The following is a 144,179-nucleotide window of genomic DNA, read 5'->3' on the forward strand; positions in this document are numbered from 1 at the left end:
CTAGCATCGTTTGGTTGATCATACAATATTTTGAATGCTAACACCAAGCCCATTATTATCAAATCACATTGTCCTAAAAGAGTCCAAAGCATTTTCACCTCCTTATGTGAAATTGCTCAATGAGTGCTCAACCAAGGAGGTTCCTGTCCTTCATATATAAGGGTGCATCAAATGGTTATTAAAGTTGTGTCAGAGTCTTTATCAAGTAGGTCTTGAGCATTTCGGAAAAAAGAAAAACCTTCCACAACATCTAAAGTGCAAAAGTGAAGGGTAATACTTTAGAAAATGATAACTCTCTTGACGTTGGAAAGTCGAGAGCCTTTTAGAGTTACATTGGAGTCTTGGAGGTGATTATGAGATATAGATATGCTATGCACATGTCAATAACCTTATGCAAAATTGCTAAAGACGAACGCCACTACATGAAGCTGGCAAGTTATAATTCATGGCCACTCGTATCTATGTTTTGCCGATTGGATCGTAACCTAGTGGTTAAGGTGTACGTGTAAAAGGCCAAGGTTCGATACGCAATGGGGTCTTTTAGGCATAATTCGAATTTCAATCAAAAAGTTGTGTTTTGCCCACCTTGTGCCTATATGAACATTTAATGTACATGCTTCGTTGTGAGAATTTTTCTCTCTTCTCATGCTTTACATGCTCAACAGAGAAACTATTTTGTCAGTCAGCACTCCCTTCTTTTTAATGCAGCACATGTTTCTTATATATATATACATTTAAGTCATTCAAAATACCCAGAAGGTGTGGTGACTCTTTAAAGCATGAAAATCTGGCTTTACCATAAATAATTATCCATTTCAAGCGGTTGGATGACAAAATTGGAAGAAGGTGCCCCAGCTTAACAGGGCACTTCCATGACGAGAGTGGGATTTGAACCCACGCCCTTTCGGACCAGAACCTTAATCTGGCGCCTTAGACCAACTCGGCCATCTCGTCCTTGCTGGTTATCGTAAATTTTATAAAATGAAAGAAAACTCTAAAAGCGTGGTTCAGAAGAGAGAAAGAGAGGCCCCGTGTTCACATTCCAGCTTGAGCGTACACACACACAGTGACATAGCGAGCAATCAACCATTCATCAATGGTTACATTAAAAAAATCCAGATTGCTTATAGCCAAGGGCGATCATAGGAAAATTAAATAGTGAGAAAAGGCTTCCCCTGATTACTTACAAGCCTAGGCACAGGTACCAATGGTACTATTTATGCATGATCAAACCACATGCATTACTAAAACAAATGTTTGCCTCATGCTTTGGATGTATTACAAATGGTAAAACTAAGTGGACATTATGTTTGGATCACCAAGGTGATATAGGGAAAACAAAGGGTTGCCATGCAAGGTGCATGGAAGGAAGTGAGTTGTATGCCTCTTGCAAAACCTAAAGGAAAATACTACATCTGAACGTTCATGGGAACATTGAATGCATAAAATTACGTCCATTCCATTGATATACTAGCAAGCATCATTGCTTTTGCGCATACCACAAAATGTTTTAGACAAATTTCTCATTATAATTCTTGCATTGCAAACTACGACAACATCATGATCTATTCCAAGGGAGGGAGCGTATGCCTAGATGGGTCCCCAATTGGGCCGACACTCCCTTGCTCCCAACCGCACCTAGCTAGGCATACGTTCCCTCCCGAGCAATAGCTTGGGATGTTGACCCCTATAGTAAAAATTCATGAGAAAAGAGCTCCTTGCTCACATTGGAAAAATGTCAAGACACTTGTTGTGTAAACTAGCTAACAAAAGTTGTAATAACTTTTGAGCTTTCCTTTTAGCTAGTATGTAAAGGCAACCATACATACTCACGAAAATCAACCTATACAAATTTATAGCAAGGACTCAATGAGAAATTTCCCATGCACTTGAAGATCAAGACTTGGCAACATAAACAAGGATCTAATCTTTGGGGTGCTCACTTTATGTAAAGCTTGGATATCACGTGTATTGAAGTAGATTCCCTTACTGTTAAATTTTCCAAGAATAAAATACACCCTTTTTCTATTCAATCCATGAATTGCCCGTTTAGCCAACTCCCTTAGACCTAGTACACTTACAGACTGACAAGAAACTACATGGAAAATCTTCAAACTCCTTTCTTGAGGATAGCCCCAATCAAAACAGAAAATTTAATCAAATAGGCCTCCTCTATGCAAAAGCCTATGATGATCTCATCTCCTATTTCAACCTTGCATGTGGATAAATCTTACGGGAAGGATGGATTTAAAAGATAGTTTTATACAACTTTGTGCTAGTTAGGGTAAAAGCCCTAATACGCGGATGGGCCCCAAAAGTAGGACAAACTTTAAGTTCATTTGTGCGCGAATAATAGAGCACGAAGGCATGAGTGGTGGGATAGTTTAGCTGAAGTGTTGCATTTAATAGAAAAGGATGCCATTTCAATACTTGTATGTAGCTGTCCTTTCCAATCCGAGGGGTGTGATCACTTATTGGGGCTCTAAATTTTTGCATAAGGCTTTAGATTCCTATCTCACATTTTGTCTATTGAGTGCGAGGAGAGAAACATCAACATTGCCTGAAACTAGAGGTGTTGAAATTGCCAAAATACCCCTGAAATTTGTGGAGATTCTAAAATACACCTCAAATATCAAACATTCCCAATGTACCCTCCTAGGATTTGCCCCAATTTTTGCATAGTCTAATCTTTATGACAATGCACATATATCTTTAAGTGTCTTAGACATAACTGTTAACAAATGAGCTCACAATTACAAGCATCCTTGTTCAAAAACGATGAACTACTTCATCTAAGAGCCCACGATACCATTTAAAATCTTACTTTTGCCATCTTCTATTGATCGCGAACCTATATTCCTATGAAGCATTGCAAAAGAAATCAGTTTAGAAATATTTACGAGGTAATTATGAGTACTTTGGAAAATTTAGAGAAATTGAAGGACATTTTGAAAAATTTTGGCCAAATATGTACAATGGTTTTTTTGGTTTATTTTATAACCGTTATACAATTGCATCACTATGAACTCTCTCCAAACAAACCCCCCCCCCCCCCCCCCCCCCCCCCCCCCCCCCCCCCCCCCTTCCTTTCCTGGGCGTGCGCACACACCTTTTCCCTTTCCATCTTCTTGTTTTGTGCCAAGCAAGGTGATGTGTATATTTGCCAGGGGCAAAGGATAGAGAGGTCGCACACCGAACAAGGATCACATGAACTCTTGTAATAAATCTAGAGGTACTTTGTGCAAAGTTGAGTGCTATCATTGCAAAAGAAAAGGGCATTTAAAGAAAAACTGTTGTACATATCAAAGAGCCAAGAAATAGTCTGAAGACAACAAGATATCTGACAATGATGGAAAGGACAAAGCTAAGATTGAGGAGCTCAATGTACTAGAGCCTCTGAAGACTGCGATGTCCAAAATTCTTCATGTTCTAGTCCTTACATCAAATCTTAGGCTAGATGCTCATGTATTAAAAGATGCTAGCTTTTATGAGGATTGAGTTATAGATTCCGAAGCGAGTTTCCATGTAACACCTCATAGAGAATGGTTTTCTACATATGCACATACTCGTTCGGTGATGCCTATGAGCTTGAGATACATTGTGTTAGAGACATCAAGCTAGTTCCACATAATGGCAGGAAATTCATAATCAAGAATGCCAAACATGTCCTCAAGTTAGCGAATAGTTTGATATTTGCTAGTCAACTTGACGACTTGGGTTCCAACGGTATTTTGAATATATCTTTGTAGTTTTATTTTTTTTCAAAAAACCCAAACACCCTCGAAATTTGTGAAAACTCTCATCTTACTCCTCAAACTTAAAAAAAAATTTGCTAACAATTCCAAAAATGCCCTTAATTTTCTTTCAAAATTTTGAAAATATCCCTTGTTGGTAGACTAATCATTTCCAATTTTTATGCATCTCTTCATAAAAAGATTTATTCTCCCTCAATAGAAGGTGTTGGTGTTGTGGGCTCTCTAGATGAAATGAGTCATCCATCACTTGTAGGTGAAAATGCCTCTATTTTGTGAGCTCATGGGTAAAAAAGTTTTGTCTAAGACACTTAAAGATAGATATCTATTGTCAAATTAAATAAACTATGCAAGAATATGGCAGTCCATCCAAAATTGATATAAAGGTATTTTGAAAATTTCTAGAATTTGAGGGGTATTTTGGGAATTTCCACAATTTTCAAGGGTGTTTTGGTAGGATTTACTTTTACATTATAAACAATGCATTTCATCCACCTAAAAAGATTTAAAAAGGATTATAAAGAGAAATGCTTAACTTTTCCATTTTGGTGTGGATATGAAAACCAAATCATACATGAAAGCATTCATGGAAACAACATTTTGACAACTTCAAAAATACATATATAGAATGAACAAAAGTTGTGTTATCTTTGCTTTTACACTCATACTAAGACAAACATTTACCTTTAAGCCAAATTAATGACCATTGTTAGTTCTTTACCATTTGTGGGTATTTGATCTTGACAATTCTACCAAAATATTATTAGGTCTCAACCATATTTTGCCAATGAACTTGGCGCAATCTTGGACTAAGTTTACTTTTTTTTTTTCTGAGAAAAAGATCCTTCTATTTGTTAATGAAAACTACCCATAGGGCTACAACCACCTCTGCAAGAGAGGGCTACAACAAGCATGATGGGGAGACTCTCCCAATGAAAAAACAGAATATATACAATGAGGCTAAATCAAGAGATGGGAGGAGGGAAGAGCCACACAGGTGGACAGTAGTGCCATCTGAGCACCCCCTGGACTATGGTGTAGAAAGGCCCAGGGCGCCAGAGTCGAAGGAAAGCCTCGCGGCGCTCCCGCATGCGGTCGGAGCTACCCTGTAGTCCCTCAAGCTGTCCTCTGAGAGAATGGATCAGCTCTAGCCAAAAGTCACGAACAATCTCTGCTGGTGGCACACTGCGAGCCTCAAAGATGCGGAAACATCGGGCCCGCCAGTAAACCAAAGTGTCAGGCCACTGATGAGCTCCCAACACTCCTCTCTCTCACTGCACCACTCCTGTGGAGTAAGCTCTGTAGTAGCAGGCTGAAGTGTAGGTCGCCCCCCCCCCCCCCCTGCATCACTATCATCCTGCTGGTGGAAGATAGCTCAAACTGAAGTGCCGGGCCCGTGAGGGTGGACCAAGCCGCTGCCCCCCAACTGTACTGTCAAGCCGTGGAGAGAGAAGGCATCAGCCGAAGAACTCGTAGCCACACCTGGTGGGCCGAGGGACAATCCCAAAGACAGTGACGCTGACTCTCCACCAAATGGTCACAAGCTGCACATGTGGCCGAGAGACCACTATGCACTAGCCAGCTCCCTACTGTTGTGGCTCTATGTGCGACCAGCCCCACTGAAACAAGGTGACTCGCCTCGGCTGTCTGGAGTCCCACAACCTCTCCCAAAAGTCTGCCAAGAACTCAACTGTGAGACCCTCTTCCTGCCAATGACGTGCTGCACCGGGGAGGACTCTCTGTGTGCTGCTAGTATATGACGTCCCAGTCGAACAGTGTACTGAAAGAACGGGACTCCTAGGTGGTCTGTAAAAGAGAACGAGTCCCTCCATAGCCACTCACCACGATCCCACTGTACTCGAGCCAACGGACAACACTCCCAAGCCCATAGCCTCCAGTGTCCTGACTCGAGAACTGCTTGGGCAGGGTCTATGACGTAGGTCCGGCCACAGATGCCCACTACTCGGATCCTCTGAAAACAGCACTCTGCTACCTGCGTGGCCTCTACTGCAACTCGCTGTAGTTGTCCCCCACCCTGAAGCTCGAAGAACAGGGCTGAGACAGACTGAAATGAGAACCTCTAGTCGTGTGAAGGCTCCCATCCACCGGGGTGCTACTGGCTCGAGAGGCGTGAGCCACTCAGTTGGAACTGACTCTGAGATGTCCTGACACATGCTCTGTACCCCTCTCATGCCCTGTAGCTGGAAACCCTGCACCTCCTCTAACAAACCTGTGAACTCTAGCCAGTCACCTAGAGAGCGCGTTGGACCTGCTGCCATGGGACCCCAAGAAACATGAGGCCGACTACCAACCAAGTGGCCTCTCTGAGTGCTAACCATGGGGTTCCAGACGAGGGGCTGCCGTAGGCGCTCCTCCGTGCACGTCGGCTGTCTCTGCTCTAGGCCACGCCGTAAGAGCTCCCAAGATCGAAGCAAACTCACTGCGAAGCGGTCCTCCAGTCTCCTGCTCAAACCAACTCGACGCAACTCTGTAAAGATCCATCTGGTCGAAGGTTGCCAGGGGCCTCCTGACTGAGGCACCCTGGCACGAAGCCTCTGCCAGCAAGAACTCCTTCCAGGGCTCCTCTCCTCGAAGAAGTCCTCTGACTACGAACTTCCCAAGAAGGGCTCTGCTCTGCTGTGCTAGATCAATGATCCCAAGCCCTCCCTGAGAACAAGGAAGTGTGATGACCGACCAAGCCACCTTGGCTCGGGCAATCTGAGTGTCACGACCTGACCAAAGGAAGTTCCTGATCAGCCTCTCTACTTGGCTGATACAAGAACTCCAGAAGATCCAGCAAGAAGTGATGTACCACATAGTTGCCAACAACACCTGGTTGGCAACTACTACTCTACCTGCCAGCGAAAGTCGTGCTGAGCTCCAATGTAGCAGCTTTCTCCTGATGGACAGGAGAAGAGGAGCAATTTGCTGCTCGGGGGACAAGTCCAAACCAACCTGACAACCCAAGTACCGAACTGCAGTCCCTGGGGGAACCCACCTGAAACCCTCTCCTAGCATCCAATCTGGCACAGGAGCACTGCCAACCGAGAAAGCCACTGTCTTTCTCCAATTGATCAGTGCGCCCGATGCACAACAGAAGGTCTCCAAAGCCTCCTCACATCTGTGCAGATTGGCCTCCTAGCCCTCTAAGTACAAGGCTCAGTCATCGGCAAACTCGGCGTCCAGTAGCTCATCTCCCCGAATAGGGAGTGCTAAGCCCCTCAGACCAACCTGATGTGACACCAAAAATCTGCTCATTGCCTCCGCATAGAACAGAAAGAGAAAGGGGGCAAGAGGACAACCCTGTCTGACCGAGCGTGTGAGCATGAAGCGCTCACCTCTTACCTCCTGCCAAAAGCACCTGACTGTGAGCCTGTCTGTACAAAGCTGCCACCCCTCTGATCCAAGCATCTCAGAAGCCCATCCTGCGTAGAGTGCCCTCTAGAAAGTCCCAGTCAACTCTGTCGTATGCCTTCTCAAAATCTAGAAGAAGAATCACTAGGTCCTCACCACGGAGCCGTGCTAGGGCAGAAGCCTCCCAAAAAGTAAAGATGTTGTCAAGGATACTGCGTTCCTTGACAAAACCTGTTTGAGTCCCATGTATAAGGCTCTCCAAAAGTGGCCGAATCCTCAAACTCAGAGCCTTGGCAAGAATTTTGTAGGCTGAGTTGAGGATGATGATGGGGCGCCATTGTCGAATCTCATCCAAGGAGCCACCCTCCTTTGGAATGAGGTAAATCAGGCCCTCACTCATGCTATCAGGCATCACTCCTGTGTGCAAAATGTACTGAAAGGCACTACACAGATCTGGGCCAAGCAGGTCCCAGTACTCCAAGAAAAAGCTGGGAGTCAGCCTATCCTCACCTGGACAGCTACCACGAGGGAGGGCCCTAAGAGCCGTGTGCAGCTCCTCAAGCTGAAGTGGCATCTCGAACCTCTGGCGCATCTCCTCAGTCACAAGACAAGGCATTTGTGCCCAAACCGCTCCTTGCATGCATCCTGCCGCTCTGACTGGGGCTTAGCCGCCGACAGTAACTCACGGTAAAAGTCAGTAGCAACTGCACGCATATCCTCGGGCTCACAAACAACTGACCCATCGGGTCTCCTCAACTGATTGACCTTGGCATGCGAGTGCCGAGGTCCCACAATCTCAAAAAAAGCACCTGTCACTCTGTCACCCACCTGAGTCCACTGAGATGCCTGTCGATGAAAGGCAAACTCATGACGCCTCTCCTCTGTGCTAGCAAGCTCCTGTCGAGCCTGCTGTAGCTGCTCCTCCAACCATGGACTGTCTGGATGCTGCTCTTGCATCCTCTGTAGTAGAGCAATGCCTCGTTTGAGACGCTGCTGCTCCTCTCTCACTATAGCCTGGCGAGCCAGAGACTCCTGGAGAAAAAAGTGGCTAAGCTGAGCTAGGCCTAAGGCCACTTTGTCTGCAGGTACAACCTGGCTGTCCATGCCCTCTGTCCAGAGAGCCTCTACCCTCTCTCTGAGTGCTGAGTCCAACAAGACCCGCTCTGGGATGCGAAGCATCGTGCTCCCACTCCTCTGCCTGTCTGCCACTGTGAGGATCACTGGTGCATGGTCCGAGAAGGATGTCCCTGCCAGAATGCCCACTGATCCCCCTAAGTCACTGAAGTGGTCACTAGTGTAGAAGAGATCTATCCGCGATAGATTCACTCCTCCCACTCTGCGGTCCGATCTAGAGAAGGCAAGACTGGCTGGAGGCCTCACAAAGCCAGAGTGCTGCCATGTATCCGAGACCCTCAAAGTCATACACAAGCTCTCCCAAGCTGCTAACTCGACTCCATGCACAGTAGCATGGCTGCCTCCAATCCTGTCAGAAGGGTCCTCCAACATGTTGAACTCCCCTCCTACACACCAATGGTCAGCCTGCGGCAAAGACTCAACAATCTGTGACCAAAAATCTGCACGAGCACTCGCCACATTGGGTGCATAGATGTTCAGGAAGCCCACAAGGCCACCCTGAACCTGCATAGTAATCCACTGAGCCCTGCCTGGCACAATAATCCCTCTGCCCACAATGGCCTGCTGCAATGAATCCGCAATAGTCATACATACCTTACCTTGGATGCCTCCAGGTCCAAGAGCAGCTACCAAAAGGTATCATATCATCCACGCAAAATCTGACCACATCGCCGAATGCGGCTCTCACACAGATGGTGCTCCTGAAGCATAAAGAGATCAATCTCTCCTCCCACAAGGCAACGCTGAAGATCCTGACGCAATCGGCGCCGCTGTCGCTAAAACTGGGGCCCACCTAGTCCCTGCACGTTCCACGAGACGATCCTCATGGGGAGCGAGAGAGAACAGATGCTGCCGCAACAGCAAGACGGGCTATCTTCGAGGCTGGCTTGGATGGGGAGTAATCCGCATCCGAGCGTCCTCTAGATAGGCGAGACTGCAGTGAGTGCCTAGCCCAAGCCCAAGCAGAGCGAGCCGTGCATAAAGCAACCTCCTCTGTCCAGGAGTCCTCATGAATGTATACATAGCAAGGCAAACACTGCGTATCAGCAAAGAAGTACACCACAATGTGTCTACATCCTGCTGAGTCTCGGGGTGTCCCCGCAAACTTGGCCAGTGGCCACAAAGTCTGCAGCAAATCTGTAACTCCAAGTTCTCCCATGTGATGAGAGAACTCGAGAACCTGCGTATGCAACCATCCCAACACTAAGTCGAGGGACCACTCTGTCTCGGCCCTACCACAGAGGGGGAAGGAGAAACCAACTGCTGAGTCCAAGGCCTCTGTCCCCCTAGCGGCGAGGAACAAAGCATGGACCCTGAAGCAGGCTGCCTCGTGGTTTGCTGCGGAATCGCCGAGAAAGCGAGTGAACCCGTAGTCGAAGAAGTCCCAGCGGCGTCGGAGGTCAATGCTCGTCAGACCACGAGGGATAGCTGCAAGGGACGATGTCTGAATCTGCAGAGGGGGGCAGTAAGAAGGGCTGACCCTCTCTCGCTAGGCGACTCGTGGCAAAGGCGCTGCCAAGAGATCTCCTAACCGCTGGCGAGGGACCAGTCTCCTGAGTCGACTGTGGAATTGGAGCAGGAGGGGGGGAGAAGGAGCTGGGGGGAGTGGAGGAGAAGAGGAGCTAAGTCGGGTGCCGAGAATTTTGCAGATGACCGAAGTCGGGTGCCGAGAATTTTGCAGATGACCGAAGTCGCCTGCAATCGCTCTACCTCAGCGGCTAGGCTTGCTTGCTCTGTCGGCGAGAGCAAGTCGAATGGTGGGCTCAGCGGGGTCGGGCGAGGGGGCTTCATTGGAGTCCCTCTACGGTGGAGCATGAGCCGCCATCTGTGTCTGCTACTACTGGTAAAGAAAAGGCGGAGGATCGTCGACGAAAAAGGGGGGGAAGACCTGCTGGACCGAGCACGTCAATGGTGCTGGCGACGCCCATCAAGCAAGAATGGAGAGGGAGAAGGCTAACGGTAAAAAGCAGGCGAGGGGGGGGGACAGTGGGAGGGGACGGGCTGGCGTGGTTCACTGCGGGAACGGCTTCGGGCTGGCTGGGCAACGGGCAGCAACAGGGGCAGCGCGGGGGGCGGGAGGGGGGGGGGGGGGGGGGGGGCGCGGCAGGGGGAGCTGGGCAACTGGCAGTGGGCAGCAGCAGGGGTAGCGCGAGGGGCAGAGGGCAGCACGAGGTCGGACTAAGTTTACTTCAATCAAAAGTTTTATAAAATGAATATGGAAATGTCTTCTTGAGATAGATAGATTTCATTGTCATCCTCGAACGTCAAATATGACCTATGGGACCGAAATTAAAGGAAAAATCCAAGATTTCCTTGTTCATACCAAATATCAACTTTTCAAAGTGCAAGAATCCAAAATGAGCTTCTCTGTAAAACTTTGCAACAAGATATTTTCTTTACTCCTAATATAATGGCATTTCATTAAATCTAAGCTAATGCAACAATACTTTAGATCTAGATCTCATAAGCAGATGGCTAAACATCTCTCAATGCCAAATAAAAAATAAAAATTGAGCACCCTACAAAGACCTAAAGTTCATCATTAGCAATGAACATTCACAATTTAAAAATAGCTTAAAATATTGAAAAAGGAAATATGAAAATTAACAATCATGCACAATGGTTTTGTTATAAAGAGACAATACTGCTCTTTGCCAAGCACACCTTCTATGTGACAATTGAACCACATTCAAAATAAAGAGTTTGTACTTCCGCTATTGTAGCATGAAATGATTGAATATTCTCAACTCAAGGAGCCAATATGCAAAGAATCAAAACTCATTAACAAAATAAGAATAAAGATGATATGTAAACAATACCATTTCACACGCAGACTATCGCACATAAAATCTAATAATTGCAATATGATACAAATAAAGAAAACAAGAACAAAACCAAATGAAGTATAAAAGAAATGGAAGTATAGACGAGAGCATTCATTCCAAGTGATGGCAAATGTAAGACTTGCAAATGAAGTGTGAAACTTGTAAGGTTACATTTAACAAAAGAACAAGCCACAATGGATGACCACTTCACCTTAAACAGACAAGCAATGAGCTCGAATTAGAAAATGACTGATGATTCAATAGTCTTAGTGTTAGCATTTCAAGGGTTCCCCATTCTTTCAAAAGATAGGGACTTGGTAGTATCCTTCCCTATGGAAGAGCATATTTTCATCTTGCCATTCTAATGACAAAATATCTCAAAAAAATTTAATGTAGTGACATGGTTGGTGTAAGCCAACGTGTCCAGTGCACAATCCAAGTAGAATTTCTATTTCCAAGCCTTAGTTTAGGAAACACATAAGAGGCTAGAATAGACTCTTTACTTTACATACCACTTTCTCACTTTCACTCATATAACATGTCTGTGTTTTCTAAATAAGATGAACGGTTTAATGTACCTCCCTCCCATTAACCGTTATCCTATTTCAATTCGTTTCCTAGGAAGGGCAGTTTTTAAACAAGCCACAGACTCATGAAAACTTTGACCTTCATATGATGGGAAAAATGCTAGAAGGGCAGACGGGCATCAAATCCAATCACCGCTCACGAATACGAATACTCTGTATTGCAAAATACTTTGGGAAAAAGACTTAATGAACAACTCTTGTCACAAAGTCTATCATCACATGCCCCTATACAACGACGTTACAATGACGCCCTTGAAGAATATATTCCAAGGTCCACTATACGAACGTTGGTCGTAAACAACTCAGAACTTGTACAAATCATTAGAAAGAAGGTATCAATTAGAAACAATTGTGACTTCCTTTACACACCAACATTGAGACATGGTCTAGTGAACAATTGGCACACTTGAAAATTGTGAAGTCAAGCATTGTGCACATTCAAAAAAACAATGTTGACGTTTTCTAGAAATTAAACATCCGGAATCCACAACCTGTGGTTCTTGCTGATTCTGTCTACAAAATTTAGCCTAGTGAGGCCAGATTCTACCTCTTATTTTCATCAACCCACTACCAGTTAAATTGTGCATTCTTTCTTCAACTCATGGCAGATATGCCGGACTTCCACGACTGAAGCTGGAATGGGGTCTTGCAAGCACTTCAAAATGCTCTGGTCTTCTTTCAACAAGCTGGGATGGGGTCTTACAAGCACTTCAAATGCTCTGGCCTTCTTTCAACAAGCTGGGATGGGGTCTTACAAGCACTTCAAAAAAAAACACAGACTTCAAAAACTGACCTTCACAAGCAAAATGCTCGTCGTAAAGTGCCCCCATATATGCCGTGTACGCTTTCGCTCAACTCTTTTTGTACTCGTCGTTTGCTTTACACAGATCCGCTGTTAACCTGCTCCTTTTTTGCCTTCCAATCTAAACAAAATCTGAGTGTTTGCCATAAGCCACCTATAATAAAATGGCATAGAAACACTCGGAACCAAAATGGAGCAATTCTTGATGCCCCAATTCTCAAGATCACAAAGAAAAGCTCCAGCTCCAAGAGATGCCATGGCAGTACATTATGCTGTTACAAAAAACCACATGTCAAACCATAAGAACCAACCATATTTTATTGCTTGTGTGTGTGTGTGTGTGTGTGTGAGAGAGAGAGAGAGAGAGAGAGAGAGAGAGAGAGAGAGAGAGGAAGAAGAAGAGTATTTTAACGTCGTAGGAAACTATCCCAAGAGACCTTAGAGAGAGACCTGAAAATCAATCCCGAGTGTTGAGAAAGTTTCTTTCAAGATGCCAGTAAATAGAGTGCCCACAAGCAACCCAACAGGTATACAGAGCTCGTTTCCTGTTGCGACGGCAACAACCACGTCTCTTAAAGCCAGTAGAATTAGGGCTGGAGCGGCAAACCACTTTCCAAAAAACCAAACAGCATCTGCAGCATGATGCATCAGTTTGGTGGTGAACTGGGCCCACAGATAACCATCAATTTGTAAACCCCTTAAAAATAAGGTAGCTCCCTTTGACTCAACACTTTGACCACCATTATTGACACCTTCAGCAACTGTGTTGCAGGCTCTTGGACGACACTTGCTCGCCTGCCCTCGTCCTGCATGAACCCTCTGCATGCAAACAACTATCTTGTCAAGTTAACTACTCTCTAATTACCAATATATACCAACCTCCCAAGCCCAACTTTAGTATTGCTCAATTGCTGACACAGTCATCTGAAATTCCATTTTTTCCTCATTTCCCCGCATCCATTTGCGTTTTTGTTTCCACTCCCCTCACTCCCTGTAGTTACTGGAAACTCCCCGAAACCCCAACTTTTTGCCGTTTCCGTTTTATTCCCATTTCCACCTTTCCCATAACTATGATTGCTGAAGATTGTAGATATGCCTCGATGAGTCTAGGAGCTTAGTTTGATTTGGTTTTAAACAAGCACGGCATCAACAGGCTTGGCCAAAGGTTGATTTTGATGGAGACATAGACAAAGGAGGCATAGTTAATACTGGCAATAAAAAAGTGCAAAAATTCACTGTGGTCATGCTCATGTAAATTGATAATGTACAGGGAGAAAGTGATGTTATGTTCTTCAACACCACATCAAATTTCCTGATGTAGGAGATGAAGAGGTCATGGTCCTCACAGAGCCACCTCAAAGCCAGAGAGAACTTTCCTGAGAATCAGAAGATATGCATGTAGTTGGGTTTTCGAGAAGAGGTAGTACTTTCCATGGAGGAGCTCCTACCACAGAGTTACATTATTCAGCAGAGAAGATGTGCCCAAAGTCATGTTGTTAAAATAGAGTAACATGTCAAAGACAAAGACAATGATACTCAAGCTAGAATGTGCTCAAATCTCCTATATTATGAAACCTTAGCTCCTTACAGACTAGTAACAGTAGAATGCTGGCTTCCCGACTCCATAGCCAGACTCCCTGCTTCCCAGCCACTTATTGTAAGTTAAGTCCTCCTTCCAACACGCCACCTTTTTTCTTGTTTAATGAATCCGAGTGAACGTCAATCATTGGCACGATCCAGTATATTGGCAGAAACTGGTTTCTCAACAGGTGGTTTTGGGAACTTGTATCTGAAAGAGAAGGTCTCCTCGATCTCTTTCTTGTTGCTCATTTTCATCAAGAGAGAGTACACCACACATTGAAAATTCCAGGTGGGAAACTCTTGGATGCAATTACACATCTCCTCCCTCATTGAGCCTCGCAGATCAACCATGGCAGCCTTGATCATGTTCAATGATCTGTTTACGACTCAAAGCTCCCGCCCAGTCTGTTTGATCATCCGAAGGAAGACCTTCCACTTGCTTCTTTCCTTTCTTGTCGTCCTGACCAGCAGGAGAACTTGGAGCTTTCCTCTTCAACAACATTTTTGGAAGATCTCTCTCTGATGCTGCCCAGATGACCGACCAGATCCCTCTGAGGCTTCCCACATGTCTGATGTTGAGTAGATGTCTGATGACTGATCCCCAGCTATCCGACTGAATGTCCAACACTTCGCCAACCACATTTCCAAGACCACCAGACCAGATCGCTAACTTTCACAGTTGTAAGGTGCAGCGGAATGAATGTTGAACTTTGCTCAAGATGAGTGCTCCGAACTATGCTCAAGGGTTCCTTTTACTTATGGAAGGTCCGTTCCTTTAGTGAGAGAGTGCAATGGACACCAACAAAGTGAATGGACACTGTGAATGGAAGTGCATGAGACTGAGAGATAGAGAGAGAAGAGAATACGACACCAGAAACCTTGTAAAACCCTCCTCCGAAGGCCCCACTCTCTATGGCGAGAGCGGTCTACTTATGATTGCACAAATCTCTACAATGCTTGGACTTGCCGACGATTACGAGACGGGCTGAAATCTGAAAACGCTAAGGGCTGAAATCTGCAAATCTTGTATCTGCTGAATTCTGACTCTATATCGGTGACGATGTCGATGAAGAAGGTACGACGACGACGCGCTGAAAGCGCAGATGCTGAAATTTGCGTTTTCCGGGCTGAAACTGTAAACTTCGCTAGATCTGACCGTGCGGCGAGGATTTGCTGCAGGAAGGTGAGATCTGTGAGGTTCGGGGGTTCTTCTGCGAGTGCTAAAGGCTGAAAACTGAAAACGTTGGTCCTATGGCTGATTCTGTCGCGATGATCTGCAAAAAAGCTGAGGTTCTGCTGCAAACCAAAAACGCTGGGGCTGAAAACTGACCTTGCGGGGAAATCTGCTAACGCTAGGAAATCCGTTGTGTTGCTGTGGGAATCTGCTAACGCTAGGGCTGATCTGCTGTCTACTGTCGCCGGGAATCTGCAGTTGCAAAAACGCTAGCTGATCTGGTGCAAAAACGCTAGGCCTTCTGTTGAGAGAAAACGCTAGCCTGCTGGGGGTCCTGCTGAGAAGGTGCCTGTTGAATTGAGTTCCTGCTGTCTCTTCTCCCAGAAAGTGCTAGCACTAGGTTTCTACTTATACAAACTTCGCAAAATTGCCCTACCTACTTTCCAACAAAAGTCACTTAAAAATAATAAGTGAAAGATGTCAAAAATAGGGAAAATAGGTATATACGCTGTAAAAATGCTTATGACTGGAATCTGATGGTCATGCTGTGTGCAACCAAAGGATATGCATCTAATCTAAGTGTCTGGACATGCACGGTCTGCGAACAAACTCACAAAAGTGCCAGATCACTTCTTATTCTAGACTGACTTGACTGAACTGAACCCTGGTCATGTTGTAGCTTGTCCACGGACACATAGGGTTGGATGTGTCACGTGACATCCCCTCGTTTTCAAAGTGAGGTACTGGTACCGAACTGTATGGCGTCGAGGGAGATCGCCAACAACATCCGGAATCCTGGAAAGGACTCTTCGCCGGCCCACTCTGATGTGTGGGTCGTGCGATACTTGAACTTCATAAAGGTTTGCAACGCTTGCTCTTTTGGGCCGTGCTGAAAGCGACAGAAAGTCATCTTCAATGCTTCCACTTCGTCTATAGTCATGCATCTACCTTCTTCAAGAATCTCTGAGGCTGAAAATTCCTGAAACCACTTCCAACACAAAAACATGAACATCCATTCCATGTAAAGTGACTGGAAAAAATCTCGTCTTTCAAAAAAACTGTGCATGCAATGTAGATGAACAAATAGACAGAGTGCCAACCTGTTCACCACACACACAATGAGATCGAATCTTGTGTTTCTGATCTAAATCAATCAACTGTAGCAAATCACAATGGAAATGCCTATGCTTGATGCTCAATCTTTCTTGTGCTCTTTCTACGGCTGTGTCGTGCCAAGGAAGAGACATGGAATGTGACTTCCTTGAATACATACTTTTCAGCTCCGCATACATCCATGCTCATTCATGAGTGAAACGTGCTCAACGTACAATATGTCATGCCTAGGAAAAGGGATCACATAAAGAGGTTGACTAAGATACACGAAACAATCACGAATGAAACACTCGAATAATGCGTCCTGACGAATCATTCGAACACATAGTACTTCCTGTGATGGTTCTTTGGACCTAGGCTCGAGAGCTAAGATCGGTTCTTCGTGAGGGATCAAATCTGCCTGTGGGGGTTCTGTGGACCTTGACTTGAGAGCCAAGATCGGTTCTTCGTGATTGATCGAATCTGCAATGAGGTTAGCTTCACTAGAGAAAGTATCCACTAACACATCATCCTTGTGAACAATCACATTATCTTCATGCAAATCATCATGCTTGTGAGAAATCACATCTTGATCATGCAAATCATCATGCTTGTCATTGTCATCCAAATTATCATGCTTATCATTATCATTCAAATCATCATGCTTATCATTATCATGCAAATCATGTGTGTCATGCTTGGGAGAAGAAGAGACTGAGAGTCTCCTTTTCCTGAATCTCTTGCATCTGTGCTTGCACTTGAGAAAAGAGTCGCAACAACTCTTGCATGTGTCGCACTTGCTCATGCTCACGCTCTATGGCTGCCTTTCTTTCTGCTTTTCTTTCTTTGCATTCACGATCAAGTTCTGCCATTCTTTCTTCTTTTCTTTCTGCATGTCTACGATCCATTTCTGCTTTTCTTTCTTTGCATTCACGATTAAGTTCTGCCATTCTTTTTGCTTGTCTTGCTTCACGTTCTAACTTCCTTTCCATAAACATCTGGTCCAAAGCCTCCATAGGAGTTAGTGCAATCCGTGACGTAGATGGGGAAGGGGGAGGGTCGGAAAAACCTCCTGGTGGGGAGAATTCTTCTTTGCCTCTCTCATGCTCATCACCTCTAAGCGAAGTATCCATGCCGCTTCGAGTGATGACCATCCATTGAAGTCGTGGGTTCTTGTGGTCTTTGGTTCTTAAGTTCACGAGGAACTTGGGTTCTTGGGGGTCTTGGTTCTTGGGATTCTTGAGTTCTTGAGGTTCTTCTTTCGCTTGCAATCTGTGTTAGAGAAGGATCTTCTCTTCACCCGAGTTCTGCTCTTTTCCGCGGGCACACCCCTTGGCGGCCTTGCCTCACACCAAGGTTTCTTTTTCCCACCTCACGTCGATTGGCCGGCCGCTAAGTGCACGGTCCGCTCTCAATGAGTAAAAAGAGGCACAAGGGGAGGCTGGACAAGCTCTTCTTTCTTGGGTTTCCTGTCACTCTTCAAAAACACGATTAGGAATCGACACGCCCAAGAGGTCTTGGGTTATGTGCGACCGCAACAAGCAAAAAAGAAATTCTTGTGGTTCTTTCCTTGAGTGATACAGAACACTGCCAAAGCTCTGATACCAATGTAAGGTGCAGCGGACTGAATGTTGAACTTTGCTCAAGATGAGTGCTCCGAACTGTGCTCAAGGGTTCCTTTTACTTACAGAAGGGAGAGCCTTCCGTTCCTTAAGTGAGAGAGTGCAATGGACACCAACAAAGTGAATGGACACTGTAAATGGAAGTGCATGAGACTGAGAGATAGAGAGAGAAGAGAATACGACACCAGAAACGTTGTAAACCCTCCTCCGAAGGTCCCACTCTCTATGGTGAGAGCGGTCTACTTATGATTTATACCTAGATGAATCCAGGATAAGCCCAGATTCACCCGTAAAGGAAAGTGCAAGGTATAGACCCATGGTAGTCACCCACAAGACAATATCACCATCAGCTTGATCATACATAGTATTGACTAAATACCACAACATCCCCACTAACGTTGTCAGTGCCCAATAGTGGGTGTAGAACTAGCTACAAACATATGCTCCCAAACACAACACCACACACACACAAACACACACACGTGAGCATACACCAATACAAAGTTCAACGTACTGACTTTCTGTCATGACTCCGGAGATCAAGGGCAGACTCAGCCATAATGAAGCCTAGCACTAAAGAAGCATTAAATTGGAAAAATTAGCACAAAAATGAGGAAGTTGATAGGGCATACGCACCACAAAAGATAGAAAGAATCAGCACAATATCAACTGGTCGTAACTCGGACGAAAACTTCACAATGTGAAGTCTGTATGTCCGCTATACGACTAAAAAATATACCTAGATGAATCCAGGATAAGCCCAGATTCATCCATAAAGGAAAGTGCAAGGTATAGACCCATGGTAGTCACCCACAAGACAATATAACCATCAGCTTCATCATGCATAGTATTGACTAAATACCACAGACATCCACACTAACGTCGTCAGTGCCCAATAGTGGGTGTAGAACTAGGTACTAACATATGCTCCCAAACACAACACCACACACACACACACACACATGAGCATACATCAACACAAAGTTCAACGTACTGACTTTCTGTCATGACTTCGGAGATCAAGGATAGACTCGGCCATAATGAAGCCTAGCACCAAAGAAGCCTTAAATCGGAAAAATTAGCACAAAAATGAGGAAGTTGATAGGGCATACGCACCACAAAAGATAGAAAGAATTAGCACAATATCAACTGATCGTAACTCGGACGAAAAATTCACAATGTGAAGTCTACATGTCCGCTATACGACTAAAAAATATACCTAGATGAATCCAGGATAAGCCCAGATTCACCTATAAAGGAAAGTGCAAGGTATAGACCCATGGTAGTCACCCACAAGACAATATATCCATCAGCTTCATCATGCATAGTATTGACTAAATACCACGACATCCCCACTAACGTCGTCAGTGCCCAATAGTAGGTGTAGAACTAGTACGACAATGACGACGACGACGAGACGGGCTGAAATCTGAAAACGCTAAGGGCTGAAATCTGCAAATCTTGTATCTGCTGAATTTTGACTCTATGTCGGTGACGATGTCGATGACGACGGTACGACGACGACGCGCTGAAAACGCAGATGCTGAAATCTGCAATTTCCGGGCTGAAACTGTAAACTTCGCTGGATTTGACCGTGCCGCGAAAATCTGCTGCTATGTGGTCAACCAGATGTCGGCCAACCAGATGTCTGAATATTGGCGAACATTATAGTCTGACGGTTCCCAGCTGGTCTGCGATGACCATATGTCTGACTCTTGAGACGATCTGATCGTGTCGCTTCCCAGATGACAAACTTTCCCAGCTGGGTTGCCCGCGACAAGCAGATGTCTGAGACGACCAGATGACGTTGACCAGATCTCTGACGCAACCAGATTTCTGACCAATGCAGCTTCAATTGAAGCTTTAGTCTTTGCATGGAGATCTTGTTGGCAGTGTTTGGTGGCAGGATGGCCTAGAGCAGAATGCTCGCTCTGAAATGGAGTTATGTATTCCACAGCTACAGCGAAGAGACTCCTCCCACAAGATGGCCAAGCTCCAAGGTAACAACCAGCAACCAGCTGGTTACCTTCAGCAAAGGACAGCCATGAAATGCCTGGATCCATCTGGATACTTCCAACACTCTGGCAGCCAAGCTGGGACCATATGTTGGCTCATCACCATACAAATTTTGCATTACTGACTGACTTGCTCAAGTGCAAGAGATGGACAATCTTGAAGTTGTGACGCTTTGTGGCCAACCTTCTGACAATAGGAACAACGAAACTGAACAGTTTTTGACAAGGCAAGTTGTCGCTGCCACCAGAAGGAGACCAGAGTAAAGATTTCCAAGAGACCTTGATAGGAGATCCATGGTAACGTTAAAACCGTTGCCAATTCCTGAAGGTTTGGGGACAATGAGGTGCTGCATGGAATTTCAATGTGCATTGAGCGCATTAGCAAACCGGTTGATGAATGAATTGATACTGTTGAGCAAGAAACTGAAAGTCTAGATCCATCAAGGTAGCTGATCTTGATCTTCTCCCCAGGAAACTGTAGGTTTAGGTCACAAGAAGCAAAAGCTTCCTGGCACCGTGGTCGTCAAATGTAGAAAATCGAAATTGAAACAGAAGATGGGATCTAGACAAACACAATGATGCTCAAGCTAGAGGGTGCTCAGATCTCCTTTATTATAAAAGCTTAGCTCCGTACAGTACAACACTCGCTTCCCGACTCCATAGCCAGACTCCCCTCTTCCACAGACCACCTTTACGTAATGTTCTTCTCAAAAAATCCTCCAGAAATCATCCGCCACTTCTCATTACTCCTAACCTTTTATACTAATGTCCACCTACTGTAAGTTACGTCCTACTTCCGACACTACAGCTTGCAGTTTGAGCTAGGCAAAACATGTGAAGTCTACCGTAACAGAGGGTACGTATCACAGTGACCTAGATGCGAAGGAGGATCCATGGATATTCCATGTGGCTATGTTAGTGTTGCAGCACAGCGGACATAACAACCATCAGTTATCACACATAACACAATCCTTGTTACTTGGTTCCTCCTTATGGAATCATCCTTTGCCCTTGGGGAGAAAGGGGGCGAACAAGGGAAAGGGGCAGGGCGGGGGTGGGGGGCGGGGGGGGATATATGTTTGGAAGATTATCTTAATGCCTTCTAGAGGATGAACTCGACCTATGAAACAAATGTACAACTATGGTACCTCCTTTGATATCCTTCAAGTTGAACTGTGTACGACTCCACTTTTGGTCGAGCCTGTAACCAGCAAAGTCATTGACAAGGCGGTGAATCAACAACAGACCCCCATAAGTACACGCTCATACTCGAGGACAATTCTCTCGAGAGACATAGATGTCTTTTCTTACTATGAAATTTGACGCTCTTGTTAGATTCAAAAATGTATATTAAGCAAGTTGAAATTCAAAAAGTGCACAATGTCTGCCTATTCAAGACACCTCCTCATATGTTCTCTCGCAAAAGTTAACACAATTATAAATTGAGGGAATTAAAAGAAACCTTTGCTTAGGAGCAGGAATGATACCTGTCCAACATATTAAACTTAAGCCCCTTCTTCATACTAAAAGTGCGTAAAATCTCCTCCTTAATCACAGAAGTCAAAAAGTTGAATAAAATCTTGAGGTCAACAGCACTAAGAACAATCCTACGATGCACAGAAAAAAAGATCACATGAAAGGCTGAAAGAAATCAAAAGCAAAAAACAAAACAAAATATATTTTTACTGGCTATACTTTGTTACCTTTAATTAAGTGTTCCTCAGATATCATCAAAGCTAAATGAAGTCAAGTTGTGCATCCTAACAAGTTAACTTAAAGAAAATGCGGTTTAAACTTTGGCACTTCAAACCGTGTATAACGAAAGAAAAATGTCAGCTGATATACCCGTGGTGACAAAGATAACTTGATGCATCTCTCTTCTCCAGATTTGGCAAACTTCGTGTAGTACGCTGATCCAAGAAACAGAGAAACATCCACTGCTCAGAATGCACTGGCAGCCAAAATCACATATATACAAAATCTTCACTACACAAATAACCGCTTCACATTCTTAAGATCCGGGATGTGATTTAAATTCACAGAAAAACAGAGTGAAAACGATGTGCAAGTGTAGCAGAAGTGGAGAAAGGGGCAGGGGCAAAGGAACCATGATGAGCCTCGCAAACATCATTATTTTACATCAAACTGCTTTAGATTTCAAAGATCCACAATGTAGATTTGACTCACAGAAAATAAATCCTGGGAACAATATCTGAGTGTCAGTAAAAGTGGGGAGGGGCCAAAGGCAGCATGATGAGCTTCACGGGAAAGAGAAAGAGATAAGACAATGTGTAACCAAATGGGGCACCATGTGCCAACTGAAAAGACAGAACTGGAATAGACTTTAGCACTTCAAACACCTGGAGAGAGAGAGAGAGAGAGAGAGAGAGAGAGAGAGAGAGAGAGAGAGAGAGAGAGAGAGAGAGAGAGAGATGAAATGAAATGATATATTAACGTCTGCAAAAGGGCCAAAATGACCTATGAGACCAACAAGTTACAAATTGGTGAATCTAATACAAAGTCTGTGCGCTGAGAGAGAGAGAGAGAGAGAAAGAAAGAAAGAAAGAAAGAAAGATTTTTAACGTCTATGTCAGGCCGAAATCGGCCTATGAGACAAAACAGATGTACATGGTGTGTATGTCATCCGTCTATCGGAAAGACAAATGAAACAAAACTGATACAAAACTGAACTGAATGTAGGTAGTGGAGTATCTGAGGAGGGATGGAGCTCTATCTCTCTAGGGGTATATGCATGTCTATATGCTCAAGGTAGTACAATCATGAGAATGCATCAAGCTATCTAGCTCCATCCTGTACTAATGGGGGGATGTAAGATGTGGTACATGGGCGGGGCTGGTGCCAAGGCTACCCGGATGAAAGCTGTCGGGTCGGCCCTCATCTGAGCTACTCGCTCCTCAGTGGCACAGCGCTCCCGGGCTCGGATCTCCTCGATCTGTCGGTGGTGGGAGCTCGCGCCCCTGTAGCCTGTGACTCGTGGTCGTCGTCTAGCTCGGTTCACCTCCACCTGTGGAAGTGTCACTCCCCTCTGAGTGTCTGGTGAGGGAGGGGCGGCAATCCTCTGAAAGAAGTCTGTGAGCTGCGACTGTCTCCCCTCTGTCTGTGTAGCTGTGTGTGGCTGTAGTAGTGTGTCCCGATGGCTCTGTATCTCTAGTAAGAAACGGCCGAGCTGTCTCTGATCTCGAGAGTCCATGATCTCTTGGAGAGTGGGCTGTCCTCTGAATAAGGCCTCATACCTGCCTCTGATCTCAGTGTATGCTCTGCATCTACATACAAAGTGCTCCTCACTCTCTACCTCCTCTGTGCAGGCTCTGCAGACTCGCTCCTCCCTGGGAACACCAGTGTGTCTCCCGATCTCAATCTCTAACCTGTGTGAAGCCACTCTCAGCTGACCAATCGCCACCCGTGAGCTATGTGGCATATATGTGTCCATATAGCGTGGTCTCTGTATGAACCCCCCAGACAATATGGTGAGAAACTGGTCTCTGTAATCTGACATCCTCGTCCCCAAGCCAGGTGACTCCCAAACTCTCCTAGTGTATAGCTGCCACAGATCCTGTCTCAATACCAAGTTCCTCTCACTGCGAGAGAGGTGAATATATGGTGAGTGGGGGTCGTATTGGAATGGTGGTAGGCTCTCCATGTCAAGACCGTGTCCCTCAAACCATGCTCTGACCTGTGAGTACCATGCTCTCTCATGCCCACTCTCTGATAGCTGTATAGCTGCCTCAAATGCTCTACGAGTAAGTCTGTCAGGAGGTAGCTCTCTCATCCTCTGGAGGAAGCAGACTGTCTGGAATAGTGCCTCTACAACCATAGGTGGTGTGGCGAGCTCGGCTCTAATAATGTCATGTGGCACTGTCTTCTTGCTGCGGAGCAAGCGTGAGATCATACATACCTGTGGCCTCTCAAGCTGTGTCCACTGGTCAGCTGTCAATCCTGGTGCCCATACTGCCGCCGAGTACATCAGGGCCGGGGTGACTAAGGTGTCGAAAAGCCACCCCTTCGTGCGGGGCTCCTGAAAGTGTGCCTAGTGGCACCTCCGCTCTAGCATGGTCAGAGCTGCATATCCTCGGGTGAGCCTGTCAGCAGCAGCCTGCCTCATAGTGAAGGGTCCTGGTAGGCTGGTGAATGTGATGCCAAGGTAGACATAGGAGGTGACTACATCAACTTGTCCTCCTGCTGCTGTGAAGGTGGCAGCGCTCCTCACTGCACTGGATGTGTGAAAGATCATGACCTTGGTTTTGCCAAGGTTCACAGTCAACCCCTTGTGTGTGCCGAATTCGTCCAAGGCCTCAAGATGGCGCTGCAAGCCCTCGGGTGACTCTGAAATCAACACAATATCATCAGCATATAACATGATGTGGACCGGAGTACCTGCCAAGTCGCTCCCCTCTCCCCCTGCTCGCAGTATGTAGTCGGAGATCTCGTCGATGTAGAGCCCAAAGAGTGTCGGGGAGAGTGGGCATCCTTGCTTAACACCAATGGTGCTAGCAATGGTCTCTGAAAAAACCGCCTGGGCAACGAACCCGACCCGTCACCCTCTCGTAGAGAGTATATATGGCCCAAATCATCTCTGTTGGTACCCCAATGCTGTGAAGGCGCTGGAAGAGTCTCTCGCGTGGGACTGTGTCAAAGGCCTTGCGGAAATCCACAAAGCAGCAGTAAAGCCTCTTCTTCCGCGCCTTTGCCCCATCAATGAGGCAGCGCAGAACGAAGATGTGATCAGTGGTGGAGAAAGCTCGTCTGAAACCTGCCTGGCTTGGAGCTCGTAAACCCTCGGTCTCTGCGTAGCGGCTGAGCTGTGCCTCAAGTACTGCTCCATATAGCTTGGCCATCGTGTGGCCAATCATGATAGTCCTGTAGTTCCCTGGGTCCAGGGTGTCGCCAGATTTGTGGATAGGCACTATGGTGTGCTGTGTCCACTCCTCTGGGAAGCCCTCCCCTATAGCCCGGTTGAAGACATGTGCAATCAACGGGGCTATAGTGGAGGCCGCATAAATGATGTGCTCACTCTGTAATCCAGTATGGTCAGCTGATCGTCTGTGCTGCATGCGGTGTATGGCCCTCTCTACCATCTCTGCTGTAAAGAAGGAAGAGCACGTGGGGCGTGGCCCGTGTGGCTGTGGGATAGGAGGCTGCCCTGGCACCTCATAGAGTCGCTCTGCATAATCATGCCATATCTGTGGATCCTCAATAGCTGTAGTCGGACGTGGCTCGCGCAGGGTGCGCCATGCTGTCGCGCTATCCATGCTCATGAATAGGCGGTATAGCTCTAGCTCCTGTGCCTCTTCGAATGCTCGCCGCTTTTGGCGTGTCAGCGTCTTCATATGCCGTCTGGCCTCTCTCTCTGTGATCTCTCCTAAGGCTCGCCGTGCACGGAGGCGTCGGTATAGCTCTCTGCACTCATCATCATACCAGCGGTTCTGAGGCATAGTCCCGGGAGGGGGAGTGCGTCCTGTGTGAGTGGTGTGTGGAAAAGAGCTAATAGCTGAAGTGTGGAGAACGGAAGAGATATGTGATGTGAGAACTGAGAGTGGTGTGGATGGGTGGAGGAGGCATAGGCCATGCTCGACCTCGGCCGAGTAAAGAGGGGCTAGCTCATGTGTGAAATGGATGGTGGTGTGTGGAGTGTGTGCTGTGGAGCTGTGTGGGATGGTATCTCCGGTGATGGAGAAAGAGAGGTATGTGTGGTCGGCTCCGATGGGTATGGGTGGAATGGTGAAGGATGTGATAAGGTGTGTAGCTTCCCTGGGTCCCAGAATATAGTCGACTGTACTCCCCCCTCCCTATGTAACTCCATGTGGCATACAAGTCAGGCCCCCTGAGGTGGGCCACTGGGCCATCCCGTTATAAATAACGAGACGGTGCTGGGAGCCAAGTCGAAGTAGATGTCGTCCGTAGGCTGTGACTGGAGCTCTGTCTGCTGTATCTCTCATAGTAGCCTCCTCATCTAGAGTGTGTAGTGCCTCTGGGTCCTCGTGGTCATATGCCTCACACTGCTCACTACGCGTACGAGCATTGAAGTCTCCCATAAGGAAGACTTCACCCAGTGTGGAGTACTCCATAATCTCCTCCGTGAGGCATGCGTACGGTGACTCCTGCTCAGTAGGGGCGAATCTGGAGCCTGTGGGAGCAAAGTAGCAAAGGGCAATGTAGACGATCCTGTCTCGTGAGAGCTCGAGGCGAATCCACATGTAGCGGGCCTGTGGGTCCCGGGCAACAATCTGTAGTCTGTTGTGAAGCCCCTGTCTAAAGAGTATGGCCACTCCTCCTGAACCGCGAGTGGTGTGTGAACCGCGAGTGGTGTGCTGGCGCATACATCCCCGATGTAGAGACTCCCACTGGAATCCATGTATCCGTGGTAGCCCTCTCTCTGGGCTCTCGTGTGTCTCTGTAAGTAGAATGATGTCTCGACCTCTCATCACCTCCTCAAGTCTCTCTGGGTGTGTCCATAGGTCTCCATTGCAATTCCAAACCGTGACATGAATCTCCTCGTGTGTCCCACAGGCCGCGAGTCCCTATGCGATGGTCTTGCCATCAATGATGACCCTGCCATCTCGATATACTGCCTTCTTCCCTTCTTTGCGGGCTTGGTGGACTCTAGGCATGCACGCACGACGGTGATCTTGTTGCATCTTTGTGAGGTCATCATCAAGATAAATCGGGGGGCCTTCTAGTCCTCTCAAGATGACCCTCTTTCGGAGGAAAGAAGTTCGAGACTCCTCGGAGGCGAATTGGAGGATGAGAGCTCTCTTCTTTGGATCTTTGCCGGCTCTCCAAACTTTGGAGAAAGGGATCTCTTCTTCCTTCCCACTTTCTTGCATAAAGCTTTCCCATCGCTCTCGGGTGTAGACCCTTCTTCTTCTTTGATGCCGGTCACTCGCACATTGAGACGGCGAGTTTGTCGCATCTTCTCCTCCTCGATGGTTGTGTGTACTATGAGTACCTCATCTTTTTGGGCTTCCTCTCTTGCTACCTTCTTGATATTCTTTTTGACCACTTCGACCCATCCTTCTTTGGTGGCCTCTAATTTGTCCTCAATGCTTGCGGTGAGGGCTTTGGTGATCTCCTCCTTGAGGGCTTCCTTAGCCTCCTCTTTAATCTCTCCTTCCTCGGGGGTGAGGGATGTGATGGAAGCATGAAGGAGCTCGATTTGTGCCTTCATCTCTTCTTGCTCTTTCCTCCATCTCTCCCTCTCCTTCTCGTTCTCCCGTTCCCTTCTCTCCTTCTCCTCTTTGAGGTTTTGGATTTCCGCTCTCATGTCCTCCTTCTCTTCGTTCCATAGCTTGATGAATGTGGCTTTCTCCTCCCTCCATATCTCTCTCTCCATCCACCATTCTTTCATGTCCTTCTCCAATTGTGCAAGCCTCTTGTTCGTGAGCATGAAGGTTGTCTTCATTGTCGGTGTCGGCGTCTTGATGGTGGGGGAAGACATGGTTGTCTTCGAAGCTACCCTCTCTTCATATTGTGAAGAAGAGGGGAGAAGGGGGAGAGAGGGAGTACGTGTGTGTATGCGTATATGCGTGTATTATGTGTGTGGGTATGTATCCGTGTGTGTGTGTGTGTGTGTGTGTGTGTGTGTGAGAGAGAGAGAGAGAGAGAGAGAGAGAGAGAGAGAGAGAGAGAGAGAGAGAGAGAGAGAGAGAGAGAGAGAGATGGCTGCGTGATGGGAGCGGGTAGGGGCTGCGTGAGGGGGAAGCTGGAGGGGGGCTGCGCGAGGGGAAGAGAGGGAGTACGTGTGCAGCAAGGCAATTCAGCAGCAGCAGCAGGTATAACAGCGTCAGCAACAGGCGGATATCGGGGGTGCTGTGCAGGTGGGGTGGGCGCGCTGAGCACTGGGGTGACACAGTAGCGCGCAGCACAGTAGTAATGTGCCTGGGGCAACACAGCAGCAGGTCCGCGAAGGAGATGGTGTCTGTCGAAAGAGAGAGAGAGAGAAAGAGAGAGAAAGAGAAAGAGAGAGAGAGAGAGAGAGAGAGAGAGAGAGAGAGAGAGAGAGAGAGAGAGAGAGAGAGAGAGAGAGAGAGAGAGAGATGAAATGAAATAAAATGATATATTAACGTCTCCAAAAAGGCCAAAATGACCTATGAGACCAACAAGTTATAAACTGATGAATCTAATACAAAGTCTCTGTGCTGAAAGAAAGACTAACATCCTAAAAAATGTTGTAGTGAAAGTGAAAGTGGGGGAAAGACACTCTCTAGTCAGTACAAAGGTACAATGTAACAGACTTGGACATTCCAAGTCAAGAATCAATCGCAACAGCACCAAATAACCACTTCAAAACAATTCATAGATCACAATACATTTGCATTGGCCCGGCGGAGTTCCGTGCCTAGAGATATTGGCCCCAAAGACTGGCGCCCCTTTCGGTATTTCTTTATGTATTAAATCAATATCAAAGTACAAAGAGCGGTTAGGGTTTCACTCTTAGACTCTGCGTCCAGATGCTCTGCAGAGTGAGCCCCTCTCCGCTTATTTAAAAATTACAAGGGATGCCCAAAAGCAGAGCCCCAAAAGCTTTCAAAAAAAATAAAAGCAAAATTTTCCTCTCTCTCTCAAGAGAGTAAAAATAAAGCAGTCAATCTCTCTCTCTCTCTCTCTCTCTCTCTCTCTCTCTCTCTCTCGGCAAATTGTGTTGCCCCTTGGGCTGCTTTTCAGTTCCGCAATATCCGGAAGTACCGTACTGCTGCCATGTGGCATTTCAGCCGCCTGTGTTAGGGTTTCCAACACCATTAGGGTTTCAGCCAGCAGTTAGGGTTCGGGTTTCCAGAAATTAGGGTTTCTGCAAATTAGGGTTTTTGGCAATTATTAGGGTTTGCAGGAATTTTAGGGTTTTTGGCAGAAATTAGGGTTTCTGCTGTCGGTAGCCACGTCATCACTGTATGACATACCCCCCTCTTGAAAGCATTGTAATCGACCGCGATTACGCCTGCAAAACCGACAGAAGCCATAAGCCATCTTAGCAGACACTGACTGTTAGTACCTACGTACTAGGAACACACATCTAGCACATATACGAAATCGACAGTCACATCACACGACATCACATGACATTCAACATTCATTCGGATCTTAGACCATGATTCATCGGCAATGTAGCTAGCAATCGGGACCTCATCGATGTCCGATTGACTAACCCCTATTGCAACCATGTCTATTCGAGATCAATCAGACCAAAATGCTGCAGTCATTTCGTCTATCAATTCCTGCACTTAAGAAGTCAAGAACAAATCGGTATCATAATCAGGAATTCCATTCCATTAAAGTCATACAGTAGAATATTGTCACCTTTCAGTATCCCTGAAGCCCAAAGAGACATCAGTGACTCTAGTATCTAAATCAAGGCATCTGTTGACAAAGGAGCAGAATGACTCCCCTCTTGTGCATCCCACTGCACCAGATCTCCGACCAAGCTGAATTCTGGGTTTTGTTTGGAGTAGACTATGCTAAACCAACAGCATCCAGGTAAAGTTTCACAATCTGAGGAGTATCTGCTAGGTCCTCCTCCTCCATCCACTTCGCATCCAATGCAGGATAGTTCTTGAACTTAACCAAGAACCGCCTTCGGACTTTACCTTTATTCTTTGTATCCTTATGGGTCAAAATCTGTTCAGGAACAAGGATCTCCTCGTTTTCTTCCACTTTGGGTTGCTCATCAAGCTCCCCATCATCAGGCACATCACCCTTAAAAGGTTTCAAGAGACTCACAGAGAATGCATTGTGAATCCTCCAAGGATCTGGTAGTTTCAATCGAAAGGAGACATCATTTATCTTTTCAGTGATCTGGAAAGGTCCGTAGTATCGCATACTAAGCTTTGGAAAAAGCCTCTCCTTTCCCTTTTTCTTTCTTATGCGTGCCTTCTCAAAACGTAAGAGCACCCAATCATCCTCCTTCAATTTCAAATCGCGACGATGGCGATCCGCTGCCTTTTTATGTCGTTCTTGAGACTTCTGCAAAGTCTCGCGAACCTTGGCAAAAGCCGTATCCAAATCTCGTGTATATTTATCCGCTTCAAAGATCTTATCTTTCGTGCTTAGGAAGGGTGGAACCTTCACAGCACCTTCAACAATCTCAACTGGCACCTTCCCCGTCGAAGAGTGTATCGTGTTATTGTAGGTAGATTCCACCAAAGGTAAGTACTTTTCCCATTGAGTCTTCTGATCAGAGATATAAGACTTCAATAAATCTAGAACCATTGAATTTGTAATCTCAGATTGCCCATCAGTCTGCGGCTGGAACGATGACGAGAACTGCAACAGCGTGCCAATGTTCTCCCAAATTGCCTTCCAAAACAAACTCGTAAATATGGGGTCTCTGTCGGAGACAATCGTCTCAGGCATGCCATGTAATCTGAAGATCTGGGCCACAAACAGTCTCGCTAAGTGATCCGCCTTGACTGTTTTCTTCACTGGAATGAAATGAGCCTGTTTGCTAAATCTGTCAATAACAGTCCAGATACCATCGTGACCACTCTGTGTTCTCGGGGAGAAAAAATGAAATCCATTGCAATACTTTCCCAGGGGCGGGTGGGTATGGGTAAAAGCTGTAACAATCCCTGTGCCTTATGCCTGTCAAACTTGACCTTCTGGCATACTAAGCAACTGCGCACAAACTCTTCCACATCCTTTTTGAGTCTCGGCCAATAGAAGTATCTCTCTACCCCCTTCATGGTGGTAGCAATGCCGTCGTGACCCGTAAAAGGTGGACAGTGGCATTCACTCATAACCTTTTCCCTCAACGGCTGTGTAACACACAACATGGTTTTTCTCATCAAGTAGCCTTCCGGAATGGAGTATCCTGCTACTGTCTCCCCATCCCGTATCCGTGTGAAAATATCCGCAAAATCTGTATCTGTGGCATATTGGTCGACCATATCCTCGAAGCTCCTATGATGTATCGCGGAAATAGTCAAAACCAACGGCTTCCGAGACAAAGCATCTGCCACCACATTCTTCTGTCCCTGCACATGGACAATCCGAAAGTGAAACTATTACAAGATGTTCGCCCACCGCATCTACTTTTCCGAAAGCTGCTTCTGTGACAAGAAGTAGCGCAAACTCTGATGGTCTGTAAAGACAGTAAAATCCGCTTCGAGTAGGTAATGCTGCCATGAGTAAGAGCATGGATAACCGCCAAAAGCTCTTTCTCATAAATCTGTGTTGTCATCTCCGGCCTTGAGAACAATCGGCTCTCGTAAGCAATGACATGGCCTTCTTGCATTAAGACCGCACCTAGACTACGACCACAAGCATCACAATATACTTCAAACGACTTCTGCAAGTCCGGCAAAGTCAAAACTGGTCCCATAGACAATTTCTCTTTCAATGTCTAAAAGGCAGTCACCTCTGTGGATCCCCACGAGAAAGGGACTCCTTTCTGTGTCAAGAAATGCAAAGGGGAAGCAACCTCTGCAAACTTTCGTATGAACCGCCTGTAGTACGAACACAGTCCCGAGAAGCTTCTAACTTCATGGACATTCTTCAAATCGGGCCAATCACGTATAGTCTCTATCTTGGCCGGATCCATTTGCACTCCTGCTGCTGAGACAATGTGTCCCAAAAAGTGTATCTTTGGTAGGAAAAATTCACTTTTCTTTGCATTAATCACTAACTTGTGATCTCGTAATGCCTGAAAGACCTAAAGCAGATGATCTCTGTGTTCTGCCTCATTCTTGGAGAAAACAATGATGTCATCAAAGAAAGTGCCAACAAATAGCCTGTACTCTCGAAAAATCTTGTCCATCATCCGGTTAAATGTCGCAGGAGCATTGGTTAAGCCAAAAGGCATCACCAAAAACTCAAATAACCCAAAAGTAGTCCGAAAGGCTGTCTTGTAGACGTCTCCCAACGCGATTCGGATCATGATATCCACTCTTCAGGTCAATCCTGCTGAAGCACGAGGATCCCTGTAACCTGTCGAGTATATCATCGATCCTAGGAAACGGAAATCTGTTCTTGATGGTAATTTTGTTGAGAGCTCTATAATCAATGCACATTCTCCAAGATCCGTCTTTCTTCAAAACCAACAACACTGGAGAGCAATACGGTGAAGTACTAGGCTGGACAAGACCCTTTTCCAAGAGGTCTTTCACTTGGTTCATAATCTCTTCATTCTGTGCTCGGCTCACACGGTAAGGTGGCCGGTTCGGTGGTGTGCTTCCAGGTATCAGATTAATGGTATGATCTTCAGGACGAGCAGGTGGTAACTCGCCTGGTAGGCCCTCCGAGAAGCAATTGGCGTGAGAGTGGAGAAAATCTTGGTGTTCTTTATCAAGTTTAGACATATTTGTCCTATCCTTATCGCTCAATTCTTTCATAAAGATCGAGTAAACAAACAGACTGGATTTAATTAATTTTAAAATGGCCGAAGCTGATACAATAGGGAAAGACTCGCCCCTCAGTTTAATATCAAGTAGAATGGTTCTGCCCTTCTCTGTAGTCAAAGTTGCTTTCCTCGCCCGATAATCGACCACGGCGTTGTTCTTGTGGTACCAGGGAATCCCTAAGAGAACATCACAACCCTCCAAAGGCATTATGAAGAAGTCCTCATGCCCCAAATACCCCTGACAATGCAACCGAAGTTTGCCAATGACAGGTGTAATGGCTACGTCCCTGCCGGGGGCCGCTAGAACTGCCTCCGCAAGTGGTCCCATCCGATAGGGAACGATCTCGAGTCGCGCCGCCAATTCCGGTGAAATGAAGTTGGCCTTGGCTCCTCCATCAATGAAGATCAAGGCCTCTTGATCTTTCACTTTGCCCCAAGCTCGGCAAAGTTCTGTACTCTCGTCCATGGTGTCGGGATAGGTACCCACACAATCTGGAACCAGTCCTGTTTTCATCTTGCCTTTTCGTCCACGTTCCTCAACTGCTCTCGAACTCTCAGGCCTATCGTCGTTCTTATCATTCTGTTCTTTCTGTGCCTTTTTATGGCACTTTGCGGAGATATGTCCATGTTCCCTGCATCCAAAGCACTTTCCCTCCTTGATGAATCAAGCTCGCTCCTGGGAGTAAGCTTGGGTCGTGGATCCTTTTTCTCTGGGTTGCTCTTTTTCTTTCTACTTTCATTCCCAAAAGTCTGTTCGGCTCGTTGTGTCATGGCCTCATCTGTGGGGTAGGTCAGACTGCCAGGGTGAATGGCAAAGCCCCGCTTCGCATGACTCATCAACTCCTGAATAGAAGTTGACTTCTGCTCCAAGCAGTGATCTCGGATCTCTGTAGGTAGACCCAAGGTAAACCGCTCAATCTGTTCTCTGAACGAGATCTTCTTGAATGAAGAGGCACGTAGAAAAGAGCTCCAGAATCTTTCACAATAAGCATTGATTGTATCTTTCTTGGTCATCCGAAGATGGTTCCAAGCAGCTCGTATATCTCGTTCATACTCTTGTGTCAACCAAGAAGAAATAAAAGGCTTCTTAAATTTCAGCCATTTAACTGACGCAATCTTGATTAAAAGAAGCGTGGACCACCAAGTGCGAGCATTCCCCTTAAAGTAAGAGGCAGCTCTCCGAATCTTGGAGTGCTCTGAGTAGCGTCCTCCCGCGAAAGCAATGTCAAACTATTGTATAAAAGACAAAGCCTTCGAAGCATCTGAGTATCCTGAAAAAGTATCAAATTTGATTGAGTGTCCACCTTCCTTAAACTCACGGACTTTCTTGCTTTTATCTTCCAGAAAGTCATACTGGTTGGCTTTATAAAAATTCTTCTTGTTCGCATAAAAGTTTCCGTCATCGGAATCTGAGCTGTCTTTAGACGAGTCCTCAGTAGAACTGTCAGTCTTTGGGCTAGATTTAGCCTTCTTTGCCTTTTTCTTGCCCTTTCCGAAGTATTGTTTCTTGCTTCGCTTTTGACCTTTTCTGTCTTCTTTGCTCGAATCTGAAGAGCTAGAAGAACCGTCAGAAGAAGAAGAAGAAGAAGAACAGGGTACTCCTTTAAAGTGAACACGCTTCTTCTGTTTCTTTGCTTTGTCAAATGTCGACTGACGACCCAAATAACCCGGGAAGTCAGTGCCTTTCTTTTGCTTTTTGCCGTGCGTTTTGGCTTTCCTTTCCGCGTCAAAAAGCTGAGCAATCCGTGCATCAACCACCTCTTCTAGTTCCTTCTCTGAATATTTCTTGTGAGCAGAAGGTTTCTTGAGAGCGGGTTTCGGGGGTGGTGTAGTGGTTTTCTGCCACTGCTCATGCACTTCTTGAAAAGAAGTCTCGCTCATATATTTTGCAAATTTTGGGTCCTTCGCAAAATTGAGCATCATCTTCGTTGCATCGCCGATCAATTGACGACGCTCCATCTCTCTTTGCTCCGCCTGAGTAGGCCGAGGCGGGCCATACTCTCTGCCGGAATCTTCGTTGTGATCCATGCCTGCATCTGTAGATGCAAAGGGAGTTGACTGATCCTTGCTTGAAGCCATAGGTGCCGCGGAAAAACATTGGGGATCAGATTTCCCGTAGAAGAGAAATCGGCCGTGCTCTGATACCACTGTAACAGACTTGGACACTCCAAGTCAAGAATCAATCGCGACAGCACCAAATAACCACTTCAAAACAATTCACAGATCACAATCGATTTGCACTAGCCCGACGGAGTTCCGTGCCTAGAGATATTGGCCCCAAAGACTGGCGCCCCTTTTGGTATTTCTTTATGTATTAAATCAATATCAAAGTACAAAGAGCGGTTAGGGTTTCACTCTCAGACTCTGCGTCCAGATGCTCTGCAGAGTGAGCCCCTCTCCGCTTATTTAAAGATTACAAGGGATGCCCAAAAGAAGAGCCCCAAAAGCTTTTTTTCTTTTCGAGAAAAAGATCCTTCTATTAGTTACTGAAACTGCCCATAGGGCTACAACAACCATCGTGGAAGACTCTCCCAATGAAAAAACCAGCATATGTACAATGGGGCTAAATCAAGAAATGGGGGGAGGGAAAAGCCGCACAGGTGGTCGGTAGTGCCAACAGAGTACACCCTGGACCATGGTGTGAAAAGGCCCAGGACGCCAAAGTCAAAGGAGAGCCTCTCTGCGCTTCCGCATGCGGTCGGAGCTGCCCTGGAGTCTCTTGAGCTATCCTCTGAGAGTGTGGATAAGCTCTAGCTAAAAATCGCGAACAGTCTCTACTGGTGGCACAGGGCGAGCCTCAAAGATGTGGAAGCAACGCGCCCGCCAGATGAACCAGAGTGTCAGGCCACTGATGAGCTCCCAACACTCCTCTCTCTCTCACTGCACCACTCCTGTGGAGTAAGCTCTGTAGCAGGCTGGAGTGTAGGTCGCCCCTCCTGCATCACTATCATCCTGCTGGTGGAAGATAGCTCAAACTGAAGTGTCGGGCCCGTGAGGGTGGACCAAGCCGCGGCTCCCCAAGTGTGCTGTCAAGCCGTGGAGAGAGCAGGCATCAACCGAAGAACTCGTAGCCACATCTGCTGGGTTGAGGGACAGTCCCAAAGACGGTGACGCTGACTCTCCACAAGATGGTCACAAGCTGCACATGCGGCCGAGAGACCACTATGCCAGCTCCCAACTGTTGTAGCTCTGTGTGCGACAAGCCACTGAAACAAGGTGACTCGCCTCGGCTGTCTGGAGTCCCACAACCTCTCCCAAAATGCTGCCAAGAACTCAGCTGTGAGGCCCTCCTCCTGCCAATGAGGTGCTGCAGCGAGGCGGGCCTCTCTCTGTGCTGCTAGTATATGACGACCCAGTCGAACAGTGTATTGAAAGAACGGGACTCCTGGGTGGTCTGTAGAAGAGAAGGGGTCCCTCCATAGCCACTCACCAGGATCCCACTGTACTCGTGCCAGTGGACAACACTCCCAAGCCCACAGCCTCCAGTGTCCAGTCTCAAGAGCTGCTGGGTCAGGATCTATGACCCAAGTCCTCCCACAGATGCCCCCTACTCGGATCCTCTGAAAACAGCACTCTGCCACCTACGGGGCCTCTACTGCAACTCGCTGAAGGCGTCCCCCACCCTGAAGCTCGAAAAAAAGGGATGGAACAGTCTCTAAGCAGGCCCTGACTGAGATGAGAACCTCCAGCCCTGTGAAGGCTCCCATCCACCTGGGTGCTACTGGCTCGAGAGGCGTGAGCCACTCAGGTGACTCTGAGATGTCCTAGCACATGCTCTGCACCCCTCTCATGCCCTGTAGCTAGAAACCTTGTACCTCCTCTGACAAACCTGTGAACTCTAACCAGTCACCTAGAGAGCGCGCTGGGCCCGCTGCCATGGGCCCCCAGGAAACATGAGGCCGACTACCAACCAAGTGGCCTCTTTGAGTGCTAACCATGGGGTTCCAGACAAGGGGCTGCCGTAGGCGCTCCTTCGTGCAAGTAGGCTGTCTCTGCTCTAGGCCTCGCTGCAAGAGCTCCCAAGATCGAAGCAGGCTCACAGCGAAGCGGTCCTCCAATCTCTTGCTCAAACCAACTCTGCGCATCTCTGTAAAGATCCATCTGTTCGAAGGTTGCCAAGGGCCTCTTGCCTGAGGCACCCTGGCACGAAGCCACTGTAGCAAGAACTCCTTCTAGGGCTCCTCACTTGGAAGAAGTCCTCTGCCGATGAACTTCCCAAGAAGGGCTCTGCTCTGCTGTGCTGGGTCAATGATCCCAAGCCCTCCCTGTGAACAAGGAAGAGTGATGACCTGCCAAGCCACTTTGGCTCGGGCTATCTGAGTGTCACGTCCTGACCAAATGAAGTTCCTGATCAGCCTCTCTACCTGGCTGATACAAGAACTCGAGAAGATCCAGCAAGAAGTGATGTACCACATAGTCGCCAACAACACCTGGTTGGCAACTACTACTCTACCAGCCAAAGAAAGTCGTGCTGAGCTCCAATGTAACAACTTCCTCCTGATAGACAGGAGGAGGGGAGCAATCTGTTGCTCGGGAGACAAGTCCAAACCAACCTGACAACCCAAGTACCGAACTGCAGTCCTTGGGGGGATCCACCTAAAACCCTCTCCTGGCATCCACTCGGGCACAAGAGCACTACCAACCGAGAAAGCCACTGTCTTTCTCCAGTTGATCGGTGCGCCCGATGCACAACAGAAGGTCTCCAGAGCCTGCTCACACCTGTGAAGGTTGGCCTCCTGGCCATCTAAGTACAAGGCTGAGTCGTCGGCAAACTCAGCGTCTAGCAGCTCATCTCCCCGAATAGGGAGTGCTAAGCCTCGTAGACCAACCTGCTGTGACACCAAAAACCTGCTCATCGCCTCCGCATAGAACAGAAAGAGAAAGGGGGCAAGAGGATAGCCCTGTCTGACCGAACGTGTGAGCATGAAGCGATCACGTCTGCCTCCTGCCAAAAGCACCTGACTGTGAGCCTGTCTGTACAAAGCTGACACCCCTCTGATCCAAGCATCTGAGAAGCCCATCCTGCGTAAAGTGCCCTCTAGAAAGTCCCAGTCAACTCTGTCGTATGCCTTCTCAAAATCTAGAAGAAGAATCACTAGGTCCTCACCACGGAGCCGTGCTAGGGCAGAAGCCTCCCAAAAAGTAAAGATGTTGTCAAGGATACTGCGTTCCTTGACAAAACCTGTCTGAGTCCCATGTATAAGGCTCTCTAGGAGTGGTTGAATCCTCAAGCTCAGAGCCTTGGCAAGAATTTTGTAGGCTGAGTTGAGGATGGTGATGGGGCGCCACTATCGAATCTCATCCAAGGAGCCACCCTCCTTGGGAATGAGGTAAATCAAGCCCTCACTCATGCTGTCAGGCATCACTCTTGTGTGCAAATGTACTGAAAAGCATAACCGAGATCTGGGCCGAGTAGGTCCCAGTACTCCAAGAAAAAACTGGGAGTCAGTCCATCCTCACTTGGACAGCTACCACGGGGGAGGGCCCTAAGAGCCGTGTGCAACTCCTCAAGCTGAAGTGGCATCTCAAGCCTCTGATGCATCTCCTCAGTCACAAGACAAGGCATCTGTGCCCAAACCTGCTCCCTGCATGCATCCTGACGCTCTGACTGGGTCTCTGCAGACAGTAACTCACGGTAAAAGTCAGTAGCAACTGCATGCATATCCTCGGGCTCAGAAGCAACTGACCCGTCTGGCCTCCGCAGCTGACTGACCTTGGCATGCGAATGCCGAGGTCCCATTGCCTCAAAGAAAGCACCAGTCACTTTGTCTCCCACCTGGGTCCACTGAGATGCCTGTCGGTGGAAAGCAAACTCATGTCGCCTCTCCTCTCTGCTAACAAGCTCCTGTCGAGCCTGCAGTAGCTGCTCCTCCAGCCAGGGACTGTCTGGATGCTGCTCCTGCATCCTCTGTAATGAAGCAATGCCCCGTCTGAGACGCTGCTCCTCTCTCGCTACAGCCCGACGAGCCAAAGACTCCTGGAGAAAGAAACGGCTAATCTGAGCTAATCCTGAGTCCACACTGTCAGCAGGAGAGTCCTGCCTGTCCAAGCTTTCTTTCCATCGAGCCTCTACTCGCTCTCTGAGTGCAGAGTCCAACAAGACCCTCTCTGGGATACGAAGCATCGTGTTCCCACTCCTCTGCTTGTCTGCCACTGTGAGGATCACAGGTGCATGGTCCGAGAAGGAAGTCCTTGCCAAAATGCCAACTGTCCCTCCCAAGTCACTGAAGTGGTCACTAGTGTAGAAGCGATCTATCCGCGATAGATTCACTCCTCCCACTCTGCGGTCCGAGCGAGAGAAGGCAAGGCTGTCTGGGGGCCTCACAAAACTAGAGTGCTGCCAAGCATCCAAGACCCTCAGAGTCATACAAACCCTCTCCCAAGCTGCCAACTCAACTCCATGCATAGTAGCATGGCTACCACCAATCCTCTCAGAAGGGTCCTCCAACATGTTGAAGTCCCCTCCTATGCACCAGTGTTCTGCCTGTGGCAAAGACTCAACTATCTGTGACAAAAACTCTGCTCGAGCACTCGCCACATTGGGCGCATAGATGTTCAGGAAGCCTACAAGGCAACCCTGAACCTGCATAGTAATCCACTGAGCCCTACCTGGCACAATAATCCCTCTGCCCACAATGGCCTGCTGCAAAGAGTCCGCAATAGTCATACATACCCCACCCTGGATGCCTCCAGGTCCAAAAGCAGCTGACCAAAAAGTATCATATCGTCCACGCAAGAGCTGACCACAACGTCTAATGCAGCTCTCACACAGATGGTGCTCCTGAAGCATAAGAAGATCAATCTCTCCTCCCACAAAGCAACGCTGAAGCTCCTGGCGCAGTCGGCCCCGCTGACACTGAAACTGGGGCCCACCTAGTCCCTGCACGTTCCATGAGACGATCCTCGTGGGGAGCGAGAGAGAACAGATGCTGCCGTAGCAGCTAGGCGGGCTATCTTCGAGGCTGGCTTGGATGGGGAGTAATCCACATCCGAACATCCTCTAGATAGACGTGACTGCAACGAGTGCCGGGCCCAAGCCCAAGTAGTGTGAGCCGTACGTAAAGCAACCTCCTCTGTCCAGGAGTCCTCATGAATGTATAAATAGCAAGGCAAGCACTGTTTATCGGTAAAAAAGTAAACCACAATGTGTCTACATCCTGCTGTATCTGGGGGTGTCACCGCAAACTTGGCCAATGGCCACAAAGTCTGAAGCATATCTGTAACTCCTAGTTCTCCCATGAACTCTAGGACCCGTGTGTGTAGCCATCCCAACACTGAGTCGAGAGTCCACTCAGTCTGATCCTTGCTGCAAAGGGGAAAGGAGAAGCCAACTGCTGAGTCCATGGACCCTGAAGCAAGCTGCCTCATGGACTGCTGAGGGGTTGCCGAGAAAACGGGTAAAGCCGTAGTCGAAGAAGTCCCATCGGCGTCGGATGTCAATGCTCATATGACCACGAGGGATAGCTGCAAGGGGAGACGTACCTGCAAAGGGGGCCGCAAGAAAGGCTGTCCCTCTCTCGCCAAGCGACTTGTGGCAAAGGCGCTGCCAAGAGATCTCCTAGCAGCCGGAGAAGGCCCTGCCCCCTGGGTCGACTGTGGAACTAAAGCGGGAGGGGGGGGAGAAGGAGCGGGGGGGAGAGGTGGAGAAGAGGGGCGGGGGGGAGCGACAGAGGGAAAGGAGCGGGGGGAAGAGGCGGCGGGAGCAGGCGGCGGGGGGGGGGGGGGGAATGATGAGGAGGGGGGGAACTCTGGGGGAGGGGAGGGCCTGTCGAAGGTGAAGCTAGGTGGGGACTGGAGCAGGGACCTCATCCTGCTCAAGAGGACCAAACCGGTTCCCCGTGGGAACCCACTGCTGCTGAGTAGGAGCCTGAGGACCACTCTGAGTGCCAGGCTATCGCTATGGCCCCGGTTGTCGTCGACCACGGGCCTGCTGCCATCCCTCCTCCGCTGGAGCCCCAGGCTCAGAGGGTGGCTCTGCATGAGTGCATTATGCCTTTGTTTGTGTCTGTTGGCCAGCCCTTGCCGGCTAGGGCTGAGTTTGTGGTGTAGGTCGAGGCCTCCTCCGTGGACAGGCCTTCACTAGATGGCTCATTTGTCGACAAATGAAACACTGGTTCGGAAGGCCCGAATACTCCACACTCTGTCTAAACCAACCCCCACTCACCCGAGGCAGAAGAATAACCTTCGGGAGCGTGTGAGTGTCTCTGACCAAAACGCGAACTGAGGGAATGCCAACGGCCTTGGCAGCTACTGAGGCTGCCGTGCGAGGTGTCTCCAGAACCGTCCCAATGGCTGAGCCGATCCTGGACAAAAGTGGTAGGTACTCCCTCCGCAAACCCGGAAAGCAGACGGAAATGGGGATGTCTGCCTCCTCTACCAGAACATCCGAAGAAGGGTCAAAACCATGTCTCCACTGTCGAAAGTGGGCTCGAGCTGCTCGGATGGTCAAAGGACTCATGGCAATGACCTTGGACACCATCTCGGAGGCCTCAAACTCGATCTGATAATAGCCTCGTCCGAGTATCTGTACGTCCAAGATCTTGCCCACCTCAACACGGAGTGGCGGAATTCCACCCCAGAGAGTATTGGACCCAAACCTTGGCGTCCCTTTCGGTTTTTCTTTATATTGCATCAACACAGTACAAGCCGGTACTCCAAACTTTGCACCTCCACGAAGCATGCCAAAGAATGAGCCCATGGCCTCATATTTAAAGGACCTAGGACCAAAAGCAATTTACATGAAAAGCCTTCAAACTCAAAAGCATCTGGTCCAAAAGCAATGCCCAAAAGCTGCCAGCGTAATTTACGAAAATCCGTACAACTGCCACGTTAGCAACGCAAATCGCGAAAATCCGAAAAGACTACCAAATCATCATGGCAGTGCAATTTCCGAAGCGTCCATAATGTTGCCACATCAGCAGTTGCGCAAGTCTTTATGTGTGTGTGTGTGTGTGTGTGTGTGTGTGTGTGTGTGTGTGTGTGTCCTGCTTTATTTTAATCCCTTTATGTCACTTGGGCCCCATAGAACGGGGTCCCATAAGTTGGTAGGGCTTCTTCTTCTGCTGTTGCTTGTTCTTCTTAGGTTTAGGCCCCTCGGCCGTGATCTAAAGGTTGGCTCTGCTCTTCAATGACTTGATACATCAGCAGTTTGTGACATCCCCCCTTCTTTAAAGAAAGTAATCGTCCGCGATTACAACATATCTGCAAAACAATTCAAGTTGGCTCAAAAATTTCCGAGGGACAGTCCGTTTGCTCTTTTTTTTGTTAAGGAGTTGGCTTCTCCTTTCGGCTCTTTTGATCAAGGAGTTGGCTTCTCCTTCGTCCAGATCAGAACTCTTGATATTCTTGCGCAGTAAAATTAGCCATCACACCCAGACTGAATTGATCTTCCATGGGTGTCTTGATGCACTAAAATTACATACCCAGGCAATCTCATCCAATTAGGAATATTCAGTGGTTGGCACATCACAATGCAGCACAAATACTCACATATGCATGTTACAAGACATAAACATAAAGTCGCTGATGAACACTCCCCCCGCAAATAACCTAAAAAGGTCCGCGCCATGAGATATAGAGGCCTTCTACAACCAAACGCCCCCCCGGACCGCAGCCTGCGTCTTTTGGAGGTGCTGAGAGTAAGGACTGCTCAGATTTCTTAATACTCCCCCCGTGTCATGAAAAACAACACTTTTTAATCATTCAATACTCCCCCCGCAAATAACCACAAGGGTCGGGCCATGAGTATGAACAAGCTTTCTCAACATTATTTCTCACTACGCCAGTCGGGAGTAAAAATCACCAATCATTGAAAACAATATTGAAACCAGAGTCAAACAATTCAAATCGGCACCAAGACAGGTTTAAAACAGATACCATCCATTTTAAACAAAGTTTCAAACAATAATTTCTCAAACAAAGTTCAAAAGTATCTAACTATAAAACAACTAGATAGTTCATTCAAGGTTTCGAACTTTGAGGACGACTGGCTTGCCCTTTTGCATCACGATGATGGTTCGGTCTGAACCTGCAGAGTCGCATCATTCTTGTTATGCCAAGGCATGCCCAAGAGAACGTCACAATTGCCCAACTTCATAATGTGGAAATCGACTTTTCCATGCTAATCTTAGATAGTCACTGGAAGAGCACCAATGAGCGGTACCACTTTCTGAGTTTTCCCTGTGGCTAGCTCAACTTCCATTTCTCCACCCTTTGCATCATAATCAAAGTCCATCTGCTTCAAGAATTCTGGATAGATGAAATTCTCTATAGCTCCTGGGTCAAAGAAAATCAGGGTTTTCAAACCGTTGACTTTGCCATATGCTCGACACAATTCATTTGTACTTTCAAGGCGTATGCCATAGATGTCAGGTACTAATCCAATGGCCGGTTTTGCTGGTTTGGCTGGAAATGGTCCTGGGTTTCTTTCGACTGTCGGCTCCACTGGTCTGTCAGTGCGTTGGGGACAACCAAAATAGTTACGTCCTGTTTGAAAGCATCCAAAACATCAGCCTTCTTGTAGTAAGGTATCTCGTTGTTGAGGTGTCAAACGAGGCCTCTGCGGTTGGCTTTCACGAGACTCTCGAGAATTTGTTCTTTGTTGGCGAGAGTTGTGGTTACTGGCCTGGAGGTGCTTCTGTGGTAAACTCTAGCTTTCCCTTCATCAGTTTGTAGCCGACCGCGGCATGGTCCATAAGCTCTTGCATGGTAGAGACTTGCTTGAAAAGACAATATTCCTGCAATGGTGATGGTAGTCCAATGGTGTAGCGCTCGCACTTGTCCTCCAAGGAAATGAACTTAAAGAAGGATATCGGAAGGTACACGTCGAGAAACCTTTGGTTATAGTCGTCCATGGTTTCGGTGGCAAGCATTTTCAAGTTGCCCCACTTTGCCAAAATCCGGACATTAAATATTCTGCTGAATCCATGAACGCCATGTCTTGGGTTCTTTATGGCTTATGCCCTGTAAGACAGAGCAATGAAGACGGGAGCGCGCCCGATGCGCGATGAAGTAAGGGGTGGGAGTGGTTAATAAGTCCGAGGTCAGGCCCCCGAAGATACTTCAAATAAAATTCTAATAGCCTTTGGGAGCACTGGTTTGCTTTGTCTGCTCTTTTGTTGGACCGGTATGCTTTCAAAAAAGCACACGCCTGATGCTCTGATACCACTGACACAAGACGGGCACCACGTGCCAATGGAAAAGAACATACTGAACAAACTTTTAGCACTTCAATGACAACTGAACTGAGAGAGAGAGAGAGAGAGAGAGAGAGAGAGAGAGAGAGAGAGAGAGAGAGAGAGAGAGAGAGAGAGAGAGAGACAACACGCGACACGGAGTGGCGGAATTCCACCCCATTGCCAAGGCTCAGAGTTTGAGGATTCAGCCACTTCTAGAGAGCATCATACATGGGCAGCTCCGACTGCATGCGAGAGCGTAGAGCGTAGATGAATCCAAGATAATCCCAGATTTGTCAAAATCGATGATACAGAAGCGTAGAGACCAAGGAGAGTAAGCACGAGAGAGAGAGAGAGAGAGAGAGAGAGAGAGAGAGAGAGAGAGAGAGAGAGAGAGAGAGAGAGAGAGAGAGAGAGAGTCTCTCCTGAACCAATCAACCTTGGCAATGAATAGCTGATACTTGTACAATGGGGGCAATGGGTTGCATATATACCCACCTAAGTAAATTGCCCTACCCAAACTTCGACAGATAAGTAAAATAAATACTTTTAAAAAAAATAAAAATGGGATCACATTGGGCAGTTCACTTGAGATGCCATAACTTTAACACCCTCTCTGCAGTTCATGGTGGACATAAATGATGAGACCAAGTCGATGAAGAAGCTACCATGGACACCCCAATAGAGGTACCTTCCCACTAGATACACCTTGGTTTTGCTACCCTTAGTCTTTTAGAAAATTGAACTGTAGACCACACTACAATCCCCATTTGTGAACTATGAACACATCACGTCCAAAATGCTCTAAGATAATAAACTTTGAAAGACATCCTGTCCACAATCCAACCAACAACAATGGATTGGTGCACTCATCTATAGTGTTTTAAAAACGTCTGATTGGTTTCCTTGCCAGATGCACATGCCTTGAACTCTGACCCACGGTTTAAAACACCGATAACTTTAACTCCAACACAAGGGTCCAATTTACTTATAGGGAGCACCGCTTGCCCCTCTATACCACTCACAAGCCTCTCTCTGGCTGAAGCTAGTGGCGGCAACAGTCTCTATGTGACTAGAATGCGGGAGTCCTTGCAAGTGTAGTCACCACCACACCAGTAGTCTCTTTGTTGTCCTTCTCTGAGTCACTATCACTGCTTTCGTCATGATGCTTGCTTTTGTCTTTGTCCTTTGTAGAACCTCTGTCTTTGCCTTTGGATCTGCAATCTTTATATAACCACGCTTTCCTCACTTGTAACAACGGCTCTTGGTCTTCTTTCTAGAATCCGATGCAGCAAGTGCTTCCACACCTTCGTCAGAAATAAGAATTTTGCCTTGAGTTATCAACACGGCTTCCTTCTCAATGAGACAAGAGCTAAGATCATCAAATTCCAGCTTTTTCTTCGTGAATTGTAGCCGAAGTGTACTAGACACCGTTTCGTATGCCTCCGGCAACTTCATGAGAACCAAAGCAGCTAGCTAAGTACTGGTCAATGCAGTTTTCATAGCCGATAGTTGATCATGAATAACTTAAGCCTTCATAAGAAATGATTGCATGGAACTTTTGGACTGCTCGCATAGTAGAATCCGGTTCAAACATTCCAACGAGCTTGAACCACATATCGTTGGCAATCTTCAAAGTCTGAGTGGATGTAGAGATTTCTTTTGTAAGAGATTCCGCAATGGCCGACATTGCCTTCGCATTACAAGCATCCCAATTGACACACGACTTTTGATACTCGTCATCTTGAAGGTGGGTGTACCTATTGTTAGGATCCCTTAGAGGATGGGGCTTCGCGCCGTCAACTATGTCCCATAAGCCTTTTCTTGAGAACCAAAGTCGCATAATCAAGTTCCAATGGGCGTAATTATCGCCATTCGGTTTGCCGCTAACACTCGAGCAAGGGGATGCCATTCTGAAGTTGAAAGATCTAAAAGTTGGGAATCCTTCTCGCACTCCAAGGGGTGCACAATCCAAGCCACTCCACAAAAGAACTCCTTCTGATGTCCCTCTCTTGAGCTCCAATGTCCACTTGGTTCAAGCCCTCCAAAAGCTCTCGAAACTTCTGCAAAAAGGGTCTCCTAAAGAAATGGACTCCGCTCCACAAATTTCCGCTTCAAAATCTCCAAGACAATCCATCCCGGGGAGGGGGGTCTTTGCCAATTCCAAAGGGGTCGCTCAAAAGCTGTTGCAACTTGCCAGGTAGCATTTTAAAACGTTATGGCAAGGAAGGTGTGGGTTCTTTTGGTTGCTGGCAAGAGGCCCACTGCCCAAGGAGGAACGCACAAACTCGCTTCAAAACAGAGTTTTAAAACGCTAGTAAGGATGGGGGTCTTCCCCCTCACCTGTAGTGAGGGGGAAGACGTCGTCATCAAGGGGTTTTGGAAGTGCTACCAACTAGAATAGCGTTTTAAAACCCAGAGGGAAACTTCACCTTCTGTCGTCGTCAATACCAAGGTGTCATGCCGATCGCAGCGTTTCAAAACGTAGGCGAGCCAAAGGTAGGGGTGTCGCTACCGTCGACAACGCTGCAAGAGCATTTCAAAAAGCACAGTGGGAGGGGCGAACACTTAGTCGGTGTCGGCTCAGGAGCACTTGCAAACGCTAGCTCAACAGCACACCAAGGGAGAGGCAAGAGGGAAACGCCAAGGGCTCCGATAGCAAGCGTTTCAAAACGCTAGAGCCAGAGATGGAGATAGTTAGCAACAAGAGAGGGCGCACTCTTCACGGCTTCTTCTTCTCAACGTGCTCGTTCTCCACCAAGGGCTCTGATACCATGTCAAAGTCGACGATGCGGAAGCATAGAGACCAAGGAGAGTAAGCGAGAGAGAGAGAGAGAGAGAGAGAGAGAGAGAGAGAGAGAGAGAGAGAGAGAGAGAGAGAGTCTCCTGAACCGATCAACCTTGGCAATGAATAACTGATACTTGTACAATGGGGGCAATGGGTGTTAGAGTTTTGGCATCTCAAGTGAACTGCCCAATGTGGTCCCATTATTTCTTTTGGCTTTTAGGTATTTATTTTACTTATTTGTCAAAGTCTGGGAGGCCAATTTACTGAGGTTGCTATATAAGCAACCCCTTGCCTCCATTGTATACACATTCAATTATTCATTGCCAGGATTTATTGGTTCAGGAGACTCTCTCTCTCTCTCTCTCTCTCTCTCTCTCTCTCTCTCTCTCCTTGGTCTCTACGCTTTCGCATCGTCGACTTTGACATGATATCAGAGCTGTCGTTGGTGAAGACTCTTTGTGGAGGACGAGCTGCAAAGAGAAGAACATAACCCCCTCGTCGCCGGCGTTGCCTTCCCATCCTCTGTCGCTACCTTCCCACCCTTCGACGCTAGCGTTTCATAACACTAGCGTTTGTTGGCACACTTGGTCGCTCCTCTCATCCTGTGCGTTTTGAAACGCCGCCACGGCCGTCAGCCTCTATTCCTAGCGTTTTGAAACGCTGCTAGTTGGCAACGCCCCCTTTGGAGACGACAACCGACCCCCCTTCTCTTTTTCGTTTTGATATGCAGCGACTAGTGAAGTCCTCTTAGTTAGCAGCGTTTTAAAACGCCACTTGGAGCAAGCCCTTGACGGTGACCTTGTCTACTCACCAATTGCCGACGACTCAAAAAAATCTTACACCTCTCCTAGCGTTTTAAAACGCTACAAGTTGAGACCCTTTTTTTGAGCGCCCTGTGGGCATGATAGGTGAACCACCGGCCAATTGTCTTGGAGTTTTGGGAGTGTGAAGTTGCGTACCTATCTCCCTGCTGGAGACAAAGCGGTGGACATTAGAGCACGAGAGGGTGTGGAGCCACTTGGAAGAGGCGAGCGGATTGGAGCTTAAGAGAGGGATAGCAGATTTTGCGGAGCTATTGGGGATAAGCAGAGGAGTGGAGCAGCTTGGAGTATTTTTTTTCGGCTTGGGATTTGAGCGGCTACCCTTGGAGTGCGAGAAAAATTCCCAGAGTTCCAGATCTTGCAACTTCATCCAGGCTCCCCCTTGCTCGAGCACTAGCGACAAATTGAACGGTAGTAACTACCCTCATTGGAATTTGATCATGCGACTCTCATTCTCACGGAAAGGCTTATGGGATATTGTCAACGGCTCGAAGCCCCGTCCCACGAGGGATCGCCACAATAGGTACACCCGCCTTCAAGATGACGAATATCTCAAATCGTGTGTCGATTGGGATGTGGCTAATGCAAAGGCAATGTCGCCATTGCGGAATCTCTTACAAAGGACCTTTCTCCAGCCATTCAAAACTGCCAACAATATGTGGTTCAAGCTCGTAGAAATGTTTGGTCGGGATTCTACGATGCGAGCAATCACCCTTCTTGGACAGTTATTTGCCATCCAGTTTCCACGCAATCATTTCTTATGAAGGCTAAAGTTATTCATGATCAACTATCAGCTATGACAAGTGCACTGACGAGTACTCAGTTAGCTGCTTTGGTTCTCATGAAGTTGCCTAAGGAGTATGAAACAATGTCTAGGACACTTCCACTACAAGTCACAAAGGAAAAGCTGGAATTTGATGATCTCAGCTCTTTTCTCATTGAGGAGGAAGCTGTGTTGATAACTCAAGGCAAAATTCAGATTTCTGAGATAGATGGGGAAGCACTTGCTGCTTCGGATTCCAGAAAGAGGACGAAGAACCGTTGTTACAGTTGTAGAAAGCATGGTCATTTGGCCAAGGATTGCAGATCCAAAGGCAAAGACAAAGATTCCACAAAGGACAAAGGTAAAAGCAAGCATCAGGAGGAAAGCAGTGATAGTGACTCGGGGAAGGACAGTAAAGAGGGCTGCTGGTGTGGTGGTGACTACACTGGCAAGGTCTCCTGCCTTCTTGTCACATGGAGATTGGTGTCGCCATCAGCTTCAGCCACAGAAAGGCTTGTAAGTGACAGAGAGGGGCAAACAGTGCTCCGTATAATTAATTTGGACACTTGTGTTGGAGTTCAAGTTATCGGTGTTTGAACCCGTAAGTCGGAGTTCAATGCACATGCGTCTGGCAGGGAACCAATTAGACGTATCTATAACACTATGGATGAGTGCACCAATCCATTGTTGTTGGTCGGATTATGGACAGGGTGTGTTCCACAGTCCATTATCTTGGAGTATTATTTTTCGGACGTGATATGTTCACAGTCCACGAATGGGGATTCTTGGACGTAGTATGGTCTACAATTCAAATTTTCTGAAGGCAACCGATGCTCAAGATGGCATTATTCTCAGGTACAAAGTTGAGGGCAGCAAAACCGAGGTGTATCCAATAGTCCAAGGCCTTCTATTGGGGTGTCCATGGTAGCTTCTTCATCGACTTGGTCTCACTATTGATGTCCATTATGAGTTGCAGAGAGGGTGTTAAGAGTTTTGGCATCTCAAGTGGACTGCCCAATGAAGATCCGTACGAGCTTGCTGCCGCTGCCTTCACCCCTTCCCCTGCGCACCCTCCCTCAGCTCCTCCCCCCCCCCTGCTGCCTTCGCGCTGCCCTGCCCTTCACTCCACGTTGCTCGCCAGCGCGCAGCCAGCCAGCCTAAGTCCCCCATCCCGCTTCAGCCAGCCCCAGCCCCGCCTCAGCCCTCAGCCTGCCTGCCCCTAGCTCTCCCGCCCTCAACCGACCTCTGCGCCTCAGCCCCCCCGCTCACCCGTCCCTTGCATTCCCGCACACATTGCCGCCCCCCTCCCCCCCAGCTCACAGGAGTCTGTCCCCACGGCCTTCTGGGAGCTTTGCGTCCTTTTCCCCTTCCTCGACTCGGTAGCAGACACAGAATGGCGGCTTCTGGTCCACCTCAAAGGGACTCCACTGAAGCCCCCTTGCCCGACACCGCGGAGCCGACCCTTCGACTTGCTCTTTCGCCAGAAGAGCAAGTGAGCTTGATGGCTAAAGTGGAGCGCTTGCAAGTCACTTCGGTTATCTGTAAGATCATTGGCACTCAGCCCAGTCGGGGCGAGGTTCGGATTTACTACAGGCCCGTCTTCTCTCCGATGTGGGCAAGATCACTGATGTCCAGATCCTCGGGAGAGGGTACTACCAGGTCGAGTTCGAGTCTGCAGATATGACGACCAAGGTGATTTCAATGAGCCCACTCGGCATCAGAGCAGCTCGAGCTTACTTCCGACGTTGGCATCACGGTTTTGACCCTACTACAGACATGCTCGAGGAGGAGGCAGACTTACCGATTTCGGTATGTTTCCTTGGCTTGAGGCGAGAGTACCATCCCCTCCTACCCAGGATTGGTTCCATGTTCGGGACAATTCTGAAGTCTCCACGCACGGCAGCTTCAGTTGTGGCCAAGGCCGCAGGTCTACCTACTGTGCGGGTTCTCGTTCGTGACACGCACTCCCTCCCCAAGGTGGTACTACTGCCTAGGGTAAGTGGGGGATGGATCAGACGGAGTGTGGAGTATTCGAGTCTCCCAAACTAGTGTTTCATATGCATGCAGATGGACCATATGGCAAAGGCCTGTCCTCGCAGGAGACCTCGACCCACAGCGCATGCGCAGCCTCCCAAGGCTGAGCATGCCAAGCAGCCAGGTACACAGGATGCATAGGCTAGTACTTCGATAGAGACCAGTGACCAGCCAGCTGATGGTTGGCAGCAAGTGACCAACCGCCGCCGTCAAAGGAGAGCTCATCCCACTGCTCCTCTTGGTGGCCGACCTTTTGCAGCTCAGCAGCACTGGGTTCCGACTGGGAACCGTTTTGACCCCCTTCAGCAGGACCTGCCTGAGGAGGCCCCGTCCACTTCTGTTCCTCCACCACCACCTCCTCCTCCCTCAGCCGCTGCCGCCCCGCCTCCCCCACCTCCTTCCCCCCCCCCCCCCCGCCTCCACCTTCGCCCCCCGCCCCTGCTCTATCCCCGGTGGGGCCCACAACCTCGTCTCCCGGCCCTTCCGCCACTCCTCCTCAGACGCAAGGTACTAGACACGCTTCTGCCACGAGGCGTTCTCTTGGTAGTGCTTTCGCTACGAGCCGTGTGGCTCGAGAGGGACAGCCCCACTTGAGGCCGCCTTTTTTGGTGCTCACTTCTCCCTTTGCAATGGTCCCCAGAGGTCTGACCAGCTTGGGCTTGGGCGGGACAGTCACTTCTTGCACACTTGTCTAGAGGTTGTTCGGATGCGGATTACTCCCCATCCAAACCGGCCTCAAAGATAGCGAGGTTTGCTATTGTGGCAGCATCTGTTTTCTCTCACTGTCTCCATGAGGATCATCTCATGGAATGTGCAGCGTCAGAGGGGTCGGCTGCGTCAGGAGTTGCAGAGATGCCTTGTGGGTGGTGAGATTGACATTCTTATGCTGCAGGAGCACCATCTTTGTGAGAGCCGCATTCGGCGATGTGGTCAGATTTTGCGTGGTCGCTTTGAGACTTTTTGGTCAGCTGCTTTTGGGGGTGTGGATATGTATGACCATTGCGGCCTCTTGGTGTAACTAAGTCAGACTTTGTAAATAATTAATTTATTTACGAGAAAAGAATTATCTAATTAGTTGTGTGCACATCAGAATAGATTTAGCAGTTCTGGGGCCTCAGCTGCGCCCAAGTTTGGGCCAGTGCACCTCAGGGAGACCCTAGCAGAGAATACCTTGAAGCCCTAGCGATTGGGAAATCGGGTCTTCAATGAAGGGGTAGATAGTAGCCTCAGATTTCAGGCTCAGAAAATTACGCGCGCTAGTGCAAGCACAGGAATAAGATGGGGTCCTTAGACTATTAACCCTAAGGCCTGACTATTTTACGGCCTTAGGATAAGTTAGTTAAAAGTATTCTTAAATGATTTGCGCTGGACCAAATGGCCGGACAAGTGCGAACAGGTAATGCTAGAGCAATGTCGGTACGGCATTGCGCTGGGAAGCAGCTAACAATTTAATTGGTTGCATCTATGTGCGCAGTTGTGCACTTAATTGCACATTTCATTAACTAGCATAGGATTTTTAAAGTCAAAAGTTGAATGGTTTTGAAATTTTTAAGTAAGTGTGCCACTTGGCACACTTTCCCATGCAATCTCTCTCTCTCTCTCTCTCTCTCTCTCTCTCCCTCACTCCCTCTCTTCATGCTAGCGCCCCCTCTTCTGGGAGGCTATAAGAGAGCAGCCCCTCCCCCTCTTGCCAGGTTGGCAGTGCACTACCCCCCCCCCCCAAGTTGACCATCCTCTACGCAGTGAAGCTCTCCATTGAAGCTTGAGAGCAGCACCTTGTGGTGTATGTGGAGCCTCTGAGCATCCATCACCTAGAACAAGGCCTCTCATGGTTGCATGCACCTTTGGGAGAAGTTTCATCGCGTAAAGTAGTAGAAAACTCTCTTTCTCCCTTGTCTAACTGCTGCAAATTCCTTGTTTTCAGCCCCTAATCACTTGTATTAGGGTGAATTTCAGCAAAGTCATAATAGAATCTCATTCCTCACTACCTACTCTACACATACACCAAGTTTGGAGCATTTCCATCGCGAAAAGGACCTCCATTTTGGCATTGGAACGCGCTCAGGTAACAATTTCTGGTTATGTGCAGAAAATTACAGCAAGCATGTGTGTGTGTGTTTTGCATGTTTCTGTGGTTGGTTGATTGCAGGAATGATTACATCCAAAGTGGCACAGTTAGCGGAAGATAGACCCTCATTCGTGAGAGCTTCCGATGAGTTTTGTGGAAGGTAGACTCTCCCCTACGAGAGCTTCCCAAAATCTCGCAGAAGAGGAAAGATCCTCTCAGTAGTCAGAGAGCAGTTCTTCTACTCTCTCAGTCAGAAGCAGAAAAAGGCCAAGAAAGAATAGAGGACGGGCTTTCGCCCCGTTCTTGTGCTTGTAAAGATTCTCCCTTAGTAATAAAGATATTCTCTTTATGGGGGGGGACCAGCCCATCTTCTGGTCCCCAATGAAGTGTCAAGCTTTCTCTCTCTCTCTAATTCTCTTGAGTATTATGAAGTACAATTAAAAGTCAGTTTACGCTTCCGTAATTTTGTGACACTTGGCAGCAAGCCATTGTGGGCAGGGAGATTATTGTGCCAGGCAGGGCTCAATGGATTACTATGCAGGTTCAGGGTTGCCTAATGGGCTTCCTGAACATCTACGCACCCAATGTGACAAGCGCACGTGCAAAGTTTTGGGCTCACATTACAGAGTCTCTGCTGCTGCAGGTAGCGCAATGGTGCATTGGGGGAGACTTCAACATGTTGGAGGACCCAGCTGACAAGGTTGGAGGTAGCCATATTACTGTGCATGGAGATGAGTTGGCAGCTTGAGAGAGGCTATGTTTGACTACGGGTTTCAGATGTGTGGCAGCATTCTAGCTTTGTGAGGCCACCTGATAGCCTGGCCTTCTCTCGTTCGGACCGTCGAGTAGGAGTGAATCTATCTCGGATAGATCGTTTCTACACTAGTGATCACTTCTGTGACTTGGGTGGGACTGTTGGCATTTTGGCTGGGACTTCCTTTTCGGACCATGCACTAGTGATCCTCACAGTGACTGATAGGCAGAGGAGGGGGAGCATGATGCTACGCATCCCAGAGAGGGTCTTGCTAGACTCTGCGCTCAGAGAGTGAGTGGAGGCTCTTTGGACAGAGAGCTTAGACTTACAGGACTCTCCTGCTGACAGAGTGGCCTCAGGACTTGCTCAGCTTAGTCGCCTCTTTCTTCAGGAGTCTTCGGCTCGCTTGGCTACAGCGAGAGAGGAGCTGCAGTGCCTCCGATGGGGCGTTGCTTCCTTGCAGAGGATGCAGGAGCAGCATCCAGATAGTCCTTGGTTGGAGGAGCAGTTACAGCAGGCTCGCCAGGAGCCCGTCAGCACAGAGGAGAGGCGCCATGAGTTTGCTTTCCATCGACAGGCATCTCAGTGGACCCAGGTGGGTGACAGAGTGACAGGCGCTTTCTTTGAGGCAGTGGGACCTCGGCATACGCATGCCAAGATCAGTCAGTTGAGGAGGCTAGACGGGTCAGTTGCTTCAGAGCCAAAGGACATGCGTGCAGTTGTTATTGACTTCTACCATGATTTACTGTCTGTAGAGCCCCAGTCAGAGCGACAGGATGCATGCAGAGAGCAAGTGTGGGCACAAATGCCTTGTCTTGTGACTGAGGAGATGCGTCAAAGGCTTGAGCTGCCTCTACAGCTAGAGGAGCTGCACACGACTCTTGGTGCACTCCCCCGTGGTAGCTGTCCAGGTGAGGATGGCTTGACTCCCAACTTCTTGGAGTACTGGGACTTGCTTGGCTCAGATCTTTGTAGTGCTTTTCAGTACATCCTGCGCAGGTGAGATGCTTGACAGCATGAGTGAGGGTCTGATTTACCTCATTCCCAAGGAGGGTGGCTCCTTGGATGAGATTCGACAGTGGCGCCCCATCACCATCCTCAACTCAGCCTACAAAATTCTTGCCAAGGCTTTGAGTTTGAGGATTCAGCCACTTCTAGAGAGCCTTATACATGGGACTCAGACAGGTTTTGTCAAGGAGCATAGTATCCTTGACAACATCTTTACTTTTTGGGAGGCCTTTGCCCTCGCGCGGCTCCGTGGTGAGGATTTGGTGATTCTTCTTCTCGATTTTGAGAAGGCCTACGATAGAGTTGATTGGGATTTTTTGGAGGGCACTCTATGCAGGATGGGCTTCTCAGATGCTTGGATCAGAAGAGGGGTGTCAGCTTTGTACAGACGGGCACACAGTCAGGTGCTTTTAGCAGGAGGTAGAGGTGATCGTTTCATGCTCACACGTTCGGTCAGACAGGGCTATCCTCTTGCCCCCTTTCTCTTTCTATTCTATGCTGAGGCGATGAGCAGGTTTTTGGTTTCAGATCACGTTGGTTTACGTGGCTTAGCGCTCCCTATTCGGGGAGATGAGCTACTTGACGCTGAGTTTGCAGACGACTGAGCCTTGTACTTGGATGGCCAGGAGGCCAATCTACACAGGTGTGAGCAGGCTCTTGAGATTTTCTGTTGTGCATCTGGCGCATTGATCAACTGGAGAAAGACAGTGGCTTTCTCGGTTGGTAGTGCTCCTACGCCCGATTGGATGCTAGGTGAGGGTTTCAGGTGGATTCCCCCCGGGACTGCAGTTTGTTACTTGGGTTGTCAAGTTGGTTTGGACTGGTCCCCCGAGTAGCAGATTGCTCCCCTCCTTTTGTCTATCCGGAGGACGTTGTTACATTGGAGCTTCGCACCACTTTCTTTGGCAGGCAGAGTTGTAGTGGCCAACCAGGTGTCGTTGGCTACTATGTGGTACATCACTTCTTGTTGGATCTTCTCGAATTCTTGTATTAGCTAGGTAGAGAGGCTGATTAGGAACTTCCTTTGGTCAGGGCGTGACACTCAGATAGCCCGGGCCAAAGTGGCATGGCAGGTCATCACTCTTCCTTGTTCTCAGGGAGGGTTGGGGATCATAGACCTAGCATAGCAGAGCAGAGCCCTTCTTGGGAAGTTCATCGTCAGAGGACTTCTTCTAGGTGAGGAGCCCTGGAAGGAGCTCTTGCTTCAACGGCTTAGTGCTAGGGTGCCTCAGGCTGGAGGCCCATGGCAACCCTCAACTCGATGGATTTTCACAGAGATGCGTAGAGTTGGCTTGAGCAGGAGACTGGAGGACCACTTCGCTGTGAGTCTGCTCCGATCCTAGGAGCAACTGCGGCGAGGCCTAGAGCAGCGTCAGCCTACTTGCACGGAGGAGCGCCTGAGACAGCCACTTGTTTGGAACCCCATGGTTAGCACTCAGAGAGGCCACTTGGTTGGTAGTCGGTCTCATGTTTCCTGGGGTTCCAGGGCAGAGGGTCCAGCACGCTCTCTAGGTGACTGGTTACAGTTTTCAGGCTTGTCAGAGGAGCTTCAAGGCATTCAGCTACAGGGCATGAGAGGGGTGCAGAGCATGTGTCAGGACATCTCAGAGGCATTACCAGCTGAGTGGCTCACACCTCTCGAGTCAGCAGCGCCCAGATGGATGGGAGCCTTCACGCGACTGGAGGTTCTCGTCTCAGTTTGGGCTTGCTCAGAGACTGTACCCTCCCTGTTTTCCGAGCTACAAAGTGAGGGACGTTTACACAGAGATGCAGTAGAGGCTCCACAGGTCGCAGAGTGCTATTTTCAAAGGATCCGCGTGGTGGGCATCTATGGGAGGACTTCTGTCATAGATCCCGACCCAGCAGCTCTTGAGACTGGCCACTGGAGACTGTGGGCTTGGGAGAGCTGTCCACTGGCACGAGTACAGTGGGATCCTGGAGAGTGGCTGTGGAGGGACCCTTTCTCCTCCACAGACCATCCAGGTGTCCCTTTCTTTCAGTACACTGTTCGACTGGGACGGCACATACTAGCAGCGCAGAGAGGCTCGTCCTGCTACAGCACCTCATTGGTAGGAGAAGGGTCTCACAACTGAGTTTCTGGCAGCTTTTTGGGAGAGGTTGTGGGACTCCAAACAGCCGAGACGAGTCACTTTGTTCCAGTGGCTGGTTGCACACAGAGCTACAGTAGTTGGGAGCTGGCTTGTACATAGTGGTCTCTCGGCCACATGTGCAGCTTGTGACCATCTTACGGAGAGTCAGCGTCACTGTCTTTGGGACTGTCCTTTGGCGCAGCAAGTGTGGCTTCGTGTCCTTCGGCTGATGCCAGCCCTTTCCATAGCTCGGTAGTACACTTGGGGCCAGCTGCTTGGTCCACTCTCACGGTCCCGACACTTCAGTTTGAGCTATCTTCCACCAGCAGGATGATAGTGATGCAAGGGGGTCAACCTACACTCCAACCTGCTACAGAGCTTACTCCACAAGAGTGGTGCAATGAGAGAGAGGAGTGTTGGGAGCTCATCAGTGGCCTAACACTCTGGTTCATCTGGCGGGCCCGTTGCTTCCGCATCTTCGAGGCTCGCTCTGTACCACCAACAGAGACTGTTCGGGATCTTTGGCTAGAGCTGATCCATACTCTCAAAGGACAGTTCGAGAGACTCGAGGGCAGTTCCGACCACATGCGGAAGCGCAGAGAGGCTTTCCTTCGACTCTGACGTCCTGGGCCTTTTTTCACCATGGTCCAGGGTGTGCTCAGATGGCACTACCATCCACCTGTGTGGCTTTTCCCTCCTCCCATCTCTTGATTTAGCCTCATTGTACATATGTTGTTTTTTCATTGGGAGAGTCTCCCCATCATGATTGTTGTAGCCCTCTCTTGTAGAGGAGGTTGTAGCCCTATGGGCAGTTTCATTAACTAATAGAAGGATCTTTTTCTCAGAAAAAAAAAAGTGAACTGCCCAATGTGGCCCATTATTTCTTTTGGCTTTTAGGTATTTAATTTTACTTATTCGTCAAAGTCTGGGTAGAGCAATTTACTGAGGTTGATATATAAGCAACCCCTTGCCTCCATTGTTTACACATTCAATTATTCATTGCCAAGGTTAATTGGTTCAAGAGACTCTCTCTCTCTCTCGTTCTCTCTCTCTCTCTCTCTCTCTCTCTCTCTCTCTCTCTCTCTCTCTCGTGCTCACTCTCCTTGTTCTCTATGCTTCCGCATCGTCGACTTTGACAATGGGTTGCATATATACCCACCTAAGTAAATTGCCCTACCCAGGCTTAGAAAAATAAGTAAAATAAATACTAAAAGCCAAAAAAAAAAGGGGATCACTGTCACCAGCGTGTGACTACTATCTATCCTTTTTGTTGATTTCTTTCTTATTATCTATTTACTTTCACCTTTTGGAAACACCCCTCGGGAAATCTAACTGCCCTGCATTGCATAGCTAGTGTGGAACTGTCCAGAGGGAGTCCAGGCCTGAGGGCAAGAGAGCACTAAGGTTGGACAAGGACTATGGTTAGCCAAGTGGGGTCATTGACTAGCCAAAGTGGAATCCTTTGCTACAGAGGCTACATTTCAGTTTTGGATGTGGCCGCAGTGTACAAAGAGGGTCGGATGACCTAGAAAGATATAATGGCAGCATCTCCTAAAATTTAGGGAACTGCTATTTTGGGACCTGAAAATGTCTTCGCGTCATTACGTGCAGTTTGACATGAGGATCATTTTGTTACTCTGTGGCCAAGTCAACAGAGGCTGCAGGTGAGATATTTTTAGACCCGAGGGTCTAAAGCGGGAAAATGCACAAATGAGTGACACTTGGCACTCTTAGGCCAGTTTACTACTTATAGAGAAGGCAAAAACGTGATTTATAGCTAGGAGGCTCATTTTGCAAGTCTCTGTCACAGGTTAAGAGCTATGGAGTGCTTGCTTTCCCTCTTATGCACAGTGCGGTGCCAGGAGTGATGCCTTGCACGCTACGCACTGCCCTCTCTCTCCCCTTTGGCAGTATGTTATGCCCCTCTAGTGGGCTCTTCATTTGACCAATGTACAGTTGTGTGGGTTCATGCGCGATTGCCGAGGCAAGAGCCTCTTGCACAGGTACTGGATTAGCTAGCGGCTAATCCCCCCGCAGGTACAGGTGAATTCGGAGAGGTTTCACGCCAGAAATCTCGTCCGATTCAAAGGGCAAGTAGCCCTACAGGTGCGGGAGCTCGAGGACTTGCTAGGGATGCGACCGGCACGCGAAACGGAGCCCGAAACAGTGAATTACAGCCTGCTGTGTATTTTTGCAGGTTTAGGGTTTTGGCCCTAAACGGACCCTAATACCCCCAGGAGGTTCGGGGACGCAAGGGGACCGCTGTACAGGCGATCTGGCGCATTTTCAGGGCTGAAAACAGAGAATTCAGCGTGCTGCAGATTCTCGCCAGGTTTTGCAAAGTGCCCGTAGGCGTCGGGAAAGTCAGTCAATGCGTGGGAATACTGACCGTGAAGGGTTCTAGTACAGTTATGCTGCCGAAATCGGGCTGGAACAGTGGAAATTCAGCCGAGTTTGTGCGGGGCAGCTTGTAGGAACCACAGCGTTTATTCCCTCTTTTGAATAATAAAGAAATACCGAAAGGGGCGCCTAAGTTAGGGGCCAATCTGGTGTCCGTCTACTCATACAGGTGCAATTTAGCAGCCTGTATCCCTCTCCCCTTTGATGTGTCTTGAAAGTACAGGTAAAATAGACGACTAATAATGGGTGAAAGCTAAATCAAGGTTTAAAGTAAAGTCTACCGCCCTTTTCGGATTGAACAGGCCGGTTTCATGGTTCCATCGACGGGATTAAATCACTTTTTCCCATAGAAGTGAGCCTTGGTCAGTTTTGGGCTTGAAGACACAGGGATCATAGACCAGACACAGGGAATTGTAATTATGGCTGACAGACCAGATGATGTGACTGAAGAGGTTTCCTCTTCACAGGGTCAACAGACACATGAAGTGGGTGAGTCCTCAAGACCACCACAGACTGATGATGATATATTCAGGACCCAGTTGGCTACTGCTGTGGCTATGTTCACACAAGTAATGCAGAACCCAAGGTTTTTAGCCTTTCTGCAACCTCCTGTTCCGTCTCAGCAAGTTGGGTCACTGGATCATATTCAAAAGCCTGTTAAGGCTCGAACACAGGTGATTCATACCGCACAGTCAATGGAAACACCTGTACACTTGACGGAGAACATGCAGTCTCCACAACGTATGTCTAAGGTGCAAGAACAGGTGGCTGAGATGCCAGTTTTTCAAGCTGTACCAATTCAGCCCGCCACCTTTCAGCAGCCTATAGCTGGTTCTAATGGGCAGGGAAGCAACTTACAGGCTATGCAACAGGTCTTCCCACCACCTTCAGTACACCCTGGCTATTTTGGAGGTGGATCGGTATTTCAGAGCATGGCTGGTCATGCACCTGGAAATCAGTTTTACATGCCAGGAACAGTGTTCGGGGGTGCTCAAACGATGATGCCTAACCCCATGTACAGTGTCATGGGTATGCAACCAGGGTTTCAAAGCACTCAGGGACAATTTGGGATGCCACAAGCAAATTTTGGTATGGCTGGAATTACAAATCAGCAGCCAAATATGGCATTTCCAGGTCAAGTTAATAGCGGCCAAGGAACACAGATGAACCCTAATAGTGTTCCCATGTTTCAGTCACTTCCATATGACAATTTAACGCCGCTGGAGAGGCCAACTCCGTACAAAGAAGGTGGCAAAGGAGTGTCATTCACGACCTTTACAGGGTTTGATGACAGGAAGAAGGCTCTTTCATTCCTCCAGCAGTTTGATAAGGCCTATGCAGGGGGAAACTTTACAGAGGCTTCAAAGGTCCGCAAGGCAGCCACTTTCTTGACAGGGAATGCGGGACAATGGTGGACAACTTTATTACTTCAAGGGCAAGCTCCGTCCACATGGATTTACTTCAAGCAGATTTTTGCAGCAGCATGGTTATCTGATGATTTCGAAGCAGATGTCATGACAGAATGGCACCAGCTTAATGCTGCCACTTGCAGAAATCTGGATGATTACAATCGGAAGTTTTGGAAAGCTCTACTTCCAGTAACTTCCTATAGATTTGTGCCATTGACAGAACAGATAGAAAAATACTGTTGTGGCCTACCCAAAGGATTGAGAAAATACTGCACAAAGACCAAAGTCACTACTTTGACGCAGCTCATCGAGGTAGCAAACACTGGCAATGGTTTGCTCAAGGGAGAAGATTGTGAATTTAACACTGGCGTCAAGGCAGGATCAGGCAAGAAAAATTCAGCCAAGAAGCACGTTCCCAATGAGGCTCCTAAAGGGACTCAGGAGTCGGCCAACGCAGGGAAAGACAAAGCTACGGCTGAATCAGAAAAAGGACCCGCAAAGAAATGGAAAAGACGTTTTCCTCGCAAGTCAGAAGAGCAAAAGAAGGTCCTGAGGACAGAGAACAAATGCTTTATATGTGAGCAACCTGGCCACATTGCTTACAACTGTCCTACAAAGAAAAGGCCAGCTGATTCTGAAGACAAGGAGGACAGGAAGGGAAAGAAGCCCATGGCTGGTCTAGTGCCAGATATGATGGGCGACAAGCCAAATTCAGATGCAAGTGAGCTTTGCAGAGCATGGGGAAAGGTTAGGGATCAAACAGTGCTTATCTTCTTTGATCCAGGTGCCAAAGCCAACTTTATTTCCCCAGAATTGGCTTCAAAGTTGGGAATCAGACCTGAAGAGATGGGGTATACAGCAGAGGCAGGTTTGGCATGTCCTGGCCATACAGAGGCTGTGACACCCATCATTGGAAAGTTGCGTCTACATATCCAGTCCTATGTAGATGCTGAAGAATTTTACATCATGCCACTGGACGGATGTGATGTGTTGTTAGGTATTCCTTGGTTATTTCGTGTACAGGGAATCATGGATGCCTACAACAAAAAGATCACTGTACAGAGCAGGGGAAAGACTCATATTCTGGATGTAAAGCTTAAAGGGGAGTCTATTCCTACTGTATCAGCTTCTGCTATTACTTCTGTAATGAAAAAGCATCTTTCTGCGTACTTGGTTTTTGCACGTGAAGTGTCAGATTGTGATGAATCAAATTTATCTGTGCTAGATAAAGAAAGGTCAATGTTTTTACAACAGTATAGTGACTGTTTTTCCGATTCATTACCGTCTCAATTACCGCCAGAGAGACCCGAGGACCATGCGATAGATTTGGTGCCAGGCAGTAGCCCACCAAATAAGCCTCCGTACAGGGTTAGTGCGGCTCAGCAGAAAGAGATAATGGGCCAAGTACAGGAGTTGTTAGAAAAGGGGCTGATTCAGCCCAGTTCATCTCCATTCTGTTCTCCAGTATTGTTGGTGCAGAAAAAAAGATGGCTCATGGCGTATGTGCATCGACTACCGTGCACTGAACAAGAATACCATCAAGAATAGGTTCCCTATACCTAGAATTGATGATATTATGGACAAATTAGAAGGAGCAGCTATGTTTAGCAGGATAGATCTAAAGAGTGGGTATCATCAGATCCGCATTAGATCAGAGGATGTGCACAAGACTGCTTTTAGAACAACGTTTGGCCTTTACGAATTTTTAGTGATGCCCTTTGGTCTCACAAATGCTCCTGCTACGTTTAATAGGATGATGGACAGAATTTTCCGTCCACACCAGCAGTTTGTTGGTACATTCTTTGATGACATGATAGTCTACTCAAAGAATGAAGAGGAGCATAGGCATCACTTGGCCATTGTGTTCAAAGAGCTACGCAGTCATAGGTTGCTCATCAATGCAAAGAAAAGTGAGTTTTTTCTGGAAGAGATTCACTTTCTGGGACACATTGTCTCAAAGGACGGTGTCAGAATGGATCCTGCAAAAGTTGAAGCGATCAAGTCATGGCCAAATTTGAAGACGGTGCATGATGTCCGAAGCTTCTTGGGACTATGCTCCTATTACAGAAGGTTTATCCGAAATTTCGCTGAGATTGCTTCACCTTTACATGCTCTTCAAAAGAAGGCAGTCACCTTTAGATGGACACAAAAAGAGATTTCAGCTTTTAATCTCTTAAAGGAAAAGATGACTTCGGATCCAGTCATTGTGTTGCCAGATCTTAGGAAGTCATTTGTGGTCCAGTGTGATGCCTGCGGTAGTAGCATTGGTGCTGTGCTAATGCAAGATGGCAGGGTAGTAGCCTATGAGAGCAGAATTTTGCAAGGGCCAGAGATGACCATGCAGGTCTATGAGAAAGAGTTACTGGCTGTGATTCATGCGCTCTTAAGTTGGAAACACTACCTGCTAGGTGCAGATTTCGTTGTCCAAACGGACCATCAGACCTTGCGATACTTCTTGACACAGACAAAGTTATCTGAAAAGCATATGCGATGGGCAAATATCTTGTCCATGTTCCATTTTCAGATTGTGCATGTGGAAGGCAAGAAGAACGTTGTGGCTGATGCCTTGTCAAGGAAGCCACAAATTTCAGCTGTGTCGATTCCTTATCATCATGAACTTGATGATATGAGAGAACAGTATGCAAATGATGAAGATTTTGCAAGGGTCTTCGAGCAACTAATGGATGGACAACATCATGAACACTATCTTCTTAAAGATGGGTTCATGATGATGCATGGCAGATTGTGTGTCACAAAGCCATTGCGACACAAAGTTATGGAAGAGAGTCATGTCCCACCGTATGCAGGGCATCGTGGTATCGATGCTACAGTGAAAGCGGTTGAGACATTCTTCTATTGGCCTACATTGAGAAGGGATGTGGATGCCTTTGTGCGAGAATGCCTAATATGCCAAAAGGTCAAGTTTGACAGGCAAAAGGCACCAGGGTTATTGCAACCACTACCTATTCCAGATAAACCATGGGAAAGTATTGCTATGGATTTTATCTTTGATCTTCCGAGAACGCAGACAGGAAATGATGGTATTTGGACCATTATTTGCAGATTCAGCAAACAGGCTCATTTTATTCCTGTCAGGAAGAAGATAAAGCCAGATCAGATGGCACGCTTGTTTATGAGCAATATTTTCAAGTATCATGGCATGCCACAGTCGATTGTTAGCGACCGTGATCCACGCATGACAAGTTTGTTCTGGAGAGGCTTGTTTGAGAATATGGGCACCACGCTCAAATTCTCTTCGTCATTTCATCCTCAAACAGATGGGCAGTCAGAAGAGGCAAATTCTACTGTCCTAGATCTGCTGAAGTGCTATGTGTCAGAGCATAAAGGAAAGTGGGAGCAGTATTTGCCATTGGTGGAGTATGCATACAATAATACAGTGCATTCATCAACTGGCAAGGCACCTTTTGAGATAGTTGAAGGTGGCAAGAAAGTTCCTCCCATACTGCATACAAAGGACAAGATATTTGAAGCAGATAAGTATGTTCAGGACATGGATGAAATGTACAAGAAGGTCAAAGTGGCCTTAGAAAGGACTCAGGCAAAGCAAAAGAAAGTAGCTGATCGTCACCGTCGTGAAGTGGTATATTCACTTGGTGATTGGGTGCTTCTACGGTTTGAAAAGGCAAGGTTAAAGAAGATGAAGGGCAAGGAAAGACTGTTTCCAAAGCTCAGCATGCGTTACTATGGGCCTTTTCAAGTGTGCGACATAATCAGTGATGTTGCATATAGGCTGAAATTGCCTGACAGTTGGAAGATTCACAATGCGTTTCATGTGAGTCTTCTCAGACCCTATGTGGGTGATGTGCCAGAAGATATGCCAGCTGAAGATCAGCCGGAAGTCGAGGAACTTGACGAGATCTTGGTCCCTGAACAGATTTTGGCACACAAAGAAGGGAAAGTGAAAGGCAAGGTTGCTAGGCGTTACTTGGTAAAGTTCAGAAACTATCCACCAATGGATGCTAAGTGGATGGAAGAAGGTGAACTTGTAGAGTCACCAACTGTGTTATCACTTTACCTGGAAGCCTTCGATTTGCAACCTACCTTGACCCCTTGAGTTTCAAAGCTAAATGGATTGTCAGTGTGACAATGGCTTCTGAAACAAATGATGTACATGGTATTTAAAGTGAGCTCAAATGAAATACCTGTTACATGAATGTTAGAGCTGTACAGATTGTCAGTTTGGCAATTGCTCTTATGGAATGTCCAAAAGTTTGGTTAGTGCTATAGAAGTGAGTATTTCTTGTCAGTTTGTCAAGGATACAGTGATTACTTCTATTGAAGAGTACATGTGTAACTGCATTCTTAAACTGTCGGTTTGGGTATGCTCGAAAGTGTTACGGGATCCAACGTGTACTATAAGACAGTGGCAAAATGTGCAGCTACCATTTTGTCATTGGAAAGTTAGTGACTCAACGCAATGGCAGAGTGCGAAGCTACCACTATGTCATTGGGACAGGGTTCACACGCAGGCAATACATGAGTCGACGAGGTGTTGAATACACCAGGGTTGACAATGAGCATGTATGTGTCATACATGTGTCGACAGGTGTTGAATACATCAGTGTTGACAGTAAGCATGTACGACATAGATGCAAACGAGGACGTTTGAGATTTCAAGAGGGGGGTATGTCACCAGCGTGTGACTACTATCTATCCTTTTTGTTGATTTCTTTCTTATTATCTATTTACTTTCACCTTTTGGAAACACCCCTCGGGAAATCTAACTGCCCTGCATTGCATAGCTAGTGTGGAACTGTCCAGAGGGAGTCCAGGCCTGAGGGCAAGAGAGCACTAAGGTTGGACAAGGACTATGGTTAGCCAAGTGGGGTCATTGACTAGCCAAAGTGGAATCCTTTGCTACAGAGGCTACATTTCAGTTTTGGATGTGGCCGCAGTGTACAAAGAGGGTCGGATGACCTAGAAAGATATAATGGCAGCATCTCCTAAAATTTAGGGAACTACTATTTTGGGACCTGAAAATGTCTTCGCGTCATTACGTGCAGTTTGACATGAGGATCATTTTGTTACTCTGTGGCCAAGTCAACAGAGGCTGCAGGTGAGATATTTTTAGACCCGAGGGTCTAAAGCGGGAAAATGCACAAATGAGTGACACTTGGCACTCTTAGGCCAGTTTACTACTTATAGAGAAGGCAAAAACGTGATTTATAGCTAGGAGGCTCATTTTGCAAGTCTCTGTCACAGGTTAAGAGCTATGGAGTGCTTGCTTTCCCTCTTATGCACAGTGCGGTGCCAGGAGTGATGCCTTGCACGCTACGCACTGCCCTCTCTCTCCCCTTTGGCAGTATGTTATGCCCCTCTAGTGGGCTCTTCATTTGACCAATGTACAGTTGTGTGGGTTCATGCGCGATTGCCGAGGCAAGAGCCTCTTGCACAGGTACTGGATTAGCTAGCGGCTAATCCCCCCGCAGGTACAGGTGAATTCGGAGAGGTTTCACGCCAGAAATCTCGTCCGATTCAAAGGGCAAGTAGCCCTACAGGTGCGGGAGCTCGAGGACTTGCTAGGGATGCGACCGGCACGCGAAACGGAGCCCGAAACAGTGAATTACAGCCTGCTGTGTATTTTTGCAGGTTTAGGGTTTTGGCCCTAAACGGACCCTAATACCCCCAGGAGGTTCGGGGACGCAAGGGGACCGCTGTACAGGCGATCTGGCGCATTTTCAGGGCTGAAAACAGAGAATTCAGCGTGCTGCAGATTCTCGCCAGGTTTTGCAAAGTGCCCGTAGGCGTCGGGAAAGTCAGTCAATGCGTGGGAATACTGACCGTGAAGGGTTCTAGTACAGTTATGCTGCCGAAATCGGGCTGGAACAGTGGAAATTCAGCCGAGTTTGTGCGGGGCAGCTTGTAGGAACCACAGCGTTTATTCCCTCTTTTGAATAATAAAGAAATACCGAAAGGGGCGCCTAAGTTAGGGGCCAATCTGGTGTCCGTCTACTCATACAGGTGCAATTTAGCAGCCTGTATCCCTCTCCCCTTTGATGTGTCTTGAAAGTACAGGTAAAATAGACGACTAATAATGGGTGAAAGCTAAATCAAGGTTTAAAGTAAAGTCTACCGCCCTTTTCGGATTGAACAGGCCGGTTTCAATCACTTGGGCAGTCCACTGAGATGCCATAACTTCAACATGATTCACCCTCCAGGAAAGTGCAAGGTATAGACTCATGGTAGTCACCCACAAGACGGTATAACCATCAGCTCCATCATGCATAATATTGACTAAATACTACGATACCCCCACTGACAACGTCAATGCCCAATAGTGGATGTAGAACTAGGTACCAATATATGCTCCCATACACCCACACCCAACACACACATACACGAGCATAAATTAATACAAAGATCTGCGTACTGAGTTCTTTTCATAACTCTAGAGATGTAAGGTAGACTCAGCCATAATGAAGCTAGTACAACCGGCCTGTACAACGTAGAGGGCAGTACTATTTCAATTACCTGTTAACTTTACATAGAGCACTGCGAAGGGAAGAGAACACAGTTGCGTCCAACGACTAGAATGTCACTACACACACGAGACCGACACCCTGCAGGCCCCAAAGACTGGCGCCCCTTTCGGTATTTCTTTATTCAAATTAAGGTAGACGATCCGACCACTTAGCACAAGCTTTCACAAAGCTGTCCAAACTTGACGAGGGCTGAAAACGCAAGTTTTCGACCTGATTTCGACAACATAACGGCGCAAAAACCACCTGTAGGTCAAAAGCACCTGTCTAGGAAGGATTCCCTTGCTATCTGGAAGCTTTCTGGTGAGCTGTCATAGAAATTCAGCAGGCTGTAATTCTCTGTTTTTCACTGCCGGGTGCCTAAAAGCCTGTACATGCATCCCAAGGCTCTCACGAGGCTCCCCCGGTGTTCCCTTGCAGTTTAGGTGCGGGACCCTAAACCAACAGAAAAACACAGCAGGCTGTAATTCCTTGTTTCGGATCGTTTTTAGCGGAGCGAACACGCCTACGCGTGTCCCAAGGGCTCCCGCACACATTGGGACAGTTCCCCTGTGAATTGGACGAGTTTTCACGCGAGAAAACTCTCCAAACTCGCAATCTTTCGCGATGGAACTGTGCATACCGGTGGGGGATTAGCAATTAGCTAATCCAGTTCCTGTTCAGAAGGCTCTTGCCTTGGCAAACGCGCATAAACCCCCAGAATTGTACATGTTCATCTGAGTAGCCCAACTAGTGGGGCATTACTATATGTGCCAAAGGGGGGGAGAGAGAGATGCATGAGAGCATATCATCGCGCTACATGAGATAGAGGAGAAGGCAAGGTTTCCATTAAACACACACACTGTAGGTCACTTATCAGTGAAAAATCAGCCCATCTCTCTCTTGGGCGCCTCCTCTTGCTGAGGTGTCTTGCATGCTGCTCTCCTCCTGCCAAGTGTCCAGCTTGCCTCTTTGAGTTAATTCCCTAGTTCCCACTGACTTATAAAGTTATAAGTGACTTTCCGAGTGGCCCAGAATTTATTTGGCGCACACAAGCTTCCATACTCATCAAAATTCAATGCTAATTGGCCCGACCAGTCCCAGACTGACCGACTCAGGCTCCCGATGTGAGAAACCTATTCGGCCGCAGCCGTTTCACACTCGCCATGCAATGTCCACTTGCACCTTTTCAAAGGTTCCGGGGAAAACAAGTAGAAATAAAAATAAATAAAAATATCTAGTACTTATTTACGAAAGGCAACAGGAAAAATACACCTCTTGGTGACACACCCCACCCTTGAAATACTGCAAGCGACCTCGCTTGCATGCCAATAATACATGCGAATATCTCTTGATATCACATATATTCTATGACGGGAATCCAAAATATACATGCTTCCGAAAATGTAGCGTTGGACGATTAAACAATCCCACCAACCTGGCTACAACACATATATCAAGCATAGAAGTCTTCTAGTGTACGCTCGAGCACAAACTTCTCTAGCTAAATTCTGTATGGAAAGAGTAGATACAATTGCTTAACTACTCTCTTGAGCATCATGAACCATGCTCTTGCCTTGCTCCAAAAAGGCTACATCAAGTCACTGTGGGTTCCATCTAAAAGGCTTCAAGATACAATTGCAATAGCTGAGGTGAATCGACCAATTCAGACTCTTCATCCATTTGGCATCCAAGGATGGATAGTTGTTGAATTTCACCAAATAGCGTCTTGCAACTTTTCCTCTAACCTTTCTTTCCTTATGTGCCAATATTTGTTCAAGAACAAGGATCTCATCCAATTCTTCCACTTCGGGTTGTTCCTCATCAAGCATATTCTCTGGTACATTACCAACAAAGGGTCTTAGAAGGCTGACCTGAAAAGCCTTATGTATTTTCCAACCTTCTGGTAGCTTTAACTTGTAAGCTACATTGCTGATCTTTTCTGAAATCTGAAAAGGACCATAATATCGCATACTGAGCTTAGGAAACAAACGTTCCTTGCCTTTCCTTTTCCTTAACCTGGCCTTTTCAAAGCGCAAAAGCACCCAATCACCAAGTGAAAATACAAGTTCACGACGGTGATGATCAGCAGCTTTCTTTTGCTTAGCTTGAGTCTTCTCAAGAGCAATCTTTATCTTCCTGTATGTTTCATCCATATATTGCACATACTTGTCTGCTTCAAATATCTTGTCCTTAGTCTGCAAAATGGGCGGGACTTTCTTCCCTCCTTCCACTATCTGAAATGGTGCCTTACCTGTTGACGTATGCACAGTGTTATTGTAAGCATATTCCACCAATGGAAGATGGTGTTCCCAAGTTGCCTTGTGCTCTGACACATAACATTTGAGGAGGTCCAGGACAATAGAATTTGCTTCTTCTAACTGTCCATCAGTTTGTGGATGAAACGAAGAAGAGAACTTTAGCATAGTGCCCATGTTCTCAAACAATGCCTTCCAGAAAAGACTCGTCATACGTGGATCCCTGTCACTGACAATTGACTGAGGCATCCCGTGATATTTAAAGATATTGCTCATGAATATCTTGACCATGTGTTCTGGCTTTATCTTCTTCCTCACAGGAATGAAATGGGCCTGCTTACTGAACCTACAAATGATAGTCCAAATCCCATCATTGCCTGTTTGCGTCCTTGGAAGATCAAAGATAAAGTCCATTGCTATGCTTTCCCATGGCCTATCTGAGACCGGCAATGGCTGCAACAATCCGGGTTGCTTTTGCCTGTCAAATTCGACTTTTTGGCAAACTAAGCATGATCTTACAAACGTATCAACATCTTGACGCAAAGCTGGCCAATAGAAGAATGCCTCAACCCCTTTCACTGTCGCATCAATTCCACAATGCCCAGCATAAAATGGAGCATGACTTTCCATCAAAATCTTTGGCCGTAAATGTTTAGTAACGAATAACTTTCCATGCATCACGAGAAAGTCATTCTTAAGCATATAATGCTCATGATGTTGCCCATCGACAAGCTGGTCATAGATCCTTGCAAAATCTGAATCTTCAGCATATTGTGTCTTCATTTCGTCTAGTTCACAATGGTACAGAATTGACACTGCTGAAATTTGGGGCTTTCGTGACAACGCATCAGTCACCACGTTCTTTTTCCCTTGCACATGCACAATCTTAAAATGGAACATTGACAAGATGTTTGCCCATCGCATGTGCTTCTCAAACAACTTCGTTTGTGTGAGAAAATATCGCAAGGTTTGATGATCCGTTTGGACAACAAAATCAGCCCCTAGCAGATAGTGTTTCCAACTAGTGAGAGCATGAATTACTGCCAACAATTCTTTCTCATAGACTTGCAAGTTTCTTTCAGTCTTCAAAAGAATTCTGCTTTCATATGCGACTACTCGGCCATTCTGCATTAGAACTACACCAAGACTATGGCCACACGCATCACACTAAACCACAAAAGGTTTCGAAAGATCTGGCAAAATGATTACCGGATATGAAGTCAGCTTCTCTTTTAAGTGTTTGAAAGCTAAAATTTCCTTGGTTGTCCACTTGAAAGTAACTCCTTTTCCTTGCAGTGCATGGAGTGGAGAAGCAATCTCAGCAAAATTTCGGATGAACCTCCTGTAGTAGGAACATAAGCCTAGAAAGCTTCGAATGTCATGTACGGACTTCAAGTCTGGCCATGACCTAATTGCTTCCACTTTGGCAGGATCCATGCGTATCCCATCCTTTGAAACAATGTGCCCAAGGAAGTGAATCTCTTGCAAAAAGAACTCACTCTTCTTCGCATTAATGAGTAGCCCGTTCTTACGTAACTCGTTAAAAACTGAAGTCAAGTGATCCCTATGCTCCTCTTCAGACTTCGAGTAGACAATCATGTCATCAAAGAAGGTACCCACGAAGTTTCTATGTGGTCTAAAAATTCTGTCCATCATTCTATTAAAGGTGGCAGGAGCATTTGTGAGACCAAATGGCATAACAAGAAACTCATAGAGACCAAATGTTGTCCTGAACGTAGTCTTATGGACATCTTCTGGCCTAATGCGTATCTGATGGTAACCACTCTTTAGGTCTATCCTTGTAAACAATGACGCTCCCTCAAGCCGATCAAGAATGTCATCTATCCTCAGTACGGGGAACCTTTTCTTGATGGTATTCTTATTCAAGGCGCGATAGTCAATGCACATGCACCATGAACCATCCTTCTTCTGCACTAAGAGTACAGGCGAACAAAAAGGGGATGAACTGGGCTGAATCAGCCCCTTCTCTAAAAGCTCGTTGATCTGACTCATAATCTCTTTCTGCTGTGCTGCACTAACCCTGTATGGTGGTCTATTCGGTGGACTAGAACCTAGCACAAGATCTATAGTATGATCCTCGAGTCTCTCAAGAGGTAACTCCCTTGGCAAAGAGTCCGAAAAAGAATCACTGAAACCACTCAAAAAAGTTGACCTGTCTTTATCTAAGGTAGACCTGTCTTTATCTAAGGTAGACAAATTAGATACAACTTGAGGTACTTCTTTTGCAAAGATCAAGTGCGTAGAAAGATGATTCTTTATTACAGATGAAATAGCAGAAGCAAAAACAATTGGAACAGACTCGCCTTTAAGCTTTACATCAAGGACATGAGTCTTTCCTCTATGTACGAGGGTAATCTTTTTGTTGTAAGTATCCACCATAGCATGCAACCTGTAACACCATGGGATACCCAGTAACACATCACAGCCCTCAAGTGGCATAATATGAAATTCTTCCGCATCAACATAGCTCTGAATGTGCAGACGAAGCTTTCCCAAAATGGGAGTAGCAGGCTCTGAATGACCTGGGCATGCCAAACCTGCTTCCCCTGTCATACCCATCTCCTCTGCACGAATGCCCAACTTTGATGCCAATTCTGGTGATATGAAATTTGCACGGGCTCCTGGATCAAAGAAAACCAGCACTGTATGGTCTCCAACCAAATCTGGAACAAGCCCTGCACTTGGCTTTGGCTTCTTCCCTTTATGGTCCGACTTGTCATCCTTATCTTGTGACTTCTTCTGTGGGCATTCATTTGCAAAATGTCCTTCCTGTTCACAAATGTAGCATTTCTTGGCCTCCCTAAGAGCTTTCCTTTCTTCAAAAGTTTTGCCAAAAAAATGCCTTTTTTGCCCTTGTCCTCGTCCCGAAGAAGATTTAGACTGCTTCTTGGACGTATCACCTTCTGCAGTAGAGGGCTTCTTTGTGGGAAGCTCAGAAGGCTTTGCTGCAACATTGCCCTTGGCTGAAAAGTGTTTGCTCTGGGACCCTTTCTTGTGGCTATTAAATCCATCGGAATCTCCCTTCGACAGATTGTTGGCCACTCTTGCATTCTCAATCAACTGAAACATATTCATGAAAGTAGTCTTCGTGCAGTAGTCCCTGATTTTCTTGGGGAATCCGCAACAGTACTTCTCAATCTGTTCTGACAATGGCACAGACCTGTAAGAGGTGACGGGCAACAGTGCGGCCCAAAACTGTTTATTGTACTCTTCCAGATTCGCACATTGTTTAGCATTCATAGCTTGAAACACTGAACCACCTCCAAAATAACCAGAATAAGTAATAGGTAATGGAAGGGTCTGATGCATAGCGTGTTCATTACTCCCTTGACCATTCACAAACGGTTCCTGTCCAGCTAAAGCAAGTTGCTTTGGATCATTGGACACCGCTAGTTGCTCAACCACATGGGCTTTCCCTCGAGCATCATGAGTCCTCTGCGCATTGGAAATCTCCTTTTCCTGCAACAACAAGCTCTCAGGTACTTGGTCTCTCTTCTCTGCCATAACAACAAGCTCTGTGTTGCTTTCACCCACAGCGATCCACGCTGCACTTTCTGAAGAAAAAGTGACTATCCCGTCGATGGAACCATATAACCGGCCTGTACAACGTAGAGGGCAGTACTATTTCAATTACCTGTTAACTTTACATAGAGCACTGAGAAGGGAAGAGAACACAGCTACGTCCAACGACTAGAATGTCACTGCGCACACGAGATCGACACCCTGTAGGCCCCAAAGACTGGCGCCCCTTTCGGTATTTCTTTATTCAAATTAAGGTAGACGATCCGACCACTTAGCACAAGCTTTCACAAAGCTGTCCAAACCTGGTGAGGGCTGAAAACGCAAGTTTTCGACCTGATTTCGGCAACATAACAACGCAAAAACCCCTGTAGGTCAAAAGCACCTATCTCGGACGGATTCCCTCGCTATCTGGAAGCTTTCTGGTGAGCTGTCACAGAAATTCAGCGGGCTGTAATTCTCTATTTTTCACTGTCGGGTGCCCAAAAGCCTGTACACACATCCCAAGGCTCTCACGAGGCTCTGCCGGTGTTCCCTTGCAGCTTAGGTGCGAAACCCTAAACCAGCAGAAAAACACAGCAGGCTGTAATTCCCTGTTTCGGATCGTTTTTAGCGGAGCGAACATGCCTACGCGTGTCCCAAGGGCTCCCGCACACAATGGGACATTTGCCTTGTGAATTGGACGAGTTTTCATGCGAGAAAACTCTCCAAACTCGCAATCTTTCGCGATGGAACTGTGCGTACCGGTGGGGGATTAGCAATTAGCTAATCCGCTTCCTGTTCAGAAGGCTCTTGCCTTGGCAAACGTGCATAAACCCCCAGAACTGTACATGTTCATCTGAGTAGCCCAACTAGTGGGGCATTACCATATGTGCCAAAGGGGGGAGAGAGATGCACGAGAGCAAATCATCGCTACATGAGACGGAGAAGGCAAGCTTTCCATTAAAGCTGTAGACCTGCACCCACTACTCACACACACTGTAGGTCACTTATCAGTGAAAAATCAGCCCTCTCTCTCTCTTGGGCGCCTCCTCTTGCTGAGGTGTCCTGCAGGCTGCTCTCCTCCTACCAAGTGCCCAGTTTGCCCCTTTGAGTTAATTCCCTGGTTCCCACTGACTTATAAAGTTATAAGTGACTTTCCGAGTGGCCCAAACTTTATTTGGCGCGCACAGGCTTCCATACTCATCAGAATTCAATGCTAATTGGCCCGACCAGTCCCAGACTCACCGACTCATGCTCCCGATGTGAGAAACCTATTCGGCCACAGCCGTTTCACACTGGCCATGCAATGTCCACTTGCACCTTTTCAAAGGTTCCAGTGAAAACAAGTAGAAATAAAAATAAATAAAAATAAATAAAAATATCTAGTACTTATTTACAAAAGGCAACAGGAAAAATACACCTCCTGGCGACAGCTAGTACTAAAAGAAGCATTTAATAGGGAAAGTTAGCATAAAAATGAGGTAGTTGGTAGGGCATATGCACCACAAAAGATAGAAAGAATTAGCACCAAGGCAAGTTTGAAGCATATATAATCTATTTCAAACAATTTCCAAACAATATTCTCAAACAGGTTTCCAAAAGTATCTAAATACAAAGCGAAAGCAAAAATCATTCGGCGTTGGTTTCTGTAAGTCACACTCGAAGGACGACTGCCTTGCTATCCTAGTTCAAGGTACTAATTCAATTGAGAATATGAACGGTAGCATCATTTTTATGATGCCAAGGCATTTCCAAAAGCGCACCACAGTGTCCTAACTTCATAATATGAAAATCGGCCTTGCCATGGTCCTCTGAATGGTGATGGGAAGGGCACCAATAAGAGGAACAACAGTACTGGTATCTCCTATAGCCAACCTTGCCTCAATGCCTCCAGCAAACTAGACGTACTCAAAGTCCATGGTCTTTAGAAATTCTGGGTGGATGAAATTTTTAGTGGTTCCGGGATCATAGAAGATACGCGCTTTGTGGTCACGAATCTTTCCATAAGCTTGGCATAATTCTTTGGAAGCATCAAGTGTAGTAGTTCCATAAATATCTGAAACAAATCGCGTTGTGGTTCTGGCTCTCTTGGCAGGGGGTTGCTCAGGAGGTTTATCTCCTTTGACCTCCTTTGTGGGGATAAACATCAAAAGTGTGTCCCATCTAGAAACATTTGAAGCACCTCCCTTCTTGTTAAAGAGTGTCTCGTAGGTCGTACAGGCGCAGTCGAAGTGTCATGAGAATCTCGGGAATTTGAACATTGTGATCAAGGATTTTCCATACTTGTCTGTTGATCTTCATTGTCAATTCAAGTCTTCCCTTGATTAGTTTGTAACCGACAGCAACATGGTCCATAAGCTCTTGTATGGTAGATACTTGCTTGGACAGACAATATTCTTGAAGTTGTGACAGTAGTCCAATAGTGTAGTGCTCACACTGGTCCTCTAGCATACCATGGTACTTATAAACACATTGTACACGAACAAGAGTGCCATCTGATCAGATTTTATCTTCTTCCTGACAGGGATAAAATGGGCCTGCTTGCTGAACCTGCAGATAATGGTCCATATACCATCATTCCCTGTTGGCGTTCTCGAAAGATCAAAGATAAAGTCCATAGCAATGCTTACCCATGGCTTATCCGGAATCGGCAGTGGTTGTAACAACCCTTGTGCCTTTTGCCTGTCAAACTTGACCTTTTGGCAAATTATGCATGCTCGCACAAAGGCATCCACATCTCTCCTCAAGGTAGGCCAATAGAAGAATGTCTCTACAGCTTTAACTGTCGCATCAATACCACAATGCCCTGCATTCGGTGGGGCATGACTCTCTTCCATGACCTTATGTCGCAATGGCCTGGTGACACAAAGTCTGCCATGCATCATCATAAAACCATCTCTGAGGAGGTAGTGCTCATGATGTTGCCCCTCTTGCAACTGTTCAAAGATCCTTGCAAAATCTTCATCAATAGCATATTGTTCCTTCATGTCATCTAACTCATGATGATAAGGAATTGACACAGCTGAAATATGTGGCTTTCTTGATAACACATCAGCCATAACATTCTTCTTGCCTTCCACATGCATAATTTGGAAGTGGAACATGGAAAGAATGTTTGCCTATCACATATGCTTTTCGGATAACTTTGACTGTGTCAAAAAGTATCGCAACGTATGATGGTCTGTCTGGACAATAAAATCAGCACCTAAGAGGTAGTGCTTCCAGCTAGAAAGTGCAAGAATCACGGCCAAGAGCTCTTTCTCATAGACTTGCATAGTCTTCTCTGGCCCTTGCAAAATTCGGCTTTCATAAGCTACTACCCGTCCATCTTGCATTAGCACTACTCCGATGCTACTGCCACACGCACCACACTGGACCGCAAATGACTTCTTGAGATCTGGCAAAACAATTATTGGATCTGAAGTCAACTTTTCCTTTAAGAGACTAAAAGCTGAAATCTCTTTTTGGGTCCATCTGAAAGTAACCTCTTTCTTTTGCAAAGCGTGAAGAGGTGATGCTATCTCTGCAAAATTCCTGATAAACCTTCTATGGTAGGAACACAATCCCAAGAGGCTTCTGACATCGTGCACAGTCTTCAAGTCTGGCCATGTCTTAATCGCTTCGACCTTTGCGGGATCCATCCTGACACCATCCTTTGAGACTATGTGGCCAAGAAAGTGGATCTCTTCCAAGAAGAATTCACTTTTCTTAGGATTGACAAGTAGCCTGTGACTGCACAGCTCTTCGAACACAATGGTCAAGTGATGCCTATGCTCCTCTTTATTCTTCGAATAGACTATCATGTCATCAAAGAACATTCCAACAAACTGTTGATGCGAGCGGAAAATCCGGTCCATCATTTTGTTGAACGTGGCCATTGGCAGGAGCATTTGTTAGACCAAACGGCATCACTACAAACTCATAAAGACCAAATGTCGTTCTAAACGCGGTCTTGTGCACATCCTCTGGCCTTATACGAATCTGATGGTACCCACTCTTAAGGTCTATCCTGTTGAAAATTGCAGCACCCTCTAAACGATCGAGAATATCATCAATTCGAGGAATAGGAAACCTATTCTTGATGGTATTCTTATTCAACGCACGGTAATCAATACACATGCGCCATGAGCCATCCTTCTTCTGCACTAGGAGCACTTAGAAGAGTGAAGAACTAGGCTGAATCAGCCCCTTCTCTAATAACTCCTCAACCTGGCCCACAATGTCTTTCTGCTGCGCCGCACTAACCCTGTAGGGAGGTCTATTTGGTGGGCTACACCCTGGCACCAAATCTATTCGATGGTGGCAATTGCGACGGTAATGAATCAAAAAAACAATCACTAAACTTTTGCAAAAATGCTGACCTTTCTTTATCTAACATAGATAAATTTGACTGGCAATTATCTGAGACATCACGTGCAAAAATCAAGTACACAAAAAGATGATTCTTTATTACAGAAGTGATAGCAAAAGCAGATACAATAGGGACAGACTCCCCTTTGAGATTTACATCCAAAACACAAGTTTTGCCCCTATGCTGAAGGGTGATCATCTTGCCGAAGGCATCCATCACGCCATGCACTCTGAACATCCACGGAATTCCAAGTAGCGCATCGCACCCTTCCAATGGCATGATATAGAAATCTTCTGTGTCCACATATGACTGAATATGCAGACAGATTTCCAATAATGGGAGTAACACACTCTGAGTGGCCAGGACATGCCAACCCTGCCTGAGCTGTGTACCCCATTTCTTCAGCTCTGATGCCGAGCTTCATAGCTAGCTCTGGTGAGATAAAATTTGCTTTGGCACCTGGATCAAAGAAGATGAGTGCCGTATGATTCCTAACTTTACCCCATGCCCTTCATAACTCACTGGCATCTGTATTGGGCCTGTCACCCACCATGTCTAGCACCAAAACTGTCGTGGGTTTAGGCTTCTTGCCTTTTTGGTCCTCTTTATCATCTGAGTCAGCTGGTCTTTTCCTTTGTGGACAATTGATAGCAAAGTGACCAGGCTGCTCGCATATAAAGCATTTATTTTTAGCCATTAGGACCTTCTTTTCCTCGAGCCACTTGCGCACAAAAGGCTTCCTTTTTTGTATCTTTGTCTGCGCTCCAGAAGTCCCGGTTGAATCCTTGTCTTTGGTGGCCTTTTCTGACCCCTGTGACGCTTCAGGAGCCGTTTTCACAAAGGGCTTCTTCGCTGAATTTTTCTTTTGCTGCCCTCCTTTTTCGTTGCTCGGAAACCCACTGTCCTCTCCTTTCAACAAGGCAAGATGTAACAAACTGCTGACGTGTCAAAGCCATGAAGAAGGGGGCCAATTTGCAGATGTCGGCCGAGGAGCCTAAACCCTAAGAAGAACAAGTAACAGAAGAAGAAGTCTTACCAACTTATGAGGACCCCGTCAGATGGGACGCCAAGTGACATGAAGATTAAATAAAGCAAGTCCCGCAAATGATGACGTGGCAGTTTTCAAAAATTGCGCTGACATGATGATGTGGCAAGCTGTACGGATTTCTACATTTTGCGTTGGCTGATGACGTGGCAGGCTGTACGGATTTCCGTGATTTACGCTGGCAGCTTTTTGGGCATTGCTTTTGGACCAGATGCTTTTGAGTTTAAAGGCTTTTCACTGTAATTGCTTTTTAGGCCAAGGGCCTTTAAATATGAGGTTAGGGCTCATTCTCTCGCATGCTTCTGGAGAAGGTGCAAAGTTTGGAGTACCGGCTTGTACTATGTTGATGCAATATAAAGAAATACCGAAAGGGGCGCCAAGGTTTGGGGCCAATACTCTCTGGGGTGGAATTCCGCCACTCCTGTCGCGTGTCGTCTCTCTCTTTCAATTCAGTTGTTATTGAAGTGTTAAAAGTCTATTCAGTCTATTCTTTTCTATTGGCACGTGGTGCCCGTCTTGTGACACAAGACCAGTGTTAGCAACTTCCATAAGCTGAGTGAGGGTAGCCACTCTGTTCATGGTACAGTAGTCCCGAAGCCCTTTAGGTAGCCCACAACAGTACTTCTCTATCTGCTCTGTCAATGGCACAACTCTGTAGGAGGTCACTAAGAGTAATGCTTTACAAAACCTCCGATTATACTCCAGCAAGCTCTTGCATGTAGCCGAAGTAAGATGGTGCCAATCTGTCATGACATCGGCTTCAAATTCATTTGACAGCCAAGCACATGCAAACATTTGCTTGAAGTAAACCCAAGTGGCGGGTGCATGTCCTTGCATTAACAATGTCGTCCACCATGTAAGCGCATTGTCCTTTAAGAAAGTGGCAGCTTTCCTGACCTTAGAGGCCTCTGTAAAATTCCCTCCTGCGCAGGCTGTATCAAACTGCTCGAGGAAAGTGAGAGCCTTTGCTTTATCCTCGAAGCCACTGAAAGTGCTGAACTTTACAGCTGCACCAGCTTCTTTGTAAGCTTTCGGCTTTTCCAGTGCCCCCAAGTTGTCATAAGGAATGGTCTGCAACACGGGCACTGTAGTAGGCATGATTGGCACATCTTGGCCATTAACATTTTGCATCAGAGGTGCGATATTTGGCTGCTGTCTAGAAAAACCAGCCATGCCAAAATGACCCTGTGGCACCCCAAACTGGCCCTGGTTGCACTAAAAACCCTGTTGTGTCACGTGACACATCCAACCCTATGTATCCGTGGACAAGCTACAGCACGATCAAGGTTCAGTCAGTCCCGTCAGTCTAGATTTAGAAGTGATCTGGCACTTTTGTGAGTCTATTCGTAGATCGTGCATGCCCAGTCACTTAGTGTAGATGCATATCCTCTGGTTGCACACAACGTGATCATCAGTATTCCCTTCAGAATCCATCAAGTTCAGTCAGGGAAATTTTCTAGTGCATTTAGCCTTTTTCCCTATTTTTGGTATTTTTCACTTATTATTTTTAAGTGACTTCCCAACAAAAGTAGATAGGGCAATTTTGCTAAGTTTGTATATAAGCAAACCCAAGTTAGCACTAAATGGCAGAAGAGGCAGCAGGAGCACCTTGCTCAACAGGCAACTTCTTAGCAGAACCCAAGGACTTCTAGCGTTTTTGGACAAGACCACCGCAGATCAGCCAACGTTTTGCTCTTGCAGATTCCTGGCGACAAGACCACAGCAGATCAGCCTAGGCGTTTTTGCATTTGCAGAACCACGGCGGCAAAAAGACCAATTTCAGCCCCTGGCGTTTTTGATTTGCAACACAACCTTAGCGTTTTTGCAAATCATCGCGACGGAAAGTCAAGGACCATCAGCGTTTTCAGTTTTCAGCAGTTACTACCCGCAGATCAAGTCTCGAACCTCGCAGATCTCACCTTCGCGCAGCAGTTCCTCGCCGCACGGTCAGTTTCCGCAAGGTTTACAGTTTCAGCCCGCAAAAGATTTCAGCATCTGCATTTTCAGCGCGGCGTCGTCGCATCGTCGTCATCGGCATAGAGTCAGAATTCAGCAGATAGAAGATTTGCAGATTTCAGCCCATAGCGTTTTTGGACAGCAGTAGAAAGATTGCAGATTTCAGCCCTTAGGTCGACTTCGTCATCACCGTCGTCATCGTCGACATAGCCTAGACTTGCATCGGTCACATAAGTCATCATCGTACCACTTTGTGCGATCAATAGTAGACCACTCTCGCCGACGAGAGCAGGGCCTTCGGAGGAGGGTTTTACAACGTCTCTGGTGTCGTATCTCTCTTCTCTCTCTATCTCTCAGTCTCATACACTCGCACGCACAGTGTCCATTCACTTTGTTGTGATCATAGCACTTTCCATTAAGAAACGGAAGGCTCTCCCTTCCATAAGAACTAAAAGGAACCTTGAGCACAGTTCGGAGCACTCATCTTGAGCAAAGCGCAAACAATCATTCCACTGCACCTAACATGCTGCATGCCGATGCTACCATACATGGCGTTTGGCATCATGCCTTGCATACCCCCAAACACTGTTCCTGGCATGAATGATTGACTTCCAGGCGCATAACCAACCATACTTTGGAACACAGATCCACCCCTGAAATACCCAGGATGTACCGTGGGTGGTGGAAAAACTGGGTGCATTGCCTGGTGACCAGTTCCCTATCCATTCAAGGTAGCATGCGGGCTCTGAAAGGTGGCAGGCTGAACTGGCATAACTTGTGGAATAGGCGTTCTAGCCACCTGTTCAAGGACGAGAGGAACCTGTTTTGGAGCCCCTGACTCTGCAACATGCGGGTGTTCCCTATCCTGCTGAGTCGCATGAAGTACTTGGGCTTGAGCCTCAACAAGCTCTGTACGCGCTGTAGGTTGCCTATTTTGCTGTTGCACTGGTGTCGCTTGCAAGAACTCCATAAAAACCTTGGATTTTGCATCAGTTACGAAAAGGCATTCACCGCGGTAACTAACTCTCATCATCCTCAAGTTGCCCAGTCATAAAGCCGTGTACTACTGGAGGGACATTCACATCAACAAGAGGTACAGTCTGACGTGGCCGTGAGCTCTCGCCAATCTCGAAGACCATAGGAGTTTCTTGTCTGTCCTTCGAAGAGGAATCCTCTTCCATAATGCCCTTCCCTTTGTCGGCCATAGTGTAATCCCGCGTTCCTGTACTCTGTGTCTATACCCAAAACAAACGAGGCTCACTCTATGAGGAAAAATTGATTGATGTCCCGGCAACGGAACCTTGAAACTGGCCCGTAGGGCGGTAGGCTTTGGCTTTCACCCGAAGTTCTTTACTTTAGACACACACACAGAGAACGTACAAAGGAAACCTGCGACGGGAAATAACACTTAAGCACACACACGGCTCGAAAGCTAGAATGCTCCGAGCATGCGCCGAAAACTTGAAGGCCCCAAAATTGGCGCCCCTTTCCGTATTTCTTTATACTTTGAGAGGGTAAATTACAAAGTAGAGTCCTAGGAATCCTTTACCTGTATCCCGCTAGATACCACCTGTTTTGGCCAAATTTCGGCAACATAACAGCCCCAAAACTTGCGCGAAACTAATTCCGCTGTTGGAACTCACTTCCACTGGCATAAACCCTCTTGATTCCTGCCCAAAAACAATAAATTCAGCACGCTGTATTTACTGGTTTTTGCCCTGTTTCCAGCCCTAAACAGTCCTCGAATTGTCCTCTATCAGAGGGGCCCTGTTCCCAATGGTTTTGGCGTCCGTATGATTGAAAAACAGTGAAATTACGGCGCATATGCAGCGCTGAACACACATTTGTACGGTGAGGTTATGACCCTCACCGGTGCCTGCTTTGGAGTAGCAATTAGCTACCCTTGTTCCTGCTCAAGGAGGCTCTTGCCTCAGCACAAAAGCATGAAACCACACAGTTGTACATCAGTCAAATGAAGAGCCCTCTTGTGGGGCATCACATAACTGCACGTAGGGGAGAGAGAGACACACACACACACACACACACACACACACAGAGCAGTGTGTAGTGTGCAGGGCATCACTCCTAGCACCATACTGTACATAGAGTGGACTCCATAGCTCTTAACCTGTGACAAGAAGTTGCAAAATGAGCCTTCTCTCTCTAAATTCAGTGCCACTTCTTCATGCATGAGGAAAGTGCACAGAAATGTGCCACTTGGAGCGTTTACATGCATTTTCCCGTTTCAGGGTTGCCGCCTAGAAATCTCCCGACTGGTTGCCCAGTTGACTTCACGGCAGTTGACTTCACGGCAGAGCTATAAAATGTTCCCCTTATCATTCCGAAGGTAATGACGCGAACACATTTCACGGCCCAAAATAGCAGTTCCCTAACTTTTAGGAGATGCTTCCGTTGGGCTCCCACTGGTCATCTAACCATCTATCCTCATTGGGACCGCATCCAAAAGTGCAATGTGGCCCAATTGTCGAATACTTTCCTTTAATGATCCCACCTTGACTTTGTGCCTTTATTGAGTTCACTTCCTCGTATCCACCAACTTGCTAAGTGCGACGAGGGACCTACATGACCTTGAAGTGAGCCTAGACATCCTCTTACTATACGAATTCCAGTGCCGACCAACTTCCCAACTACCGTTCACATTGGCCATACCATGTCTGACCATTTGCAACTTCAAAAAGAGGGTCTTAAAAATGAAACAAAAATCATTGGAAAGAAACCAACGACTAAGGTTAGCAATTGCCAGTCCTCGTGACGTAGTTAACAGCTGCCACGTCCTCGTGACAATAGCACCAAGCAACACCCACAGTACCAAGGAATTCCCGGTGTTTTCTCAGAAGTACCCAGCATTTTCTCAGTGTTTTTCACCAGCAACAGCATTTTCTCTTTCCCTCAGCATTCCGCCGCAATACCACAGCAGCTCAGGCGTACCCTCATCGCAGTCGCCTTTTCCATTGCGGCCAAGATAGCGTTTTCAGCTTTCAACCCTCAGTTCAGCCAGCGTTTTTCAGTTTTCAGTCATTGTTGTCGCCGACAACAGCAAATCAGCCCGTAGCCTCGCCGCACTTGCAGAATTCCACCAGCATCCATAGTGTTTTCAATTTCCAGCCCATTAGCCTCGCAGGCTCAACCTTGTCCACAAGTACCGTCGTCGTCGTCAAGCATCTCAGCATTTAGAACCATTGTGCCAAACTTTGTGCAATCTAAAGCAAATACCTAGCAATAGAGGGGCGGGCCCTTGGAGGGGGGTTTGGGACCCGTCCTGTGTCGATCTTCTCTCTCTCTCTCTCTCTCTCTCTCTCTCTCTCTCTCTCTCTCTATATATATATATATATATATATATATATATATATATATATATATATATATATATATATATATATATATATATATATATATATATATATATACATATATATATATATATATAGATATATATATATATATATATATACATATATACACTTTCTCTCATAGTTTCCATTCTCTTTTGTTTTGGTCTATTGCACAATCTCTCATTAAGTCAAGGAAGGCTCTCCCTTCCCTTCAAAAAAGGAACCTTGAGCACCCACTAATCACTCATCCTAAGCATACACCATCATTCACTTCCGCTGCACATTACAGTAGTTCTCAAGTGAAAAGATATTGTTAAGGTTGAGACATCGCAAGTACCGGAGATGAACAATACGAATAGGCATACGGGTTCCAATTGTAAAACACAAGAAGCGGTGGCGGCAAGGGTGGTGCAAAGTTAGATGTTGCAACCATCTATCAAAAAACTTCCCCAAGAGGAATAGAAGCTTCTGTGGACTGACGAGAAGAAGCTCTTACCCTGTTTGGTGCTGAAGGATGGAAACCTTGAGGCACCAGTGTTGGTAGCATGTAAGTCAAGAATTGTTGAAAGCTTTGCAAAATAGACGAATTTGTCGAGGATACTTCGAGGGAATGTTGCGAAGTTCATCAATGAGGAGCTGCAAGTACTCAATAGAATCCAGAAACGCCATCTTGTCTATTCCGATAGAACCAGTTGATTGTCAACATAGCAAATGAGTGAAGCTCTAATACCACTGAGACGTACGGGCACCACGTGCTAATTGAAAAGAACAAAACTCAAATAGACTTTAGCACTTCAATACAACTGAAAACTGAGAGAGATATTCCACAAAATAGACACAAAGTGGCAAAGTTCCACTTCCACATGCTCTGGCCCCAAAACCCCCAAAACTCTAGTGTCCCTTTCAGTGTTTCTTCTAGATTTCTCTTGAGAAGGTACATCTGGCAACTGCCAAGGAGAGACTCTACAAATCTGCAACTTCCAGAATGCCAGAGATCTCCCCTAAGGCTCATATTTAAAGGCCCCGGGCCTAAAATGCATCAGATACAAAAACTGGCGCCCAAAAGCAACTTTTCATTGTGTAGGCACTACCACATCATCATCCCAAAAATAGCACCATGAACCGTGGATATCCATGCAAGCAAGCCATGTCATCACTGCAATCTTTAAAAAGCCCTCCCTTTCAAGGAATTGCCAGATCATCACTTTTGTGACAATTAGCACAAGATCCCACCGAAATTATCAAACTAGACAATTAAGGATCCTAAGTTAAAAAACAATGACAATTGTGGCTTGGCATAAATAGAAAAAAGAATTACGAGACAGTTAGGTAAGGAGGATCGCGAGGACAATCTTTAGCATGACCAAAATGACGTCCATATGAAGCTTTCGAATTTTATTTGCCACACTACAAAAGCACAATTGTCTCTTTGTAATGCTCTTCTGAGTCCTACGGCTCTTATGTTGAATCTATCAAAGACTTTTGCTATCTTATTCAATTCAAATTGTTGTGTTGTTAGCATTGTGTTGTCATAGAACGAGACATGTAGAATGAGACTTTTTGCCAAAATTAGTCAATATTCAGTGCCGTTGTCACCATTCTATTTGATCCCTACTGTTGGTCCTGTCTCATTAGAGTGGCCTACTCATTCCATGTTCCATGCGTCTATGGTTTACCTTTCCTGCAGTTGTTTCTTTTATCTGTTTTTTCTGCTTTTGGTCCCTGTCTCATCCACCCGGAATCCTCATTCTATTTTCCCCGTCGATGTTCTTGTACACTTACCCTACTGAGAGTTTATCATCCTAACGATTTTGCACTGAGAGAAGCATTCCAATCCTATGCAATTTGAGCCATCGCATTCTGGCAGCTTTCTAGCTGAGAGAACGTCTCTCTCTCTCTCTCTCTCTCTCTCTCTCTCTCTCTCTCTCTCTCTCTCTCTCTCATGTTACCTGTGTGCCTGAGGACGGCGCGAGACACGTGAGCGTTTGCTATCTGTGGGAAATGTTCAGCTCGGGGAACGGATGACATTACGTCTAAACTTGAGTTGTGCAGCAACTGACTGGGTTTTTTACCTCTGAGTCAATTCATCTCATCATTAAATAAATGGAGGAGGGTGCAATATAGTGCTTTTGTGCATTACATAAGTTCATTAAAAGCCTCTAAAAGTTGTCTTAGGTATCCTCTTGGGGTGTGTTTGATTTTAGTTCTAACACCCTAAACCAAAGAGTGTAAGTGTGTCTCGGCGAAAGGGTAGTCCCTTTGAGGACTTAAGTATCCTCCACAAGAGAGGATTAAGAATCCAAAGAATCTCTCCACTCACAATTGTGAGTATGGCAAAACAAAAAAAAGAATCCAAAGAATCTAAAGCGAAAGTTGATGTGATCGCCTTTTACATTCAATCGCACAGGAGGGGCGAAAGATGATTTGAGATAATTGCATCCCGAAGGGTTGCAGATAGTGAAGGGAGGGGGGAGTAACGTATAGCAATTACCCTCCCTATGTGTCACTACCCTCTTAACAGAAGAAGAGTGAGGTATACAACTATATTTCTTATTAGAAAAAATTAAATCTTTTTCAATGTTTGTTTTAGCCTTCCAAAATGGTCCAACTAGCTTTCTAACATCCAATCCCTTATGTGAGCTTCTCTTTTTTAGCAAGATTAGGAGAGGCTTCATCTTGTTAATAAATTATATTGTTCATGCATCATCTCATGCTATAGTGCATATTTTATACACATTACTTGCCTATTGGTGCAGTAGAACATCATCAAAAGAGACAATGATGTTTCTAGTTCTAGCTATACCGCATCTTAGTTACATGCAATGGAGCCTTGCTCATATGATTGTTTTGTGATTAAATATTTCTAATTGATAGAATTGTTGCTTCATCCTACAATGCAATTGTGTTGTTCCAATTCACGAGTTTAGTAGGTTAGATATGTTCATTTTAATATGGTGGAAACTCAAGTGTTTTTTCTTTTTGAGCTCCTTTTTTACTATATGATGAGCTCAACACCAATGTAGCATGCCCATTCACTATCGTCATCCCTACCAATACAAAATATAGTTGTAGCTAAACAAAGGCTCAAATTGATGGCATCTCCAATGATGGGCAACCTAGCGCTACAGTTGATACTATGAAGATTCATATGAAAAGATTGGAACATATTTGGGACATTGAAGTGATCAAAGGTAGCTAGAGATATTGAAGGCAAATGCGATCTTTGTGCTTGAAAAAAATAGGAGCTCAGCTTTTTGTTACAAGCTATACATGCAATAGCAAAGTGTAGCTAACATACTTCAAAAGCTACAAGAGATTGTGGAGGAGTGTGCCGAGGAGGAGTGTTTTTGCAAATCTAGTTTTTTAATGATCTCAAATAATGATGTTTTAATGTTAATGCTGCTAAAAAATGATGAACTCATACCCAAAGGTGGCATTGTTACATGTCAATCATTGCATCAAGTTTTTGGGTGCACTTTGGGTGGGCGCTTGGGTAATCTACAAATGACATGAACAAACCACACCTCGCATAGTTCAAAACTCTTTGATATTGCATGAGATAATAGAGGGAAAGGATCTACATGAAGACTATGAAATCCACCACCAATAGAGACACACAAACCTACAATTGAGAAGACTATGAAATCCACCACCAATAAAGACACACAAACCTACAACTGAAAAGACTATGAAATCCATCACCAATAAAGACACACAAACCTATTATTGAGAGGGATAGAGTAAATAATGATGAGCACTCCTCCCATCCAGCTCCATGTCACTCGTTAGTAGGGCTACCCTAGTCCTCACATTCCCCCTCCCCCCCTACCCGCTTCCCCCTTGGAGAAAAGTTTTCATTCTTAAAAACAAAGGTGGAATTTTTTTTCTCAAGAGCATCAATATTCTCCCAAGTATTTGATGGCAAACATGATGTCATCTTCTTTAGGTCTAGTATTTGATGGCAAACATGATGTCATGTTCTTCACTCATGAGAATCCATAATATGTTCACGTTCATGTGGTAAAATAGAAGGTTCAACGAAGTCAACCAAGACATTTGATAAATAACATTGTCATCTTGATGTAAGCGTTTTCATAAATGACTTACATGAAATACTAGATAGACATGAGTTTGTGATAGAAGAGCTAACATATAGGGCACTTCTCTGACTCACTTGAGGATTTTAAGTGGACCATAGTATATTGGTGACAACTTAGGGGTGGATCCTGTTTTCAGACCTATCGCCTTCCTTGAAATAACCTATTGTCTCTCCTCATGTGCCCATTTTCTATAACACTCTTAAACTTGCCAAATTTTTTGGTGAGCCATACATGGCATATCCATGTGGTATGTGTCCTTCACATGTTGAAGCGTTTCTATGGCTAACCCCACATATTCTGATGATCTAAGTTGAAAATGATACATAAGCACAAATGGAATAGTGACTTAGTAGTCACATGTTTTGCACTATTGTAAGCAAATTGAAGAGTAGGGAGATAATCCTCCCAAATGATTTGCTTCTTTCTAACATAGGCTTGTAGCATATCCTCCAACACTTGGTTGACCCTTTTTGGTTGGTCATCCACCTTTGGATAATCAGCTATGATTAGATTGAGTTGTGTGCCCACTTTTTATAAATAGCCCTCCAAAAGTGCTTGTTAAACTTTGGATCTCGATTGCTTACTATGTTATTGGGCAAACCATATTCTTGTAGACATGCTCCACGAACAATGGTTCTAGATTGAGTATCTTTATTGTGGACTTAGCTGGAATAAACTTACACACCTTAGTCAAAACATTGAGAATAACCCATATTGAGTCATGTCCTCTAATTGTAGTAGGAAGACCTACTTTTCCACTTCCCATTGGGAATCGCTAGGGGATGCAAGAGCAATTGGTTTGTCCACTCTATTAAATTGACACTTTTGACTATGCAAAGACATAGTCTTGAGCATGTCTATGTAAACCTCGTCAGTGCATAAGTCGTCCTTATGCTTAGATGCCCTACACTTGGATCATCATGACATTTATATAAAAAAATGGTAGCAAATATCTGCATCTGTCAGTAGAAAATACTCCCCCCTTGGGAATTAGGTACCTATGGTCGATAATAAAAACTCTTCCATTGACTCAACTCCACACTTGCTAGAGGGGAACTATGTGTGAAGGAACTAGAAGCACTATCCGCATGGGAGTGAGAAGGATCTCTACTATGTTGCAATTTTTTTTTTTGAATTGTGCGGCACTCTTGGGAGCCCTTTTTGCCATGATTGAAGTCGAAGAACTTGTTGGAGGAACTTGGGAATGGAGATAATAGCCATTATTGATCTATCGCGCATACAGCCACCAACCTTGTTATCATTATTGGCCTGATTCCCAAAAGGATTTGGTCGTTATTTCTCTATCAATTACCATTACGCACTTCAAACTTTGGTGCTCTAGCTACTTCAGATATTGGTCCATTTTCCAAATGATCTTTATGATTCTCATGCTTGATGAAATTCACTTCAGCACTACTCTAAAAATCCTTATTGCCTTTGTTCAAATCAGATCATGTCTGAACAAACTTATAACCTGAGCTTTTGAATTTAATGTATCTGATAACTTAATGTGTTTGTGTTAGGGGTTCGTTTGGTGGTGTTGAACAGTAAAGCTTTACCTTGGCCTTATTATACAAACCAAGTAACGTGAGTATAGATAAACCTTTGAATCCAAGTTTCCCATTTGAGAAGACCCAATTGACCTCATAAGGTCCTAACTAGGCTATTTTTAGATTGTAACTTGGATTGATATAGCAAAACCGAATCTTCTTTCTTAAACTCGGGCCACACCTTCGGCTTCCTATCATGTCAATATTTCCTTCTTTGCTAAAACCCCCCTTGCTCTAGGATCATCTTTTGTCTGATATCATCTAGCTTCAACAGACCATCCTGTCTCTTTTCCAAATTTGAATTGTAATCCATGTCATGTTGCATTGCAAGTTTGAGATTGAGAACAACAAATACTAGTGGTACAATGGCCTCTGTTCCATATACCATTATGAAGGGTTTCATACCATTGGTAATCTTGTATGTTGTTTTGATGCCTATAGACTGTCTGAAGTGTCTTATCCTAGTTGTGGGGGCTCCTTCTAGTTTTTAATTATTGTCTTGTTGCTGCTTTCAGCCTGTCGGACAATAGGGTGTTGATTTTCGATGTTTGATAGAGAAAATCTCAGTCGGTATTGTCATTTATGAAATGTTTTCCCTGATCTAAACATATAATATGCTCATATCTAAACCAGGTTGTGGGCTTGGTTGATTGTATTGTTGGGGAGTTCCTTGACTTCCACCCATTTGCTGACATAACATGTTGCCATGACTCTATACTCTTTATTAAATCTCTGACTTGCAAAATATAATGGATAATGATTCCGGCCATTTAATTGAGCTAAAATAGAACCCATCGCAGTGCCAGAAACATCAACATGCACATGAAAGATAACATCCCAATTTAGCTGATGAAGCAATGGTTTTGTGCTAATAACTGCTTTCAAATTCTAAAAAGTTGCTTCACATTCAAGGGACCATATGAGATTCTCCTTTTTGGATTAATTCATATAACATAAGTACCTTGGCTACAAATGTATAAAGGAACCTTCGATAAAAATTACTATAAGATCACAAAAAATTGCTTACCTCATATACATTCATGGATGCTCTGGCCTGCTAGACACTTTGGATCTTATCTCAATATCATTTTTGGACACAACACGTCCCAAGTTGTCCCTTCCAAACCATAAACACTAATTTGAAAGGGGTCAGACAAATCCTCTTCTCTCTACATCTCGCAAATATCATCTCCAAAAATAGGAGATGCATGCCATTAGATGAGAAGATGGTGAAGTTATCTACAAAGATTTCCACTTGTGCAAGAACTCATGGAAGATCCGGTCATACATTTTTGAAACGTTATTGAAGCATTACATACACCGAATAACATCACTAGATACATAAATGCTCCCCATTAGTAATGAATGTCATTTTGGCTTGGTCTTCTAGTGCTATCTTCAATTGGTTGTACCCTCTATGCCCATCTAGGAAGCTATCCATCTCATGTCCAACTATCTCATCCAACATTATGTCTATGAATGTCAATGAAAAAGGATCTTTGATGGTTTGAGCATTTAGCTTTCTGTAGTCCACACATACTTTGAGTTTGCCGTTTTTCTTTGGGACTACCACTATAGGGCTATCTCTCCTTTGACCTTTGCAATTTGATTGGCTTAGAATCAACTTTGAGTGGTATTCCGTGTCGAAAAATATCGGGATCGACTCCCTTCAGATCTGTGTGCTCCCAAGAAAAAACATATTGATATTTTTGAAAAGGCTATGTGGCTTTTATCTTGACTTTGTTCTTGAGACGACTGTTGCTCTTAATCAGCTTTGGATTAGCCTCTGTGCCTAGGTTCTATTCCTCTACTTCTTGATCATCTGGTAAAGCCAAAGGGTAGCCCACCTCCTTTTCTTCTAGCCAAAGATTCAGATTTCTTTTATATTCGAATTCCAATTGAATGTTCATTGTCAGGTATATCTAATGTACATTTAATGGTCTAGTAACTTGTGAGTAGCGGAAAATATCATAGACATAGGGAGCATTTCATTAGAATAGATTCCTAATGAGCATAGCAAGAGTGCTTGGATGGAGAGAGAGAAACAAAAGCATAACACCTAGTTAGGCATGAACAATATTTCAAAAAGAGAGAGAAATTAAGTTATTGACAACAATTAAGGATTGGATTTACATGGAGCCGGTCCCCCCTCCAAAAGGATTTGTATTATAGGTTTCCTCCATCAAGGGAGACATTTTACAATACAATATTCTGTGTTCCTTCAATAACTTGCTGGTGCAATGAAGATGGAAGCTTCAAGCACCGAGTTTACATTTGAAAACACAACATCAATTCCCTCATGGTCTCAGACCCAAGACCTCACACACCTTCGAAGATGGTGAGAGCTAGCGGGGTATGAGAGTAGATCGAGAGGAACAAGGAGTATTCTTACAAGAAAGAAGTATGTCTCCTCACATAATCACTCATAATAGCTAGCATAGCTTAGTAATTAGCGTGGTAGAGGACATGAGCATGCATTGCAGCTTGGCTCTTGGTTGGATTTGCATCACAAAGCCAAGAGTTGTTGGTGTAGGCCTCCCTTCTCACAAGCTTGGAGTAGATGATGAGCTTTCCATTAAAGCTTGAGAAGGAGAGATAGTCTTCTTTACTTCACACATGAGCTTGTGTGAGTGTGTGTGTAATAATGCCTTGCAAAAATCAGCCCCCTCTCTCTCTTGGTCGGCCCCTCTTGCTATTTGTACATGTTGGCATCCTATTGGCCCCTGCAAAGCTTAGCCAATGACAATTAAGAAGCATAAGTGATAGCCTTGTGACATGTGTTCCCCTCTCCTCTTTTGTGAGAGCTTTAGGTATTTAAATAATGCAATTAAACTCTCATTGGACCTCTAGTCTTCTGGCCAATAGGAATTAGGCAAGCCATTGGGCTGTTGAATGCTCATTGGACCCCTTGGGAGACTATCCAATAGTGCTTTAGAGAGCTTAATTTCTATTGGTTCTTTTGTCAAGTGTTTTTAAATGAATTAAGCTAAATTTACTCTAGCCTAATTCTCATTGGTCCACCTCTATGGCCATCCAATAGGATTTGAATGCACCTTGGGGGCAACTGGGCTAAGGAGCTGACATGTCTCCACTATGCCCTTTGTGTAAAGGGAGCTTGCTAGAGTGTGTGTGTGTTTCTCTCTCATCCCCTACATAAAAAGCTCGCCCCCTCCTAGATAGGGATGTTGGAAGACTTTTGATTCTTCCCACAAGCATCCAATTTACCCTAAGACTTGACCATTGAAGATTACCTTTGAATTTTGGAACCTTAGCATTTTGGAAGTCTTAATGGGCTGAACCTTCGGGACTTTGAAGCCCATTGATGCACATTGCTCTTTTGCAGATGGCCTCCCCTTTGGATCCCTATTGTGATCGGTTTGCCAACCTAACCAATATTCTAGCTTTTTCTCCCCTAGTACCTTCCCATATTAAATGATCAATTTAACATGATAAATTATTTAGGAGAATTAGATATTAGTTATTATGACATTACCTCTCTCTTAAAATCATAGTCGTCCTCGACTATGAGGTAGAGAAGATAAAGCCTAGTCATTAGTCCTTTTTCTAGCAAGTAGAGGATCCCTATTTTACCCTACGACATCGTTTGAGAATGGATGATTAATCCATTTGGCACTTGAGAGCGTAAGCTGCTAAAAGCATGTCTACGCATCAGTCCTATCAATCTTCCATAGTAGAGTGACAAGCTCTACTTGGTGTTTGGAAGACGTGTGTCCACAAACTTGATCCTAAGCATGCATACTTCTTAACGTTTGTGCACAATAAAGAAAAAGAGAGTTTTAGAAGATAAAACTTTGTTCATTTTAAACATTTTTACATTTGCTTACTCTAGGGAAGCATTGTAAGCATTGACAAGGTTTAGGTTATCCTTTAATTGTATGCCTTGCATCCATCTAGCATCTTCAAAAGGATAGTTCTTAAACTTAATAAGATACCGTCGGATAATCTTATCGCCTCTCAATACCTTCTCTTCATGTCGGAGAATGGACTCGGGTTGCAACACCTCTTCTTGGTCCTTGATCTCCGATGGGTCTTCAATAGTTGGTTCTCGAGGTGGCTCTCCTTTGTAAGGCTTTAATAAGCTCACATGGAAAGCATTGTGTATGAGCCAATGATTGGGTAACTTGACTTGATAGGCCATCTCATTGATCGGCCTAAGAATCTGAAAGGGACCATAGTACCTTTTTGCTAGTTTAGCATAATACTTTTGGTGTCCCGTAGGATTCTTGCCCGTTGTGTGCCTCAGTCGCGAGCCTTGGGAAACTTAAGCAAGACCCATCATTTTCTTTAAAGGCTTGGCTCTTCTGTGCTTATCAGCAGCAACCTTTTGCCTTTACTGTGAGGTAGAGATAGCATGCTTAATCTTTTGGAAAGATTCTTGTAGATCTAGGTTATACTCATCTGTAGCGAAGATCTTCCCGTGTACCTTAAGTAGCAGGGGACTTTTGGATCTTTCCTCAATTACCTCGAAAGGTGCTTTTCCCATGGAGATATGTACAATATTGTTGTAGGCATACTTCACTAAGGGTAAATACTTCTCCCATTGGGACCTTTGATCTACTTCCGTTACGTAGGCTTTTAGTAGATCAAGAATTGTTAGGTTAGCTATTTCACTTTGGCCATCCGTTTGAGGGTGATAGATCGAAGAGAAGTTTAGCCTTGTCCCTAAATTCTCAAAGAGACCCTTCCAAAAATTATTGGTCATTCTAGGATCTCTATCTGACACTATGGACATTGGCAAGCCATGATACTTGAAGATTTGTAATATGAAGAGGGTTGCCATTTGATGGGCTTTTATAGTCTTTTTGACATGTATAAAATGAGCTTGTTTGTTGAACATGTCTACTATTGTCCATATTTCCGTATTCCCATGGATAGACTTGGACAATCCAAAGATAAAATCCATGGATATGCTCTTCCATGGTGAATCAGGGATTGGCAAAGGTTGAAGCAATCCAGGTCACTTCCCTCTATCAAACTTTGTCTTTTGGCATACCACACGTTTAGAAACATACTCTTGTACGTTTGCTTTCATGACAGGCCAATAGAAATATGTTTCTATCCCTTTTAGGGTAGACTAAATCCCTCTATGCCCCGCATAAGGAGGAGCATGAGAATCATACATTACTTTCTCACGTAGTGAGTTAGTAACGCATAGTCTATTGCCATAGAGAAGATAAACATCTTGTAAGGTAAATGTTTCCTCTTTCTTCCCTAATGTAAGGGATGAAATCACATCTCTAAAATCAGAACCAATAGCGTACTCATCTATCATAGAAGATAGATCATTATGAGTTGCTATGGAAACCGCATTCACTCTCTGCCGTCTTGAGAGTGCATTGGCTACTTGATTATGCTTGCTAGCAATGTGAGCAATATGAAAATGAAATTGCAAAAGGAAATTTGCCCACCTCATTTGTTTATCGGAGAGCTATCTGCATCATGAAGTACTTAAGGCTTTGGTGATCTGTTCGCAGAATGAAAGGAGTCCCCAATAAATAGTGCTTCCACGAGTCTAAGGCATGTAGAATTGCGAGGAGTTCCTTTTCATATATGCCTAGAGCTTGCTCAACAGGGTCGAGCCTTCGACTTTCATGGGCTATGGCATATCCTTCTTGGAGCAAAACAGCTCTAAGGCAATAACCACAAGCGTCACATTGGACCTCAAATGGCTTTGAGAGATCCGGCAGTGTAAGCATTGTTTGAGAGGTTGAAGGAGTACGAGCGGAAGTGCGACGCGAGAGAGAGTGCGAGAAGAAGAGCACGACGATATGGTGAACTCGCTCTACTGTAATGTGTAGAGCACAGTGAGTTCTTATTAGGTTTTTACAAAAGAATATGTGTACATACCTGGCGGCCCGCCCACTTACCTGGGCGACCACATTGGGCTTTATACCCCAACAACCTCCCACTTAAAGTCCAATGTGGTACTTTAAGTGTGAGAGAAGCTACTATACAAGCTAATATACAAGAGATATAGAGAAGTGATGTACTACCCTACACCTAACTGCTTGCGAAAATGCGCAAAGCTCTCTGAGGGAAGTCCTTTTGTAAGTAGATCAGCAGGATTTTCTGTGGTGTGAACTTTGACAAGCTGAAGTTGCTTATCCTCGAGCATTTCCCTGATGAAATGATACTTCACATCCACATGCTTTGTCTTTGAGTGATAAACTGGATTGCGAGCCAATTGTATAGCACTTTGACTATCACAATATAACACAGGCATCTCTTCTTTGATTCCCAAATCTTTTATTAGTCGATTAAGCCAAATTGATTCTTTGCATGCCTCTGATGCTGCAACATATTCATCCTCTGTAGTAGACTGAGTAACACAATCTTGTAATCTAGAACGCCATGATACTGCTCCACCAGCCAATGTAAAGACATACCCTGACGTAGAACTACGGTTGTCTAAGTCACCTGCATAATCTGTGTCTGTAAAACCCTTTACACTTAGCTCCTGACTCCCATAGCATATACGCATACTCTTTGTAGCTTTCAGGTATCTCAATATTCCTTTCACTGCCTCCCAATGTTTCTTGCCTGGGTTTGACATGTATCGACTTACTACTCCCACTGCAAATGCAATGTCTGGGCGAGTAGAAATCATTGCATACATCAAACTACCCACTGCAGACGCATATGGAATCTTATCCATTTCAGTCTGTTCTTCCTCAGACACAGGACAATCTTGTTTGCTAAGTTTCACATATGGTGGCAATGGAACACTCAATGCCTTTCCCTTCTCCATATTGAAACGTTGCAAAACCTTGTCAATATACTCTGTTTGAGATAACCAAATCAACTTCCTTGATCTGTCTCTCTCAATGCGCATACCAAGTATATGACTTGCCTCACCCATGTCTTTCATGTCAAACGATTTTGCCATCTTTGACTTCAAAGCTGAAATTTCTTCCAAGTGCTTGCCAGCAATCAACATGTCATCCACATACAAAATAAGGATCAGCCAACTACCATCCTTAGCCTTCTTTGTATATAGACAGTGATCGAACTCACTACGTTTGTAGCCTTGAGAAAGCATAAACTTGTGGAATTTATGGTACCATGCCCTCGGTGATTGTTTTAAGCCATAAAGACTCTTTAACAACTGGCATACCCAATCTTCCTTGCCTTTCTCAACAAACCCTTCTGGCTGGTGCATGTAAATTTCCACATCTAAATCACCATGCAAGAACGCTATCTTGACATCCATTTGGTGCAACACCAAATCTAATATGGCAACCAATGCAAGAAAGCATCTCAATGTAGTCATCTTGACCACCGGAGAGAAGACTTCATCAAAGTCAATGCCTTGTTCTTGCTTAAAGCCCTTGGCAACAATCCTTGCTTTAAGCCCTTGGCAACAATCCTTGCTTTGTACTTTGGCTGACTATCATGAGCGGTGATCTTATACCTGTAAACCCATTTACAGGGTAGAGCCTTTTTGCCCCGTAGTAATTTAACTAGCTTCCATGTCTGGGTTTTATGCAGAGCTATCATCTCTGACTGCATGGCCAATTGCCAATTCCCGGAGTCCTTCATTTGCACTGCTTCCTTGTAACATGAAGGCTCATTGCAATCAGTCAACATGACATAGTTCATAGATGGAACAAACCTATCAGGAGGTCGCGTGACACGTCCAGATCTACGCACAATAGGTGGCTCAGGCTCAGCCACAACCTGTGGTTCCACTCTATCCTGTCCTTGCTCCTCTTGAGCCCTGACATTTTGTCTTGCACGTGCAGGTCCATCTTCTTGGAATACAACTCTTCTAATCTCCTCAACCCTCTCTGGTTTAGAATGATATTTGGATTCATTAAAGTGAACATCATTGCTGCGGACAACCTTTCTGGATTCGGGATCCCAAAGTCTGTACCCCATCTCACCAGAATTACCATAGCCTAGAAAGATGCACTTTCTACTCTTTGGCTCAAGTTTGTTCCTAAATTCCTTTGGAACGTGAGTATATGCCTCACAACCAAAGACTCTGAGATGCTTGTATGAGGGCACCTTGCCTGACCATACCATCTCTGGCACTGAATCCTTCTGCAAAACCTTGCTAGGAGATCTATTTACAAGATGAACAGCTGTTGATACAGCTTCAGCCCAAAACCCATTTGGCAGCTGTGCATTAGACAACATACTTCTGACCTTCTCTTGTATGGTCCTATTCATCCTCTCAGCAACACCATTTTGAGGAGGATTGTAAGGAGCAGTAAGTTCACGTTTTATACCTTTTGACTCACAAAAGTCCTGAAAGGCCTTTGAAACATACTCTCCACCATTGTCAGTGCGTAAGCATTTAAGCTTCTTGCCACTCTGATTCTCCACAAGTGTCACAAACGTTTTGAAAACACTAAACGCTTCATCCTTGTGCTTGAGAAAGTAAACCCATACTTTCCTCGAGTAATCATCTATAAATGTCATAAAGTAAGAAGCTCCCCCTAGAGATAGGTTAGGCATAAGTCCACACAAATCACTATGAACAAGTGCCAATTGTGTATCTCTTCTACTGCTTCTATGCTTATGTGGTTGTTGTGTTTGCTTACCATACAGACAATGTTCACAGAATTCAAAATCATTAAATGAAAAGCTAGGCAAATAACCAGAACGAGACAAGATTTCCATTCCCTTCTTGGACATATGTCCTAACCGGCTATGCCACAAAGAAACGTTTGGCTGCTCGGTTACATTGATTACATTTTTAGAGACATTTGATACATAAATCATGTAAAGTCCTCCAGACTTTACTCCATGTGCTACTGTCATAGAACCCTTGGATATCTTCCACATGTTCTGTCCAAAAGTGGTGACGTAGCCAGCATCATCAAGTAAACCTGTGCTGATCAAGCTCTTTGTAATTGCGGGAACATGTCTCACATTCTTCAGCGTGAAAGAAGAGCCATTCTAAAACTTCAATTGAACATCTCCAACACCTAAGATCTCACATGTCTGCCCATTGCCTAGCCGAACATGATCTTTAGTGGTCACATAAGAAGTAAACCACTCCTTGTTTGGAGACACATGAAGTGATGCCCCTGAGTCTATAATCCAGTCACTCAGTGCATTTCCATCAGATGCTGTAAGAAGAGCTGAGTCCATTGTATTCTTCAAGAAGTAGATGTCTCCTGACACTAGACTGTCATCCTCTGCAACAGTGTTTGTCACATTTATTTCTTGAATCTTCACTGAGGACTTGTTCTTCTCACCATGGTCTTCAGCTTTCTCTTTGCCTTTTTCTGCTTTCCATTCTCTGCAGTCTCTTTTCATGTGACCCTTCTTGCCACAATGGTAGCATTCTATGTCACTCTTGCCTTTAGCACTGCGGGACTTGCTACGAGACTGATTCCTCTTTCCACCTTTGTACTTTTCTTTGGTCCTTCCCCTGACAACTAAGGCTGTTCCTTTGCCTTTGTCCATTGTCTTTCTATTGGTTTCTTCAGTAAGCAGACTTCCTTCTACACCTGCTATGTTCAAACCATCTGGAGGTGCAGAATTACTCAAAGCTCTGCGAAAAGTGTCCCAACTTTCCGGCAATGTGATCAACAGGAACATAGCTCTAACAGGTTCATCAAACTTGACACCTTGAGCTGACAACTGACTATAGATTGTGTTGAATTCATTCAGATGATTGGACATAGGTGTCCCTTCTTTCATCTTCAAGTCAACAAGCTTCTTAAGCCAGTATACCTGTGAAGGTGCACTCTGCTTCTCATAAAGATCACTCAGCTTTAACCATGCTTGATAAGCCAACATCTCGTCTGCTACATTGAAGTAAACGCTTTCTACCAAAGTCAGCATAATGGTAGAAAGTGCCAATTCATCCATTTCACTCCATTCATCTTCGTCCATATCTTCTGGTTTTATCCCCTTGAGCTTTATAGGTTTTATCTGCTTCTTTTGTACCAACACGTGCCAAATCTGCTTCTTCCACAATGGGAAATTGGTTCCATCCAGCTTCTTGATATTGTAAAGAGTGGTGTCCTGTGATCTAGCCATAGCTACGCTTCACAGTAGTTTACTTTTCTGGGAAAAATTCAGCAGAGTTTCCCCTTTAAACTGACCTCTGAACCAATATCAACCTGTCAAATGAACCAAGAAAGCTTCAGATTCTGCAGAAATTTTGGCAGAGTCTCCTTTGTAAAATGGCTCTGGTGTACTAAAAACAGACCAAAAAACAGCTCAAAAAACACTGTCCCTCTGACACTGTAAGCTGCGGGTAAATCTGTCGTGCACCTGTACTGTCTCTCACTGTCCTGTCACTGTCCTATAAGCATAGACTGCGACAATGCCTCAATGGCAGTAAAGCAAAGATGCAATCCCAACTGTCTAACTCACAGTCAATACATCCTAGCTGCCTATCTAAGGGTGCTCGAGGGATCGCTCCAAGACCTGTATCACCGAAAGGATCTCAACATTCGAGAATCCCCCAGCTCAATAAAACCTCACTCGACCCTCAACAAAGGCTGCAATAAATCTGACAGTACATAGACTTCCCACAAAGTCATACATCCACAAATTTCCCACTGTATGCTGGAACCGCTGCGGCGGTTGTTTGCTGCGTGACTCACAGCCAACAAAACCTCAACAGACATACATCATGTGTGACAATACATCCCATGTGTAAGTACCTGCAATGTCAGGATGAAATCTGGAATATCAAGCAGCAAACACAAGCTACCTGATGAACTAGTGGATGTCGCCTACAGTCTGTGTGTAGATGCGTCCGTGTCGTATGTGACACGCCTCCAAGAACTGTGAGCCGTCCTTCGATGTGTAGATAGCCACAAATCAACACTCTGGGAGTGTCAATATCCTCAGCACCTGCAGTCGTAGGCCGAAAAACCCCAAATTTACAGAGTCGGATTTGCACCCGTCGAGACCATGTAGTCGAAAATGGCCTACGCAGACCTTTGTCGAAGCCGAACGGTGGCCGAGATGACCTCAGAATGAAATTCTGAGCACACCAAGTCCTTCGGTCTCTCCCACGAGATTTGGGGCCGTGTCTTCGCCTGTCGAATTTCACTCCAATCTGAGTTGGTGACTCTAGCCTCCTGCAGTGCTGCCCCGAGCCTCGATCTGAGCTCTGATACCAGTTGAAGGAGTACGAGCGGAAGTGCGACGCGAGAGAGAGTGCGAGAAGAAGAGCACGACGATATGGTGAACTCGTTGTACTGTAATGTGTAGAGCATAGTGAGTTCTTATTAGGTTTTTACAAAAGAATATGTGTACATACCTGGTGGCCCGCCCACTTACCTGGGCGACCACATTGGGCTTTATACCCCAACAGAGGTAAGCTTTTCTTTAAGCTTCTCGAAAGCATTGTTCTCCTTGGTAGACCATGTATACCTAACATTTTTCTTTGTTAGGTCATGTAATGGTCCCATAATTTGTGATAACTTTTCTATGAAGCATCTATAGTATGCACACATACCTTTAAAGCTTCTTAGTTCATGTAGATTCCTTGGATTAGGCCATCCTTTTATTAACTCTAGCTTTGATGGATCCATTTGGATGCCATCTTGAGAGATAATGTGACCTAAATACTTAATCTCTTGTAAGAAAAACTCACTTTTCTTTCGATTAATATAAAGTTTATTCTCTCCTAAGACTTGAAATATCACCTGGAGATGTTGCTTGTGTTCGTCTAGTGAATTAGAGTAGATGATTATATCATCAAAGAACACTCCAGTAAAGGTTCGGTGAGGCCTGAATAGCTTCTCCATCAAGCGGTTAAATGTGGCTGGTGCATTGGTCAAACCAAAAGGCATGACAATGTATTCATAAAGACCAAACATAGTGCGGAATGCCGTCTTTACAATGTCTTGATCAACTATCCTTATTTCATGGAGCCACGTTTTAGGTCAATCCTATTGAAGTAGGTCAACCCTTGCAGCTTATCAAATAGGTCTTCTAGCTGTGTAATGGGAAACCTATTCTTGATAGTGATCCTATTTAGTGCTCTATAGTCGACACACATACGATATGTGTCGTCTTTCTTTTGCACTAATAACCCGGGTGAACAAAATGAAGATGAGCTAGGCCTAACCATGCCCTTCTCAACTAACTCATGCACTTGCCGCATAATCTCCTCTTGTTGAGCTTGAGAAACTCTATAAGGAGGTTTATAGGCGGTGAACTTCCTGGAAGAAGTTCAATTGCATGGTCATCATTGCCTCATTTTGGAGGTAGTTCACAAGGAATGTCGTCAATAAAAACATCTTGAAATCCCTTGAGAAAATTGGATAACTCTAATTCCTTGTGATTTTTTATATTTTCTTTTGTAAAGCATTAGGTTCACATGGAATGCTCAAGAAGTCAAAGTGCAACCACGAAATACCTTGAAAAAGTGTACAACTTGACAATAAGGTCAGAAGGGTCATTGAGAGTCAGATGGCAATGAAATTTGAAGGATAGGTAGATATGTATTAATCAGTATCCAAGCATCAAATCAATAAAAATCAACACCTATTCACCCCCACAAGAGTGCATGAAAGTGGGATCCAAAAAACAGATATGGACAAAGTTGGGAAAACAGGGCCATCAACTAGGAAATTGGGTTATCAAAGTCAATATAGATCTGAATTTGAAAAGATTCCACTAGTGTGCTAGGATAAGATATAAAAACATGCCACAAAGTCTTAGCCCAAACTGTGGCACAACATGGATCGTGATCCATGTACCTTTTCTAGATTTTTAGACCAAAACCCAACCCTCATGACCCATCTTCTATTTAAAGTCTAATTTTGAGTTTTCAAGCCATTGAACATCACAACCCTTGTGAAGATACCAAAATTCTCTAAGTTTGCAAAAAATTTACAAAATTTGACTTGGAATCACAATCAATAATCCAAATCACAAAAGTTTTCACCCATAGCATCCCTTGATCATGCTAAATCAGATGATGCAAATATCACTCCAAAATGTATTTCAACATGGATCGAGATCCATGTACCTCTAGCCCAGAATTGACCTAAACTAGTTTGCCCTAGTGCTCGTAGTTTTCCTAGACACACTGGTGAAGTTTATCAAATTTGGAACTCTTTTGCTCAAGTTATCCTCACTTTTCAATTTATGGTCAAGTTTGCATTAAAATGACTTTTTCAGCAACTTTTTGATCACCTTTTGGATGCTAAACAACTAAAATTTGGTAGCAAAATGCATGGCCGACGTGCACAAAATGAGTGGAAAGCAGCTCCTTACGTCATTGACATTATATCAAATAAAAAGACACATGTCATGCAAGAGGTACTAGAGCAAACTTTGGCCAACATACTCATCAGAAAGTTCCAAGTAGCCAATGGAGCAAAAGTAAAGACCAGAAATTTTCCCAAAGATCTCTGGACACTCCACCAGAAGCTAAAGGTGTTAGAGAGTGCAAGGTAACAACTGCTTTAGATTGCCACCATGGGAAATAGAATTTCAGAGCCCCCATGAGCTGATCAACAGCAACACTAATATATAAGGATGGAGCCACTGTTTGGGTGAAAATTACAAAGGACCTTATGAACCAAGCACTCCATCTACCAACACAAGTAGCCATAACTTATTGTTGAAGACAAAAGCCATAGACAATGACAAACCTTTTATCAAGGGCACAAGCTAATTTACAAAGCTTTTATTTATTCACAGATAGAGCTATCCTTGAGACTCATCTCACAACACCTAAAGGTACAAAAGCCACCTTGCTACTTGGAACCCTTATTACATGTAGCAATGGTCATGGCTATTGGGCTGGCAGAGAGGCAGGTCATCAAGTGCAGCCTTGGCAACTATATCCTTGAAAATCTAGTTGAAGCCAACTTAACACTAGGTTTGTGTTTGAGCCACAATAGTGGCTTGGAACGTCATTCCAAAAAATTGTCTTAAGACTGTCTATTTTTCATGAAATCGTGAACATAGGATATCAATGAGGTCCTAGCACATAGAGGAACATTTTAGTATATCATTTACCCTAAAAAATTACAAAATAAAAAATAATAATTTTCTAAAAATAGTATAAAGCCACTAAGCTGGCTGTTAGATTTGACAGCATATGTGTTTTTGAAGCCTAAAACAAGTCGGCAGTCTTTTTTCAAAAAATAGTATATGCATAAATTCTTAATGTTTGCATGTCAAAGTATTTTTCAAAAAAAAAATCAACATGCTTTCAAGGGTTTTACGAGCTCTACATGGGATATCAAATCTTTTGAGCAAGTTTTGTTCGATTGTACCTAAAAGATGACCCTTGAAAAATACTTAATTTATATCAAATTATTTATAGCTAATTTTTTTCAACTCCCTACATGACTTGACAAATCCGTGAAAGTCTTTGGTGAGGTTTTCTATGGTTCATGAGAACAAGAATTTACACAAAAGTTACTTATAGCCACTAAAGTGGCTTATGTTCACACAACCCTAGTGTTAAAGAGGAGTGATAGAAACAAGTGTGACATGAATATCAACGGTCCAATGATCCCACACATTGCTTATCAAGCCCAAGGCATGATTGTCAACCTACTAATGTGGAGTCTCAACTGGAGCTCCTTCACAAGGCAAAACATGCAGTCAAAGCTATGGGTAGCTCCTCCACAAAACCCACAAAGAGAAGAACCCATGGCACAAGCTCTAAAGCACCAACAACCAATAGCAAAGCTACAAAGTTGGATTTGAGCTTCACGTATGAGATCAAGGCAAAAGAGGACATCCCCTTTCGAATCTCAATCATCAGAAGATGAAGAGAGAGATATTCCTTTGGTAAAAAACAGACCTTAACAAACAAAACAAATTTCCAAATCACAAGCATATAGATCTATGGAAGAGGCTCAACAACTTAGAGAGGAGAGGCTGGCAAAGTGAGCTGAGGAAAAGAAGGAAATAGAAGAAACACAGGAAGAAACATCTCCATCCAATGCTAATGATGCCAAGCTACATACAAGGCTTGAGAAGATTAAAGAAGAGAGGAAACAAAAAGCTCAAGCTGAAATTAGACTAGCCGGATCCACCAGGCAAAGAGTCCACGAAGTGCTCAAGCAAAAAGCTAAAGAGAGAGCAGAGGAGGAGTCCAAGAGGCAAAAAACAAAAGACTTAGATATATCTTTGGAATTTCCTCAAAGTCAACAATCACATCAGGAGAGATTTCTTGAGACAAGACAATGACAAAAGATGAGAAAGAAATAGAGAAAATTGTCTATCCAAAACCACCATTTCCACCTCTTGTTGATCAACAAAAAAGAGAGTCTCAAGCTAAAAAGGAAGATCAAGACCGCTCGAAGGAGGAGAAACAACATCTAGAAACACAACACCAAATACAAACAAAAATGGAGACTTCTCAAAGGCGAGAGGACAAGGTAAAAAGGGATGCCCCCCTCCAAATCAAGCAAATGAGGTAGAAACAAAGAGAATTTTTATAAGAACTATAAAAGGTGCTGATGCAACTTCAAATCCAATATGCAAAAGATGTTAAAAATGACACTCAAAGAGAAAACTAGGAGATATAGCAACTTAGGTAGAAAGTTAAAAGCTTATAGAAGGAAAAAGAGTGGCTCCAAATAGCTATAGAAAAAGAGAAGGAGGATGTTGCAAGCATCTAGCAAGATCTAGAGAAATATATTGAAGCGAAGATAAAGATCTAGGCGGAGCAGCAGACTCTGGAAGAGGCTCTGGAGGGGGAAAAGAAAAGATATTCCAAGTTGCATGACTCCTATGATGTAGTCAAGCACACCCTCTCCACCCTCCTAGCAAATCAAGATGTAGATGCACTTGCTTCTTTATCACAACCTTTGCAACAAACCTAGAATATGTTAAAGCACTAAAGGTGGAGCTAGAGCATGAGAAGTTGGAGAGGCAACTCCTGATGGCTGGAATGCTTGCACAACTAGCTAAGGCAAAAGTGAAAATGACTGCCCAAGAAAAAATGCACGCAAAGAAGGTGCAAGCTAAAGTTGGGAATTGGGTGCTCTACAAATGTAGACAGCAACACTTATTACCCAAACCTAGCTTATTGAGTTCGAAGTGTTGACCTACCCCCATTGAACCTATCGGGCACATTATCCAAGGGAGGGATGCAAGAGTTTTAAGAAGAAACGGAATCAGTGGATGAAAGAGACAAACTTTGCAAATGGATTGCAAATATGCGAGAAGGGATACACAAAGAATACATGTTGTATGAACTCAAGGTTCTAGAATCTGCGGCCCTACTCATGATCAAACCTAACGAGCATGTCAAGAGTTTTGGCCATGAGATTATTGCACTACCATTTATGAAGCAAGAGGCAATTTTGTGGAAAAAGAAGCTAGTACCGGCCCTAGAACCGAATGCAAAAGGCGACTACAAGGGATTCCTAGTAACCAAAGAGCAAGTGTTACTCATCCTAGAGAGCCAGCCTCTATGGCACAAGAAGAGTTTTGAAGATCATGGGAGACCTACTCAGTATGGAAAGTTAGGAGGTCATTAGTGCTCAATTACCAGGGGCGTCCACTAGGAAATATGTAAGATAGCACACGCGAACAAAATAAGGGATAATTAGGTACATTTACAAAAAAAGTACTTACATAAAGGGTTTTTTAATTGAGAAAGTGAAAATTTTCATACATAAAGGCTAGTTTTTTTTTTCTTTCAAAAATGCAACATAAGGGGTACATATAACACTTGAAAATATACAAGTAAGGAATTATCTAAATACCTCTTGTTCGCACGTGCTATATGCAATTTTTACATAGTGGACTCCCTGGGCCTAGTTATTGCAAAGCTTGCACACAATCACAAGCTAACAGAAGCTTACATGATACACATACTTAGGGTTGTCATCACACTAATGAGACATTTCTTAGATTTGACCTATCATATGACATGCAAGATTTCCAAGATGATACCTGGATTGAGGCATTTGAGGACAACAACAAAGCAAAACACCCCTAGGAGGTCTTCCTTGAAGGAACAAATGGAATTAGCTAGAACCTCGAGATAGAAGCTCCCTCAAAGAATGTCATTATGGTCATGTACAAGAGAATTTCTACCCTCACATTACATGTAAGCATTCAAAGAAGCTTTCATGATGGGGTTCTTTAGATGGACTCCACCATCTTCAACTCGTTGACAAAGGATCTACAAGCAAGGCGCATTGCATGCCAGAGCATGCTACTTAACAACCCTTTAAGAGACCCATCACTCAAGGCGGACATCATAGCTCAAGTCGCCAAGTTCAACAAAGTCATTAAGACTCTGGAAAAGAGATAGTTTGACTACTAAAGTGCTCCCACAACTTGCACAAGGATTTGCAATGGCTAGGAAGGTGGGAGTATTTTGCCGATGTAGCTAATGGGTACCCTCCTAGTTGGCCACACCTTGTTCAAGCCACATTTTTGATGTAATATATCTTATTCTTCTAGAAAGCATTGTAAATGAGCCTATGTACTTTTGATTCAAGGGCTATAAACTCTGGGTTGTAATATTTGATCATGTACTCAAAGCCCAAGTAGTCGGCCATTGGCCATTTTGAAAAGTCCTAGGTATATATGCCAAAAACCTTAGTTTGACCACATCATTATGAACATTATCTTGGAGAAATAGAAGAGCTTTGTGTATGACTGTCACGTAGCTACTCAGATCCAACTTGTAACTCATTTTGACAACCTCGAAGAGTCTCCGTGCCCCATCCAAGTCTTTTGTAAGTATTGACATTATTATGTTAGTGCTAGATAGCTATGCTATTGTGGCAACCCACTAAAAAAAGAGAGTATTATAAATGGTATCTTTGTCATAAGCATGACCAAAAACATGTCCAAATTCAATAGGTAGTTCAATAAAAATATCAATATCATTATTGGTAACATTCAGAATTGATAGGTGTGAAGTGGAAAGCTACTCCTTAGAAAGAGGTTCATTATCATAAAAGAATGGAAGAGCCTAAAGAAAAGATTAAGTCTAAGTTGCATTATACATTAAATTTTAAACGTGTTATACACATTTAACGATCGTATAATACGTTTGATCAAATAAAACAGCCGTACTATACGGTGACACGTTGTTGCGGGCATTTTGAGAACCTTGTTTTTTGTAAAAATTGTACATAAAATTTCATTATCTAGTATTTGGACATGTTATTTTGGGTTTTATGATTGCTTTTGCAAGCACATGTTCATGCAATGCAAGTCACTAGTGTAGCGCCATCTGCCCGATTACTTTAAGTGCCCTTATGTGTGCTATTTGAGGTGCTTACTCTGAGCTGTAATATTTGCTAATTTACTCAAATCCCAAGTATAAGTCGGCCACCATTTGCCATTTTGAAAAGTCGTAGGTATATATGCCAAAAACCTTAGTTTGAACACATCATTATGAACATTATCTTGGAGAAATAGAAGAGCTTTGTGTATGACTGTAAAGTAGCTACTCAAATCCAACTTGTAGCTCATTTTACTTATGATTTAATAATCTAAATTTAGTTTTGAGAATTGCATTGTGTTTCTATCTCTTGCTCTTTCATTTTAAGTGTAATCCAAATTTATTTTTGAGAATTGCATTGTGTTTCCTGTCTCTTGCTCTTTCATCTAAGTGTAAGCATCTCAAGTTCTGTCGTGGTTCACAAATATGCGTCTGTGAGTATTATCTTTAGTTTTCAGTGTTGAAATCACTGTTTTTTGACATTTTAACTATAAAAGAGTGTTATTAGACCTTAGGACGACCTATTTATACTATTTTGTTGTATTTTTTATGACCTGGTACATGATGGATTGTGATTTTGGTACCTTGTGTGATTACCACTAGACTTTGCCATTTTATCTCCTTAGACCTAATATAGCGCCACTTAAAGTTTTGTGAGGATATGATTCCGTTTAGTCATCAAAATTGTGTGACGATCGAGAGTAGTGAGATAAGACAGAGACAAATTCTTCAATCTGAGAGTGGTGGTTAGCTTGTTGAATTGATATGTTTGCTTGGTAGGTTCACTTCTTGAGGACTGACAACCTCAAAGAGTCTCCGTGCCTCACTTTTGTGAGTATTGACATTATTATGTTAGTGCCAAATAGTTATGATATAGAAATCCATTGTGGGGACCCACTAACAAAATAAAAAGAGCATTATAAATAATATCTTCATCATAAGCATGATAGAAACCATGCCCAAAATCAATAGGTAGTTCAATAAAATAATCAATATCGTTATTGGTAGCATTCAAATTGATGGTTGTGAAGTGGAAAGTTGCTCCTTAGAAAAAGGTGCATCATAATAAAAGAGTGGAAGAGCCTAAAGAAAAGATTAATTCTAAGTTGCATTATACGTTAAACTCATTAAACGATCATATAATACGTTTTCTTAAATAAAACGATCGTATTATATGATGACACGCCATTGAATTCAGTCCTTTTGTATTATTTCTCTGCACTTTGATCCTGGGGGGGTGCTATGTAATCATGTTAATGTATAATGTGAGTTCGAAAGGAGGGGTTTTAAAATGCAAAAAGATTAGGCAATTTAACAAAGATACATTAAAATAAGGGGTTTTAATATTCAATTTTGAAAAAAATCCTAAAATAAGGGGCAATTTTATTCATTCTGACATGTTAAAAAAGGGGTATTTTTAATACCCTGCGAACGCACTTCTATAGGGGGATACTGAACGGTGAACCCCCCGAGCTTTGATTGAAGAAAAACTTCGATCAAAGTACAAAGTTTATATATGCAACCACCAGTGCCCCCCAACAACATTTCACATAATCAAGTATCAAACTTTTTGAAAAAAGTAATCCTCTTCTCCCAAAAAAAGTAAAATTTTTTATTAAATAAAACAAGTGAAGATTTTATTTGCTCATTAAATCCTATTTTAATGATATAATTAGACTTCAATAATTATAATTTATAGCAGAGTTTGTTTTTGTTGAAATTGAATATTTTTGAATAATTTTAAAAATTAGAACTGTGCTCATTCTGTGTTGAAGCTTTCTCACACTTAAAAAGGATCGTCACCGACAATGATGCTAGTTACAAAGCTGTAGGTCTTGCAATTCAAGAAAAGTACCTGGATTTAACGTGAGCACCATGCGGTGCACATACTATCAATCTACTTTTGAAAGACATTGCCAAACTTGACAAAATAAAAACTACTTTGTTGGAAGCAAACACAATAGTAAAGTTCACTAGAGAGCATCAATTTTTATATGCTCTGTTCAAAACAAAGTTGCCTAACAAGAAATTACAAATCTTTTGTGCAACTCAGTTTGCTACTGCATTACATGTTTTCAACACTGAAAGATGTTTGACATGCGTGGTTTCAAAGCTGTGTGCATGCAACTCTTAGGACGGAAGGGGGAAAGATGCATTTCATCAACATGGTGACTATGCAATTAGGGTTGGTATGTTTAGTGATCTTTGTCACATTGATGCCATTAAACAAGAATATGGTGGAGAAAAGATAGAACTACAACATGTAGTTGTCAGAGTATTATCTGATGTTGCTGCTTCAAGTGGTATTGCGAGAGAAATTGGTATGCATTTGATTTCCTACACACTAAAAAGAGAAATAGATTATAGGCAAAATAAGCCGAGGCTTTAATATATGTGTTTTGTAATATGAGATTGTTGCATGCTCCAACCAACACTGCAATGAGAGCGTCTGAACATTGCTTTGGTATAAAGCAAATGCATGGGGCAGTATTTGCTAAGGTGCAAAGTGATGGTGAGTCGGAGTGGGAGGTGGCTTCAGAATGTTCAAACATGGAAGAAGTTCATGACATGGTTTTGGTGTTTGATTGTGACGACATTGTTTAAAATCACTTTTGGTATAACATACTTGTAATCATTTTGGGTTTGTTGGTCATATCTTAAGATCTCTCTCTTTTTACCATATCACTTTGTGTTGTATTTTCTATCACTTTTATTTTATAATTATTGTATACAAATCATAAACAAGATGAAAAAGACACAAAACAATAAATAGTTGAGTTGATTATGTAGAATGACTACAAAAAGATCGCTTGGATGATTACAACAATAGAAGTTATAGCTTTACAACTTAGTATGTTGAGTGAGATCTGCCAAAATCTCATTCAAGAAAAATTCATCAGAGCCAATGGATGCAGAGTTGGAAAATGCAGTCAAAAATGTATTGAAGTTGGTTGTGACAACTACAACTTCTTCTTTCGAAAGAAGACCAAACTTCTCGTCGTACTTTGCAAGCTTGCTTTGAGCTAGTGCAAGCTCTCTTCTAGTGGTATCAAGATGTGTCTCAAGCTCTAACACTTTTAATCTCAAGCATGTAGGAGTTTCACCTTCTCTTGCTAGGTCAACTCCCTGGCTTGCCATCTCCATAATGATTTTATGCTTCTCTGGAATTAAAGGACAACTAGATGCTTCCGCGATGGTTGGGGCCTTTGCTTGTGCTATGCTAAAACCTTTTTGGCAATGTGGCCAAGTCCAACGCCCGTGTTAGGAGGCTTATCATCCCACTTGACCCTCTTCCCCAATATGTAATGTATGTAGCAATGTTGAATGAAGTATATGGAAATCTGGTTATTATTAGGGATAGCTCGTTGTTGATGGATAAATTGTTCGAGAAGAACTCTTGCCAAGTCCACATATTGCAAGTTAGAGAGCTTCACTAGTGGATTTTTCTTTGCGTGGCTACTTGTCCTAAAGAGTGTATTTCAAACAAAATAGATCGGACATAAGTCTTTGCATTGTTGACGACTCAAGGGCTCTCTCTCCAGCATTGATTTATCCTCCTGATTTCTAGCAATAACTAATAAGTCCAAACTTTGACATCAAATTTGCTCCTCACCAATAATTTGTTGTTCCTCGTCGTAGTCAAGGTCTTCAACCATATCTACAAATAAAACACCAAAATTTAGCAATCCTAAAACAACCAAAAATCTTTTGCAAGTTGAAACTGAAAAATCATATATAGACAATGACGTAAATGTCACTTAAACAACCTTCAACAATATAATGACAACTTGAACTTTAAAAAATTATCATAAATTGTCACTTTAACCGTGATGTGATACTTAGTTTAGCATTACATTAACAACACAATGACAATTTCAACACAAAAAAAGATGTTTGTATTCATTCACCTTTTGGTCATAGACCAAAACAAGATACAACATTTACACCAACTGTGTGGGCTCCATTTATACAAAGGGAAAAATTAAAAGCTAAACGTTCATTTTGGGGATTTCTATCTCTACTTAAATCTAGAGTTTTACAAAGGCTCTTTGATCTGGATCAGTTGGCTCTGCCATGCAATTAAATATGCGTTTCAGAACCCAACATAGAGAATATGCATCTGTGGATTTAGAAAAGGGAGGAGGGTTGGTGGAGATGCACTCGAGGGTAGCCCAAAGGTAGTTTTGAATGTGATTGTTTCAACACTCCAAAGATAGATCTGTTAGGTTTGGAAATGTCTTTATAGTTGAGAACAAGCTAGAAGTGCCCCGATTTGTAATTCCACAATATACACCTTTGTCAACAAAATGCAACGTAATGTTGTGAGGGTGAAGGTCGGTGTGAAAAAAATCATGGTGATATAAGTACGTCAATGTTTGAAAAGAGCATTGAAAATGTGTACTGATCCTATCGAATCTTACTAAAAAGCTTAAGACGGTCTTTTTTCAAAAGGTTAGTCTTTTGCCAGTTAAATGGCTCAGCATGGATACAACTTGGGTCACTTCAAAAATTATGCAAACCCACAGCTCTATATTACACCCACCATTATATTATAAAAATCATTGATTGTACAAATGTTAGTGAGGAGCTACATCACTCCTTTTACAATGAATATTTTATGAGGAGCTACATCACTCCTTTTACAATGAATATTTTATGATGATTTACATCACTCCTATCCTAATGAATACAAAGGTTCAATAAAGAGGTGTAAAGGATATAATTAGCTCGTGATCAGAAGTGTCTTCATAAATCTGCTGTGTAGCTTGTCATCAATATAGCATCAGCAAACATGTCTTCACGTTTTCATCAATATGGCATCACCAAACATGTATTCATAAATCTTTTATTGTCACCAAGTTTGTCTTCATGAAATCAATTCTTTGATCAATCTTACATAGATCATAGACTCAAGAAACATAGTCACATAGCATCATGGTATCACCGAGAATAATCATTGTATCAACAAAACAACATCATGGTATCAATGAGAATAACCATGCTATCAACGAAACAACATCATGGTATCGTTGAGAATAATCATTGTATCAACGAAACAACATCATGGTATCACCGAGAATAACCATGGTATTAACGAAACAATATCATGGTATCAACGAAACAACATCATGGTATCACCAAGAATAACCATGGTATCAACGAAACAACATCATGGTATCACCTAGAATAATCATGGTATCAACGAAACAATATCATGGTATCACCGGAATGACCATGGTATCAACGAAATATCATCATGGTATCACGAAAATCACCATGACCAAAGTACTAACAAAACATCATCATGGTACCATCAAAATCACTATGGTATCAACGAGAGATTATCAATGAAACGATGTAAACTATATCTTTAGAAGAATAATTATACTAGAATCAATGAATGAATTTATCATATAACAAAAGATCATATACCATCAGTAGGTCGATGGAATTTGGACGATAATCAACGGCTCTCGACTGAATCAGCACGATATTCATGACATATATCCATGATTAGATCTATAGACATTTGATATTTGGAAACATATCTATCCAAGAACAAATCATCAGTAAATGTCTGAGAAGATATTAGACAGCTTGAAATAGAATAGACTTTTGAGACTATATATCTATAACACTGATTTGACTTGTAACTGTCTTATGCAGCAAAGATATGTCACTAACAAATATATGATTGATGAAGAGAAAAATATAATCGATAAATTTTGAATTAGGAGGAAAATCAAAAGCAAAAAGAAAAATTTGCTTTTGAGACATGTTTACAGTGGTTGGGAACGATAACTCAAAATCGATGCAGAATTTAGAGAAAGTTTCTTCTGCAAAGTTGTAGACCACATCGATTTCAGTGGCTTCCGTATAGCGTTTTTGCAAAAAATTTCTCAATTAAGAAGAAAATCAAAATAAAAAAGCAAAATTTCTTTTCAGACATGCTCATAGTCTGGGAATGATAACTCAAAATCGATGCAAAATTTGGAGAAAGTTTCTTCTGCAAAGTTGTAGACCACATTGTTTCCGGTGTTTCGCTTAGATTGTTTCTATAAAATTGTTTTCAATTAGGAGGAAAATCAAAAGCAAAAAGCAAAAGTTGCTTTTTAGACATGTTCGCAGTCTCGTAACGATAACTCGAAATTGGTGCAGAATTTGAAAAATGTTTCTTCAGCAAAGTAGTAGACCACATTCATTTCGGTGGCCTTCGCTGACCGTTTCTGCAAGATCGTTGTCAATTAGGAAAAAAATTGAAAACAAAAATGTCCTGCTCTGATACCATGTTGAGAGAGAAAGAGAGAGCACACAAATAGAACCCCAAAGTGTGTTGAATGCACACATGAGATGATGTATATAAAGAGGGGTATAAAGAAGCTATATATGTAATCCATATATTGAGTAGCTTCACATATAAGCTCAACATTTATCAACCTACCTACCGACATCTATTGCATCTTCACTGATGATATTACACAATGTTATGAAAACATTCCTCTCTCACGTAATGAAGGCCTTCTGGGAGTGCTCCATGAGTTTATCAACCTGGCCTTTGCTAACAAAAGGACACAAGGTTATGAAAATATCTCATTGGTTAAAAAGCCTTGTTGGGTTAAAACATCAACTAAAAATCCACCGCTGTGCTTTGACAATGTAACTCTTATTGTGGTTATTAAATGGATATTGTAGAATTGCTTTGTTCAATTAGGGCCAAACTGTTATAGAAAAAAGATGGGCATACCTAAGGGATTCTCGTGCTCACCCTGATAATGTGCAATCTATACTTAATATTTTTTGAATACAAATGGTTGTGTTCAAAATAAAGTGCTATGAGGAGGCCAAACGACTTTTGATCTTCAATAACACGTTTAGATTCATGGATAATTTATTGAGTATTAATAGTCTTACCTTCAAAGACTACTTGGCTGAGATCTACCCACCATGCCTCATGATAGAACCAACCTCACCATATGAGTCGGTGATTGATGATAAAACTATTGTTAAAAAAACCTACTTTTTGAATATGGAAATTCTACTTCACTCACCCTTTATTGGACAATACACTATATGCTTCTTCTCGAAGCGGGATAATTTGATGCTTAATCGTGTTGAATTCGTCAAAAGAAAGATCTTGGAGCAAAATTTACAGATTGAATAAAAAAAGGGTCCCTTTTATTGGAGAAAAATTCACAGGTAACGGGTTTTATAAAAAGTTGTTGACACATGTGTGATATGTAGGTTTTACATTTAGTGATCCCCCAAGTATCCAGTGAAAATACTTTTTGTATCTAGGAGCATCGATCTTTGTTCACATTACTTTGGAAACATGAATAAAGGAAAAACATCCACAGGTTAAAAAATGAGATATAGAAGGGATTTTACCTGTCTATGCTATGATGGGTATCTTACTAGACGAAGCAGTTGTAGGAAGATGATTCTAAAAAAGTATTTCTATAAAGATAGCTTCATCCTAGAAAGCACAAGATAACTTACAATGAATCACCATATATCTTATAGCATGAAGAATAGTGTGATTCTTTCGTTCCCCAACACCATTCTGTTGAGGCAAAATTGGAATAGTATGTTCATGATGAATACCTTGTTCAATGAAATAGCTATGAAACTTGTAAAGAAACAAATTCTCTAGCATTATCACTGTGAGGACAACCACTCTAAATTTTTTCAGCCTTGTGAAATCTTTAAAAAATAAATGATGCCTCATATTTTTGTGTAAGAATAAAAACAACTATACACCGTGAGTAATCATCAATAAATATAATAAAATAATTATGTTTTGATCTCAATGAAGACAAGGGTCCACAAATGTCAGTATGAACAATATCCAAAAGATAATGAGAATGAGTTGTTCTTGAGAGAGAAAGGGAAGTGCATAAAACTCATAGATTCCCATATGAGGATGAGCTTAAAGATCCATGCCATGTACAAGGTCATGGTAATGAAGGTCAATGAGTTTTTGAGAAATCAACATGAACAAAGAGGTGATGATATACCTTGCAATCATGATCATGTGGAGCAATAAAAATATCTTATATAGCATCATTAAGATAGAGCTCAAAAAAATAATGCTACAAGAAGTAATAGCAATAGTCTATCTATATTTCTCAATGCAGCATTTAGAATGGTCAAATCCCACAAATAATCCAAGTTCAATGAGTCTTTTAACTAAGAGAAGATTAAGTTAAGGTCTAGAACATGTAAAACTCCTTGAAAAACTCGAGTTGAAGAAGATAGTGTAATAAGATTTAATCTCTCTTTCACTTGCTTGGCTAGATGATAATTTAACCAAGACTGCTATTGTCGTGTTGGTGGAGCTAAATTGGAACTACATTTGATTTTATCTTTATTCTGTGCTGACATAGCTTTAGACTCAACCTCTTCATATCCAAGTAAACCCATGCAAACACCTCCATAAATTCTTGTAACAAAGAAATAAGCTATTGCTAAAACCTCTTATCGAATGATGTGCTCAACTTCATTGATTTCCTTGTAGTTTCTCACCCAGATTCACCATCTAAAGAACTTCTTTTGACAGCCAAACCATCCTACTGAAGCTTCTTTGAAATGTTTTCCCTATAGAAGGACCTCACTTGGAAATGACTTCCTCCCCATGCATTTCAACATTTGCAGCCAGTTTTTGCTTGATCTGAGAGAGAGAGAGAGAGAGAGAGAGAGAGAGAGAGAGAGAGAGAGAGAGAGAGAGAGAGAGAGAGAGAGAGAGAGAGAGAGAGAGAGAGAGAGAGTATCATGCCAAAGCTTGAAAAGTTATAGCACTGACGAAGAAACTCCTATGGTAGGTTGACATCATCTAAAAGACCTTGAGAAGTCTCCAATTGAAGGCCAGAATGCTAGCATTGAAGTCTCCCCCAGTACCCATTTGTAACTATGCCAATTTTGGCATAATTACAAAATGGTTTGCTCAGTTCTACTGAGCAGGCTCAATTATATTTGTGTGACCACAAACGAGGCTCAATTATCCACACAAATGATTGAAATCTGAACCTCGCATGACCATCACCTTAGGAGTATAATATTTATTTCTAGGCTTATTACTTTTTCATGTGTCAAGTTGATAAAGGGCATTGATAAGCACATAATGTACGCTGATAACAAGTGTCTGCTAAACCACACAAAAAACAAGGTGAAAAGGCACGAAGGCCTTCTGAGCTAAGGGGGGATTAGATTTATGGAGAGTAAGTTTAAATGAGGGCATACAATCACATGGAATTTTTGTTGAGTTTTAATATAAAACTATATCATCCATTATACATAAATAATCAAGATTAGCTAAGAAAGGCCTCGCTTAAATTGTAAAGTAAAAGGTGCACATTGGACATTATCATTTGGAAACAAAATAAAATGAAAAAATTAAAGTAACAAGTTCTATTATATTATCCATTATACATACATAATACATACATTATATCATCCATTATACATACATTATAGATACATAATCACGAATGGTTTATATAATAAGAAAGGCCCCACTTAATTAATGAGGTGAAAGGTACACATTGGACATTATTATTTAAAAACAAAATAAAATGAAAAGAAAATATAACAAAAAGACACATTGAGAACCTAAAACAAAAGTATATTTCAATATTTTTATAACAAATTAAAGACACATTGAGAAATCTAAAATAAAAGTATATTTCAATATTTTTATAAAAATGATAGATTTAATAAACATAAAAAATAATAAGATAATTTAATGAAATAAATCTTTGTGAAGTCCTTAAATAAAGGACTATTTACAAATCAAAATATTTAAAAACATTATTGAATCAATACTTCACATCATGGGTCACACTCCTACGAATTACAAACCTTTTTCAACATACCAAAAAAAAGTTTCGACATACCAAATAAAAGAATTTAACTTTGGGAAATAGCATTTAAGAGGGACAAGATTTCTTTCTCTTGAAGAATTTTAACCTCTCTTGAGAACACATGTCTCACAAATAGAATTGAATGGCCTTCACCCACCATATGATACTAAGACCTTTAGCAAGCCAAAAAAGTGAAAATTCAATATGGCCTACATAACGCTATTGAGAAGAATTCCATAACATCATCATGGTACCATCAAAATCACTATGGTATCGACAAGAGATTATCAATGAAACGATGTAAACTATATCTCTAGAAGAATAATTATACCACAATCAATGAATGAATATATCATATAACAAAAGATCATATACCATTAGTAGCTCGACGGAGTTTGGACGATCATCAATGGCTCTCGACTGAATCAGAACGATATTCATGATATATATCCATGAACTGATCCATAGACATTTGATATCTAGAAACATAGGTAGCCAAGAACAAATCATCAGTAAATGTCTGAGAACATATTAGACAGCTTGAAATAGAATATACTTTTGAGAACATATATCTATAACACTGATTTGATTTGTAACTGTCTTCTGCAGCAAAGTTATGTCAGTAACAAATATATGATTGATGAAGAGAAAAATATAATTGATAAATTTTGAATTAGGAGGAAAATCAAAAGCAAAAAGCAAAATATGCTTTTCAAACATGTTCACAATGTCTGGGAACGATAACTCAAAATCGCTGCAGAATTCAAAAAAAGTTTCTTCTACACTGTTGTAGACCACATCGATTTCGGTGGCTCCTTCAAAACGTTTTTGCAAAAAAGTTTCAATTAGGAAGAAAATCAAAAGCAAAAAGCAAAAGTTGCTTTTCAGACATGTTCATAGTCTGGCAATGATAACTCAAAATCGATGCAAAATTTGGAGAAAGTTTCTTCTGCAAAGTTGTAGACCACATTGCTTCCGGGGGCTCTCATGAACCGTTTCTGCAAAATTGTTTTCAATTAGGAGGAAAATCAAAAGCAAAAGTTGCTTTTTAGAAATGTTTGCAGTCTTAGAACGATAACTCGAAATCGGTGCAGAATTTGAAAAAAAATTCTTTAGCAGAGTTGTAGACCACATTGATTGCAGTGGCTCATGCGAACCGTTTTTGAAAGATCGTTTTCAATTAGGAGAAAAATTGAAAACAAAAATGTCTTGCTCTGATACCATGTTGAGAGAGAAAGAGAGAGCACACAAATAGAACCCCAGATGATGTATATAAAGAGGGGTATAGAGAAGCTATATATGTAATCCATATATTGAGTAGCTTCACCTTGTAGTCAAATTTGTGGATGATAGATGTACAGTTCATGATCTCAGTTTTGGTGATGAAATTGTTGCATCTGGCCTTTTGTGCCGTAGGCTGTATAAGCTCACTTTGTATGACAAGTGTGGACAAAATTTTGCAAATGCTGTTGCAGATTCAAGGGCTATTTCAGATGAAAAACTTTGGCATGCACGTTTTGGTCATCTGAATTTTGCCAGTTTGCTGCGTTTGCAGAAATCTGATATGGTTGCTTCTTTGCCGCCTCTTGAAGCACCTGTCAAACATGTTTGTGAAGACTGTATTTTGGGTAAGATGCAGCGTTCTAAGTTTCCAAAGGATGGTTCAATTCGGGCCACATGCAGGTTGCAGCTTGTGCATAGTGATGTTTGTAGGCCCATGCCAACTCCGTCCTTGGGCAATTACCTTTACTTCGTGACTTTCATTAATGATTACTCCAGGCATGCATGGGTATTTTCGCTTAAAAAGAAGTCCGAAGTTTTTATGTGCTTGAAACAATTTTTGGCTATGGCTAAAAATGTCTCGAAATGTACTATGGGCACCCTATGTTCCGATCGAGGGGGGTAGTATATGTCTCATGAATTTAATACATTTCTGGCTAGTCGTGGGATAAAACACCAATTTACAGTGCCTTATACACCTCAGCAAAATGGTGTTGCTGAGAGAAAAAACAGGTCATTGACGGAAATGGCACGATGTATGGTCAAAAGTCAAGCTTTGCCGCATTCTTTTTGGCTTGAATCCATCATGTGTGCCACTTATGTACTTAACAGGTGTCCTAAGAAAGCTTTGCAGTCTATTACTCCATATGAAGCATGGCATGATAGAAAGCCTTCTATTGAGCACATGCATGTTTTTGGCTATTTGGCATATGCTTTGGTGCCACAAACACAACACATAAAATTGGATAAGAAGCCTATCAAATGTATTTTTGTTGGTTATAGTGCTGAAAGCAAAGGTTACAGGTATTGTCGTGTTGGTGGAGCTAAATTGGAACTACACTTGATTTTATCCTTATTCTGTGCTGACATAGCTTTAGACCCAACCTCTTCATATCCAAGTAATCCCATGCAAACACATCCATAAATTCTTGTAACAAAGAAATAAGCTATTGCTAAAACCTCTTATCGAATGATGTGCTCAACTTCATTGATTTTGCTTGTAGTTTCTCACCCAGATTCACCATCTAAAGAACTTCTTTTGACACCCAAACCATCCTACTGAAGCTATTTTCCTAAAATATTTTCCTAAAAATGATAGATTTAATAAACATAAAAATAATAAGATAATTTAATGAAATAAATCTTTGTGAAGTCCTTAAATGAATGACTATTTACAAATCAAAATATTTAAAAACGTTATTGAATCAATACTTCACATCATGGGATCACACTCCTACTAATTACAAACCTTTTTCAACATACCAAAAAAAAGAATATAACTTTGAGAAATAGCATTTGGGAGGGACAAGATTTCTTTCTCTTGAAGACTTTTAAGCTCTCTTTAGGACACATGTCTCACAAATTGAACGGCCTTCACCCACTATATGATACTAAGATCTTTAGTAGGCCAAAAAAGTGAAAATTCAATATGGCCTACATAACGCTATTGAGAAGAATTTCATAATAAGAGACTTCTTTGTGTGAGAGAAAAATAGAAAGTGACACTAGTATTTCAAAACATGTGGTATGATCACAATTAAACATATTTTTTTGAAAAAAAGTGTAACAATGAACTATTTACATTACAATATATTTCAAAAGCATAAAAAATAATTATTAACACAATATTCAATGTCCCTCTTTAAAGAAAGCATAAAAAATAATGTTTAACACAATACTCAATGCCCATTTTTAAAGATAGAGGGACACAAATGTCAACACCCTCAATTCACTTTACTTCAAAGAGGTAACATTCTCTCGACTGAATTAGACGATATTCATCACATATATCTGGGAACAGATTTATTGACATTTGATATCTAGAAACACAGGTATCCAAGAACAAATCATCAGTAAATGTTTGAGAACATATTAGACAGCTTGAAATAGAATAGACTTTTGAGAACATATATCTATAACACTGATTTGATTTGTAACTGTCTTCTGCAGCAAAGTTATGTCAGTAACAAATATATGATTGATGAAGAGAAAAATATAATTGATAAATTTTGAATTAGGAGAAAAATCAAAATCAAAAAGCAAAATTTGCTTTTCAGACATGTTCACAATGTTTGGGAACGATAACTCAAAATCGCTGCAGAATGTAGAGAAAGTTTCTTCTACAAAGTTGTAGACCACATCGATTTCGGTGGCTCCACCAAGCCGTTTTTGCAAAAAAGTTTTCAATTAGGAAGAAAATCAAAAGTAAAAAGCGAAAGTTGCTTTTCAGACATGTTCACAGTCAGGGAATGATAACTCAAAATCGATACAGAATTTGGAGAAAGTTTCTTCTTCAAAGTTGTAGACCACATTGATTCCAATGGCTACAATCGACCGTTTCTGCAAGATCGTTTTCAATTAGGAGGAAAATTGAAAACAAAAACATCCTGCTTTGATACCATGTTGAGAGAGAAAGAGAGTGCGTAGAAATAGAACTCCAAAGTGTGTTGAATGCACACATGAGATGATGTATATAAAGAGGGGACCTGGGTGCTACATATAGAGAAGCTATATATGTAATCCATATATTGAGTATCTTCACATATAATCTTAACATTTATCAACCTACCTACAGACATCTATTGCATCTTCACTGATGATATTACACAATGTTATGAAAACATTCCTCTCTCAGGTAATGAAGGCCTTCTGGGAGTGCTCCATGAGTTTATCAACCTGGATTTTGCTAACAAAAGGACACAAGGTTATGAAGAGATCTCATTGGTAAAAACGCCTTGTTGGGTTAAAACATCAACTAAAAATCCACCGCTGTGCTTTGACAATTTAACTCTAATTGTGGTTATTAAATGCATATTGTAGAATTTCTTTGTTCAATTAGGGCCAAACTGTTATAGAAAAAAGATGGGCATACCTAAGGGATTCTCGTGCTCACCCTGATAATGTGCAATCTATACTTAATATTTTTTGAATACAAATGGTTGTGTTCAAAATGAAGCGCTATGAGGAGGCCAAACAACTTTTGACCTTCAATAACATGTTTAGATTCGTAGATGATTTATTGAGTATTAATAGTCTTACCTTCATAGACTACCTGGCTGAGATCTACCCACCATGCCTCATGATAGAACCAACCTCACCATATGAGTCGGTGATTGATGATAAAACTATTGTTAAAAAAACCTACTTTTTGAATATGGAAATTCTACTTCACTCACCCTTTATTGGACAATACACTATACGCTTCTTCTGGAAGCGGGATAATTTGATGCTTAATCGTGCAAAATTCATCAAGAGAAAGATCTTGGAACAAAATTTACAGATTGAATAAAAAAGGGTCCCTTTTATTGGTGAAAAATTCACAGGTAACGGATTTTATAAAAAGTCCTTGAAGACATGTGTGATATGTAGGTTTTACATTTAGTGATCCCCACAAGTATCCAATGAAAATACTTTTTATAACTAGGAGCATCGATCTTTGTTCACATTACTTTCGAAACATGAATAAAAGAAAAACATCCACAGGTTAAAAAATGAGATATAGAAGGGATTTTACCTGTGTATGCTATGATGGGTATCTTACTAGACGAAGCAATTGTAGGAAGATGAATTTAAAAAATTATTTCTATAAAGATAACTTCATCCTAGAAAGCACAAGATAACTTACAATGAATCACCATATATCTTATAGCATGAAGAATAGTGTGATTCTTTCGTTCCCCAACAACATTCTGTTGAGGCAAATTGGAATAGTATGTTCATGATGAATACCTTGTTCAATGAAATAGCTATGAACTTTATAAAGAAACAAATTCTCTAGCATTATCACTGTGAGGTTTCTTGAGACGACAACCACTTTAAAGCCTTGTGAAATCTTTCAAAAATAAATGATGCCTCATATTTTTGTCTTAGCATAAAAACAAATATATACCGTGAAAAATCATCAATAAATATAATAAAATAATTATGTTGTGATCTCAATGAAGAAAAGGATCCACAAATGTCAGTATGAACAATTTCCAAAAGATCATGAGAATGAGTTGTTCTTGAGAGAGAAACGGAAGTGTGTAAAACTCATAGATTCCCATATGAGGATGAGCTTAAAGATCCATGCCATGTACAAGGTCAGAATAGTGAAGGTCAATGAGTTTTGAGAAATCAACATGTCAAAGCGGTGATGATATACCTTGCAATCATGATAATCTAGAGCAATAAAAATATTTTATATAGCATCATTAAGATAGAGCTCAAAAAAATTATAGCTACAAGAAGTAATAGCAATAGTCTATCTATATTTCTTGGTCAAATCCCACAAACAATCCAAGTTTAATGAGTCTTGTAACTAAGAGAACATTAAGTTAAGCTCTAGAACATGTAAAACTTGAGTTGAAGAAGATAGTGTACCATATCTCTTTCACTTGCTTGGCTAGATGAGAATTTAATCAAAACTGCTATTGTTGTGTTGGTGGAGCTAAATTGGACTACATTTGATTTTATCCTTATTCTGTGCTGACATAGCTTTAGACCCAACCTCTTCATATCCAAGTAATCCCATGCAAACACATCCATAAATTCTTGTAACAAAGAAATAAGCTATTGCTAAAACCTCTTATCGAATGATGTGCTCAACTTCATTGATTTTTCTTGTAGTTTCTCACCCAGATTCACCATCTAAAGAACTTCTTTTGACACCCAAACCATCCTATTGAAGCTTCTTCGAAATGTTTTCCCTGTAGAAGGACCTCACTTGGAAATGACTTCCTCCCTATGCATTTCAACATTTGTAGCCAGTTTTTGCTTGATCTCAGAGAGAGAGAGAGAGAGAGAGAGAGAGAGAGAGAGAGAGAGAGAGAGAGAGAGAGAGAGAGAGAGAGAGAGAGAGAGAGAGAGAGAGAATGATGCCAAAGCTTGAAAAGTTATAGCACTGATGAAGAAACTCCGATGGTAGGTTGACATCATCTAAAAAGACCTTGAGAAGTCTCCAATTGAAGGTTAAAATGGTAGCATTGAAGTCCCCCCAGTACCCATTTGTAACTATGCCAATTTTGGCATAATTACAAAATGGTTTGCTCAGTTCTACTGAGCAGGATCAATTATATTTTTGTGACCACAAACGAGGCTCAATTATCCACACAAATTATTGAAATCTGAACCTCGCGTGACCATCACCTTAGGAGGAAAAAAGTTTTTTTGAAAAGCCTAAAAGGACATTTTTATGTCATTACTTATAACCTAGTGTTAAATATTACACAGATATGATTCATCTCTATATAGAATGATGCAACTCAAAATTATATAAATGTTATTTTTTTAAAGCATGCATATTGGACACATACAACTTCACAATTTAAAATTTTTGCAACGTCATTTTCTATTAGGTGAAACTTATAAATTTTTTTTAAATCCTATAAATAATGAGTATAATATTTATTTCTAAGGCTTAGTACTTTTTCATGTGTCAAGTTGATAAAGGGCATTGATAAGCACATAATGCACGCTGATAATAAGCGTGTGCGAAACCACACAAAAAACAAGGTGAAGAGGCACGAAGGCCTTCTAAGCTAAGGGGGGGATTAGATTTATGGAGAGTAAGTTTAAATGAGGTCATACAATCACATGGAATTTTTGTTGAGTTTTAATATAAAACTATATTATCTAGTAGGTCCTCCCAATTTTGGGAAGGAGGTGAATTAAAGAGAATATGGAAAGATCCTTCCAAGGGTTAAGGGGAAGCTTAAGGGAAAACTCGATAGAGATGACAGGTGGAGGGAGAGAGAGAGAGTTATCAAAATATCCCTCTAATTTGTAGATTTTCTAATCTTTATTCTTTTTGACAATTGAAATCCGTTTTTGATTGCTTACGATGGAATTTATCGGAAAAAAAAGGCAATTATTCAGAGACAATCAGTCTTCTTATGAGAAGCTACAGATTTTTTAATGTTTTTTCTTTTAAAATCTCATGGATGCGTCTGCGTGTTTGATCGCGTCGCTCAGGCCGTCCTTGGAAGACACATGTCAGGACACGCGAAAACGGCAACTGGAGGGGGGAGAGAGAAAGAGACAAGCTGGATCGATGATCCTTGAATGAGGGGGAGATATTTTTGTGAATTCGGATATTGCGCCAGAGATCGCTTTGCATGTCTGTGTCCTGTAGAGAAATGAAAGCATCAAGATTCTGCGAGGCGAAGATAGAGGGAGATGGCACACACACACACACACACACACACACACCACACACACACACACACACACACACACACACACACACACACACACACACACACACAGAGAGAGAGAGAGAGAGAGAGGAGAGAGAGAGAGAGAGAGAGAGAGAGAGAGAGAGAGAGAGAGAGAGAGAGAGAGAGAGAGAGAGAGAGAGAGAGAGAGAGAGAGAGAGAGAGAGAGAGAGAGAGGCAGGGGGCATTGGCAAGTCTGGACGTTGAATGGGATGGCACTACACAGTAACTGGGAGGGAGAGGGGATGGCCAGGCAGGAGGCATAGTCGTTCAGGCACCTGCTCAGGCACCTGCACGGCGGATCTGACAGGGCTGATTTTGGTTTCCCAAAAATGGATGCAACAAAAGAGAGAAAATGGATCTTCTCAGATTCGCTATAATAAAATGAAGTGGACTGAGTAGTAGGCAAAACATTAGGTATCCATTATACATACATAATCAAAATTAGCTAAGAAAGGCCTCGCTTAAATTGTAAAGTAAAAGGTGCATATTGAACATTATCATTTGAAAACAAAATAAAATGAAAAAAAAATAACAACTTCTATTATATTATCCATTATACATACATAATACATAATCACGAATGGTTAATTAATGAGGTGAAAAAGGTACACATTGCACATTATTTTTTAAAAAACAAAATAAAATGAAAATAAAATATAACAAAAAGACACATTGAGAACCTAAAACGAAAGTATATTTCAATATTTTCATAACAAAAAGACACATTGAGAACCTAAAACAAAAGTATATTTTAATATTTTTATAAAAATGATAGATCTAATAAAGATAAAAAATAATAAGATAATTTAATGAAATAAATCTTTGTGGAGTCCTTAAATAAAGGACTATTTACAAATTAAAATATTTAAAAACATTATTGAATCAATACTTCACATCATGGGATCACATTCCTACAAATACAAACCTTTTTCAACATACCAAAAGAAAAAATATAACTTTGGGAAGTAGCATTTGAGAGGGACAAGATTTCTTTATCTTGAAGACTTTTAAGCTCTCTTGAGGACACATGTCTCACACATAGAATTGAACGGCCTTCACCCACCATATGATACTAAGACCTTTAGCAGGCCAAAAAAGTGAAAATTCAATATGGCCTACATAACGCTATTGAGAAGAATTTCATAATAAAAGACTTTTTTGTGTGAGAGAAAAATAGAAAGTGACACTAGTATTTCAAAACATGTGGTATGATCACAATTAAACATATTTTAAAAAAAGAAGTGTAACAATGAACTATTTACGTTACAATATATTTCAAAAGCATAAAAAATAATGTTTAACACAATACTCAATGTCCCTCTTTAAAGAAAGCATAAAAAATAATGTTTAACACAATACTCAATGCCCCTTTTTAAAGATAGAGGGACACAAATGTCAACACCGTCAATTCACTTTACTTCAAAGAGGTAACATTAGCATTACCCCTACCCCCCTTCCTTAATGCACATGTCTGGGAGAGATATCTAACCACATCAATCAATTCTTGCATTGTAGGGCGTTTAGACCCTTCATGTGGGGGACACCTAATATGGTATATATAGGCTACATATTAGCACTTGATTCCATCTCTAGAAGAACTATTGGCATTTGACAACATTATGGAGGCTAGAAAATTTGACCAATCAAGGTACGTACTGCATTCTTCATATCTATTCAGCTTTCTCTCTCTCTCTCTCTCTCTCTCTCTCTCTCTCTCTCTCTCTCTCTCTCTCTCTCTCTCTCTCTAGTTACCATATACATGTGGTAGTAATGTGTGTGAACACACTAGGATCGTCGTGGCATTTTTTCCTTTTTAGGGGTTTTTTCTCCCATGCATTGTATATATGCCCATCACTCTAGGGCTATCTACCTTTCCATTGCACATTAAGTAACACACTCTCTATTTTGTGCCTTGAGCTTTTTGTTTTCTCCAAGCTGTGTGCGTTTCTCTGCAACCCTAATTCGAACAATTGGTATCAAAGCAGGTTGCATCCTCCCGGGCTTCGCCGCCAGCTGCTCCAGCACACGCCTGCTCACTTTCTCCAATTTTAGTGAGCTTTGGCGAGCGTTCGCAGGTCGACAATTTTTTTGGGTAAGCTCGTAGAGCTTAGACTGCTCAGATTTTTGATTTGGGCTCATTTCAGCCTCCGTTTCCACTACAGGCAGTGCTGCACATGCTATTTCGTGATTTTGTGCAGATTTTTTGTCAGTGCCATTTTCTGCATAACAGGTGCCTTACAGTCTTCTACGGTTTGTGCTATATATCACCTATTGTTCTCGCTTTGTTTCTCCTCTTTTCGGGCAGTTTTCACATTAGGTGCAACATTTACCATGGCTGACAACAACAGAGATGTGTTGAAGATGTTTGCTCCCGAGGACAGGTTGGATAGGGACAATTACCCTATCTGGGCTTACATGATGCAACATGTTCTTGGGTCAAAGGGCATCTGGAATATTGTGCAGGGCATTGATGTACATCCTGGTTCTGAGGATGCAGGCAATGTTGAGGATGTTGCAGGTCTTGCTGCAAGGATTGCTTCTATTAGAGTTGTTTTGCCTATGAAAAAACAATCTCATTGGGATGTAAAGGATGCGCAGGCTCATGCATTGATTGCGTTGTCTGTGAAGCGCACCATTGTTCCTCACATTTCTTCAGCAAATCTGCAAAATAGGCTTGGAGTATTTTGGCTGGTCTTTATGCAAGCCGCAATGAGGCTAAAATTGCTTTGCTACGTGAAGAGCTGGAGTCGAAGATTATGCATGAGGAAGATGATATGGACACTTTCCTTGCTAGTGTCAAGGATATCAATGAGAAACTTAGTTTTGTAGGTGAAGTCATTTCAGACAGTTCCCTTGTGCAGACTATTCTTGATGCCTTACCAGATTCATACCAGACTTTTGCTAGTACTTGGAGACCGATGACCCAAGGAAATCCTGAAGTTGTCAAGTCTGATGCATTATGCACATTGCTGTTGCAAGAGTCACTTTCCAAAAAAAATAGGACTAGGCAGCGTGCAGTTGAACAGGCTTTTATTGCTTCTCAAAGAATGGGTGGTAACAGCAATGTAGCCACCTCCTATGGTTCTACTGTGAGTGGCAAAACTTATGTTCCTAATTATGCTTCTGCTGGCAACAATTCGTCTGGAAATTTTGGTGATAAGGGCAAAAAGAAGATGCGTTGCCATTATTGTAAAGCTAATGATCACTTGATCAAGCAGTGTCCTAAGTTGAAGGCCAAAGAGGCTAAGAAGAAAGAGGGTGGTTCCACTGCAAATGTTGGTTTTACTACATATGCAGCCATTGTTGAGTATTTTGTGAAAGGAGACTGTGTTGCTGATGTTGATGCAGTATGGGCTTTTAGCGCAGAGTGCACTTACAATCCTACTGTCCATGATGCATGCTTGTCATTTGTGCTGCAGATTCACTTGTGTGGTATTTCAATAGTGGTGCTACAAAGCACATTACCTCACATCGTGAATTTTGGGTAGTCAGATCCCTGCTTTCCATTGCTAGTTGGAATTGATCATACCATGAGTACAAATATCCTATAGAATATATTGCCCTTCCTGCAAATGCTTCTGCAAACTCATCCACAATTGGCCCTGTACCCATATTCCTGATTGTGACTTTGTTGACCGGCTGCATATCTTGGATGAAGTGCAAAGCTCCATTCTTCTTTGGTACTGTGAACCACCTGTTTGAGTATGGAGCACATGAAGGCTCCAAAGTACCCATCTTGATCTTCTCATTTAGCAGCTCAATTAACTTTGGTAAGTGAACCTTTGGAACTGGTATTGGCCGTAAGTTCCAAGGTACATGAGGGATGGTAAAGATCACCATAGGAGCAACAATGGTAGGATCTACACATCCTATCTCATGTGGCTCAAATGAAAATGCTTTTCCATGTTTAGAGAGCATCTCTGTAAAACATTCCCTTTCAACCTGTGTCAAGGAGTCCTCATTCCCAATCTTCAATTGCTTTAGAGACTCCTTTGTAAACCTGTATCCAATTCCTTTTGGATCTCTGAGACTAGGTTGCAAAGAAGCCTGTTCTAGCTTTTCCTTGCAATCCTTTGGCAAAGGAAGTGCCACTGATTTTACCTTCTTTGCCATAGCCTTGTACTTGGTTTCCACGTTTACTTCATGTTTTTCCTTTCTATCCTCGTGTTCCTTTTGAAATGCCTCAACCACATTGTACATTTCAAGTGAGCACACTTTCACTATCTCATTTTGGTCATGCGAAGGATAATCTACTATAGACTGCAGATCCTGTAATGTGTCCACAAAAGAAAACTCCTCAAACACACCTGTTATGTTTTCATTGTTTCCTATCAGACCATGTTCTTTCCACTCCTTTTGTAGACTATGTACATGTATGCGGGAACCTCGACTCAAGTTCTCACATTTTAGAAAAGAGACATATCCATATTCTGTTAGACCTGCAAAACCTGTACAGAAATCCTCCTTATGTGAGAACCTTTCCCTTTTTGTACCATCGTAATCCCGCTGTACAATGGTACCTGGCCAAAACCCGTTCTCTCTCAATGATCATAAAACTCTTTACTCAATCTGGGCAATGGGCGCTCTCCGAGACTGTCACGATTTCTTTCATGGTTCACACAGATAGTGAGAAATTGAACAGCACGTTTTCCATATTTACTTCTTATCCTAGCATAAGCAGAACCATCATCCATTACTTTTGTTTCCATTCCAACCCCTACAATGTAGGGTTGTCCAAGGATGAGATCATAAGAAAGATGTGTCCTATACAAAGAAATTCTACTCTTCCTTTACATCTCCAATAGTCACTTTCACACTAGGACAAGCTGCATATAACTCACCTGATGAATTATTCGCTACCTTAACCATCCAGCCATGATCTGTGTCCATTGGTAATTTGCACTTGTTGAATAAGTTCTTTGACATTATGTTTATTTCTGAGCCATGGTCAATCAAGGCAACAAATGGCTCTTCCAGATCACCCACCTTGACCATTGTCTCTGTCGTAGCTCTTACCCAATGATTCCTGGAAAAGTGACTTCTTGGAATGGCTTCGTACTCCTCATCTCCATTTGAAAACTGTACTTGCTTTGTTCTTCTAGAAGAATGGTAGCACCCTACAACATCCTCATATGCTCTCTGTCTTCTACCTGTATTACCTGTGTCTTTAAGCTTTCTCCTTCAAATTGCGGGCGAATGGTGTCAACAAGAGTTTGCCTCTTCCTTTTGATGATATCAATGATCTCCTCGTGAAACTCGCCCTTGGCTATGCCAAGGACCTCCCCCAAGGTAAACTTTATTTTGCTATTCAAAATTCTTTCTTCTAGAACTTTCTTTAAGTCTGTAGTAGCCTCAATATCAGACTGTAACTTATAAGTTGGAGTTTTAGGCTTACCTTTTGATGACTTCTTTTTCCTCCCAGTTGTACTTTCTTCCATAGTCACTTCAGGTGGGGGTGCTTCCTGTGTTGGAGGCGCTCGAGGAGGTATTGTGTCGCTTCTTCTAGTAATTCTTTTTGATGGTCCTTCGTCGCCACTCTCTCACCTGCGCTTTTCTTCCACAAACACTTCATTGTTTTGACATCTTGCAATATAGGCATGCACTGACAAGGAGTCCACAGGGTCATTCCATCCTGTTTCTAGACGGATACAGTCACCTGCTTCATGTAGGACTTCCCTTGTAAGCTTATCTTTCCTTGCTAGCTCCATAGCACTTGGCCATAGCTTACCATTTTCTTCAAAACTCCTCAATGGTTCAATCTTGAATGTATAAGTAGATGCCTCGGATGCAGAGATGGCATGGGTAGTGGCCATATCCTCTACCAGACTCTGCATTCCTCCTTTCCCAAAGTTAGTCCTTAAGGGTAAACCTGTCTCCCTTAACTGAATCTTCCCATCCTTGAAGAAGACAAGATCTTTTCTCAAAGCTTCAATGAAGCTGTCACATTCTCTCCTAGCATGCTCTGTGCTGTCACACCATATGCATCTATGAAAAAAACCTTCTTTAGGTTGTTGTTTTTGCCTTGAATATGGTGCCGATGGTTGCCCCTTCTCTTCAAGCTTTGTGAGTTTTACTTTTAAATCCCTCATACCTTTCACAAGCTCATCTACTACAACGTCATCAACTTTTGGAAGTATAAAGGAAGAAGGCTTTACCATCTTTTTAGAAGCTTTGGAGGTATATGGTGCACTACCAACAACCATCTTATCCCGTCTCCTTTGGCGCTTGGCAAGTAATGAAACAGCAGCTTCAACTTCGTTCCAATCTGTCTTTAGTCCCTACTTAGCATCTTTGTCCTCAAGAAGTAGCTCCAATTGCTCCTAGAGCTCCTTTCTTGTTGCTTGTAGGAAGAGCTCTATCTTTTTTGAGTCGAGTGTGGCCTTCTCTGTCCTTGTGAGTTGAGCATATCGTCGCTCAAACTCCCTAAGTAGCTCTGTTGGAGAGAGCCCCTCCTTCGACTTAGCTACCCACTCCAGGAAAGTTCTCTTTGTTACTCTCTCAGAGTCCTCCATGAAATACTCCTCCTTCATCACTAGCTTGAACTCTTCCCAATTTCCTTCATGCTCATTCCTGATTCCTCTCACATGCTCTCTAATCTCGGGAGTCACAACAAGATCAAAGCTTTGGAGCATCTCATCTTTTGGCACACGATGCAACTCCATCTCCTTTATATAGCCACAAAGATACTTTGTCACATCTTTCCCATTAAACTGATCCATTTTGTGCACCACTACTTGAATAGCTTTGGTTGCTGACACTTCTCGGCTTTCTGTAGCATGTTGTTGTTGCATAAACAAGGAAAATGCTTGAAACATTTGCATTGTAGTGGGATCAAAAGGCATACCTTGTTACTGCGGATGATGATCACTGTAACCAGCTTGATGAAGTAAATGATGCATAGTAGTCCCCAACACCATTTGCAATCCACCAACAATGCGTCTTCATTGATGAAAGAAGGTTACATAGAGTGTATGAGTATTACAAGTGAGGAGATAGAAGGCTTGAGGCGTGAAGTAGCAAGCTCAAGATGTGTTGGGCTGAAATTGAGAGAAAGTTTCACTCAAGGAGATGGCTAGGAGGTTGGGTGATGGCTTGGCTTGATAGAGTGGCTTGATTATGGGGATTGCTTGAGCGCTTGATTGCTTGATGGTTTGCTTGATGCCCAAGTGAGGAGCAAGAGACTCTATTTATAGGTGAGGTTGCCTCTTGAAGAAGATATTTACTTAGAAATATCCAAGGGATTTGTGTGACAAGTGTCTCCCTTTTCAAAACTATCTTGAAATTATCTTCAAAGTTTCTAGATCTTTCTCTTCAAGAAATATCTAGAGGTTCTTCTAGATTTTTCTCTAATTATCTTCTCCTTGCCACCATAAGCCTCCAAGAGTAGCTTTATCTTCTCCTTGCCCTAAATCTACAAGTAAACATGAAAACAATCTTACCTTAGTGTTATGCGCTAACCCACAAGCGATATAGCTATCGGTACAGTCATTGGAAGAGGCGTGATCAGTATGCGCATTTGCGCTGTCATCGGAATATGTGTCGAAAGAGGCATCGGAAATTTGAAAATCAAATTTTAAAAAAAACTTTAGCTCCCTCCATAAATACACACACATATATATACCGACGCCCGCCAGTGACGCCGGTAATGTGGCGCTAGAATTCAAGTGACCTCTTGTAGAGCTTGTGCATAATGTGTAAATATTAGAAGCCATCAAACTCACATTTGCTAGTCCGAATCAATAGATATTTGTACGGATCAATAGAAATCTGTACGTGTAAATGACTCAATCTATATGTCCATATAGGTTAGCACTAGAATGGTAACAGGACACTTTTATGTCCTTGGACACTTTTGTGTCCTGCTAAGTGACCATTTTGCTTGAATTATTTGAAGAGTATGAAAATGAATTTCTAGGTGCTATCCATTAACCTTACTCTTGCACAACATTTTTGAACCTAAACTGTGTGAAAAAACGGGTCCTGTTTTTGTTTTTTTTTTTCAATTTTTGGCAACTATACCACTCTAAACTTCATGTTTGTGAGGTTTAGATGGCTAGAGGTTAGGCCTTCATAGTTTTCAACATGTTTTGATGCTTGTAGGGAGAGCTAAGTGTTAAAATTGAAAGTTATGACCAATTTACAAGAATTGCATAATCCTGTTTTTTGGCCAAAAGTAGCACTTTTATGATTTTTTTGGTGGCTTTCTTGATATCCAAATTCAATTTTGATTGTGTAAGTGTAATGTATAACATAAAGCTAATCTTCCTTGAGTTTTGGGGGACCTAATATGCTACATAGCATAGTATATGATGATGGTTGAGTTTTTTGATTGCTGAAGAATACGATACATTTTAGAGTAGCAAGTATAACTTTCTCAATATTGCTAGTTTCTTAGGCCAATTGTGTGTATTTTGTAGGTAATAACCATATCTAATCATAGACTACAAACTTGGCTAGATATTGAGTAGTTTCTATGGGTTTCTAGAGGTCATAATGCTAAACCCAGTTTTTTCATGTTTGCTGTATTTAGCACTTTATCATTGCCCCCAAGGTTCCAATTGTAAGAGATCCATTATCCTTTTGACATGCTCCATGGCTCCTTTTGAATCCAAAGGCCCAAAGGGAACTAATAAAACATGTATATAGTATCTGTATTGAGCGTGACTATAGAAACTTTGATAATAGGTCCGCAGAATGGCAAAAATGCAACTTTTTTGTACCTATTGTTTTTGCCCAAAAAAAATTAGTGAGGTAAAAGCAAACATATGTTTTGGTCACCAACCCATTGAAGTTAACGGGGCATTTTATCTCATGTCTCCTACAAAAATCCCCACTCTTATTTATATGCAATCAACCATAAGAAATTGCTGTTTTGGGCAAAATACACTGGTCCATCAACTTTGGAGGCTTGTAGTGACCAAGGGATGAGAAAAATTACAAGTTTCTCATTTTTTCCATATGTAATAGTTATTGAACTATAAGCTCATGAAAGGATTTTTCAAAATGAGTGGATCTACTATGGTTTTGGAAATTTTTCCCAAAACCCTGAAAGGACACTTGTATGTCCTGTTAGGTTACCATTCTATTGCTAGGAAAACTTTTACCATCAATGGAGAATGACCATGGAGATTACTATAATTACCTCAGCTATTGGTCCACATTTTGTCTTCTAACCACCACTTCAAATTTGGAGTGGAGATGGATATACAGAATCCCACCAAATTTCTTGTTTCTTCACAAGAAAGTCTTCAGTGCCCTCCCCTTTTGTTGAATTTGCATAAGGCTCCAAAGGTAATCCCCTCCTTGCATGAGAGAAAGACCTAATAGATTCTTAGGGGTATGAAAATATGCATGCTTGTGGATTATGCATAAACATAATATATGGATAGGATGGAAAAAATCAAGAAAACATATAAAAACAACTCATGGAATTTAGAATAGTGTGAGCTATATATATAGAAAATAAATATATGAAAATATAGAAAATCAAATGAGGAGGGCCCTCATTTGTTTTTATTGATGTATATTTACTTACAAAGGTAAGAAATACTACCTGTAGAAAATAGGAATTTAGTGAACTGTAATCACTGATGGTGAAAGGTATTTCTAAGGTTTTTTCTTGGAGTGGATTCACACCAAAAATAAGAGAAGCTTGCATGAAATGATTTTTTATAAAATACGTGATAGGAAAGATTATGGTAATGGTGAGTAGATGTACATAGCATGATTAGGTAAATAACACACACCCAACATACATATTGAAATAAATACCAAAACTATTCGTATATGTGGGCCTTATATACAATGAAATACTTATACACAAAAGGGCCATAATATATTCTGGCTTTTATGTTTTTTTTTTTTTTTTGGCTCAACTAGCATAGTGAGGGTTTTTTAAGGAGATATAGGAAAAACTTACCTATAGGAAATAGGAATTTAGTGAAAGGCAATGAATGATGGTGAAATATATTTTGAGGTTTTTTCTATGGAGTGGATTCACAAAAAAAAAAGAGAAGCTTCATTAGGAAGAGAATGGGATCTAGGATGGCCTCTTTATTTGGCAGTTTAGGAGAGTCAAACCTCTAGTATTAAGAAAGCAATAAAGGACAACTTTTGAATTCAAACAGGTAAAACGGCTAGTTTGTTTGAATTTAAAATTTCTCCCCAAAATAAAATTTAAAATCTAGTGAGTAAAACCATATCATGTAACATATCTAAAGAAAGAGCTTGGCGTGTAGATCACGGATCTATAATCTTTGCTCAAATAAGAGGTCATATGTAGGATTTACGGAAGGCCAAAAATCATAAAGTTATCCACCCCCCTTTTTGGGGGGAAAGTGCATCCTTAATTGACCACTCTTACACCTCTCTTACACACCCACCATTCTTGCACACATGGCGTGCATCTATTTGTCAAAATGTTAATCACCTCCATAATCCCATGGCAAATAAAGAGGCCCTCCTATACCCCATCCTCTTTCTAAAGGCATGAAATAAGTATTATAAAATATGTGGTAAGAAAGATCATGGTAATGGTGAGTAAATGTTCATAGCATACTTAGGTAAATAACACACACCTAAACATACATATTTAAATAATTACCAAAAATATTTATAGTAGAAAATCCCTATATTTAGGCTCTATGTACAATGAAAGACTTATACAAAAAAGGGCCATAATATATTTTGGCTTTTATTTTTACTTATTTTTTGGCTCAACTAGCCCAGTGACTAGCTAAGTGAGGGTTTTTTAAGGGATATAGGAAAAGTCCCCCAACTCACACACGCCTATGTACAGTGAAAGGGTGAAGATAGCCACATTGTTTGGGTGATTTTGGTAGGGTGAGGTAGCTCACTATGGCAATTACGGAGAGCCGAAAAATGGCTAGCAGTGTCTGAGACTACTTCAAAGATAGTGCCCAGGTGATCACCTTGATTCATGCTCTCTTCCATGGATACCCTACTAGCGGTCTCTCCAAATATGTCCTGATTTGCTAGTATACGACCAGGTCTAAGGTTCATATAGACTTGTTAAGCTCTGGATAGAGTACTTATCGATGGATTGAATTGTTATCCATTTTCTCCACTTGACTTGAATTCAACTCCTGTCAAGCTCTCAATTCTTTGCTTGCAACCTAGTTCCTGTGTCACTTTTAACCAGATTAGTTGTTTTCTCTAAAGATTGTATAATTTTTTCTAACTATTTTGATTGGTCCGTGTATATCACTTCAATCTGAGCTAAGTGAGTCAGCAATTGAGATTTTAAATTCTACTCTTGCAAAGAGCCAAAGGACTAATCTCCATCCTAGAAACTGAGTTAGCATGTACCTATTTGGATCAGATGGAATTCAACTTGACCAGTAGCCTTGTATTATGTTTTTCTAACATTGTACAAGCTCGGAAGTCCAAAATCTTATCTTTGGGACTCAAAAGTAAATAATCAGATTATTTACTTTTCTGAGTTTTTCTCACTTTTTAGAATTGTTTTACCATATAGACATCTTGTTGAAGTCTTTGGACAAGTTTCACTGAGTTTGAACAAGATTTTCCCAAGTTATCAACTGGTTAGTGTCCAAAGACTCAGTTTTCAAGAATCTGGCTTAATTTTTAAGACCCTGAAAAGGCCAAAATGAGTCCAAAAATACTAAAAATCACCCAAAAATATAAAATATTACCAAAAAAATCCAAAAAATTCTCAAAATCTCTAAAAATCATTACCAATCACAATCAAAGACTTTTGACATGCATAAGCACACCAAAAATAGCACTTCTTATCCAAAACACCAATTACGACAAAATCAACAACTCGACCCCGGAAATAACTTAACCCTCAAAACTTGACTAGGGTACAAGTACGCTCAAAATGATTTCGTAAATACGCACACAAAACAGCTCGTCAAAATTGCAAGATATCAGATTTTTATGAAATTAAGTAAAAATTAGCAAAAAATTAGCAAAAAATTATAAAAATTATCTAAAGAATATCGATTTTTTTATAAAAAATATTACACCCATAGGGGATTAGTGCAAAAAGATCAAAACTCAATAATCATATCTATTCAATTGCCAATTAATTTCACTATTAAAGACCAAAACTATGCTGTTAAACCGACAATTTTAGGTCAAAAATTGGCATAAATGGAGTGTGTAAATCTCTATTTTGAACTAAAAAATGCAGCAATTAATCATTACACACTTCAATTTTGCACTAAAATGTGAAATTAAACATGTACATTAAGCACTTTTTAGGTACACACACATTAATAAATGACAATTTTTACAAACTTTTAGGTGCGCACCCACAAGGGTTAATCAAGTCAAATTTGCAAATTGAATTCACAAATCTCTAATTGGGCATGATCATAACACAAATCAATCATCAAATCAGCAAAATCTTTATGCACACACTGCTTTTTAGGTACACACATAGAGGAAAAATAGTGCGCAACACACCTAAAATTAGGCATACAGACACTCAATTAGAAAGCACATACACTTGATTTTAGTGCACACAATTGCAATTAACCATTCAAGCATGCTATTAGGAAAATTCACAATGCACATTAGCACATGAAACCATCAAATTTTCACATTTGATTCTATGAAAATTTTGGCATTGCGACAACATTCAAACGTGCAAAATCAAAAGTTTTCAAATATCAAATTGACAATGGTGAAGCAGTACCATTCAATTGCCGATTATACCATGCGTAGGATAATTTTGTCCTGCAAAGCCCTAAACTTGCATTCCAAAATCAACAAATTGTTAAGCGATTAGCACAAACCAGCATTGTGAGAATGCAATCCAAGCCTCAAATTAGGTAAATATCAAAGCATAAGCACAAAACATTACTACAATTAGTAGAAAATTAGTGTGTAAGTTAGCAAAAATTAGTGAAATTAGCAAAGGGGTTAGTGTGAAATTAGAGTGTGTAGGCACACACATCCAAAATCCAAAATCCACACAATTATCAAGATATGGTATCACATTGGGAAAAATTGAACACATTGTTTCATGCACACACATCCAAAATCCACAAAACCATAATCACACAAGTGAAATTAGTGAGGAAACCATTTGACTATGCCATAAAACACTAGTGTAGGCCATCGTTCCCCAACAACAACGCCAAATGTTGGTGGCACCATTGTAGCATATCTTGAATGATGAACAATAATTTTCAATCCGGAGTGATTAGCTACCCATATAGGGCAAGGAAACACTCACCGATTAGTGAGTTAATCATGGAAACACGAATGAAAACTCTATAAAGTGAGCTTCTTGGCCTATGGATCAGCTAAGCCATGATGTCTGGCAATCTCCATATCCACTTCTCTTCACCTCAAGTCAATCCAATCACACACACTAATGATTGCAAATATGCACACATCACTAATCCTATCATGCAATACACTAATCACAAGCACACACATATAGATCTATTGAGCATCCGCACTCCAATCAAACCTACATGCACACACAAAAATTATAGGGCAATCACACAAGATTAGATTGGGATTAACCAATAATTAGTTATGATCTAGATAATCAAAGCATCATTAACAGTCATAAGAAGTATAAGAGAGGCATATTCATAGATAATTAAGCCTTTACTGGTGTTAATCAAGTCATATGAGCAAGGAGAATCTCAAGAACTCCATATCCACACACCTCCATTGCTCTCAGCAAAGAGTGGTCTCAACAAATGAGGCTAAGCACCCTAATTTCTTTTACACATTTGCTTTTATACCTAGGGTAAAAATATGCAATGTTCACGTGTCCAAGCATTTAGGGCTCCACAACTTACTAAATCTGCAACCTAGACACACTAACTGACCTATTATTTAAAGCTTCAAACTCCCATTGAGCCCGCAACCCATTACAATGGCTTGAAAGAAATCGGGAAATTACAATACATGACCATTTTGGAAAATGTAAAAAATGTGTACCTCCAATCTTCACTGCTTCTGGCATATTCATCTTTGATGTTCTTTGTAAGGCTTGAGCCTTTAGCAGCTTTTGTTAACTGACATCGAGAGACCAGTGTGATGATGTCATTACAGGTCACGTAGTGGAGTCAAAACTAGGCTCCCACTACTAGGCTGCCCAACATCTCCCACCGCTTGGTTCTGACCTCTGTGTTAATGTTAATGTTTTGTAGTGGAGTCACAACTGGGTGAATAGGTGGCTTGGTGACTGCCCAATGGTTCCCTTGGTTGGTTCTGACCTTTGCAACCAAGCGCCAGCTTAGTTAAACATTGGATCAGTTAACATTCCCCCCTTTTGATTTTAGTGCCCGTCCTTGGACACTATTAAAAAGTGTCCGTGGAGGCTATGGAAGGTTTTCAATTAGTTGTTGATGGACTGTCTCCATTTTTCATTGAATTTTTTGATGAGGTTCAATCTGCCGTAGCATCTTCTTTGGTCCAAATTTGTCTTGATGTGGGAGATGATGTTGCATTTTTCTGTTGTAGAAGCATATGATGAGGCTTTCTTTATGTATTTACTAAGAGTTTGTATGTGATTGGAGTACTTATTAGCAAGGGAGATATAATAAAGTATTGAAGGTATTATTTTCTGATAGATATGAAAATAAAAGGGTAGACAGTACGAGAGTAGCATGATGGAACATTGGTTTTCCTGTTATAGTCCACTCATGATGCATATGTGGAAGCAAAAAGGAGTGTTTAATGGGTGTTTAATGCATGTGTCCAATGGTGGCACATCCTAGATATGCATACCCAGGAATGCATGGAAAACAATATGTTGTACAAGAAAGATCTTTGAGGGGTTCTTGAGAAAGAAGGTGTAGCTATAATATCATATGACATGGATTTACAAACTGACACCCCTTTAAGAAGAGTTTTTGTTGTTTTGGATATGTGCTCTCATCTTACTGTGCACTATGCATGAGTGTTGAACTCTACGTGACTTTGACTCTTATGCTCATATCATCCAGCATGAGGAATATCACTTAGATATGCTCAACTCTTCCAACTTGAGTATAAGACTAATAGCTACAAATCTTAGCACAGAGTTAAGTATGACTTGAAGCTTTGGGACTAACAATTTTTTCATTTAGTGGCTCAGCAACCTGACTATAACTATGCCAAAGAGTGTTTTTTGCATCCTAGTGACTTGACTTCTCACAATTTTGAGCTTACTACAAACATTTCTTTAGGTAAAAGTAGGCTTGAATCCTCAAAAAGAGGATTATTGAAGGACCAAGTTGGCATTGAAGGTTTCTTTTTCCATACCTGTTTCATCATATTTGAATCTGTATTAGTGTTGGTTGGGTTGTCCTTCTTTGACTGTGAAGATTCCATTGTCTGTTTGAATCTCCAATTAAGCATGTTGTAAGGATCCTTTGAGGTTTTTTAAAGCCTCAATTGACTGTCTTCGTTTGAATTTTGACTCAAAGCATTGGAAGACTTAGGAATCCAATTCTCTCCATTACCTTTGTAGTTTTTGTTTTTTGGTTTGCTTGGCACTATGTCTTGTTGAGCTTTTGAGATCTTCATGCAATTTTGTTGTAGTTGCAGTGGGTCTTTGGTTGACTGGATGCCAGATCTTTGTATAGCCTTTGTAGAATCCCTATCCAAGCGGAAGATTCTTTGAGATCTGTTTTTGTTTTGTATCCTCTTGAGAGTTGTGGCAGACTCTAGCATCTGGAGTCATTTTGTTGTAAAGTTGCTACTTAGGTATCCTAGCATGTTGTCGGGGTTGATACCTAGTGGTGCTTCTTTCTTGGAAGGGTCTTGATTTCACTTAATATGCTCTAACCTACGGTTTTGGTACCCATAGATGTTTGTTACGTTTATAGTACTCTTGTTCTTTTAAGCTCCATTGTGATTCTATCCATCCCATGTTTTTGTCTTTTTGTTATGATCTGATGTCTTCAATCCACACTAGATCATTGAATTTTACTAAACTGCCCGCGAAACAAACACTCTCTTAACTATCTTTTGCTTTCTTGAGTACTTGGGCTGATATACCTTTAAGTTTTTGGGAGTCTCCTTAGAGGTTTCAGTTGGGTCAGCAATTGACTTGAAGTTTTGAAAGCCTGACTTTCTACAAGAAGTTGATATGTGAGGGTTTTTTGACATGAGGCATATGTTGTCACACCTTTTGTGATAGGAGATGGAAGGTCCACTTTAGCTTTACCTTTGTATGTAAGATATGTCTTTGATTCTTGTGACTCTTGCAATTCTAAATCTGGAATTAATGGTACATGTAATTGTTGTTGGCTACCTCTTGGAAAAGAGAGTATCAACACTGTTTCTTCTCTGTAGGCCTTGTGCTGGTCTAACCCTTGATGTCTAAGGATGACATCTACAAGCATTTCCTTTGAAGGCTTCACTTGAAACTTTACTTGCTCTTCATGATTTTGGATGCTAGGAATAGCAACCATTTCTTCTTGACTTGCAACCATAACTAGCATTGCTTTATTGTTTTTCTTACTTGGAGTGATCTCAATCATTCTTTGTATACTATCTACATTCGTTTTCACTTTGCGTCTTTATACATTAGAGCATTGCATCTGAAACTAGCTCCATTTTCACTATTGAGGACTATAGCTATTCTCATTGATGGTTCCATTGAAGATCTTTGTTCTTCTTTTTCCATAGTATTGTCCTAATCTAATTGTGTCTTTATAGAAAGTGATTTGAGACTTTCAGCTCCACGTGGACTTCCATCGGCTGATTCCATGGGCATCCGACAAATCTTTAGACTTCCTAAGTCTTCGTTGTTGTCTCCAATCTTGATCTTGTTTACTTCTTGTATTGATGGCTCTTTCGGCTCAGTAGCTTTCATGGTTTCTCTTTGTTCTGTTGTTTGATCTGCACTTTCTATTGCTTGTAAGTTCTTTTGAGGCTCTCTTGGTTGGAGATGAATCATCTTCAATAAGAAAATTCAGCTTTTATCTTTTTGCCAGAATCCGTACTACTGCAAACTTGTTGTCTTGGGTGTCATCACAAATGACACTCCAAGGATTATGAAGTGGTTGATAAAATTGTATGGATACGAGTACACAATCAAGGTAGTAAACAATGTGAGAGCCTACTTGGCAGACATTCTTACCTATTTAGTGCATGATAAGATCATCAAAGTGCCCAATTTTAATTCAATTTCTCCACCACCACCAAAGTTCTTTCAAATTCATACACTCTATTCCTTGATGGTGCTTTTTGAAGAGCCACATGTAAAGCGGGGAGGGGAGGGGACTTGTTTTGATGAGTCCAAAAGGAGAAGTGGTGATGAAAGAGCAAGTGGTTCTAGAAGGATCAACAAGAAACAATGAAGTGGATTACGATGTTCTACTCAGTGGGTTGAAGATGTGCTTAGACAAAGAGATACAATGAATTATGTTGAAAGGTGATGCTTTGCTAATTGTGAAACAAATTCTTGGCATTTGAGCATGCAAAACTGAAAGGCTTAGATCCAAAAATTCTATCATTCACAAATTTTTGGAAAAATTTGAACAAGTACAACTCTATCACATCCTTAGAATACAAAATCATGATGCAGGATTACTAGTTCAAGAAGAAATCTCAAGTCAAAATGAAGTGCAATTCATCATTGGAGTTGCAACAATGAAAGGTTCAGCAATATGCAAGCATGGAGTCCTCAACAACTATTGGTTAACTACATCTTGGAGGGAGAATTTCCTAAGGATTTCATAACAACACAAAGAAGGAGGATCATCAAGAAGGCAAGCTCATCTCTTTGGTTAGAGGGGGATTTGTACCAAAAGGGTAAGGATCTTGTTTGTAGACGAGTGCCATGCACTAGTGAAATTCCTAAAATCTCGAGAGGGTTGCATGAAGAAGCTTGTGGAGGTCATTTTTGCATGAGCTAACAATAAAAAAAATCTTGCTAGCTGGGTATGTTTTGCCAAGTATGCATGTGGATGTCCAAAATTGGTGTAGAATTTGTCACTATTTTCAAATTAATGGCAACAAAAGATTTCTATATGGACATCAATAATTAGTCATTGCTTACAATCCTTCCAAAAAATGGGAATTGATGTTATGGTTCCATTTCCCAGGACAGCAAATGGTAAAGTCTATATCCTTGTTGCTATCAACTATATGAAAATATGGGTAGAAGCACAAAGTGTAGCAGGAGTAAATGAAAAGACAATGAGCAGGTTTGTCTATTGCATGTTTGGTACACCACTTGAAATTATTTTTGATAAGGGTCAAGGGCTTACTAACGGAAGTTTGTGATGGGCTTAAAATTCACCATAGACATAGCACACCCTATTATCCACAATCAAATGGTTTTGTAGAGAAAGCTAATGAGATTATTGCAAGAATCATAAGAAAGATGGTGGAGTAAGACAAAGTTATGGGATGGTTTTTTAGATGGGGCATTATGGGCATTTAGGACAACTTACAGAGATGCTACTCAATTCACTCCATTCCACTTTGTGTATGGACAAGAAGATATGCAACCAATTAAACTTCACATTCTAACTATAAAGCTTACAGGTAAACAAGAGAAAAAGGTCAATGAAGCATGGATCAATAGGCTTCTCATGATGGTAGAACTAGAGTGGAAAAGATAGTCAACATACAAGTGGTACAAGAAAAAATCTTTGAAACTCAATGAGAAGCTTGAAAAGGGTCTCAAAGACAAAGGGATTAAAGAAAAGAGCCTAGTCCTTCGCTACAATAATACACTAGACAATAGGTTTGATGCTAAGTTTGAAAATAGATGGGAAGAGACTTACATTGTGAAGAAAGATTAAAGAGGCAACTACTATCAATTGATGGATTTGGATGGAAAGGAGCACCCTAGGAAGGTCAGCAGCTATTGAGTCAAGCCTTATTCAAGTCACATTCTTCCAAGATATTTGGAGATGGAACAAGACAAGGATAAAACAAAGGAGGTATGCTATTATTGCTACACTTCACACACATTGAAACCATGTGAAACTAGGTGCATAAGCCATGAAAGCAAAGAGAGATCAGAAGGAAAAATAATCTTGGAGGATGAATTTCAAGATTATCCACAACTTTCATTCTAGTGCAAGCCACTTGATGGTACATGAATGAACCATCAACTAAAGAGGGGGGCTAAATGATAGCTATATTTTGGTCCACCTATCATGGAAGAAGGAACTACAAAAAACCATAAGCATAGCCTCAAATAAACCAAGTGTATATATTTCAATAGTGCTAGTAGATTTATTTAGCATAGGTGATCAAGACACACTTTCTAGGTTTTGCATGGGAACCCCTACCTTTTGTTCTATATTTACCATTAGGTGTGTGTTTAATATTAGCTGATGAGTTTTCTATATGTAAATTATAGTTTGGGAGGTACCTTCATAAATAAATAAGTGTTTTACGTATGCTTAGGTATTTTATTATATATTTCTTCTCTTTTATGATCACTTGTGAATATACATATAAAATAATAAATAAAATTTGGCGCTTTGCTTCACAGGGAAAATAGCTTGAGATGGAGGTATTGTCCATTTCTTAAAAATTTCAAGGGGGCTTCAATGCAAAAGGAGAGGAAGAGTTCTACTTGTAATTTTCTTCCACGGATGGGTAGTCTTCAATGGCTATGGAAAAGGAAATACTACTATTGTTCCTCCACATGCTTTTATGAAAAGTGAAAAAGAATGGGGACACATAGTACATAGAAAATTGGAGACATGAAGGACTTCAAGAAGCATTCTAATTGAAAATATGGACTCATTACTTGCTATCAAGATGCAAACTTGGTTTTTATCTCTCTCTTAATATTTTAGTCAGCACTTTCTCTTTCTTTTTCTTTTACAATAAAAAACAGCCCTGTGACTAATCATCATGATCTCGGGGGCTTGTTTGGGCCTCTCTAGAGCTCTAAGATTTATCTATCCATGAAAAAACAACCCATATCATTTTTCTCTATTTTTCATTTTCATTTTACACACTCTCTTCTCATTACACACACACACACACACACACACACACACACACACACCATTTTCACTAGCATGAAGAAAAAGCTTCACAGATTTGGATATGGCTTCTATGTGTATATGTAAATGTTTCATTACTTTTCTAGCATAAATCACGTATGTTTTCTTGCTCTATCTCATATCCTAGCTTCATAGCTCTAATTTTCTATGAATTTCATTTACACAACATTCCAAATGAAAGATAAATTTAACAAAGTGCCGACTCCATCCAATGGAATCAATACATGACACACGAAAATGGCGACGATAATTCAACAACAATGAAGAAGAATCTTC

General features: G+C 43.0%; 1 protein-coding gene and 1 non-coding gene across 3 annotated transcripts; both read right to left on the reverse strand.

The window, feature by feature from the left end:
- Positions 1–873: 873 nt before the first annotated feature.
- Positions 874–954, reverse strand: TRNAL-AAG (transfer RNA leucine (anticodon AAG)). Its single transcript has one exon. It is a non-coding gene; the product is annotated as a tRNA-Leu (tRNA).
- Positions 955–12,055: 11,101 nt separating this feature from the next.
- LOC147422075 (uncharacterized) lies at positions 12,056–84,662 on the reverse strand. 2 transcript variants are annotated; one of them, XM_086502753.1, is made up of 5 exons: positions 84,510–84,618; positions 83,057–83,315; positions 21,784–21,848; positions 12,905–13,273; positions 12,056–12,726 (listed from the first exon to the last, which is right to left on the reverse strand). In XM_086502753.1, the coding sequence occupies exons 2-5, from the start codon at positions 83,184–83,186 to the stop codon at positions 12,532–12,534; spliced, it is 759 nt and encodes a 252-aa protein (XP_086358879.1). In that variant the 5' UTR covers positions 83,187–83,315; positions 84,510–84,618; the 3' UTR covers positions 12,056–12,531. The 2 variants fall into 2 exon arrangements, with proteins under 2 accessions (XP_086358879.1, XP_086358880.1); XM_086502754.1 differs by lacking the exon at positions 83,057–83,315 and having other exon boundaries at positions 84,510–84,662.
- Positions 84,663–144,179: the final 59,517 nt, after the last annotated feature.

This window comes from Adiantum capillus-veneris, chromosome 27 (genome assembly GCF_014529385.1).
Source record: "Adiantum capillus-veneris isolate H3 chromosome 27, ASM1452938v2, whole genome shotgun sequence".
NCBI lineage: Eukaryota > Viridiplantae > Streptophyta > Polypodiopsida > Polypodiales > Pteridaceae > Adiantum > Adiantum capillus-veneris.

Coding starts and splice junctions, on each gene's coding strand:
- LOC147422075 (XM_086502753.1), bottom strand. CDS start 83,186: ATGAACTTCGCAACATTCCCTCGAAGTATCCTCGACAAATTCGTCTAT. Junction 13,274..21,783: donor AGTTATCTTTGTCACCACGG/GTATATCAGCTG, acceptor GTTTGCATGCAG/AGGGTTCATGCAGGACGAGG. Junction 12,727..12,904: donor CACTCGGGATTGATTTTCAG/GTCTCTCTCTAA, acceptor TTTTTGTAACAG/CATAATGTACTGCCATGGCA.